Raw genomic sequence first — 130581 nt, forward strand, 5'->3', positions numbered from 1 at the left:
CTAGGCTAGTAATGTTCACTTAAAAGTGTTTCAATTAGGATATTACAAAACTCTGAACGAACTTCAATTAGAATTTAAGAAATACTTCATTCTCTGCAGTTTATTTCTTTAAAAAGTGTTTTCGTACGTAAAACATAAAATGATTATAAAAGACTAAAGCATTAATTACAATAAAAGCATGAATATTTTTATCTTTTGGCAACGAACGATATTCTTTATAATATTATCAGTATTATTACCTACATTGTCTCTCTCTGATATTATAAATTACTTCATGTATTTAACTCTTCTGGGTTGGGGATATTTCAAGTGTGCTGGACACGTAGTTTACGATACCGTTCATCTAGCCATCTCAATTATTTTCAAGAATTAAAATTACAAGTGTCGGAACCGGGTTGTTCAACAAATTACTTTCATATTTTTGACTTGGATAGCAATTATAAATTTTATATTAATTTTCTGGGGTGCATGTTCCCAATCTTTCCTGAAGTTGAACTCCTTATAATTTTAATTAACTCGCTGTAAAATAAACCTGCATACCTAGCCAAGCATATACAGTTGGCAACTCCTTCCTACACCACAAAAGGATATGATACATGTCTGAAATACTGTTGTACACTTTCTTAATCCTCGAAAATCCATAGAGGGACGAAACGAATGTGGCTTTTTAAAATGTAATAAGGTTAATACTAATATCTCACGGCAAGTATAAATGTAACCGTTCTTCTCCAGCTTTTAAAAGGCGTAAAACCCTAGCTACGCCTCTGTACACACCATAACAGGACGAGGTTTCAAACTTACAAGATAACGGATATTAACCATGACTAGTCTCGTGATAGAAATGACTGAAGTTTAGTAATATAGCAGACTACGAAAACAGATCGCTAGGGATTCTACCATTGTTTTGCTGTATGTTCTCAGTTTTGCTTTAACAATAGTCTAGGAAACTTTTATTATAATTGTATATTTTCGTAGGGACCGGATTAAAGTGCACGTTAGTAAATCAAATTTTAACAGCAGTGTCCATTGAAAAACTGATTTTTCGTTGCTCTGTGTTATTTATTAAATTACTGAAATATCGAGTTTGTAAAGAAATACTTCTTTTAAAACACAAATACTCGATAATCGCTAATAAGAGTATGAGCAAGCTTTATTTTTAGCTTAAATAAAAAAATTATTTATTCGTTTGATTTTATTTATCACTTTAGAAAGGACCCCTGGTGGCGCCCGTGATAAGCTACAGGACTTGCAACGCTAAAAATTGGGGTACGATATCCACAGTAGAGTTAATGTGCTTATACATGAAACAAATATTGTAAAAAGTAAGGTTAAATATAAAAATAATGACCCAAATTATTCATTATGACCAGCTGTTTGTTGAAATAACTCAATGGAAATCCGTGATGACGAGAAAACCCACTTGTAGAGAAAATTATATACGTAAAAACGACTAGTATGGATCGAGAAAGCACTATGTAGAGGAACGAACAACGTTTCGACCTTCTTCGGTCATCGTCAGGTTCATAAAGAGAAAGAGGTATACAACAAGTCAAGCCTAAAATAAGCCAAACAAAAAATATCTTATACGTATATTAATAAATATAATCGAACATCTAGCACACCCTCTACATTCCTACACTGAATTACACAACCGCCTTCAAACATGTGGTCAGCTATCGGTCTCTTTCTTTCTTTGTGAACCTGACGATGATCGAAGAAGGTCGAAACGTTGTTCGCTCCTCTACATTGTGCTTTCTCTCCTCATACCAGCCGATTTTACATATATAATTCAATGGTAAATTTCCAAAAAAAAAGTGAAGAATAGATAAAAAGTGTATAATTAACTCAGTGCCTTGGATCCTAGAGTACATGCAATGTTATTGTCTAATGAGCTGTTTACAACAGTATTTTGACATTCCATGTGCTATTTCAGTAAGAAAAGTTGCATTATGTTTGCTTTTAAGAAAAGGAGATGTACTACAACGCTTCATTGACAAAAATGCTTGAGTTTCGATTCAACAGGTGCATCAAGTACAACTGAGCACATAGGTTCGCTAAATGACCGCGCTTAATATTTCGAAATATAAAGGCTCGTAAAAACCGAAATGCATTTTATCTATTTAAAATAATTCGATTACTGTCTGCCCATTATAATTTTAGTGTGGGGTCACCTAGCCTAAAGCCAAATACAATTTATCATGAAATAAAAATTTCAATTTAATTTCAAACTTAAATCTTTTCTTAACTTAAGCTTCTTTTTTACGCCAGCAATGTTTTTTTTTTATTTTAAAAAAAGCATCTTTAAGTAATGGATAGGAAATTAAGGAACAAGCAGAAGTATAGTTAATTTTTGAATTTCGTGCAAAGCTACACGAGCGGTATCTGCGCTAGTCGTTCCTAATTTAGCAATGTAAGACTAGAAGGGAAAGCAGCTAGTCATCACCACCCACCGCCAACTCTTGGCGAATAGTGAGTTTAACCGTCACATTATAACGCCCCCACGGCTGAAAGGGCGAGCATGTTTGGTGCGACCGGGATTCGAACCCGCGACTTTCAGATTAGGAGTCGAACGCCTTAAACCCCCTGGCCATGCCGGGCAAGACTAGATGGAAGGCATCTAGTTATCACTGCACATCGATAACGTTTTAGGTAATCTTCTACCAACAATTATTCGTCACATTATATTGCCCTCACTGCTGGAAGGTTTAAGCATGTTTGTTGTGACGGGGATTTGAACTCGCTACCCTCAGATTGCGAGTCAAGCGAGGTAACCACCTGGCCACGGAGTGGAATACTTGGCAAACTGAAACGTTAGGTACAATAACTTTGTTTATGTGTAATGTCAACACACACACTAGAGAATTTAGAGCATTTGTTTAGCACGTGTAAATTGGAGATTCATAGACAAAAATGGTAAGTTATTGAAATAAACGTATCACAAATTATAGCTGTTGAAAGTTGAATAACGGATAAATATCTTGCCTCGTGTAAGTACTGCCACGTAAGAAATCACAATACGACTTTTGCTAAAAGCTTAAACCTTCCAGAACAAATGAAAGACATCCTTCCAAAGCAGAGGAATGTATAGGCACTCATTTCGTTGGAATCTATAATATATAGTTCTTTTGCGGACGATTTGTACAAAGGAGTAGTTTCATTCAAGTTTGTTTTTCCCCCATGAAAAGAGGGAAAAATTTATCTCATTGTTTTGTGTGTCTGTTTGTTTTCTTATAGCAAAACTATATTGGTCTACCACCTGAGTCGTCCGAGAAGAATCGAATCATCTCATTGTTAGAACCACACTGATAACAATAACCTTTACATATAAGAAATTAATCTATGTTTGAGCAACATTTCATAAAAATCTCCTATTACTCTGTACATGGCCAGGTGGTTAAGTCGCTCGACTCGTAATCTGAGGGTCGCGGGTTCGAATCCCTGTCGCACTAAACATGCTTACCTATTCATCCGTGTGGGTGTTATAATGTAACAGTCAATCCCACTATTCGTTGGTAAAAGAGTAGCCCAAGAGTTGGCGGTGAGTGGTGATGACTAACTGCCTTCTCTCTAGTCTTACATTGCTAAATTAGGGACGGCTCGCGGAGATAGCCCTCGTGTAGCTTTGCACGAAATTCAAAAACAAACAAACAATTTCCTGTACAAAGTTAACATTGTGTAAGTGCGCGTATTTCACTCTTTTACATTCTTTAATAAGTTTCATATGTTATAGTTTTGGAGGGACATCGCCTGTTAGACATTAGGGGCATATCAGACTGTTATTGTAGAACCTTCTTACAAAAACAAAAAACTAGCAATCAATGTGATCATAGTTTTAAAAATGGCGAACAGGTGGCGGTAGTAATTAACTTGAAATACAGTAAAACCTGTCCAAGGCGGAATCGCACGAGACCGAGTAAACTTTTCTACTAAGACAGTGAACATGAATTTCCTTAATTATATATAATTTTTGAGCGGAACGTTATACCAGCTTGACTCAGGGAAGTAAGACGTTCGTGAATAAAGTTATTATACTGTTTATATTTATTAGGATAAGAACAAAAATAGGCATTCAAAATATATATAAGTACACAAAATCTTAAATTTATTCGAAGAAAGTGATCAATTTCAACTGTTTCGTTTTTTGATTGGACTTTCTCCTGCGGCTAAAAGAGAACGCCAATTCTACGGCCTTTTAATGAAGTTCATTTCACTCCTCAATTTTGCATACAATTTGATAATGTTAATATGGCTAAACACTTGCGATGAAGCAGGAATTTCTATTTCCTCACTATTTTCTTCATTTTGTTCATCTTCTGAATCTCTCACACCGTTACCTTCTTGCGATTTTATTATAGATTTTAAATCAATTTCATCAGTTTCTATTAAAACATTTTTGTCAACGTTCACAAAACTTTCCGAGTTCACAGAATTATCTGCGTTAATCTTCTCAATCAAAGTTTGGATTTCACTAGAATTGTCATAACAAACAACTTCTCCACAATCTCCGTTATTATCAAGAATAAATTCAAGTTTTGAAAGCACTTTATTACGCATTCATCTTTTACGCATTTGATTGAATGACTTTAAAATGCAATTGCATCTAACACGCCAATTTTCATGGGCATTTCAGATGCTCTCTTACAGTCGTCCATGTTTACAATAATATGTTGAAGCATCAATTTTTTGTATTTCGATTTTATACCCTGTATAATTCCATTATCTAGTGGCTGTAGAACTGATGTTGTACATGGAGGTGAAAAGTCTAAGCGAACATTTGAAAGTTGAACTTTAGGGTGATAATTGGATTATCTAGGAAAAGTAGAATATTTGTGTTTTCTTGTTCCATTTTTTTATTTAATTTGTTCAAATATCCCTCGAATATAGCACTTGTCATTCACGCTTTATTATTCGCTTTCCATTCTACAGGAAGTTGATTCATCCTTAAATTTGTGAAACAGCGCGGATTTTCACTTTTACATATTACCCATGGTTTCTCTAGTTTTCCATCAGCAAATGCGACCATAAGTACAGTGAATTGTTCTTTCGAATAGCGATCTCAGGAATAATGATGGCAGAAAAAAGAACATAATATATTTAACCAATATTTACTGTAACAAAATGCCCGAGAATTTATTAATATTTAAACAAAAATTTATTAATATTGAAAGAAATTATTAATTAAATAAGAAATTAATATTGAAAGAAATTATTAATTAAATAAGAAATTAATATTGAAAGAAATTATTAATTAAATAAGAAATTAATATTGAAAGAAATTATTAATTAAATAAGAAATTAATATTGAAAGAAATTATTAATTAAATAAGAAATTAATATTGAAAGAAATTATTAATTAAATAAGAAATTAATATTGAAAAAAATTATTAATTAAATAAGAAATTAATATTTAATCAAAAACATTTTTTCTGCCTTACTCAGGTTCTAATCCAACTTGTTGATAGATGAGGTAGGTGAAAAATGGTTTTCCGTTCGCGTTTCGCAGGTTCCGCCATATAGAAGGGCTTTCATAAGAGAAATTTTAAGATAATGCTGCAAAATTTTGATATTTCCGGCTTGTACAGGTTTCCGCCCTTTTGTTGTTTCCGGCTTAGATAGATTTTACTGTACTATGTTAGCAAATGAACTTATGTTCGAGGCTTAATAACGTAAATGGACTTTGAATCAAGGCATTCAAAGTTTTCATCGTGTTGCCGTGGTAACATTGGTAGTTTATAAAAAAAAATATTGCCAAAACCAGTTCTTTTCTCATCTAAGAGATGGCAGTGGTGCTGTTGCCTGTCTCCCATACTTTTAATCTGTCTGTTCACAATCGGGAATGGTTATACGCTTTGTGTAATTGAGTGAACATTCTAACACAAAGAATTGAAAGTTTTATGTTATTTAAAAGCAAATTATATTCTCTGTTTAATACTATCTTCATTAACGATATTCCTTGCTTTTCATTATTTTTCATTATAAATTTCCAAATATTCTAACCAAACCAAACCTCGTTAAATATTACCTGTTGTTAACAATGAAGGTATTCACCAGTACAGCCATCATAACGAACAACAATGTATAAATTGCCTATATTTAATACTGATTTAATATTTGTTTCTTGTTTATTTTGGTAACGTGCTCTATTTGTCTGTTGTCAAGTGTAAACTGCCGAATGGGCTATCTATGTTGTTCTAGTAGCGAGAATTATACCTCGAACTTTAACGTTGTAAGCATTCAAGCCTAACGCTAAACCTCCTGGAAGTAACTTATTTTGATGAAAATTTAATGATAAATGTATATTCATCTTCTACAGGCTCGGCAAAGCAAAGTGGTTAGAGCGCTCGACTCCTAATACGAGCATCGCGATTTCGAATCCCCATCACACCAAACGCGCTTGCCCTTTCAGCCGTGGGGGCGTTATAACGTGACAATGAATCCTAATATTCGTTGGTAAAATAGTAGCTCAAGAGCTAGCGGTGGGTAGTGATAACTAACTGTCTTTTCTCTCGTCTTACACTGCTAAATTAGGGACGGCTAGCGCAGATAGTCCTCGTGTAGTTTTGCGCGATATTTGAAAAAAAAAACAAATAAAAATTCATGTTATCACAGCTTACGAAAGATGGAGTGTCTGAGCTTCAGGATAGTTGTGGTGAAAAAACGAAGTCGGCATACTTTTGCTATTAACATGGATCCATAGTTTTTATTTCTTTTAGCTATTATTAAACATGAATCTTTTGTATATGTGATTTTTAATTCTGCGCAAAGCTTCGCTACACTCCCTAGTTTAGTAATGAAAGGCTAGAGGTGAGGCAGTTAGCTGTCACGACACTACCAACAGTGGGATTCATCAATTCTTTATAACGTCCCATGGCTAAAAGGGCGAACGTGTTTGGTGGGGCAAGGATTTGAACATGCGTTCCTCAGACTGGAAGACAAGCGCCCCTTACCACCTTGCTAAACATGAATTAGCCGGTTAACAAAATAAGCTAAAAAATTATTAAGTACATTGTTCACAATAGCTTTTCGTGTTCAGTTACCTGAGAAGAAATACTTTAAACTCTAGAATTATTGTTTTGTTTACATTATTTTGTTTATTTGTTTTATATTCACTGAGAGTGAGAATTATGCTTCCAACCTAATGAAGATTGAACATCGAACGCTAGTTTAGGTTCGCATATATCCGCGTATGTATACGGACTCACAACGCTAGCAATCGGGTTTCGATACCCATGGTGAGCAGAGCACAGATAGCCCGTTGTGTAGTTTTGTGCTAAGTTCCAAACAAAAATGTATCGTGGTAAATATTCTTCAATTATATAAAAAGTAACAATAGATAGCACTATAATATTCGTCCAGAATTTTCGAATCGCGATTTTTAACGTCATGGGCTCTCGGGTTTAATGCTGACTCACTAAAAGGTTTATTTATAATAATAACATAACAAACATAATTCATTTTAATATCAACAGAACGTCATTAATAAAGGGGGATAAACGTCCACAAATTAGCAGTTTAATTAACCAAAAGCTTGTTTAGAAGAAACTCGATGCTATTTAGTGCTTAGAGTAAAGGTGCTGTTTCAAAAGTTTCTAAAAACGAGAAAATATTGACGACATTTTAAGTAATTTTCACCAGTGTACGACCATATTAGATTATTGAACTTTTAATTTACTTAGAACCCATATGTATATGTCTTCAATAAAAGAGAAAAAGTACTAAATCAGCAATGATAAATAAAATAGTACAGTATTTTAGTCGCAAATAAAGTTTTGCATAATACCTTCTCTTAGCAATTTGTATTTTAATATATTGGTGATGCAAATGTAAAGGACATAAATCAAAGTAGGGATTCCGATTGTGTCAGTATATCTTAAAGCTCAGATTTATCCGTTAAACTGTTGAAGTTAAAGTATACTAGCGTGCAGTTAAAGTGGTAAAAGTGAATTCACCTCAGGAGAGTGTCTACTAATGTTATTTTGAACCAGTTTTGATATATCTGATGAAATTCCGAGTTAACATCGACATCTGTACTGGCACCTTGTAAACTTAATCCTCGAAAGGTCCAACCTGTCATTATTAACTCGTACTTGCATGAGCTTGTGGCTAACGCACTTGGATTGTAAATCCAACGGTTCTTGACTCGAGTCCTTTTATCGCGTAAATGTGCTGCATTACTTGGGACAGTGGGTGAGATATAAGAGGACCACTCACACCCAACTACTTAGTAAGACAGTTGTAGCCCAAGATTAGGCGATGGTTACTGTTGACTATTTGAATTTTCCTCTAGTTTACTACTTTAAAATTAAAGATTTCTATAAACATGTAACCGTAATGTAGCTTTGCTCGAAAACTCCAAAACGAATAAATATGGAATCCTGAAAGTAAACAGAAACTTTACCAAGTCTTATAGTCCATAAGTTCGATTATTAAGCATTCTATACACAGTTGTGAAAGTAAAATAAACGAAAACACTGTCCAAAGATCAGAAAACTATGACATCAAGAGTGGCTTTTATGTTCAGTATTATATTTGTATTTTTATCGCATGACACAAAATCCTTTGCAGCATAATTTGAAAATTGCTGAGCAAAATAACCTACAAATCGAATAAGAGTTTTCTGAACATTATTCAAAAGCCTATTTATTATATCGCTTATGTAGAATTGAAGTCCGTGAATAACGTGATTCTTTTGGACCATCCAGCGTGTTCGCCCGAACTGAACCCCATTGAAAATGTTTGGGGTTGAAAGTTCTACTCAAATAAGTGGTTGAGTCTAAGAACGCAAAATGGATATTTTTTCTTTATGCTCATTGGCCTTAAGATTTTGGTCAGCAATGTATATTAGTCAATTTTGCTTGTACCTACATTCTTTTTTTTTTGTTTATTATATGTTTTGCACATTGACCAAGAAGATGAAGAATAATTTTACTATTCTTTGACTACTTATTTCTCATAATTTAAAAGAGATATTAAGCTGCTTTTTTACATGGAGCAAGAGGTTAAGAAACATAACAATAAAAGTAATGGAATTACGACATTTGAAACAGCTGTGATAATACCTTAGAGTTACCCAATGGTTAACTTTGTATGAGTCACGGAAGTGTGATTCCTCTAAAATTTTAATTTGACTGAACTCACTACTGTATCTTCAAAAAATCTTTTTCAGCAACACCTAGGTTTTATTTTTTTATGTTGTCAAGTTCAGGGCTACACAAAGAGCTATCTGTTCTCTGCCTACCTCGGATATCAAAACACAATTTCGAGCATTATAAGTTCTCAGACTTACTGATGAGTCTCCGAGAAGTCCTGTAAAAAGAAAAAAATATTTCATGTGTGTAATTACAAGATCGTAAAAGATCATCTGCTATTAAAAGTTTCTTTATATCTTGGCTGTTGTTACAAGTTTCTTAAAGTTACAAGTTTTCAAAGATAAAAAGTATTAGCTTTGTCCTGGAGACAGAGATTCGAAAATATTATCACGATTTATGAATTTATCAACAAATTTTGGCAAATAATCTGTTGGCATAGACTGATAATTTTATTATAAGTTCAATAAATTTCTAAAATTCTAGAAAGCGTCGTATTTTATTAAGAATTTTTTCAAAGATCTTTGAAGCCAACCCTTTCTCAAATTTGTGAATAGAGATTTTTTTTTCACTTACTGATTTCTTGCGATAACTGATGTAAACCTTTTTTTTTCTGATATCCTTATAAAATAATATCTTAATAAAGATTTTTGAGGAACTTTAAAATTAGCCCTTGTTTGTAAACTTTTACTTAACATCAGTTTTCTAGAATCTTTATCGAAACTTTATTGATATTTCTAGCATCTAAAATGAGTCTTTTACTGACCTACTGGATTTTGTCCCTTTCTTTCTTGCCTATATTCCTTGAAACGTGTGTAACTTTCACTTTTGAAGACTTCCAGGATTCTGCCCTGAAGTGCTAAAGACCTCACCCTGGAGCCCCTATATATGAAATCGTAGACCCCACCCCTGTTCTGACGATACTACAGTTTATACGTTCACTGAGATTAATGAAGTAAAACTTTGGGTGTCGTTCCTCTGGAGACTCACCCCCCTCTATGATAGACCTTTCATCTGTTAGGTAGATAACAGCCCAGCCCGTGCAGGCACTAGCTACTGTGATGCCTGAGTCGTGACTTCTAGTTCCGTTCCCTGGGTACAGGTACTGACCTAGGTCTGCTGCTGACTGCTGGACAGGAGAAGCGGATTTTACTACGGCACGCGTTGGATGCACGCGCTCTTCCAAGGGCGGTGTTTGTATGATGTATTCGTTGCTGTAATAGTTGGAAAGAGACGATTAACATGCGTGTGCGTGTATGAATCAGTAACATTGCTATTAATAGTTATTAAAACTGATGTTAATAGCTTTTAAAGTATTTCTTCTTGGAAGACACAGTAGGGGTTACTGTACAGAGATTCTTCACATTGACGATAATAAATGTGTTCCCCAAACTTTTGCTATAAATACAAAACAAGAGTAGAATAAAAACATATTTTTGAGAGCGTGTGTTCCTATAAAATATATCTCTGACAAGAAACCAGTTTTACTTCTATTTTATGAAGTATATTTTCATATAATTTAGTTATTTAACTATGAAATTTATGAAAAATTGGGACCATTAATTATACGCACGATTGAAAAAAAGGAAAGTCAATATAATCTACAATTGTGAAAATAATAATCTAATTCTAAAATATACAAGAAAAATACAAGGTTCTTCAAGTGTAATTTTCAAAGAGAGACGGGAGTTTTTTGAAACCAAACACACGTGTTTTCTTACATCTTGGCTACCGGTTCTTATAAAACTAACACAGAATTTGGTCTGTATTTAGTATTTCAGTCATATCGACTATACCTGTTGCTTAGGGAAAGAGGAGATTTTTGTCCCGATGTTTTGTGGTGTCTTTTACTCAAACAGTGATCCTATACAGGAACTTCAAGAATAAAAAAACATTAATAACACTGATCTAAACCTTTGAATTATTCAACCCACAAGCTGTTCAAAATAGAAACAAGTATGAAACCCAATCTATCACTCGCTTCACCACTTGTCACTGAGTTATACCGGTTTCGAAAATTTTCACCCCTGACTAGTGACCCTGTTTCTTGTTATTTCATTCCAGCCCAAGGAGCCGGCGGGTCATCAGAGGGTTGCAGCCCACCTTCAGCCATGAGATGTGGTGAGCCAGACGACTGAGAATGCGTAAAGGTTGTGTAAATCATGACAGGAGTGTGGATGAAACTATGATCTGGAAATGAGGTTCGTTTGTATGTGAAAGATAGAACAATTGGATATTACATAAAGATAAAAAGGAAAATAATCATTTACCTATCGGATAAATATAACTGGGTAAATTTAGTATTGGTAGACCCAAATGATTAGAATAATAAAATATATTGTTGTTTTGTAGTTAACAACAAAGTTACGAAAATGACTATCCATGTTCTGCCCACCACGGGTATCTAAAGACGGTTTCTAACGTTGTAAGTCCGCAGACATACTACTGTGCCACGGGGTGCAATCAATTAAAGTGATGTAACATATATGTTTTAGAAGATGGTCAGCTGGTGGCTAAAGTTTTCTCGGAGCATAAACTTTCTGGCTGAGAATATCAGAAAATATGTTAGTTTGAGAAAGAAATCACCTGTGAACATATCTGGGGAAAATTTTGCGTAGTTGTGAAAGTACAGTGGAGCGCCATTAAGCCGCGGACCAGTAAACCGCGAAATCGCTTAAGCCGTTGTAGCAAGTCTTGTGAGCGATGTGAGCAAGGATTATCGCGGCTCACCGCTAATTTAAGAACGTGTAAAAACGCGGCTTACGAATTTAATCCTGGCTTTATAACTTCAATGGGATATTTAAAAAGGATTTGCTTTAATTTGGGAAATAAATAAAATATATTACAAGAGAAATCGACTGTTAATCTACATTATCCGCTCTCTATGCCAGCTTCATGGAGGCCACCATTGTTACCGAATCACACCTCTCCATACATTAAAGTTAATCCGCGGTAAATCCGTGAAAAAGTGATCAATAATGAAAGTATTATTTTTAATTCGATAATCCGATATAATGATCACGCAATGGCCCGGATGAGGCTCCTCGGCGGAGCTGTTGGCGACTTCGGCTTTTCAGTCACAAAGATTTAAGCCGCGGACCACTTAAGCCGCGGTTAAGCAGGTTGACCCCCCAAATACCGCGGCTTAAAGGCGCTCCACTGTATAGGAGGAAAGTGATTAGAGACGAAAGAATAAGTCTAGACCTCCTGTTGTAGTGGTGAATCGTGTATTATATGTCTAGTGTTTCAAGGTGTCCTCCACTCCTCCTATAGAAATTTCAAGAATATATAACCCTAATGATATCTATTTATTCTTTTCAAGTATTTAGCCAATTAGCTGTTCAAAATTTTCAAAACAAACAAATATATATTTACCTAACTTTCGTCTTTTTTTTGTTTCGAATTTCGCGCAAAGCTACACGAGGGCTATCTGCGCTAGCCGACCATAATTTAGCAACGTAACACTAGAGGGAAGGTAGCTCGTCATCACCACCCATCGCCAATTCTTTGGCTACTCTTTTATCAACGAATAGTTCGATTGACCGTCATATTATAACGCCTCTACGGTTGAAAGGGCGAGCAGGTTTGGTGCGACCGAGATTCGAACCCGCGACCTTCGGATTACGAGTCGAGCGCTTTAACCACCTGGCTATGCCAAGCCTACGCTAAGGCAATGACAGCATGTGGAACATGTCCTTCTCGCTTTTCATTAGCAAGATATATCTTCTTCGTGCATCAGCACCATTATTGTTGTTTTCTCATCACTGATGGTTTTTCAAGTTTAATAATGTTACATGAATATAGTTCATATTTATTAACATCCTCTTCTTTTTTATATCTCACGTTTTGTAATGCCTTCTAGTAATTGTTTAGGTAAGTTCGTAAGACTTCTCAACAGTCAACACAAACATGTAAAACGATTTAATGTATCTCAAACATAAAACGTATTTTTGCATACCACTCTCAGTGTATATTTTGCTAGTGTTTACGTAATTTCTTACACATTCCAGTGTTCACGTCAATACTTAGACATTCCAGTGTTCATGTCCCTGCTTACATATTCCAATGTTCACGTCTCTACTTACACATTCCAGTGTTCACCTCCCTACTATATATGCCAGTGTTTATGTCTCTACTTATATATTCCAGTGTTCATGTCCCTACTTACATATTCCAATGTTCACATTGCTACTTACTCAGGTTATGTTCGTGTTATTACTTACACATATCATTCTTCACTTTGCTACTAAACGCAGATCTATATTCACACTTTTACTTACAACTACCAGTCTTCACGCTGCTACTTACTCGTACAAGTGAACACTGGAATTTGTAAATAGCGACGTATTAGCCTGTGTAACTAACAATTTAAGCACTAGCATTTATTCACGTAATTATTGTGTCGTTTAGAAACACCATTGTTCAGTTGAATTACTGCTTGATTTTCGAAATAATGATTAAAATGACAGATATACGGCCCCTAATAGTAACTTAGAGGCAGTCATTTCTATTTTATCGATAACATTTTGAAAGGGTAGTGTGTGTTTTCTTAAAGCAAAGCCACATCGCGCTATCTGCTGAGTCCACCGAGGAGAATCGAACCCCTGACTTTAGCGTTGTAAATCCGTAAACTTACACAGCGAGGGACAACAGTAATGCTGCAGTCTTTAGATTACACTGAACGCATATTGAGATTCAAACACACTTATTAATATTTTTCTTAAATTACACCCATAGTAGTTTTTCCATTTAGTTTATCAAACTTACTTCAGAACTAAAACATTTTTATAGGCAAAATGTCATGGATAATTACATAGATTTATAAGCTGAGAAGAGTGTAGTTTTCGGTTTCGTTTGTTTCAAAGCACATAGCTACACAATGGACTATCCATGCTCTGCCCACCACAGTATCGAAACCCAGTTTATAGCGTTACAAGTTGCAGACATACAGCTGTGCCACTGGGAGGCGTAGTTTTCGGAGTTTGGTAATTTATCCACGACAAAGAAAGAAGAAATTAGACTTAAATGTTCGATTTCGTTGTCAAAATCAATTCAAACAGACACGCCTTCCGGGTATAAGTTCCTTCCTTTGAAATCATTCCAAGGGTTTTTCCCTGGTGGTAATCTGTTCGTGGAATTTGTCTAATCTATAAATATTTTATTAACGGCTGAAGTCATCGACACATTGGAACTGAAGTTAAACATTTCTATCATAAAGCACATTTAACACTGCTACAATGAACGCGTTGATATCTTACTTAAGAAACCAAATGGTCATGGCAAGATGTAACTGTTCTTATTTCTCTGTTTGTAATTATGCACAAACTTACACAACGGGCTATCCATACTCTACCCACCACGGTATTGAAACCCGGTTTCTAGCGTTGTAAGTCTGCAGACATACCGCTTTGCTGCTAGGGGGCTAACTGTTCCTCTAGCCCCTATACAAAGTACGGATTATTTTTGTTTTAACCCGTTACAGATTAGTAAAAATTTTAAAAAACAAGCACTTATCTCCTTGGAGATGTGCGACCAGTGATTTATTATGACACTTTTAACAACTAAAGTACACATTGCAGTTTATTTATTTACTTCAAATGTTCGTGCAAACTATAGACTGGCTATCTGCGCATGACTGCCACTAATTTTGAAGTTTGAGCCTGAAGAAAAAAGACCCACCTTTCAAAAGCGCTCGGATTATAGAGTTTGTATCATTTTATAATTTTGAACTGATAGATTATGAGAAGACCTGGTAATCAAAAGCACCAACAGCCAATTTTGAGCTACGTTGTGGCGAAACACAGATTCTCTGATTCATGGTCCAGGGACGCTAACCAACAAGCCACACCCGAGACATAAAATCAACTACATGGTCATAAATATGCGAAACCATCATGGTTTTGTGAAGATATTTTGATCTTAGTCGAAACCTGGTAGGCACAGAACAGATAGACCATTGTGTAGCTTTGTGCTTAACAAAAAATACAATTCTCAATGTGCACCGGCAGCATATTCTAGAACATTTGACTAAATGTTCAGTGGAATAAAAATTAGAAGAAAAAATGCTTATATTATATCAGTAGCGAAGCGATGTTGTGAAAAATAGTGTTTTTCTAATACTTAGTAGATTAACCAATCAACTCTCTTGCTAAAATACTAGTGCAAAAACTAAATTACCACGGGAAAACAAAAACGTTTCATCATATTCCTTACCAGACTTTCAGCTGTGGGGGCGTTATAATGTGGCTGTCAATCCCACTATTCGTTGTTTAAAGAGTAGCCCAAGAGTTGGCGGTGGGTGGTGATGACTAGCTGCCTTCCCTCTAGTCTTACACTACTAAATTAGGGACGGCTAGCACAGATAGCCCTTTGTGTAGCTTTGTACAATTGTTAATCTTAATATACTAGCACGATATGCCTTAAAAAGAATTACCATGTACAGTAATACAAAATAATATAACATTCACTACTGTCGGAACAAGAAGTTTATATGGAAATAAGTTTCGAAACTTTCACGAGTCCTTTTTAGTGCAACTTTTGTTTGTGAGAGAATCCAATCCAATCACAGTGAGAATTTAGTTTAAAATATGTTTCATTTCCCGAATGGACATGTGACACAAGCAGGGGCGGTCAAAACATTTGCAAGAGAAGCATATACAGTTTATTTTATAACGGCCGTTCCCAAGTCCCGTGAGGGTATATGACGTCTGGAAGAGGTTCAGTTTATAGTGACCTTTTGAGATGTTGAAATTTGGCAAAAACTAATGAACTATTTACAGTTATTTTGAAATAATTTCTAGTTTTATCTATAATTTTTGTTGATTTCCAGTTAATTATATGACCAAGACTTCTCATGTGAAGAAAAATAGCATTATTTGTTCGACCATGTTTAAAATCCCTTCCATGTTCTGTGTCAAAATTTCTTCCCGTTTCACCAACACAGACTTTGTCACAAGACTGGCAGGAGATTATAAAGACTTATTGTTCTTTGTTTTGAAGTGCAGACATATTCGAGGGTAGAAAGTTCTTAATGGTGTTGGGATATTTATAAAGAGCTTTGAAATTGTTGTTTTTGAAACACTTCTCCAAAGCCAGAATGGTACATAAAATATAACGTATTACATAATACAAACAGTTTTAAAGGCAGTTAACCTCATTCAACAGCTGCTAGACTGCTTAACTTAAAGTTACTACAATTTGCAAATTCAAACTGTACACGGAATACAATATTGTATATTAAAAATTAAAGTTATATTTTATTTATATTATTTTGCCATCAAAATCTAAAATCAGAAAACCCAAACTGTAAAACCACAGGGAACTGTGGTTGTTTTAAAACATGACATCAGCTTTCTGTGTTCTGGGTATGAACAAACAATACCGGTTGCTACATTCTGATATACGTTATACATTAGTCTATTGTTTCATACTTGAATTACTTCATGTAAAACATTCAGTAACACGGAAAGAATATGGGTGTGTTTTCAACGTTACATAAACTTTCCTTTCAGTCTCGGTCACTGATGGTTAAGAATCCTACTCTCGAAAGTAATGTCAGAAATTTTCGCAGCTTGAGTTACAAGTATCGTGAATAATGCTCTATGTTATTAAAGACAATTTCAAATATATAGTTAACGGAAAACTTAAAGTCAACAAGAACAAGGTCACTCAAGGCAATCGAGATTTGAGGACTAGTAATATTACATATGCCAGCATAGCAACGTCCGTGATTGGTCCAAGGTATGGCGGCCTATGAATGCTCCGAATGCTGACAGCTTGGTTTATGCCTGAAGGCAAGTGTAATGCACCCAGCGAGGTCCTCGCCTTAGACGTGACTGATTTTCTTTTGGCGAAAGTAATTATCTGACTAGCTGTACACGTAATCCCACCACCAGCCAATCAGTGACGTGATGGGGACGTTCGCTCGGTACTAAGCTGTCGAAACGTCACACTGGCCAAGAAACTCGTATGGTTTTGATCCTTCTAGGGATGAGTTGTGTTTACATTTGTTTATTTTGGTACCAAAATTGGAAATATCAGCAGGTTAACTAAACCAAAACTGATATTTTATCCCCCTATTTGCGAATGTAATATTAAATTTTAACATTTTGAGACAATTACCTTCGTTCAGTTTAGACGGGACAGCAGCGCCACTAAGATCGTCAAACCAAGTGTGCAACGAAGCAAATTTAATGAACGTACCACGATGACCTGTACTTCTCTGCTGGTGACGATCTCTGTTGTCTTTTCAGCCCCACTAGGTGAGAATTCAATTTAGAAGTCACAGCTCATGGAACTGTGCAAACTTGACGTGTATAGCGCATGCAAAATATATTTTGAGAAATATGTATGTGTGCAAAAAAATAATAATCTTAGAATTACCCATAAGTTTTTATGACTAAAGAAAAAAATTAAATATGCAAAGAAAACAATATGTGTAGGTGTGGCTAGAAACTGTTATATACGTTTAGAAAAGTCTATATTAGTGCTAAGAAAATATTTGTGTGACTGCCGAGGAAACATTTGTAGTTATATTTGTAAACCGTTCAGGTGGTATGGGAAATGTTTTGAGGAAAGACCTGAAGTAACGCTGAGTTAGTGTGATAGATATACTGAGGAAAGGCTTGAAGTTCAAGTAGTAGTGAGTTAGTGTGGTAGATATATTGAGAAAAAGTTTGAAAGAAATGTTGAAAATAAGTTTATTTTTTCTGGTATTAAGAATTTTTTTGAATATTTTTTTTTATTTTAAAGTTTCTACCCTGGAATTATTCAAGTATTTCTATCCCTTGACTTTTCTATAAGCACAAAGGTTAAAAAAAAAGTCAATCTGTACTCTACCCACCACGGGTATTGAAGCCCTATTTTGTTCTTGTCAACGTATCTGTTATATCTTATGTTACTTGTTGACAAGTCTTTTGACGGCGATCTTGGTTGGGAGTTTTAGAATAAATTTTTATAAATCATATCGTGCATGATGTTATATACAAGGATATTAGGAAAAATACGATATACATTTCTTTTAAACAATATTTATGTACAAGTTTCAATACAGTTTCGTGATGACATAAAATATGCGCTTTGTTATAGTTCTGATATTATCGTTAATTTATATGCATAAACATGAGACTTTCATACAGATCAATCCTGTATTTTAGGCATAATTTATTCATAATTTTGTAATTTCAAAATACTGGTCTCAGAGATTATCATTAGAGTATTTGTCCATTATAAGAAGAAGTGTTTGGAATGAAGAGACTCTAATGTTTGGTAAATTCAAGGATGTTATAAAGAATGTACAATTAAAAGGTGTTGGAAACGGTGGTGTTGTAGCACCCCCCTCGTTTACATATTTGACTACGTACTAACTCTAAAATATGTTATTATGTTAATTTTCTGATGACATTCCCCCACATCCCTCCTAGAATAAGTTTGTCTTTGCAGTATGGGAACTTCTAAAAGCAGATCACTATATTTTCAATCTCTCATTGTAAAACCTCCATGTCTGGACAAGCAACCCCCTCCCCAAGACACACGATAAAAACACTTTGTAACTCCTTTCTACACCATTGGTACAACTGATAAGTTATTTAAATTATCTTGTTTTAATTATTTATATATATAACACGTCGCGTAATGACGAACAATTAAAATATTTAATGAAAAGACGTGACCAAGTAAATCTTCTTAAATATTGTAATAACTAAGTTCGTTTAATAATATCCAGTCGATAAAAGTCCGAAATATTGGATAAACTATTGGCCGAGCTAACTTTGAACAAAGGTTACGTCATCAACTTTTCTAATTTTTTTTTTATGGTTTCGAGTAGAATACTTGTATGGTAAGTATAATAAGCGATGACAAAGAAAACATTAAAAAATCAAGATAAATGTATTATGCATTTTGTGTGTCTGTGTGTGTAATCTAAAATATTATTTTTAGCGTGTAAACCAGGAACGCGAAAAGTGTTGAATAAATGTTACGTTTCTTTCCTTTTGTATTTTGAATGTCCTCTTACATAGAGTATGAAATTAACCTATAGTAGTGAATATTACAGTCTAGTAGGTCAGAAAACTAAACACTGTATTGTAGTCTACCATGTCAAACAACTAAGCACTGTTGAGTGGCTAAAAATAAGATATTTTGTACAACGAGAAAACGGCACTGCTTTTGTTGAAATACAGAATAACAAAATCAACGACTCTACCTAGTTCAGAAGTTGGTTGAGGCTGTAACTGTTATATTTAGGGCCAGTTTCAGCATGTGTACTTTCAACTTAGGATCTCAAAACGTTTTCAGTTACATTACGAAAACTATAGGTACATTTATTCAGTAGAACGTAAATACTGGGATCATTAAGTTTGTTGAACAATGAAGGCTTTTTATCATCAGTTTCATCTCCACTGCTAATAAACGAAGAATTTGGGTTTATCTTATAGTTGTATATCTTCTGTACGACTTGCAAAATTAAATAACCAACTATTAGCTATTCCTGCAGTAGGGCTATTTGTACCAGTCTTTAATTATAGTAAAGTATTAAGAATGATAAAAAATTACGCAACATTTTATCTTCTCAGTCACAATACGAGAGTAATTCATCTTCTTACGTTTATTCTCCTATTGACCACGTGCTCACTTTACATTGCATTACGGCTACTAATGAATAAAGGTGCTCAATTTTGAGAATGTCCTAAATCAATTGTAAACGTATAAATGTACATTACTCAATATAGTTATATAGCAATGGAGTGAAAGAGCGAGCTTATGAAATAGGTAAGTAATATCAAAGATATAGTCTACAAACCCATAACAACGGATATACTGACTACAAAAAAGAAGCTTTGTAATTATTTATTTACATAGTAAATGTCCCACCAGTCTTACCGAGAAAGCAGCTTGCAATTTGTTTAGTTATTTTTGTTGTTGTTTTTCTGTGAAAACAACAAAACTTTTTGTTAAAAAATAGGCTTTAATTAAAAAAAACAAAATATTCGGACAATGAGGTATACAAACACGTTAAATATCTTTATCAGACTATGGTTTACATTTTGTTGAAACTTATACCATAGTTAATTTGGATTCACAAACTCCATAAACGACCATAAAAATACGGGTTTAGCACTGGCATTAACAAGCAACTGCTAATGGTCTATCAGTTCCAATAGGTACTGATCTGAAATAAATTATGCCCGGCATGACCAGGTGGCTAGGGCACTCGACTCGTAATCCAAGGGTCGCAGGTTCGAATCCCCGTCACACCAAAAATGCTCGTCCTTTCAGCCGTTGAGGGCGTTATAATGTGTCGGTCAATCCCACTTTTCGTTGGTAAAAGAGTAGTCCAACAGTTGGCGGTGGATGGTGATGACTAGCTGCCTTCCCTTTAGTCTTACACTGCTAAATTAGAAACGGCTAACGCAGGTAGCCCTCGTGTAGCTTTGCACGAAATTAAAAACAAACACATTTAAAATAAATTAAGGGTCATTTATTCTAACTTTATCAAAGATAGAACCAGTATTAATCTGTTTATTATCAACAACTCCATTGAATATAAAAAGAAAATTATATAGTTTTGAGGCTAAAACTAGGAAAAACTTTTAGTTTAGTTATTTTTTCATTAATTTTATTGTTTATAAAATCAAAAGAAGTATTTCCCCAACAGTTACAAGGTATTTTGATAATTCCGGTAAATTAATAATTAATGTTAGTGAACATAAATATTTATATGACAGTCACTCATAAAATTTATCATTGTCTCACACTAAACGAATTCGTGTAGGGTATGCATTTTTAACTTGACAGCATGTTTGTACTATTCGGTTAACATGTCTTCCAATAAGTACAAGAAATGCTTATCGGAGGTAACTTCAGTCCACAAGTTGTAGATTTACGTTTATTCAGACTACAATTTCCACACATTGAAAATCATACAAAGAAATGCTGTACATAATAAACCTTTCCATTTCCGTCGCGCTTCAATATATTCTTTTATCTAATTAAAAGGTTTTCCTGGCAAACCTGGCGACATTTATCTGCCAAAAATCACTGGAAAAAAAACTCTTTCTTAAAACAAGTAAGATATATTTGAATACCTTCTTCGTTAATAAAACATTCAGGGTCAAAACTCCTAGGTTCGGTAAGACCACGTGGTTAAGGCGTTCGACTCCTAATCCGAAGGTCCCCGGTTCGAATCCCTGTCACACCAAACATGCTCGTCCTTTCAGACGTGGGGGCGTTATAATGTGACGGTCAATCCCACTATTCGTTGGTAAAAGAGTAGCCCAAGAGTCGGTGGTGGGTGGTGATGACCAGCTGCCTTCCCTCTACTCTTACCCTACTAAATTAGGGTCGGCTAGCGCAGATAGCCCTCGTGTAGCCTTGCGCGAAATTCAAAATCAAAGCTTCTAATAAAAAATATACACGTTTAACTTCGAAGACATAAACTTGCCATTTTACAATACAAATATTCCAATCTGATCCTTCTCGTAACTTATCCGATACAATATAATTCAAGACTCCTTAAAGAAAGCTCGTAAACTCAATCGCATTTTTATAAACGAAGTTTTTCCAACCACATTTCGAGCCCCTCGGCGGCTCAGTGGGAAGTCTAGAAATCGGTTTTCGATATTTGCAGTGAGCAGACCACAGATAGACTATTGTGAAGTTTCTTTAACAACAAATTAAAAACTACAGCATTCAAAGCGTCATATCCATACAAATTTGCGAAAAGTTCATCAGTCTTCTAGTTACCACATGTGGGTTTAAAATTGTTTTATAAATATCACAACTTTTTGAAACCTTTCCCATCTACACTTCAATTTCATTGAAAATAAGAAAAAAAATGAAACACTGTTAGTTCAATAATTAAGTCCCCATTATATATTGTATAACATTATATAATTAGATAAGTCACACTTGTGTTTTGTTTTCTAATTACTGTTTACTATTAATGTCTGTTATTATTACTGAACTTTATCAAAATTAATCATGTTTAATGTTTGGCTAAGTTTGTTTATTTGTTTTGGAATTTCTCGCAAAGCTTCACGAGGGCTATCTATAATTTTGCAGTGTAATACTAGTGGGAAGGCAGCTAGTCATCACTACCCACTACCAACTTTTGGGCTACTCTTTACCAACGAATAGTGGGATTGACCTTCACATTATAACGCCCGCACGGCTGAAAGTGCGTGTATGTTTGATGAGATGGAGATTCGAACTCCCGAACCTCAGATTACGAGTCGAGCGCCTCAACCACCTGGCCATGTTGGCCCTTTAGCTAAGGAGTTAACTTTATTTATTCATGTGTTCTTTAATGTGGCACAGGTTAATTAAAGCCAAACTAATTGTGTTAGACGCACCTCATGTCTAGTATATTATTGTCCTTTTTATTACATTTAACATGGTTATGTTTCATTCAGAGAACCAATATTCTGGTTACTTATTGTACGATTCAGGTATTCATTTATTTCATTCTATTTTATTTTGTACCTCAATAAACATTGTTACGTATTATAATTAATCTCGGACGCGTCTTCGATTTATCGTATTGTATTAAGTATATTACGTATTAAAATTTCAAACTGCCGCAAATTTTAATTTTAATTTAGAAGTTAATTGAATTTCAATATGTATCAAATTTATTATATTTGCCAACACGATTAATACACACAATTTTCTTTCTTAACATAAATATATTTTAATATAAAAACAGCAATACAGTTTATAATAACGGTTAATACAAATAGCTATTAAAATATTGGTTTATATACAAGAGTCTTGAAAATTATACTAATTCTTCTAGTTATTTTAGATCTGAATATTTTATGGACGGTCCAGGTTTACAACGAGCTAATTAATTATGAGTTGTTATCGTTACACCTTGCTTGAACTAGCTAGCTTGGTTGCCCGTACGTCGGTTATAAGCTGACTTTTTACCAACGAAGATATTTAATGTCCTCGTAGAAATACTAACGCCCGAAGTTAATTTACACAAGTTGAACGATTTGTAATGTTCGAAATCCATAAACGTTCCTGGTGAAATATCTGTAGCTCTTTCTCTCCCCGATTAATAAACATTTATCATAATTATAGCTTCCAAAGTTTATAGTATACCGACTGTAGCTGACCAATAATATTCTATTATTGTCTCTTGGCGTCTTGTGATAACTTGCTTTTATTTAGATATTAAGCAAGATTCTCGAAAGTTCAACAGTTCGAAGATACGCTAGAGTTTTCCTAAAATATATATTGTTGATTCTTACTCTAGAGAATCTTCTAAACATTTAGAGAACAAATATGTCACAAGCATCAAACTGAAACAAACGCATATTTTAAAATAAATGTACAACAGTAAATCCGTTACAACATCAGTTTAGTTTGTTGTACCATTGGCGCTATCCTTCTAACCAATAATGTAATGTAATAACTTAGGTGTTAAGCAAGTCAAAAAATTACACCAGCAATCCATTTAACAAATAGAACAGATTATTAGGGAAGCTTTTGTAAAGTTTTGCTTATACTAGGTTATGCTGATGTTAAATTGCTCGATAAAAATTAAATCTACAACAGTACTTGAATTGTTATTGTTGTTTTTTAGCTAAAGTGTACTTTATTTTGTTTAAAGGTTGGTTTCATTAACAGTATCTATTAGAATGTTTAATATATATTTTATTATTTTCAATATGTCATTATTATATTTTTAATATAGATATTACTTTGAATTGTTATCTTAGTATTTAAATTTACAACTACCTAAGGTAGCTGAACCTCGTGAAATATTATTGGGTTTACGGCCGAAAATATCGTTAACAGCAAGCGTACACGTACTATAAAATAATGCATTGTAATGTTTATAAATTACAGTATTTATATATAAAAGGAAAATATTTGATTTTCATTTTAGTTCTGATATGTAGTAATACTGTAAGTATCATAAACTAGTAAATAAAGGAGTTATTACTGTATATGTAAACTACTGTGTATGTTTCTTTTATTATTATTATATTACTTGGATTATTAAAGTAGTCACCCACCTGGTACAGCGGTAAGTCTACGAATTTAAAACACTAAAATCAGGAGTTCGATTCTCCTCGGTAGACTCAGCATATAGCCCACTGTGGCTTTATTATAACAAAACACACATTATTAAAATAAAAAAGTTCAATCATTTAACTAGAATAGTAGGCCTAATTTTAGAGATATACTGTTCAGAACAAGCAAGGACCTCAATAAAGTAGTTAAAAATATTGATGTTCTTCAGATTAGAGAAAAAATGAATTATATTAAAGAAACTAAAACGTCATCCACCTCAACAAACCAACATAGAGAATATTTTCAAAGGAGATAAATATCTCAGTTATTAAATAGAAATGTCATACACACAAGCACATTACAGAGACAGACAAAATAAAGACACAATTACAATACACTAAAACCTCATTCATAGCAGTTCAGATAAAGTAGAGAGTTTGATAAATAAGATAAAATGCTACTTTTATCAACACCTCTGGAAGATGTTGTTCAGGTCAGGCAGATAACTTAACAAATATTTAAAACTTCAGTGCTTCATAGAGAGGTTATTCATACCAGGTAAGAGTCTTACTAAGGAGGCTAACACTTCGTTTATATGAATACACCAGACGAGAAAATTATCCCAGTAAGGAACCTAACAAGTCGCTTATATCAACATACCAGATCAGGTATATTTCAACAAAGAGAGTAAAACATTAACACACCACCAGATCTAGTAAAGACTAAAATAGAAAAAATAAACGTCGTGCACATAAACAAGCCAGGTCAGTTAAAGAGGCAGAACTAAATCTTTGATTTAAGTGTTGTTCGCTCAAACTAAAATTTCGCTTTAACAAACTTGATCGTTCTTTAAGTGCTAAAATATTATTTAATATATACTTTGTTTTTGATCCTTAAATTTAGCTTTTCCCACATACAAACAAGTTGGAGTTACATAAATACTGTAAAAACATTATACATTTTGAAATATATTGGAATATCAATCTCAAGGGCTCGGCATGGCCAAGCGTGTTAAGGTGTTCGACTCGTAATCCAAGGGTCGCAGGTTCGAATCCTGGTCGCACCAAACATGCTCGCCCTCCCAGCCGTGGGAGCGTTAGAATGTGGGCCCGGCATGGCCAGGTGGTTAAGGCACTTGACTCGTAATCCGAGGGTTGCGGGTTCGAATCCCGGTCACATCAAACATGCTCGCCCTTTCAGCCATGGGGGCATTATAATGTGACAGTCAATCCCACTATTCGTTGGTGAAAGAGTAGCCCAAGAGTTGGCGGTGGGTGGTGATGACTAGCTGCCTTTCCTCTAGTCTTACACTGCTAAATTAGGGACGGCTAGCGCAGATAGCCCTCGAGTAGCTTTGCGCGAAATTCAAAAGCAAACAAAACAAACAAACCAATCTCAAACTAACCCGTTTGTGTGTGTGTGTGAAAAAATGTTTTTTTGCCAATTACACTTTCGCTGATAAATATGCTATAAAAAAAATGTTTGGGTGAACAAAATTACTGGTGGTTTATAACAAGCCAAAATGTACTTACGTGCCTCCAGTTTAATTTATTCAAGATTCTAGTAGTTCTAAAGACATAATTTACTGTCACACGTAACTGCTACTTTGGTAACTCTTAAGAAACTTGTATCATTAATCAAATGGTCGTATCCCGTACCTTGTATGATCCATTACTTCTCGAGCAACTGTGGGAACCTTCACATTTTCGCCTGCAACAGATGGCTGACGCAAAAGGGTGGGACCAGCATCAAGTTTACATCTAATTTTAATTTTTAACTCTATTTACTAAGAAATGTTATTAAGCGGTTATTCTCTGAAAACAGAGAGCCGTCTGTATGTTGTGTGATAGAAAAAAGAAAAAAAGCAGTTACAATAGTGATACTACAGTTAGAATTATTTGTAAGTCTTAACATGCAACGTGAAGTTTTCCTGTCTTAGACTACCGTTTAGATCTTATGTTTTTGTTTGTTTTGAGTTTTTTCTTCAAGGTTTGAACTATGTTTTATTGGTTGTCCTGGTGTATTTAGTTAATGGTAAATATTTCATTAAGATATCGTTTATAAAAAATTAAATATTGTTACCAAAGACTAAATATATTCTGATTCTTATTTGAGTTTTCAGGTTTTTACGAATTAATTCCAGCTATAAATTGTCTTAGAATGTTGCTAAAGCAATTATACGTGTTTTATTTATTTATAAGAACCAGGAATATGTAACAAACTTTATTGTGATAAAAATATATAAAATATAACTACAGAGCTTGAGGGTGTTATATTTAAATGATTTTGAAGCCTCATCACATCATTACTAACACTGAGACTCATTCCCGTCATGCTCTCTTTGACGACTGAGCATCTTTACAGTGGCCATGCGGAGTAATTTCCATTGCATAAGGCTGTGTCGAAAGGTTGTCATGTTCAAAGCACATGAAATCTCACCGATACGTTTCCATAATCCATTTCTTGTACAAGGAAGAACCTGATCGATATATCTTTGTGTGGAATGACACGAAATCCCATTTTGTTGGAAAATTAAACGGAAGTCTTATTTGGTAAACCCACACATTGCTTACTTAGTTTCTAAATGTTGACCCATCTTAAATATATTGTGTATTGTCGTATGTTACAAGATGCTACACTTTTCTTAACATAGTTGGGATATAACTTCTTGCAAGTATATTTCTGTATGACCCTAGTTCCACATATTCATCCACGTTTTATTAACTACGAGTGATATCCTCGTCTTGGAAACTTTAAATTCTTATTTGAAGTCCTGAACACACCTTTATGATCTGACGTGTAAAATTTTGCATTGGAAAGGGGTATTGCACACCTTTTCAAAATTGACCAATTTTATTTATCAGCACACTACATATAGATGCTAAATAATGTTAAAATATAGTTACAATAGATAGCAGTCTACCTAGATTTTACATTGGCTGGGGTTCTCACATGACTTGCTGATTTGCTTATTAAAATCGTTTTAATATAACGTGCTCAGTCTTCTTATATACTACAAGCAGTAAAGTCACAGTATTTATATGATTGTGTGTGTGTGTGTATCTGAGAATAAATCAAACCTGAACAACACTAGTTCTATTTAGAAAACAATGCATATGTGTAACATTTGTTAAGATTTTTCTGTCATGGTTATAATTATACGAGCATTGAATACCATCTTGTTTTTAAAACAAGGTTAAGGACCAATAATAAATTAAAGAAAATAAGAAATAAATGTATATATATTTTAAAATAATAATTGAAGTTTGTTGCCGTCACTTGTTGTGGTTGGACTTCTCTTTAGGTGTAAAAACTACTTAAAGGTTAAAATATAATTTCGTTATTTTATTAATTGGAGCTTTATTTCTATTCTACATTATCAGTTTATATGTTAAAGTATTTCTGGTTTGTTGACATTGTAACTGGTTCTTCCGGTTTACAATGATAAAATTAGCGGTTTGATTCCACTTGGTGGGCACAACAGCTAGCCCGCCATGGGTTTACTATACGAAAACACACTCACAATACAACTGTTGCACGTTTGCATTCGGAATGTTAAACCATTTTAAAGATGATTTTTTTCGTACCAAAATGATGTCAAAAAGGTTCAGATATTATTAGCTTCTATGTGGAGGCAACTTTTAATTTGAGAAGCAAATTTTTTTTTGTGTTCTGTATGTTTGAGCGCTGTACTTACGGTTGCATACACTCGTACATGAAGTTGAAATAAATGGAAACCAGAAAATAATTTACACACTTCTTTGGAGCAACTAACGTTTGGACCGCACTGTAGTTACAAATCACGAATACCAGAGAATTCACATTAATTGTAACAAAACAACAAAAATCTTTTAGGCTTGTTTTAACGTTCACTACATATTTTATAGTTTTTTAACAGTGTGAAAATTGTACACGTTATAAATGAAATATTCTAAATAGGAAAGTAGCAACTGCTAAAATAATAGGAGTGATTTTGTCTTTCCCTTGCAGGTAATGGATTTCCTGGACACAACTCCCCTCCAGTGTTTGATCTGAAGAGAGAATGGTTGATACCTGAAAATGAACCAGTTGGTAAGTGAATCGGGTTAAATTTTTGGTGTTGTAATGCCATAGATTAAGTTACATTTGTTTAATTTTAGGTGTAATGGAAATACCTAAAGAAAGAAAATAATTATATAGTGCTTTCATAGCTAATATTATTTATTTATTGCCCTATGATTACTTTCTCAGTTTGAATTCAGTAGGTAACGAGTACATTCTCAATAATGGCTTCCACCAAGAAACTACGACTGTTATCAGCAACCAGAAAATTATTATTATTGCTATTACAAATAAACAAATTAGTGTTAGGTATATTCTTTATATTTACTTATTAATACTTTAAGTTAGAAGTTGTAAAATGCTAACTTAATAAAATACGTCACTTTGAAATAGTGATTTATAAATGAGTTCTCAATAAAACAGTTGTATAAGAGTTTTAATAACTCCATGTACCCTTTACGTGACTCCATGTACCCTTTACGTGACTCCATATACCCTTTACGTGTTTCCAATATGAAATGGCAAATAAACTATTTTCTAACAGGAATGAAAGATACCTTACATATGAAATTCTGAGTATAATATTACCCTAGTGTTTTACTGAATTAATGATGAGTTGATTTTATAGAATATACCCTACGGCATCAAGTAATGGGATTGTTAATAAATATGGCCTTTTCTTTATACAATGGATTACTGGACTGTTTCAAAGATAATTTGCGTCTTCATTTTTAAATTTCATTGACTCCAGTAAAATTTGTTAGAATTAAATAGAATTATCGCTTGAAAATCAAGTATCAAGGTTTTTGCCAATGTAGACATTAAAATTCTCAGTGATATGTCGTCATTTGATGAGCGAAAAAAGATTTGTTTTAAGTGCGCCAAGTTATACCTTAAGTGCTCAACTATCACCTGTTAATTTTGGTATTTTCAACTAAATCACTTAAAAACATGTTTTTTATATTCACCTTCCGCTTTGCCCTTTTACGGGATCCCGTTTTTAAATGTTTAAAAGGTACACGTAGTCGTGACTTGCGAATATCTGAGATAAGTGACTTTCTTAGAACCAAGTAATTTTATCTCGAAGTTAAAAACAAAAACATAATATACGATGTTTATCGTTCAATTTTATAATAGCTTAAAGCTATCTAAAGAGGCCCGGTATGGCCAGGTGGTTAGGGTGCTTGACTCATAATCTGAAGGTTGAGGGGTTCGATTCACCATCGCGCCAAACATGCTCGATCTTTCAGTCGTGGGAGTGTTATAATGATACGGCCAATTTTACTATTTGTTGATAAAAGAGTAGCCAAGAATTGTCTGTGAATGGTGATGACTAGCTGCTTTCTCTCTGTTCTTACACTGCTGAATTTGTGGCGGCTAGCAAAGATTGCCCAAGTGTAGCTTTGTGCGAAATATAAAAAAAAACAAGCTATAAAAGGCATTTTCATAAAACTTGAAACCAGTTAAGACTATTTTTTAAGGGTTCACTTGCTTTTCTTGTCCAACTGTTAGCTCTTTAAGGTATCCACAAAAAAAAACGGCTCTGAAAGCTCTTATTCATTAATTCAATACAGAGCATACATTTTTGTCTCTTCACGTGAATATGCAGAATAGGGAAAAAGTCTCCTTTCTCGGTATAACAAAAAAAAAAGATGATTAACCCTTTAAATATTGAAGAGTTGATTTAGTGTCAAATGTAGTCGAACTGGTTTAACGGGTATTAGTTTTATATGGATTCGAAAGTAGTTCGGTTCGAGAATAAGTCGATTTAACGCAATCTTCTTGGTAATGAAACTTTAGCATTCCGCGAAGGTCAATGCACCACTTGGGACAGCAACCTTCAACCCGACGAAAAAAAAAAAACGTCCTTAAGTGTTAACTTCCAAGGTGAGTCAGCTAAAAAAAACAACTGTTTTAGAAATTTTATAAGAACTCTTTTCTGTCAAAAGTGTATAATTACTTTTATAATTTAGTGTTGGTACTAACGAGTAAATAATTAAATATATAAAATTCTTCCATGATATATGACTGTTCGTTGAATGTTTATGGAGCATTATCAAAACCCAGCCAGACTACTGTTTGTTTTTCATTCGCAACCATAAACACAGAAAAGACAGGCTGAGTTTGACTTTGTTATTATTTGTTTGTCAGGCAGTAAGTACGGGTAGTTTTGGTTGTTAGTTTGTTGTTAAACATGAAGTTGCACAATGATATGTCTTCCACGGGTATCGAAACGCTGTTTTTAGCTATTTATGCATTCAGACTTACCACTAAGCTACTGGGAAAGAGGTGGGAACTGCTAGGTTTACTGATACATAAAACGACCTCTAACAACTCGAAAGACCGTCCATGGACTACAGGTAACGTGATGGAACGGTGAATCCGAGTTTTCGTGTTTTATAGTCTGTTAACGTTCCGCACTTCTTGTGACCTAGTGCAACAGTTTCCAAACTTTCTCGTTTCACGAACCATTAGAAGCGTATAGGTCTATAGCGTTGTTTCCTAATTTATCTTCTGCAAGAAACTTTGAAGAAAATTACGAAACTTAGTTATTTTACAGTAAACAAAGAAGGAAACAACGCATTTCATCAATGTTACAGTGAATAAAAAAGGAAACACCACATTTTATCTATTTTACAGTAAACAAAGAAGGAAACAACGCATTTCATCAATGTTACAGTGAATAAAAAAGGAAACACCACATTTTATCTATTTTACAGTAAACAAAGAAGGAAACTCAATGTTACAGTGAATAATCTATTTTCTAGTGAGTAAAAGAAGGAAACAACGCTCATCAATGTTACAGTGAATATTTTATCTATTTTACAGTGAGCAAAGAAGGAAACTACTCATATAATCTATTTTACAGTGAACAAAGAAACAAGGCATTTCATCTATCCTAATACACGTATTAGTAATAAATTTCAAAAGGTCTTTTTTTTTTTGTCTGTACGGACGTTCTTGTGGACCAACAAAACCAAATTCGTGGTTCAGAAGTTAGGAACTAATGGTCGTAAGGTTAACATGTGGGGCTACTGATCAAAAGATTCATTGATCGCAGGCTTTTGCTGACAAAAATACCAATTAGATGAAAGTAATTCATCTTGTTAACAAATATTCCGTCATAGAAATTCCTTTGATGACTTGTTTTAAATTAATGCAAATCAGAAAATATGACCTTAGGTAAAAAATAAATAGCATACATTCTTGATTTGTACTGTTAGCATTAGAAAATATTCAAACGATTAAAAGTAGTCAAGAAGACACCTTAGCACGGTAATAATTTTAAAAGGATATCAGATATATTTTTTGTTCTTAAGTAACGATGTTTCAAAATTAGTAGCTAAGTACAGAAGTTGAGCATCTTATATCCAAACAATTTTTGAACTTCATCACTTCGTTTCAGTCTATGTCGTCAAGTAATCTCATGCTTTATTTTACGACAGTACACAATGACAATAGCACTGCAGGGTAGTTTCTATTTCGAAAGTCTCCACAGTAAGACTATATTTTTAAACATATACCCCTTCTCCCTGCATGCTTTTCATAATCCATATAGTTTTTGAGAATGACTGTTTCCAAATGCCTGTTTCAAAAGTTTAATCCCACTGGAATTCATAGGAGCTGCATCAGGCGACTTGACTGGTATGTTTTATATGGTTTATTTGGTTATTTATTTGCTTTGAATTTCGCGCACAGTTACATTAGGGTTATCTGCACTAGCCATCCCTAATTCGGCAGCATAAGACTAAAGGGAAGGCAACTAGTCATCATCACACACCGCCAGCTCTTGGGCTAACCTTTTACCAACGAATAGTGGGATTAATTGTACTTATAACGCCCGCATGGCTGAAAGGGCAAGCATGTTTTGTGTGACGGAAATTCGAACCCGCGACCCTCAGATTACGAGTAGAGCGCCCTAAACACCTGACCATGTTAGGCTATCTTTACACGGTCCGGCATGGCCAAGCGTGTTAAGGCGTGCGACTCGTAACCTGAGGGTCGCGGGTTCGCATCCTCGTCGCGCCAAACATGCTCGCCCTTTCAGCCGTGGGGGCTGATGACTACCCTCGAGTAGCTTTGCGCGAAATTCAAAAACCCAAAAAAACCAAACCAGGCTATCTTTATATGGATTAGTATTACTATACTCTTCATTCAGTATCTGTTTGAGGTATGTGACGATCGAACTGATACGTCAGGGAAGCAATTTATATAATCGTGACTTGCGTCGCTTTTCGAGGTGGAAATTATTCTACCCGTGTACAATAATATAATCAACAACACCTCAGGTGTGAAATAAAAAGGTGTGACCTAAATAGGATTGAGCATGAAACTTAAATCAATGAAATCAAAACTGGTGACTAAACTGGTAGCTACTCCTTATAACATTGATAAGAACTTTACAGCTTCTATTCATTCATTAGTTAACTAGGGCGCGTTTATTGTTTACCTCGGAGCATGATTATGGGTAAAACAATAAACGCGCCCCAGCTTACTAATGAATGAGTATTTACTGTAAAGTCCTTATCAATGCTATAAGTGTAGCTACCAGTTTGACCACAATTTTTTATTTTCTAACACTAAAAATCGCGTCTTGATACCCTCCGTTGGTAAAGTTTGATTTCCTTTGTATGTGGGCCCGGCATGGCCAGGTGGTTAAGGCACTCGACTCGTAAGTTGAGTGTCAAGGGTTCGAATCTCCGTCACACCAAACATGCTCGCCCTTTCAGCCGTAAGGTGTTATAATGTGACGGTCAATCTCACTATTTGTTGGTAAAAAAAGTAATCCAAGAGTTGGCGGTGGGTGGTGATGACTAGCTGCCCTCCCTGTAATTTTACACTGCTAAATTATGGACAGCTAGCGCAGATAGCTCTCGCGAAATTCAAAACAAACAAACAAACAAACCCTTTGTATGTGTAACAGACATAGGTTTATATTTTATTCAAGTCAACCATCCCTACTGGATTACCGCTCGTATAAACAGGTACTATTTTCCATAAGGTTGCGTTCAAAGAAGCTATTTGCACTGAAATGTTAGCTATTTTGAACTATGATGCATAATATTCTGAAAATAATTCCATTTAACTTCCTCTGAGTATTGCAAAAATAATAACACTATGTGATTCAATAACTGCAACACACTACACGACCTTGTTACAGTAAACTATCCCGTAGCAACAACAGTACATGTCTTTCGTGTCAATAACATACAATAAACCATCTTGAAGCAACAACAGTACATGTCTTCCGTGTCGTTAACATACAATAACCATCTTGAAGCAACAACAGTACATGGCTTTGATTAACAACCCGCGCAAAAGCAATAATACATGGCCTTGCTACAGTAAAACGATATTTAGCATTAATAGTTACAGCAGGCAATCTATATATAACAGTATAAAAACATTCTCTGAAAACAATGATACATGGATGAATTGCAGTAAAGGTTTAGAAGAACAGTTAAAAACACACGTCTATGACAAAAACGTATTGTTATTACTTGCAAGGTTTAGGGCAGTAGTTCTTTGTCGTGCAGTATAAACCATGTTACAACACGTTAAGAATTCTATAAATGTTGCTAAGTTTGTAACGCAGTTTATACTGGTTGAATAAGCTCCCGACCAAAACATTCCAGGTAAATAAAGTTTTGGTAATTTTTCCCCCACACGTGTTGCTGTATTTTATACAGTGAATTGTGGTAAACACGCTCACGTCATGTGACTTTCGAAGTAAAATCTCTCTAAAACAATAATAATCCTGTGAAACTGGTATACTAACCCAATGATAATAATATTTCGTCTCATTTATCGCCAGTGATAGTTTTGTATTTTGCGCAATACATGACCAAAATAGTTTATAAAATGTTTATAGAAAATTTCAGTTCAGTTCGTGTTTAATTGACTGATATAAGTGACTTTCCTGACAAAAACCATTTATTTTCTAGGGAGCCGAATTATCACGGCTAGGGCACGTGATGCTGAGAAAGACGACATCAGATATGGAATAAAGCCTGCACTGTATCTCGATGGATCCAATTTCTTCCGAATAAATAAGAAATCGGGGGAAGTATTCCTGGCCAGTCCTTTAACGGGTCAGGTCAGTAAAGGCCACCTCGTTGTTAACATCGCACAAAACAGTATATAATTTTATAAACGCATGGGATAAATTGCTATAGAAACGCATACAAGTTTGAACTAAACTACCACTAGTGTTTAAAAGTGTTTTATCTTTACTTCATCGTAAGTAATTTACTCTAATTAAATGATAATCAGTTCTTCCTAAAAGAATGAAGTTATTGTATATAAAAGACCATGTTTATATTTCACGTTATTCGTCCCTGAACGAAGTTTTCAACAGAGTCAAATGACTTGAAAGACTCAATATTTGTTATTTAATATATGTGTATGTCTGTTCATTCTGACCTTACAGAGATCGCTTTCAGATAGTTTGTTTACATGGAGCAACACGACTTCTTAGTAGCAATTATGTGTAGATATATTATAGAACAAACAATTCGTTATGTAACAACTCTATAAACGTTGCTGAAACTTGTATAATTTAACAATGTATCGACTGATCAGTTGAGCATGGATCGTTAGCTGGATACTCTCGTGTTAACAGTCTGAATAAAAAAGGAAATACCTTTCATTCTGTCGACATTGGCATAAACCTAATAAATAAGCCAACTAAATTTAATGCATTTAAACTACACTACTCCCAAAAAACTAAAGAACAAGGATAATTTGACTATAAATCACGAGGTATTGTCAACATTGCTTTGCTGCTAATAAATCAAAGCAATGTTAACAAACTCAGATGATACTCTAATGGAGAATCAGTGTAGTTGTAACAGCTAGAGTACAGAGCTAGCTGAAGAATCAAACTTGGCTTTACTGTATAGCAGTGATTTTGCATTGCTCTTGTTGTAAAAGTACAAATTCTGATTACACTTGTATTAAACATAATGTTGGTATGAACGTGCTTTGTAGTCACTCGAGAAAAATCTATACACTGGATAGATGAAGAGAAGAAAAAGAGTTACTTCAGTTGCTACATTATGTAGCTGCTCAATAGCAAATATAATAAATAAATTTTAAACCTAGTTTTCCGAATACTGAGTTTATCTATAGTACTTGTATTGTTTTGTACAGTGCACATGTAAATTTTACTGTCAATACGGATGTTATAAACGGTGAGAATATTTTGATTTTTATTCTAAATTAATATGAAAGAAGCTTGTAACGGAAGCATATTTTGATCTTAAGTTCTCTTCTATAATTTAAATAAACTGCTTACTATGATCTGTACAACTTAATTGGAAAAGTCTATTGATGGATCAGCGGGTCGTTAGTCTACGGACTTACAACACAAAAATCTAGGGTTTGATTCTCCCAGGTGAAGAGAATGCAGATAGCTAACCCATTGTACTAAGATAACAACAAAAGTTAAAGAACAGACTTAGAAGATAAAGGCAATCAACTCAAACCATATGCTGAGAAAGCCATTACCACGTGACAGTGAGAGAGGTGGGGCGTAGAAGTATTTGACATGCCAGGTGTTATAATACTAATGGAAGAAGTAGCCTGGAAAAACACGTTTTAAGCTTTCCCAAATCGTAGATCAACCAATAATCGAACCAAAAAAGCTTAGAGTCTAAAATGTTATAATCTAAAAATTCAAGACAGTTAAGGCTACAATATGTATGTAGGTAAGATCAGTTTTAAACTTTCAACGTTGTTAGCTGCTAAAACCAAGACGAGAAGAGTAAAACAAAAACAAGAAAAAACTGAAACGTTGTACAGTAAAAGATTAAAACGTGCAGATTGGAACAAAAGCGTGATCACTGTTATGAAACTTTGGAACAGTTACAAGTATTTATAAACTCAAATAATTAAAAGTAGTTCTTGTTTATTCCAAGAAGAAACATCTGTGTCGATAAAATATAATAATAACAATTTTCCTTTAAATTTTAAAATTTCAATTAAACTATGCAAAAATTAAATCAGGAGTAGATAAGTCCTAACTACACCTCTGTATGCGTGAGTGGGGAAGTGGGTGTATATAGTGCAATGCACTGTAAAAAAGGAAGGTATTTGAGGAAAGGATCTGTCATCTCTCAGAATCCCATTTCAGACAGCAGTGTTTACGTGTTAATGTTTTGTAGGTAATTGTTTTTCCCATTTCTTTATAGACACTTAAAATACCAATACCCTCACCCATTAGGCTTAAAGTGTGGCTTGTAATAGAGATATTTGGTGGATACCACGTGTTGTGAAATAGGTTTAACCTCACAGTCATTGAGATGCCCCGCACGACCATTAGATTCGTTCAGAACTCTACGTACTTAACCTCACACGTGAGTAGTCTGTGCAGATCATCTAGATGTTTTAACCACTTTAAATACATAGCACTGTTTTTGCATTCTATAAGCTTTGTACATTCAAGTAGACAATTATGCAACCAAAAAAAAAAAAAAACGTTGCGTACCCGAAACACAAGCCTCCCCCCTCCCCACTAGTAAACGAGTATAAGCTTATATAGTCAGACGGCTCGCTGCACCTTCTGCGATAGTATTTATATTACATTTACTATTGAGAGGGTGAACGATTAATAAATTGTATACATTTATGGGTTTACTGTACACGCAGTTTTAAATTATGTCATTCATTGTAGCTGAAATGAAACTTTCTCTTGGTGGAAATCAAACGAATGCAACTCGAAGGGTTGCTACTTAAGAAATCTGTGCTATGATTTCTTTTCTCCTTAGTTCATTCTCCTACTGGCAACGTTGTTGGCACAATAATGACGTCATGACGACGTTTTATGAGTATTATCTAACTATATCAAATCGTGACTGTCTTTTCTGTAATCGCTCACGTTCTTACTTCCGTATACGTTATGACCTTGTAGCGAACCAAACGCGCGAGATATGGGACATCGGAGATGGAAACAGGGAACACTACATGTTGTGTACCTGCCGTATGAATAATAATAGGGCTAAACAGTTAGATTTTTCTCTTCAACTATTGAGCATTTTGCGCATGAGATGTTAATAAACACAGATATAATTTGTCACGAGTGTCATCTGCTAAAAACAAAATCAGTGGTATGCGATTTTGGTATGTAAGTTTACTTTTGTTCTGCGTATGTTTGTTTGTTTTAAAAGGGTAAGGAAAGTACTAGTTGTAAAAGCTGATTTTTTTTTCTCATTAAAAGCAACGTTCTCGAGGTTTAACAGTAACCTCCACTTCTACAAGGGCACTCGATACAACACGTAGAGGAGCGTCATATTCGTTTCGTGGTAACATTCGTATTGTTAAAAGGAAATAAATTATTTTATAATGGGCCCGGTATGGCTAAGTGTGTTAAGGCGCTCGACTCGTAATCCGAGGGTTGTGAGTTCGAATCCCGATCGCACCAAACATGTTCGCCCCTTTTAGCCTTGAGGCGTTATAATGTGACGTTCAATCCCACTACTCGTTAGTAACAGAGTAGCCCAAGAGTTGGCGGTGGGTGGTGATGACTAACTGCCTTCCCTCTGGTCTTACACTGCTAAATTAGGGACGGCTAGCGCAGATAGCCCTCGAGTAGCTTTGTGCGAAATTCCAAAACAAACTATTTTATATATATTTTATTTCTTACCAGTACTTTTAACTGATGTATCTGTGATCATATGACAATTGTTAGTATATTTTTAATCAGCAGTAACCGTTAATGCATCTCTAATCATTAACCATTACTGGTGTACAACCCTGGACTAAGACATGAGCTGAAGCCCAAAGCTTCACACTAATTAGGGGTCTCAAGTTAGGACTATAAATGTATTGCACGTAGAGGCTCTGTCTGAAAGGCCTAGGATAAATAAAACCCTTAATCCGGTCCTGCTGATGTCTGTCTGTCTAGTCACTAACCATGAAGTTTAGAATATCTCGAAGTATTGATCATGTTTGGTACACTTGTGAGTAGAGTCGACGCTTGTTATATTTAGGAATGTCTCTGGTTCGCACTTACTACTGGTATATCACTTGTCTCTACTAAGTGCAGCTGTTGGTATATCTCTCGTCATCATACATTAAAGTTTGGTACGTTTATTGTTAATTCTGACTGCTGGTACTAAATGTTTATTATTAGTATACCTTTAGTTATTATATATCCATATTTGGTATGTCTCTCGTTAGTACTAACTGTTGGTATGTCATTTGTCGATAACGAAGTATTGATGTGTCTTCGTTTATTGTTCGTGGTTGTTACACATGAGGAATTTTGGTATATCTCTGGTATCGTGGTTTGATTTTTGTCTGATTTTGACTTATCTTTGGTACATTTCGAGCTGTTACACATGAGTGGTATATTTTTGGCTCATGTTTGATGCAATAGTAGCTGATAGCATATCGTTCATCATGATTTACATTTCGTACAATATTCATGAATGATACATTTGTAGCTCATGTTTGATGCAATAGTAGCTGATAGCATATCGTTCATCATGATTTACATTTCGTACAATATTCATGAATGATACATTTGTAGCTCATGTTTGATGCAATAGTAGCTGATAGCATATCGTTCATCATGATTTACATTTCGTACAATATTCATGAATGATACATTTGTAGCTCATGTTTGATGCAATAGTAGCTGATAGCATATCGTTCATCATGATTTACATTTCGTACAATATTCATGAATGATACATTTGTAGCTCATAACTGTCACATTATTAGTTGCTATATATCACTGGTCATTGTATATAATCAGTATATCTATGTGACTTTTAAACTTTTTTGGTTTCGGCCTTTTTTTTTTTTTGTTACCTTGGTGGTCCACAACGGGATCCAAACAGTATATTGCCGCGTCCTTTCCGTAATTACGCAACTTTTCTTTAGACCACAAATCGTAGATTGAGAACCAGTGGTGTATGCATATATTATTATTCGTGACGTATGAATACACAGAATGATGTTTGATTTTTGATAGAAATTAAGTAACTAAATAATCAAGTCGGGAATAGTTTCGCGGTGCAGTACTGCAGAACAGTGTAAGTTACTAAGTGCTTAACATTGATTTACAATTACTGTAAATGATTATAGTTTATTGGCAGTCTATCATATTTAGCTTTTCGGCCTGGAAAATGGAAGTAACGTAGAACCATGTGCATGTCTGCTGCAAATATGTCGTCCAATAAAACACGACTAATTCACTCATCGACGAAGAAACTTGATTAAAAATTACTGTAATATTTTTGGTTTCCACTATGTTAATAACATGCATTGTACCCACATGAAACACTAACATGGTTTGCTTGCTTATTCAAGTGAAAAGAATACTTGAATTTGAGAATAGAATCCTTGTCTATCACACCCCGGCTACGGTCCTGAACAACTAGTCATCTTTAGAACTAATTAACAAAACAAAACCACAATGCCTCGATCACCTCGGTTCTTAACGTTCAATTCAAACGACTGCTTTCTATAAGTTGACTTATACGTAAATTGAACTGGTAATATTCGTTATTATCAAAATTAAAGGCTGATAAAACGAGGTGTTAATAATACTGTGGGTTAAGAAGTGATATTTAATTTACGATCCTATCACTACAATACCGTTCAAAACGTAACTGAGCACAAGAAAAAAATAAGTGTTGTCGGACAAACAGCGAGAACTAGGATAGGAAGGGTGAGTACGAGAAGGTAAAAAAAAAATGTTAATAGAAAGTAAAGTTTCCTTGTTATAAGCCCGTTAAATACTGATAATATAGTTATCTCCAAACAGAATGTCAGTTTGGTATTAAAGTAGTTAATAGGAGACCATCTAACAATGAACACTGTACAAAAATGCTTCGTTTCACCCCTTCATAAAAATAGTTTCACATCCCAGAATTATCGAACTTCTGCTCTTTTTGTTTCTACTGGGTCTGGAATGGCCAGGTGGTTAAGGCGCTCGACTCGTAATCCGAGGGTCGCGGGTTCGAATCCCTGTAACACCAAACATGCTCGCCCTTTCAGCTTTGGGGACGTTATAATGTTATGGTCAATTCCACTATTCGTTGGTAAAGGAGTAGCCCAAGAGTTGGTGGTGGGTGGTGATGACTGGCTGCCTTCCCTCTAGCCTTACACTGCTAAATTAGGGACTGCTAGCACGGATAGCCCTCGTATAGCTTTGAGCGAAATTCAAAACAAACCAAACCATTATTTCTACAGAAATTTATCCACCTTTGTAATATCCGTTTTTCTGTTTTATTTTTATTTTTAAATCACAGAAGACAAGTTATTTTGCTGTGTCTTTCAACGCTTATAAATCGCGCTATTTTTATTTACTTCCATAATCTCCAAAACCAAGTTGGTAATAAGCTGTGTAAGAAAATCCATGCAATGTCCTCAGAACGGTGGTATGTGTTGCTGAAGAAACATTGTAAGCGTCGTAAACTAGAGAACAAAAGTTAAATACAGTGTATTTAAAATGAAATGTCGAAATTCGTTTCCCTGAGCAAGCATGTCACTTGCAGTCGATTATTAAATGTTAATATCAAAGTTACCGTTTACACTATACAATTATCGAATTGTGTAACAAGGAAAACTAGTCAGCAAAAGTGTCAGAGTGGGACTTCATCTCCAATACAGTCTACTAATACGTTTCGACGGACTTTTGATTTCTTCAAATTTAATTTAGTTTTTTTTTTTCCCAAAGTATTGGTTTGTCATAAATAGATGAATATTATAAAAAGAATTTAACTGGAGAAAAAGTTTAAGAGTTAAGATAAATATATTTGTTTAATTTATCTTGAGCTTAATTTACCCTGACTTCCGCCTAACTGTATCAAAACATGATCAAATCCGAAATCAAATTAATTTTTTTCTGGGGAAGTATATCCCAAATCCCTCCTATTTCTTTCTTGCCAGTGTTAGGTAAATATTTTTCATATACTTTTCCGTCACTCTCCTCCGGTGGCGGTAATAAAGACAACAGTAAAAAAACAAACTAAAATTACACAAACGGGTAAAACAATAAAACAAAATAAGTACAATATTTTAGTAATGGTATAAAATGACAAATTTCGAAATTGATTGGAAGACTTTATTAATAAAAACTTAATTATAAACATGGTTTCAGTAGTTGGCTTAGGCTTAGCTGTTATTGATACTGTTTTGCAAAATACTTTTTAATTTTTTCTTTTTACCGCTGTCTTTACTACCTCGATTCCTTTTGCGACGTTTGATATACCAAACAACGTACACTCAAAGAAGAATTCGAAAGAAAAAGAAAAACAAATACAACAATTTAAGGACGCATTTCTGAGACACATTGAATACTTTTCATTTTTAAAATTCAGTATATTTTAAAAGTAAATCAGTGAGCTTTGAAAATTGAGAAAATATAGCGACTTTAAATATATTTTGTAGTTAACGTATTTATACGGGGCTGGTGACGTTCAGTATTCAAACGCCTCAACAGTTGTTTATTTGTTTTTCAATTTTGCGCAAAGCTTCTTAAGGGCTATCTGCGCTAGCCGTCCCTAACTTAGAAGTGTAAGACTAGAGGGGAGGTAGCTAGTCCTCACCACCCATCGCCAACTCTTGGGATTGACCGTCACATTATAACGCCCCCACGGCATGTTTGGTATGATGGGGATTCGAACCACGACCCTCAGATTAGGGGGCAAATGTCTTAACCCACCTGGCAATGCCGGCCCTAAACAACTTAAGAGTTGAGGGAGAAGCTTTTTATTATTATTTAAATATACCATAAGGAATTTAATGAGACGAAATGAACTTTTCAGAAACTGGAGAAATGTCAAAAATAGTTTTATGTGGAATTTGTATCATTGGTAAACTTGAAAAGCAATGGATTTCTGAAGCATTTTAAGTAGATTTGACGAGTCGAACTATATTTAAAACCATACAAATTCGAATCTTAGCACAAAATCTTATTTTAAATAACAGCAGGTGTTTTAGTCATATTTTTGAGACAAGCAACCAATTACTAAGTGAGATAATTGTACAAAAAATGATTGAATACTTCTATCTTTTGAAATATTACAAGTGAAACTAAGTGATTAATGTTTCAACTCGGATCGAGGCGTGTTTTGCCTCAAGTGTGTTGAACAACGACCAGGATGAAACCGAATTTGGCTAATAACAAGGAAAGCAACTCGCCCTCGCCCCTGGGCTAGCATAACATAATTCCGTTTATCTCTCATGTTTAATAGGTTGTACAGACTGTAACAACACAAATAGAACATTTTTTAATTGTTGAAGCAGTTTTCAGTCGAGAGTGAATTTCCATGTGGTAATAAAGGAGATTGTGGTATCAGTTTTGTGGTTGACTATCCCCCACACACATTTTACCTTCACTGCCTGTTGCTAAAATATTAATGCTATAAAATAGGCCATTTCTCTCAGAAAGAACACAGAGAAATGAAATGAAAATACTTCAGAATAAAGACAAGTAAAAGAATGTCGTTAGGACATTCGGCTTACAAACACTCGATATTTTGTTGTTTAAAAGTATATACAGGGTGGCCCGTAAGTCCCTACTCATCCATATGTTATTATGTTATATTCAATGATGAGTTGAAGGCAGCTGTTACCGCGGCATTTGGAACAATAACACCTGCCATGTTGAGGAAAATGTCTCACAGAACATGGTGTCGCATAATATTATGCAGCGAGAATGAGGAACAGCACACAGATACACTGGATACATAAGATACATGGATGGGTAGGGACTTATGGACTACCCTGTAGATGCCTTAAACCTGTTGGCCTATGTGGTGCCATTTCGATTCTTCTAAGTTTCTTAAAAGTCAAATTCGTTTCATTTTTAATTTCTAGAGAACATATTTCTCGACAAATAATTAGCGTTTGATGAAAGCGACAGCTTCGCCCTTTTTCAAATGATTTTCCTTCGTGAAAACGCTTTACCTCAAATACATTATGTATTTGTTATCAATTCAAGTCGCAATAAAAGAAAATATTATTTTATGAAAGTTATTACAAAACTCAAAATTGTCAGAGTATCGATTATGTTACCAGTTAACATTCTTTGCTTATTTATTTATTTATTTTTAAAAATCTATGTTTAGTTTCCACTTGAGTACTTCTTGTAACAACTATACCGAAACTATAGTTATGGTTTAGTATTATCAATTCGTTCTGGACGCGGTGTATGCTTTTGAATTCAAACGTTTTTCACGAAACTGAATTAATACTTGTCGTTTGTTGTACACGTGTTCATGCACAGACACACACAAAAAAAAGAGAGAAAGGAATTTGATAATGAACCTGAAACACCACTCGGTTGACATGCTGAAAACGACACGTGCTATGGTAGCGCACCCCCGTGTTACGCTCAAATGGTTCCCTCGGTTTTTTTATACACCTACACTTAGCCGAATACCTGGAAAAAAAACGGAGACTGTGATTTCTGCAAGCACCTTAGGGCTAACGCATAGATCTTAATATAAAGGCCTTTGGCTAAGGTCTGTAATTATAGCTGTCCTTGAGTGGACCGGCTGGGAACAGTCGAGAATTTTTCTGTATAACTGCCAGATGACACCTGCACGAAAAAAAAAACACGCAGAAGTGATGTTTTCACAAAACGGAGAGTTTTGTGTAAAGAAATATTTTTATCCGCAAAATACATTACAAGTTATGGTTATGGCAAATATCAAATACAAAATGCTTTTTCTGTCGATACCTAAGTCAATCGGCCAGGATTTGTAGCTAGAATCCACTTCATTAATACAATTTCACCTGGCCATAATTAATCATCAGAGGCTATTATATTATAAATGTATATATATATATATATACAACTTGATAGTAAGAGGAACAGTTTCGCCAAGACGTCATATCACGCTGACGTTTCGAATTGGCGATGTCATCATAACTTGATTCTAGTTAAACTGAAGATGTTTCGTTGCACCTAACAATTCGTCTTTGCGAGTTTCAGGGTTTCACACGAGGTAATTCAAAATAAATTGTTGTTCCTGAATTTAGTTTTAGTGGTTTCAGTAAGGTATGACTAATTAAACTGAACTTGAAATACCGTTTCGCAACGTCATCATGAACAGTGTTAGATAGAAAGATGTCGTCCATTCTGTAATGTATTGCGAATCTAAACATAACATGTAAAACATTATGATGTGTTGTGCTCTCTCATCTGAGTGTATAATGATTTAGCCCCTACTTTTTCTAATTACTTTTAAGTTGTATTATAAATGCGCATGCACCATGATGATATGCCATTAGTGTATACAGTTGCACATGCCTTGTGTTACTGTTCGTTACTTTTAATTGGTCATTGAACGTACAAACCCCAATGATTGATTCTCAGGTGCATGTGAACGAGTGTTTTGACAGTAAGAGACACACCCATTGATTATTAAAGATTTTAATTTATTCTGATGGATGAAGTGGAGTTGGTAACGGTGAAGGTCAGTAATTTGGGTAAGAAAGATGTTGTAGTGTTTTGTTGGCTGAGGACAGAGCAGTTGCCACCAGTATAATAAACGCTGAATAATAATTAGTGACTGAAGCTGATGTACATATCTTGTTACTAGATTTTCAGTAAAATCGAGAAAGAATAGATTGAAACTCGTCCTAGTGTAATAGAGCTACAATTGAATGATACCTATCTATATAAATGTCTAATAAAGATCAATATAAACAAAATTATAGATTGAATACATAAACTAATTGGGGATTGAGACATTTACAGGATAAGCTTCAAAAACCTATGCGTAAAATATATGGAAAAAAAAAAGAAGAGCAAAACTTAGAATTCAATGTGTTTATACGTTTTATAACAATGAACGACACCTATATTTTCAGTTACTTATTGCAGCCATTTCCCGGTGGGTCAGTGATAAATTAATGGACTTACGGTGCTAAAAACCAGAATTCGATTCCCCGCGGTGGACACAGCAGATAGCCCATTTTGATTTTTCGCTGAAAACAAACCATAAACCACTTATGGCAGTCATTCGGGGTGTTCAAAAGAAAAAAAACACTCCCTCTTCAATTCATTAACACTTATTTATAAAGAAAAAGTAATTTATTCATGTTGCAATCTTGATATGATAAAGATATTACACTACAATAACGACCGCGTAGAGTTATTTTAAATCAGTGATTCTCAAATTGGAGTTCGGATACTCCTAAAGGGTTGTGATATGGTTTCAATAGAACGGCAGCGCATATAAAAATAATTCCTCCCAACACGACCATAAAAGTTTAATTTCTGTTTGTTTTCTTTCACTATTTCAAATCTTTGTTTACAAAGAGGGTAAGTAACTCCATTTGTGTGGAAACACTAGGCGAGGGTCTTCGTTTAGAATGCTTGATGTCATTAAAGTTCCTTGAGTAAAGAAAGTTTGTGAAACTCAAGGATCAAGTGTATTTATTTTAAAAATCCATTCGTAAATTATCTTCTCTGGTATTTTTACCTATGGTTTCTTTCGTTAAAAGAAATCATTATGAACAATCAACTGTTTGTTTGTTTTTTCATTCAGAAAAAATCTTCGTAACTTACATCAGGATAATTCCTCCATTTTAAAATGATTATACGAGATTCAACAGACCAAACAATTGTGTATTACACAACTAAACACCAATATCGTTAGTAGTTATCGTTTCGGCCCAGTTAAGGCAATCGCCTCGTAATCTGAGAGTGGCGGGTTCAAATCCCCATCGTACCAAACATGTTCGCCCTTTCAGCCGAGGGAGCGTTATAATGTTACGGTCAATCCCATTATTCATTAGTAAAAAAGTAACCCAAGAGTTGGCGGTGGCTGGTGATGACTAGCTGCCTTCCCCTTAGTCTTACACTGCTAAATTACGGCCAGCTAGCGCAGATAGCCCTAGTGTAGCTTTGCGCAAAATTCAAAAACAAACAATTTTTCGTTTCTTTTTTAGCGTTAAAGAAATTTCCATGCTCACATTGAGAATAATCTGAACACTTCTAAGACTGATATTATTTTGAAACCTTTACTGTGTTATATTTGTTCATTGATTGATGTCTTTGTAATCTTATTGAGTAAAAATCATTCTTATTTGCGCATTATATAAACGGAAATGTAATTTTAGCTTCTATCTCACTAGAATAATGGGAATTTGTTTCGATTTTCGATGTTTCCATATATCTATCATCTTATGTCGGCAAATAAAATAAATGTTACTTATGGAATGTTTTTTGTTAACAGCTCAATAATCAGTTGTCTACAGAAGCTTGTAAGTAAATAGACGAAGAAACTATCAGATTAAAACGCTGAAATGTATGATCCTACAAAAAATTTCTACAAGGTTCCTCTTCAGGACAAAAGAATTCTGGTTATAATTATTAATTCTAAGTATGTACTTAACATTATTAGTTTAAGAATGACAGAAATGTTTTACATAATGAACAAAAACAAACTAATTTCCTTTTTTTTTTAATCGAAAAGTGGATTTTGATACATGTTTCACGAGTAAGTGCTTTCAAACGCCTCCACGTGCTCCCGGATCTTGTATGAATTAATTGAAAGTTTTAAACTGACAAACGTGTATTGTTCACTTTAATAGCAGGGTTTAGCACGTGCAATGAAAATACCACGTGCCATGTGCACCACAGCAGGCTCATAGTTAGGAGTTTCTCTTTTTTGTCAGACTATGGGAGTGGTCGTATGTTTTAGTGTTCCATGGCCCAGCTGTAGGCCCTGTTATTTAGCCGTTCTTCATTATTTACCCTGGCTTATGTTATAAAAAAGGAACTCAAGCATGATTTTACATCACAAATATTCAATGTACTTTACCTTTAAATTTTTAAACTGCTATGACGATAGCTTTTTCCAGTATTGAAACTGAGAGATAAAAAAAAGATATTATTTTTGAAATCTAGTAGACGAAAACTAGCTTTCTGTTTCACTCATTATTTCGGGGTGAGGTTGGAATAGAGGTGAAAACAGTGAGGGGGAGGAAATAGTTAATTTATAAAAAAATCAATATTTAATGTCACATGTAGTGAAATTTGATAATTCCTGTTTTACTGCAAAGTGTCACATTGAACGACGTTTGTCACAAAGATTCAATAATGAATTATGTATAGGAATCAAGAGACTTGAGTCATAGGCGGTTACCTAGGAGACTAAGTAGATCCTAACTATAATTAAATAGTATTTAATCATCCCTTTAGGTTAAAACTTGGACATATTTTGTCTTACAACTCTATATTTCACTATACAACTATGCACACATCATTTCAAGCATTTGGTTTCAACGCCTAAAATTAATAAAACAGAAAGTTTTTTCAGGCTACGTTGACTTAATTACAAATTCTCTAATCTGAAAACAACGCATGATCCCACATTCTCATTATATAATTCGTTAGTCGTCTAATCGGTGTAGTATTAAAGATATGTCTTAACAAAATTGATTCTGTTCCACTATAGGCTTAACAAAATATTTCTATAAGGTTAACAACACGCTTCTTGGCCGGCTATCTGGGGTTACATGACAAGAAATGAACTTGTGTTGAGTTCTGGATAAAGATGCGAGGATTTGCTACAGCCCTACAATTCTTTGTTTGTTTGTTTGTTTGTTTTTGAATTTCGCACACAGATACCCGAGAGCTATCTGTGCTAGCCGTCCCTAATTTAGCAGTGTAAGACTAGAGGGAAGGCAGCTAGTCATCACCACCCACTGCCAACTCTTGGGCTACTCTTTAACCAATGAATAGTGGGATTGACCGTTACATTATAACGCCCCCACGGCTGAAAGGGCGAGAATGTTTGGCGCGACCGGGATGTGAACCCGCGACTTCAGATTACGAGTCGCACGCCTTAAACCCTACAAGTCATCACACAACATTGCACATCTCTTCGGACACCTATACGTTTCGTAAACGGGCCATGTTTTTCTAAAATACTAATGCCACTTCATGTCTGGAAGGCCAAAAGTGAGTGATATGCTGAATCTTTGTTTATTATGAATTTCGCGCAAAACTACACGAGGACTATCTGCGCTAGCCGTCCCTAATTCAGCAGTGATAAACTAGAGAGAAGGTAGTCCTTACCATCTATTGTTTATCCTTGGGCTATTTTTTTACTAATGAATAGTAGGATTTATTGTCATATTATAACGTCCCAATGGCTGAAAGGGCGAGCATGTTTGGTGATATGGGTATTTAAACCCGCAACTCTCAGATTACGAATCAAGCATCATAACAACCTGGCAATGTTGGATCATCAGTAGAAATTGATGTACGGATTTAATGATCAAAAATGGAGTGATATAATGGAATCACAAAGAATAAGTAATGGCAACTAGAAAGAGACAAACATAACCACAGAAAGCGTAAAAGGAGAGCGTTTAATTTGTACAGTGCACTAGAAATTTGTATGTGAGCCCTTTCCAATTCACTGAGTAGTACGCGTTTTTTTCATGCTACTATACAATTTATCACGCAGGAGTGTGCCATATTGTTTCTTAACTTTTGCATTACCTCTCACTACTCAGCCAAGTTGCCTCGTCAACTTTTGAACCTCTCAATTGTTATATAAGCCCGTATTGCCTCAAGTATGTTTATGTTAAGACTTGAGTAAACTAAACTATTGCAATGAGTGTTTCATTGGCCTTTTTAGCCTCAAGTTATTTGTGGTATGCTTCATATAGTTGGGTTGCTGAAAAATGAATCCTGTCTAAGTCCATGTAGTAAAATCTAATAGAAAGATGTTATTATTAACTTGTGTAGCTTTGAGCTGACAGAAAGAGAAACAAACTTTTTGGGTCTGACATTGTCTAGTAGTTACATCACTTGACTCGCAATATGTGAATTGTGGAATCGAATACCATCGCCGAACATACTCGTTCTTTCAACCGTGGGACTGTTATAATGTAATGGTCAATCAAACTAATCTCCTTGGTAAAGGTTTGGTTTGTATTGAATTTCGCTCAAAACTACACTACGGTTCTCTGCACTAGCCATCTCTTATTTAAAAGTAAAAATCTAGAGAGAAAACAGCTAGTCATCATCACCCACCATTAGCTCTTCGGGTGATCTTTTAGCAACGAATAGTAGGATTGATTATCACATTATAAACGTACACAAGGCTGAAAGAGCGATCATGTTTGGTGTAACGGGAAATATAAATTCCATGCCTACTATCTTGTTCGCATTGTTTTTGAAATGTTGATATTCCTAGATTTAGCTCCTTTTTTTTTGAAAATTTTTTTTTACTTATTTACTTATTTTTAATTCAGAGTTTTAATAGGCATAGGAAGGTTGTATTTATTACAATGAGGTTTCAACTGTAATATTGATTGTCTATCTATTATTAGATGGCAATTCTTGTTTTCATCTACTTAAGTTTTTAAAGGAACACTAGATTTCTGAAAGAAAACTAACTTCAAAGGGCATTGATAACATCGTTTACAATAAAGTTATGTGTTTTTTCAGTACTACAAATTATTAATTATACTTATAAAAGTGAATACTCCGTTATAACCTCAGTAAAACTGGTTGGAACCTCTGTTTTAGTTTTTGAGTTATCATCCAATAAAACAAAAGAAAGAAAAAAAAAGAAAATCAAACTTTTTGGTATGATATTTACAAAATTTCCAAGAGTTTGTGACTGAGTTATTACATATATTTGGTTATAAAAGAAAACACTATATAGTATTGTAAAGTTCTAATGACCTACCTCGAGGAGGTTTCAAAACACCATTTCGATGAACGATTCGAACTATTCTTATACAGGCAATATCTGCCTGATACATTCTATACCTGTGTTTGCTGTTCCAAATGGACAATATTTAACATTCAGGACACTATTTCAGTGTAGTGATTAGTCCGTCTGGAAATGTATTTTGGTAAAGATCAAAGCATAACTTGCATGTGTTTATACAAAAATATTTCATTAACAATGAAAGTCTGGTACCTGATTGATTCTATCGTTTCTATTTAGGGTCAAAGGTTATAATCTCTTTAACTCTTACTATCTAAAAGAAATAAGCTCAATTGTTACAATTCGTGAAACGTGAGTTCTTGGTTCCAATTCCATTGGGTTTGTTTTGAATTTCGCGCAAAGCTACACGAGAACTATTTATGCTGACGTTTTTGGAAGGACCTTTTACCTTTCAGCATGAAAGAAAGAAGATAACCATTCAAATAATTAGTGGATTCCTGCTATCCCAAATATACCGCCAAAGTAACTGAAGAAAAATCTCGAATAAGAATGCTGCATAATTTGCACAGATTACCTGGACTATTAAATCTTATTTATCCTGGGGCTGTAATCAGTGATTATAATCCAGTTGCTTATATTTCACTCAGTGTTTGAAATCTAGCAGTAGTAAAGACTCTTTTGATATTATTTTTTCTTGCTGATTTGTGGTAAGAATTGCAATGTATTTAGTTTCACAGCTGTTAAACTCTTTTTTTTTTTAATATATATATATATAGGCTGGAAATGACTACTATCTCTTCATCACAGCTAATGATGGTCATCAAATGGTAGGTGCATTTATGTTAATAGAATTAATTAATAATTTAGTAGCGAAAAATATAAAGTACAATATTTCATTTTAAAAAATGTCAGCTTTTCAAAACTGACTAAAGAGAAACATCAATCTTGCTGAAAATGTAAAAATCTAGCATATTATTATTCACTTCACTCTTATTTTAATTTCACAAAGTAATTATTTCGATAAATAGCATAAACTATATTCTTTTAATTCTTACAATAAGTAACGACGCTGTTAAAAAAACATTAATCGTGTGCTTTGAACTTCTTTTGAAGTTAACTAAGCCTACTTTACGATGTATTCAATATTCATGAGAAATGTGAGCCGTCTTTTTTTATAGGCCAAGATTGAAGTTTACGTTCGAGTCTTGAAGCCCAATAATGGTCCTCAAGATTGGTTTTCGATTGATGAATCTTCTATTCCCGGTCTTTCCAGCAGTGGCCCTGGGCGCCGGCCTTTTCTGCCTTATCGCCCGAATCCTCCCTCCTATCCCTTCCTACCTAACCCCCCCACCGCTGCCCCTTCTCCAGTCAAACCTCTCCAAAATATATCCTCCGTCCCTTCAAAATCTTCAAACGTCTCTTCCTACACCCCCTCAACTACCTCCACTTCCAGCTCTTCCCCCACAGAAGGGTCCAGGACGACAGTACGTCCTAGCAATCCGGAAGAGGACGTATTAGAAGACAATAACAACGATTATAAGAAAAACTTCGACGTGACAACAACCGTGTTGCTCATTGTTGCTATATTGGGAGTTGCTCCGATTGTAGCATTTTTATTATGGTTTTTTTATAAGAAACGTTACAGCAAGAACGAAGTAAAACAGGTGAGATATCCTCAGATCTATTTTTGTAACTGAACTATCCCTAAATAATAGTTATACCGATTTTATTCACGTTCCAGAGCGATGATTATTTCAGCTTCAAAGTTTCATTGACAAATTAATTTAAGTTGGTTTGTCAATAAAGTAAATATGTTTTGACTTTCTTTTAAATAACAAATAACAAACAGAAAAAAAAAAATGTTTGTTTGTAGGCGACGATGACATATGCTTAAATGTTACATTCTGTAGCATATTTAAAGAAGATAAGTCTAATTCAATACCATAACTAATGTGAGCGTGGTTACTTCTTCATAGCACAAGGAAGTTCAAGACCGCAACATCAGTGACTTGACAAACAATATTGGTCTTAGCGAGCACTCTAGCGCTCTTTATCACCAGCGGTCAAGGCGAGGTTCGTCTAATCGCTATGAATCCGGGGATCTTACGGGAGTAAGTTTTTAACCAAACTTTACAATATGCGTTTTCTGCAAGTTCTTATAAAAACTATTATTAACAAGAAAAATTTTAAAATATATTCGTATTTCACCGTTTTTCTAGGAACTGTTGTGCCTTTTTAATATTTTATGGCGTTTAAACATTTGAAGTTTCTTGATATTATCTTAAAAATAACAATTAATTAGATGGCGACTGACACATTTTTATAGTTTCTAAAGATTGATTATAGCCTCTGTTCCCTTTCATAATGAAAATGAAAATTGGGGCTAATAACTAACCCTAAATGTTATAATATAATTCCCTTGAATAACGCCAAGTATGGCGATGTGTGTGGAAATTCAAGGCCTACGAGTTTTTTGAGATACTGGATCACGGCAGATAGTGTTTTGAAACAGTTGAAATGTTGCTACTCTAGAACAAGTTTATCGTTAATGATGTTTTGAATAATAAGTTTTTTTTCTTCTTCAGGAATTTAACTTTTTGGAAATATTCAAAAAATGACCTTAAAAGTTGAATCATTTTTTATGCAATACTACAACAAAATGTCGTTCGTTAACTTTTTCGAAGTTATTGCTTGTAATCACGTAAGACACAGTTGAAAATTTAGACGAATTATAACAAATTTTAAAAGTATTGTACCGGAAACAATTATTTTTGCATGTGTAATACAAAACTTTCGTTCCCACGGGACACCTCAGGAAGTAAAAAGATGTATTCTGATATATATATATATATATATATATATTATAGCTGCATATTTGGAAAATATTCATTAGATTACTCCAGAAGACAAAAAGTGGGAATTTTCGCGCCACCATTTGCGATTCCTCGGAATTCTTGGAGAAGGTTGTTTTGGGCAGGTCTGGAAATGTGAAGCACTGAACATCAACAACAGTGATGGTGCCTGTATTGTTGCGGTCAAAACACTAAAAGGCAAGTCGTTGTTAGAATATAACACAGCTCATTGAAATATATTCTTCCTAAGTACATTTTTGTTTATTTTCACTTTTTTAATCATCATTCTTCGAAAGGAAAAAATATTATGAAACAGCTTGACCTAAAATAGTCAGGTTTTACAATTACTTATATACAAAACAAACTTTATTAAACTCCTGACCACGTCCAGGTATATGTCATTTTTGGTTTGGTTTTGAATTTCACGCAAAGCTACACAAGGTCTATCTGTGCTAGCCTTCCCTAATTTAGCAGTGTAAAACTAGAGGGAAGGCAGCTAGTCATCATCACCCCCCGCCAACTCTTGGGCTACTCTTTTACCAACGAATAGTAGGATTGACTGTCACATTATAACGCCTCCACGTCTGAAAGGGCGAAGATGTTTGGTGCGACGAGGATTCGAACCCGCGACTCTCAGATTACGAGTCGAACACCTTAACCCACCTGACCATATGTGTCATCTTTCAACGAATGATGACGTTCTATCCACTTGGTTTCTACACTGGTTGATGTTTGATCAATGTAAGTAAGATAGCTATCACAAGCACACTGTGTATGTCAAACAACATTTCATACCTTCCTGGTTCTACAGTTGTAGTTCGACCATCTGCTTTTACCTTTCATCGGTTCTTCAAAGTATCCTATTTGTTGGCTTATTTCTTCTAAAGATTTACCGCCGAGAATACCTTAATAACTAGTAATGAGTGTTCTAAACACAATCCGACTAATTTGTATGTAGGCAAGATGAAAAGGTAGTTTTAACAACGTTGGCTGACAAAAATCATGAAGTATTAGCCTGGAGACATATTTTTTTTTACGTATGGAAACTTCTTAGTATGCGCCCTAAGTACTTATTTCTGAATGAGCCATTATTGCTATTAATTACTGTCTTTCGCATGCTGTTTGTTTGTCCTCTCTTAATCTTAATAGGAAACACGCCAGCAATTGGAAAAACACTAAACATTTACGATTAAATAAATGTAAGAAATGATAATCAGCATTGAGAGAAATACTGCATAGTGGCATAAATTATATCTAACTAAATTCATTGAACTTATAATTCGTTATTTCTTTTGTTTTTTTTCTTGAAGTTCTAGTACCGTATCTTATTGGCTAGGTGGGTTAAAAAGTTTGACTCGTAATTCGAGGATCACGGGTTCGAATCCCCGTCACACCAAGCATGCTCGCCCTTTCAGTCATGAGGACGTTATAATGTGATAGTCAATCCCATTATTCCTTGGAAAAAGTAGCTCAAGAGTTGGCGGTGGGTGGTGATGACTAGCTGCCTTCTCTCTAGTCTTACACTGCTAAATTAGGGACGACTAGCGCAGATAGCTTTGAGCGAAATTCAAAAAACAAACAAACCGTATCTTAGAATTCCTCCTTAGTACACAGGACAATTTATTTCAAAGTGTTTATTTTGTTGTTGTTGTTTTTAATTTAGAAAATGCTTCTGAGAAGGAGAAGAAAGATTTGTTGAGTGAACTAAAAGTGATGAAACTGTTGGATCCACATCCTAATGTTGTCACTTTGTGGGGATGTTGCACTGAAAAAGGTTAGTTCTAAATACTACATGGTCATAGATTTATTTTTATTATTTTATTCATCGCCTGCTTTTACGAATCAAAACACGAGAGTGATTACAAGCAGTTTTTAGTGATGATTGTGTGAAAACACCTTCGCTAAAGAGGTAAAAACTAGCTAATAATTATGTAGTTGGAATGTTACAAAGCTCAGGGTGCTTGTACAGTCGTTTTTACTGGACCTGTAAAATTGATGCGATTGGAATTATTATCAGCCGTACCATAATATTATAATACGGACACATTATTTCTAAATGACATGAAAGTGTCCTACACCTATAAGCTGATTATTTGATATAAACTGGCATTAATAGCGTTTCAAACAAACATTTATGCTATAGTCTAGCTGTTGTAGCAGTTTTATAGTATTAAGCGAAAGGCCTCTGTGGTAGTGATTTACATCTAATAGCGTTTTATGCATTGGAATTTCTTATTTAGCTAACAAAGAAGGATGCAAGCAAAATTATTATCACCATTAGAATTATATTAAAGGTAATTTATAGTTACTAATGCTGTGTAATTCACTGAGAGTGTTTGGAATTGAGTCACCTGGACGTTCTGCAGTTATAGAAAAAACGAGTTTCTTTTCTAACTTTTAAATTATTTCTTAACCTTTTGTGTTTTTCTTTTTATCTTCTTGTTTTCAGTTATAACGTTTCTTCAGGTTAAAAATTATACGCACGTGCTTATGTGTATAAATAGCGTTTCGCCCTTGTTAATGTTAACTTCCAGTCACAGCAAGCTATTACTTTAGAGCAAAACTAACAATCAACCTGGTAATTAGTAGTGATAAACTTAAATCTCTGCGGTTGTAATTTCAGTTTTTTTCGCTTACACTGTGTGACATTCTTTTGGTTCAAGATAACATACCACCTTTTGAGAAAAAAAAAAATGTACCGATTTTTAAGTATAAATTGTAAGTTGTTCCACTTCTGAAATTAGTTTATTGTTGAATAACTAGATCCGCTGTTCGTTATCATGGAGTATATAACAGGAGGGAAACTACAGTCCTACCTTCGAGAAAGTAGGGCAGAGCGTTTCTATGGAAACCTTCATGGCACTTCGCGACACCTCTCTTCACGTGACCTGACATCTTTCGCCTACCAAGTTGCTAAAGGAATGGAATACTTGTCGTCTAAAGGGGTGATAATTGTTTTAGGTTATATTTTTCAGACAGAAATGTTTTTCAATTAATTAATAAACCTTCAGTTTAGTTTCATGTAACAACAACTAAATTTTCATTTATTTCCTAAATTGCCGAACATTAAACATGATCAATTATTGTATTTAAACTCTTAACATCAGTACAACAGTTCTTTCTTAAATCGCTTAATAAACACTACGAGAGTATAATATTCTATACTCCATTTATACTAACTCAATAAAACATCAATTAGAATATCCTAAGTTACGAGAATTTTTAATTCAAGAAACTACCGCAGTGTCTGATACGGAAATTCCTAGAAAACTTTAAGCCTAACACTTTCATCCAATCCAACAAACTAAATTACTTTGAAAATAATGATGAACCTTCACAAACATTAAACCCCAGTTTACAATAGTAGTTCAATATAAGAAATTTAAGTCACTTTAAAAATGATAACGTGTCGCTACAAGCATGAAACACACAATTATAATAGTAAATAATGGAACTGTTAATTTTCTAGCATAACGAACTTAAACACAGTGGGCTAGCTGTGTTTTACTCACCTCGAGTATCGAAACCCCTTTTACAGGGTTGTGAATCCGAAAAATACCACTGTAACTGGCAGAAAAAATAAAGAACAGGACACAAATATGGTTACTTTGAAACATAATGAATTTTTCAACAAGGAAACGGCAGCTTTAATAACCACGTTTATATCTTTATTTTGTGTTAACGCAAAATGATTCACTTCACAATAGTAACATTTCTTATACATTTCTCCAGAAAAACAAAAAGAAAACAATAGGACTTGGCATGCCTTGGTTGTTAGGGCACTTAACCCAGAATCTGCGGATAACGGGATCGAAACCTGTCATAAAATATGCTCACTCTTTTAGTCATAGGACTGATAATATTGTGGTCAATCCCAATATTCGTTGGTAAAGATTAGCCCAAAAAATTACGGTAGGAAATGTTGACTACCTGCTTTACTTCTAGACGCGGAAGTGCATAGCATGCAACCCGCGTGCCAAATTTGGTCCGCAACCTCATTTTACACGGCCTGTGATGCAAAATTATAGTAAGCAAAGTTGAGTTTTGTTTTCATTTAATATAATGGAAATATTTTTGTCTGTTTTTAAGGTTATGAGTTTTTGGATCACAATTTAATAAAAAGTTTGTTAAATAGTCTTTAGAATTAGTTTAAAATTAAAAAGGCTTGAAAACATTTCGGAGGAAAAAATATTACGACCAATCAACCACATTCAAAGTTATAATCCGAATTGAGTTGTGCACTATAGAATCTAAGGTGTCATTTGAAAAGAGACAGTTAGCACTAACTGCTCTTGTAGTTTTGCGTGAAAATTCAACAAACAAGACAAATTAATTATATCCAAATTTATATTACAAAAATCAAATAACTGGTGTAGTCACTTTTAGTTCTTAAGCTATAATATTACTTCACATATAAACGTTGACAGATATTAAAGAGAACAGTGCACAACTGTGTTTTCTCTGTCATAAGAGATCCCGCTAGTACAGCGGTATGTCTACGGATTTACAACGCTAAAATCAGGGGCTCGATTCCCCTCAGTGGGCTACGCAGATAGCCCGATGTGGCTTTGCTATGAGAAAACATAAACAGTGTCTTAAGATATTATTTGATATGGTTTATCTGATGCGTATTAGACAACTATACGTGAAACACTACATATATCCACTCTCTTAAACGAAAACTGAAAATGGACCTTCTAAGAATACTCTGCTAAAAATTCTAATAGTTTAAGTTATGTTTCATTTTAAAGTTAAATTTAAATTTGATTATCTATTTTCGTTTGCCTAAATGTTTAGAAAAGTAAATACTTTTTTGTTCTTTAAAATATAATATTTTCCCTCAATAAAACTGCTATATTTTACCATATCAATATTTTCCTTTTTATTCTCAGATAATTCACAGGGACCTGGCAGCCAGGAACATTCTGGTTGGAGAGCACAAAATCTGTAAAATTGCGGACTTCGGATTTGCAAGGGATGTAATAATCAACCGGGTGTATGAAAGAAAATCTGAGGTATGTTGCCTGCAGTAAATTTTTTTTTTTTTTTTGGAATTTCGCGCAAAGTTACACGAGGGCTATCTGCGCTAGCAATTCCTAATTTAGCAGTGTAAGACTAGAGAGAAGGCACCTAGTCATCACCGCTCACCACCAACTCTTGGGCTACTCTTTTACCACGCCCTCACAACTGAAAGGGCGAGCATCTTTGGTGCAATGGGGATTCGAACCCGCGACCCTCAGATTATGAGGGGAGTATCTTAACCACCTAGCCATGCCGGGTCCTGTTACAGACCAATAGTTTTTCTTTTGTCTTTCTTCCTCTTCCTTTTTACCCAACAATAACACACACACACACACACACACGTGTATATATATATATATATATATTATTCCTTTATTTCTAGCCTGACCGTCTGTAAACATAGAGAATACATATATATACACACCATTCAATTTATAATCATTCCAAATCCAAAGGGTCAAACGTTGAATGTTACAAAATATATATTTTGGGCCGCCATTATTCTATGTTTCGACCAATCTAAATGAGGCTTTGCACAATAAAACTGTGTGAGAGCCCCGACATCAGATATAGATAGATTTGAGAATTGTACCTTTTTTGTGATTTTTAAAGGGGTTAAATAACATAAACATTTATATATATATATATATATATACAAGTTATTTCTGGCTTGGTATGGTCAGGTGTTTAAGATACTCGACTCATAATCTGAGGGTGGTGGGTTCGAATCCCGATGGCACTAAACATGCTCGCCCTTTCAGCCGTGGGGACGTTATAATGATACGGTCAATCCCACTATCCTTTGACAAAAGGGGCAGCCCAAGAGTTGGCTGTGGGTGGTGATGACTAGCTGTCTTCCCTCTAGTCTTACACTGCTAAATTAGGGATGCCTAGTGCAGATAGCTCTGGTGTAGCTTTGCGCGAAATTCAAAAACAAAACAAGTAAACATTTATATTTCGATCAAAGTAGATGAGAATTTGCCCAATGATACCCTACAACAACCCTCACAGACTTAAACAAACATATTTGAGATTTGTTTTTATAAGTGCCAATGTTTAAAATACTTCACAGAATTAGGGTTTGTCGTGTGTTGTATTTCGACCAGTATATCGACTGCTTTATATTAATATATCTTATAACAACCCTAACAGCCTAAAGCAATACATAGTTGAGGTTTGGAATTTTATATTTATTTTATAAGGGTCAAGAGTAAAATTAAATTGCGATGTATGTAATAAAAACTAGGAACCAAGAAATATTGTAAAAGTTATGAGGAATTTTAGTAAAAGCAATTTAATTCGCACCGCATATGCATAGAAGTTTGTCTTCGTGAATAATTCTATCGATTCAGAAACTGAAAGTTCCATGTATCATAAAATCACAATTTATTATGTTCCAAAAGTTTCAAGCTGCCACTGTGTATTAAGTGTCTTCTTGTAGTTTACTCCTCACCTTGAATAGCATTCGCTCTTGAAATCCACTGTATTCTGAAGATCTGATCGTATAAGGTCGGTTCAGCATGGCTAAATAGTTAGGGCGCTCGACTGATAATCCAAGGGGCGCGGGTTTGAATCCCTCTCACACCAAACATGCTCGCTCTTTTAGCCGTGGAGGCGTTATAATGTAACTATCAATCCCATTATTCGTTGCTAAAAGAGTAGCCTAAGAGTTGGGGGTGGGTAGTGATGATTAATTGCTTTTCCTTTAGTTGTACGCTGCTAAATTAGGTACGGTTAGCGCAGATAGCCCTCGTGTAGCTTTGTCAGAAATTTAAAAAGAAAAACGAATTAGGTTGTTGGTGGGAGGAATAAACATTGCATTATATTTGATACTGGTCACGTGTGACTTGAAGATTTCCAACACTCCTTCTGGCGGTTTGAAGCTGTAATCTCAAGGACAATTTTTAAGCTTTGGATATTTTATGTTGATTTTAGTAAGTGTTTCTTATCGCTGGTGGGCTTCTTGATTTTCTGAATTAATGTATTACCATAACAACAACCCTTTCTTTGACTCTTAGGGACGACTACCAATACGCTGGATGGCGCCCGAGTCTTTGTTTGATAACATATTCACCACCAAAACTGATGTTTGGTCTTTCGGAATTCTGATGTGGGAGATTGTCACATTAGGTAAGTTCATTATTCAAGTGCTGGATTAATTGGTAATAAAGCCTTTAAGTCATCGAAGTAATATTTAAGCAGCTAAACTAATAACCTGTTACTGTTTTGGACCATACCACATAGGCGTTAGATTGATGCACAAAACGTAAAGTCCCTGACGTTGGCACAAGTATAATCATTTATTGAATATAGTCCGTGACTGAGGATTTGGGTTTAATGAATTAAGGGTTTTGCGTATGTTTTTCTTTATGGTCCAAACAGTTAAGTGCATGAAAGTAAAACTGTTCATATGTACTAGTGAGTTATTCATAAAGAAGAATACGAGTTGATAAAGAATGTAAAAGAAAAGGATTATCCAACAAACATTTTAGAACTCTTCCCGAGAGAGATGGCGAAAGAGAAAAAAACCAACAACAGATAACTTTGGTTGCTTAGGCCGGAATAAATAAATTTTGAAAAAGAGAGAAAAAAGTTTTTGATTAAATAATATTACCTCATCCCTCATCGCTAGAATAGTTGATTGACAAAGAAATGATAAAAATATAGGTTACTTTTGAATTAACAATTTTAAAATATTTCTATTAAAAGATTTCTTTTGTCGAGAAATAGCGTATTTTCTGTTTTCATATATGACGTGCTACCTGCTATACTACTGTGTTGTAGTTTCAAAAATATGTTTCACCGGGAAACACCTGTCCTTATGAATTCCATTGGCTGTCATTTTCCCCAATGAATCTTTCACATGAGGACATTTTAGGGTAGGTTTAGCTATTATCTACTTATATTTTCTGCCGAGTCATGAAAGTTAACCAAATGTTGAGGTGATTTGTGGTAACTTTCCTTCATTACAATAAGTAGCATTAGAAGAAAATATCTGATGTAAGTAAAGATGTATCTAAGAACGGCTGGTATGGGTATAGACACTTTTATCGATAAGCAGAGAACGTTTCAACCTTCCTTGGTCATCATTCAGGTCACCAATCTTCAGGTAGGTTTCTCGTCATCAAGAATGATGTAAGTAAAGATGTAATAAAGAGAAATGTAGCTGATATGCAGAAACATCTAAATGTGCGTTGATAAAGTGATAAGCATACGGTTTTGAACGAAATTCGCATACGTATTTTTTACTTACTCAAGTCTAGAAAGCACATAGAAATTGTATTTAATATAATTTTAACTTCTTTTAGGAAATTACATGCGAGTTATGTGTTGTTTATGCGAGATACTTTGGAAATAAAAAAAGAACAAAAACAAAGTTGAAATTAAACCCGGTCGTCACGTAATGACAAATATATTGCGCCATTGTGTAGCATGCTTGTTCCATTAAAATGTATGACAGAAAAAGAACAGATAAGATGATTCTGAATAGAAAGCCAGTTTGCATTACAGACTCCTGATACAAGTATTTCTAACGATGAGATTCATACAAAAACGTTGCGTTTTCTCCATACTATCCTTATTCATTAGCTCTTAATTCGTATACCTCAGTTAGGGCCAATTAGATGGGCAGCAGAAGGGTCATTTGGCTGGGGCCTCAAGTTCAAAGGAGGCCGCAGATTTATAAAACTTTTTTTTTTACATTTGCTAAGCTTAGCGACGTTTTTTTTTTATGTACCTCCCAATCACCCAAACTATAACACACTCAGATTAGAGCTACAAATTATATACAGATATTGAATATTCAAATTATATTACGTTTTACTTGTATTTTGGGCTAATAATTGTCTTATTTTGATTTCATGTCATCATATTGTAATTTTATTACAGCCAAGAGCTCAAAAAATAGAAGTAGCCCGGGTCTCTCTGAACCTCTGAGAGGGCCTGGCGTAAGTTCTCTTATGGGGAGGCAGACACAGTGCTTGTGTGTGACAACAGGCAAGATAGTAATGATAAACTTGTACTCGTAGATCTTACAATTGGTTTGCAATACGCCTAAATAAAGTGTATACAACAGCTTATTTGTCCATGCATGAATATTAGAAGGCTTCAAATCTTTATCTCTCTTTCTGACGCCACATTAATTTCAATCTATTTTTATTGTTTATCAAGTCCAGTCCGAATGTTTCAGTGAGTACAGCTAACTTCGTTTTGCAGTGGAACTGATAAGTTATCCTGGTAGGAACCAATCTATGATTATTACAACTGGCGTTATGAGTAATTACTAACTACTGAGGTTTAATGCAGCATCTAAAGTATTAACAGTGTATTCACTGACTCTTTGATTTCCAGGTTCAACTCCTTACCCAGGGATGGCAGCAGCTGAGGTAATGGGACGGGTCAGGGATGGATACAGACTAGAAAAGCCGGACCACTGCAAGCGGAAAATGTACAATATCATGTATTACTGCTGGGACAAAGATTCCAAAGAACGACCTTCTTTTTCAGAACTTGTCCGACTTTTAGACAAACTTCTTATCAGTGAACACGAATACATTGAGCTCGACAGATTTCCGGATCATTCTTATTATAACATTACTAACTTATCTGGAGAAAAACTGTAGTTGCAATGGTCACTTCTATGAACACGTGTTTATCATCCCTTTAGAAATATGTGTATATACCATTCCCTAATGGATGATAGTCTAAAATAGTCATGGAATAACAAAGTAATTTGAGAATTTCCATGGAAGATTGTGGTCAGTATTTGGACAACTACGGCCAAAATAAAAATCAAAATAAACTCTCCTTATGTACAATGAACTTCATATAATTAAAACTGTTGGCGGTAGGCGGCTATAATTTTGCAAATGTTACAATTCAAACTGTTGCATTTGAACATAAACAGGCACGAGAGCTTTGAAAAGTACCTATAAAGCGAGAACAATAACGAAGACATGAAATAATTTTGCTCAATTTGTAGCTGACCGACAGAATGTGACGAATTTCGATTTATATTTTACGTATACGAAATATAGTTTTAAATCTATATATTGTTGCTGGAAATATTTGGAAGGCTTCGAATCGTTATTTTTTGTATAATATATGAATATAATCGACCCTATCTTTTGGTGAAAGAGATTAAAGGTTTCAAATCAGTGTCGTTTTTCGAAAGGATGCGAAGGATTTTTATAATTATTATATTGTAAGTAAAACGTAATTTAGAAATTCTAGTTGGTGTTTTATATAGTGCATTGCAAGTATTTTTGGCCCGGCATGGCCAAGTGTGTTAAGGCGTTCGATTCGTAGTCCGAGGGTCGTGGGTTCGAATCCCGGTCGCACCCAACATGCTCGCCCTTTCAGTCGTGGAAGCGTCATAATGTGACGGTCATCCCACTATTCGTTGGTAAAAAAGTAGCTCAAGAGTTGGCGGTGGGTGGTGATGACTAGCTGCCTTCCCTCTAGTCTTACACTGCTAAATTAGGGACGGCTAGCGCAGATAGCCCTCGAGTAGCTATACGCAAAATTCAAAACAAACAAACAAGTATTGTTAGATGCATCCTTGCAAAAACATAAAAAAGGGAGAGGTTAATGAAGTATATTTCTATTATTTATAAAGAATCCCAAAAATAAATACATTTAACATCTTAATAGCAACAACCAAATCGCATTACAGATGGAACATTAAGTATTTTAAAGATAATTAAATTAGATGTTTCTTTAGTAGTTTAATGTGACAAAAACAAAGGCGCAACTTAACCAACATTATAATGAAGATAAAATGCAACCTTAAATATAAGTTATATCCTACAAAGCGTTTTTCATACAAGGTTTCAATCTCAATGAAGTTAATCTATATTCTGAACCATTTTTTCATTGACTGGCATTTCACCAGATAGCTCTATAAAAACATATAATCAACCAAAGGCAAACTTATTTGACCGTTTGGAATTGCAAAAAAGTAGTCCTAGAAAGAATTACAACACACCTGTTTAGGAGTGCTGAGATCCGTGACGAACCAAGCCATGTTTTGAAATAGAAATTTTATTCTGAAGAAAGGAAACCAAGAAGGGCGGGGCCTCAGAACGACGTGGCTCATGTACCATACTATAGATTGGAAAACAAATCTGTTGAAATATTACACTGACTTCAGGGAAATACTATAGTAGACCTACTAAACTGTATGCAGTAAAAGCTAAGGAATACTAGACTATTATTCAAAGGCATGCCCACCGTTGCACTGAATAGCTCAGTCTTTCTCCCCCATTTGAGATACAGTCTTTAAGGATTTTACAGTGTTATACACTGCGACACATACTAACATAACATGTGTCAGTTTTTGTCCTTCTCTAACCAAGAAAATGCTTGAAACACTACTGATCTTATATTTTTAGCTAGATAGAAACTACATGTATACACACGCTTAAAATTCTGTGATGTTGAATTTAAAATAGCGCAACTTCGATTTCTCTCTGCCATCTACTGGAATACTTCAGAAATAAAAATTATTAATTAAACTTTAATTCCGATATTTTAATAAGACGTTTGTTTGTTTAGGATTAAGCACAAAGCTACACAATGGGCTATCTATGCTCTGCCAGCAACGGGTATCGAAACCCGGATTCTAGCGTTGCAAGTCCACAGACATACCGCTGTGCCACTGGGGGACTAATAAGATATAAAAAATGCTTGAATATCATTAGAATGTGAACATGGAATAGATGAAGTCCATTTCTTCTTTAAAACTATAAACACCGTAAATTTAACGTAATACGTACGTGACAGAATTTATTAATGGGTGAGGCTCTGTATATAGATTGGGTTTACAATACGTTTAAAATGCATATAATTGTTACATCGTTAATTGACATTTCAAAATAACGTATAATTTGTAATCACAAACAATTTATACATATAGTTGATACAATTGTTTCAAATAATCACTTAAAACCGTAAAATCTGCGAACTCCATGAAGTCGTGACAACAGGTAGATATTCTCCAAGGAAAGTTAGTCGAACAGAACATAACGACCATTTTTTGATCGGTTGTTTACAGAAGTATGATACATGTTACTCTTAACTGTTTACGTGTTTACATGTTTTGTACAAAAAATAAAAAACAAAATGTATATTTTTATTTGAATAAACGACTTTATTGAAAAAATTTGATCTGGGCTTAAACTGTTTTAACTTATAATCACTTGTAAATCAAATATTTTGATTCACGATTTTCGATGAGTGACTAAAAAAATCAACATACGTCACTATTCCCAAGAGTACAAGAACTATAGCTACAAAATTTAGAAAGTTTTAGTTTGAACACAAAATATACAAAAAAGGTTTGTTGATATAAATATTGACTAATTTTGGAATATACGTAGAATGAAACGTCATATCATACGATGACCTGTTTCTTTACACTACTATACAATTATTTATCTTTCTGGTTTGATTGGTTGGTTTAGCGTTCTATGGCGCAAAACTAGTCTATCTGCGCCAAACACTCAGTAAATAGTGGTTTGACCTTTGTTGGTTCTAAAAGATAGCACTGTTTGTGGACAAAAAATACAAACAAAAATTGTTAGTTACTCTTCATGACAAAAGTAGTAACGTTTGTAATAAGGTATTGCAAACACTGATAACCACCATCACAAAATATTCATTGCTCATGCAATGTAAGCATATAAACGTAATGATGTTCTACACAAATCTGCAGATATGTGCAATGTTGCAAACACTGTGGTGTCAAAACAGTCTTGTACCAGTCATACCATATCAGTGTCAAAACAACCAAGCATCATACTACAGTGTTAAAATAAGCTTGGAATACACTGCACTGTCAAACCAGTTTGTATCTCGTTGTAGTGTCAAAATAGTCTTGTACTAACTACAATGTTAAAGCACTGTCTACCATCACAAAAGCCTATTGTCACACTATAGTATGGATAGTCTTATATCATAATGTCATGTTAATACATTCGTATATCATCTTTTGATGAAATTACAATATCAGTTAAGATTTTTCAAATTATGTAAAAATAGTAATGGTAAATTCTTGAAGTACAAATATTTAAACATGTCAGCAAAAACAGAAAAAGTGACTTATTATCCCATTGACTGCAAATGATTTAAACGAATGCTAACATTTTTTGTGAGCTGTATACTGCATACTGAGAACATCCATTCAATTGTCAGAGATAGGTTGTAACCTATATGTCAAATCAGCAGTCAATGGGTCAAACTTCAAACTTTGACATCCTCGTACAATTAACTACATTGTCTCTACATAATTATAATGTAAACCAAATAAATTACATTTATTGTATGTATTGTATAGATTACAATGAATTTGAATGTGCATAAGCAGAGAGTCTGCATAACCTTTGGATACTATACATGATAAACAATATAATTAGATAATGTACATAATGTAACAGTCTGTAAAACAATTTTGTGAAGTTAACAGATAATCTAGGAAATTTTATTATGCAAAAAAAAAGTGTACATTTTCCAAACATTGAAATAATGTACATAATGACAATTAAATATGCACATTTATATATACATTAACAGTGTTAAACTAACTTACTGGAAATTTATATGCATGGTATTAAATGCTCTAGAAATAAGACTAACTCATATTCAAAAGTGCTTCTTGCCTCAGTCATGACCTCCATTTTATTTAACTCAAAAATAATATTCCTGACAATAAGGATTTGATGATTGTTTGTTCATCTTCTCAACAAAGAAAAATGTCAGTATTCAGATAGTTCAAATCACTTAGATTACCAAAGTAATAATACTAATAGCTGTGCTTAAAATAGTCTATAAGTTATTGAAAATGTTTGTTTTTTTAAATGTCAGTACATTTCACTGTTACAAGTAAACAGTCAAACACTTATTATTTTAAGTACACAAAACTTAAGACTAATAGAAAGAACAGTACTTCAATAATAAAAAAAAACATTTCTTGAATAACTTTGCAGAACAAAAAGTTATTCTACCAAATAATGCTGCCTTGATATATGCTTATAATACCCAAAACAGTTTTGGTTTTCCTTTAAGACTAAGAAGTAACCAAAAGTTATTAACTAACATATACATTCTACTGTAATTACTTGTCAAATACAAATTTTAAGGCATATATAATAACTTGAGAATCAGGGCCTTCATCCAGCAGGAGTTTAAGGATGGAAAAAGCTATTTTCATCAAGGATGTAATACAAACCTTACATAAAAAAACTTTTCAGCCTATATAGCTTTGTCCTATAATGTCTCATGAACAAAGAGTTAAAGACAAAATTCTTATTATACTGTGCTAATTCTCAAGCTTTCCAAAGCCAGCACTGTCCATTAACAACCTGTATAAAAACAGAAATGTGGAAGCATTTATCTTCTTTTACTGAGAGATGTCTGCCTGTTTAGGATAAGTTTTATTAATGAATAAAGTTGCAGCTTGGCCCTATAAAATTTCAGATATTTGAAAGAAGAATCACTAATTTTTGATAAATGTAGTGAAAAAAAAATATGAATTTTGACATTTTGAATCAAATTGGAAATGGGAATTTGTCTTTTTTTAACAAATAGAAACAGCTAAAAGATTTAGCTTGTTTTAAGACATCAATGCATCATGTGAAGTAAGAATGTTTAACATGATTAACTATTTTCTAACAGAACCATACTAATGTTAAGAAGTACAAAGTATAAACCATGTGATACAAACAAGATTTATACTAAATGCATTCTAACACAATTATGTAATTTTTATATACATAGGTTATAGGTTTCACAAACATAAACAAAAATTTTACTTTATTTTCAATTAATAATATATATATAGTCATTGCTAGCAAACATATGATAGTTATGGGTATAACTAAGAGTTATCTTCTTGGGAAAGTTACATATGTTTTTGGTGAACTTAACTGGCTACAACATCAAATTCACTTGATGTCCCTACATAAGGGCGAATCACCTGGAGAAGGTTTTTTCTGTGCCCATAGTGTCTGATACGATATGTTCCAGGTGAAGCATCACTTGGAATATTCCATGATATAATAACCCTACTTTCTCCAAATATGCTACTGGTTCTATACCAATGAAATCTATACAAAGGAAACAAAAGCAAGTTATGAATGCCATTTTTCTACATCACTATAAAATGTAGAACTGGTAGTACACAGAAAACTCAGCTTAGTGTTAATTTTTTTTTTTTAACTAACTTATAACATAACACAACTAACAATTTAACATACAACAGTGACACAACTAATTACATTAAAATTGTTACAAATTTAACTTAAGTAGTTTCAATCAAATTATTCAGAAAGTAATGTTACATAACTAGTTACTCTTGGTACAAACCTAACTGCTTGGAATTTCATTTATAAGTAACAACTCAGAATGTTACTGCTACACACCCAGCTAATTTTAGTGTTACATACCTGGCTGCTTTTATCCTTAATTAAATGTTAATTTCTTCTCATATTTTGAATCTCAAATCATATTACTTAATTCTTTCAGCTCACAATTAATTTGTTGTCTACATAAACACTAAGTGTGTTACTATCTACACCATAAAGATTATTATTGTTAATTAGTTGTCACATTTACTTCTGCTCATGTTTTAACTTCTAATGTAATGGAGAAACTTTCTAGGTATTTCATAACAAAATTACTATTCTCTTACCTAGTTTCCCAGTTTGCATCCGTTGCAACTACCTCCCAGGTGTGGGAAATGTTACTCCAACGTTCAACAGTAAGGAAAGTTCCTTCAAGCTAAATAATTAAATAAATATGTCTTTACAATGAGTAAGCAATAAATACTTAAACACTGAATAATGATATTCAGTAAATTACAGTTGAAACTTAAAATATTATGTGGAAATACACGTACCCAAACACTCACGATTCAAGTTTATGTTTTAAAGCATTTGTGTTCTCCACAATAAATTCATTCTATAAAGTAAAAACCAGTATCTGTTGGTTAAAACATTCCGAAATAAATCTGAATAATTATTAATAAGTTTCATTTTCAGGTGATCTTGATATTAAAACGTTTTTTTGTTCCTGACACCTCATACTAAAACACACTTGATTTACCTTATAAGGATATGGGAAGTTAGAGAGAGGATCACCTCATGTATTTAGTTTTATCTCAGCATCAAGATCCATACTTTTTGTGCTTAAGAAATAATATGTTTATTACTAACTATAGAGAAAAGCAAAAATTATTGACAGGAATATCATTTTTGTGGTTATCCAACTGACATGAACTTAACTTTCAAAACAAGTTATGAACATAACAAGTTAATATAAGCAATGCAATATGGTTTCTTAACCAATTCCTATTGACAAGCATTAATACATTTTTTAGTGTGTATGGATTACAGGGAACACCCTTATTCATTATTAACAATGGAGAAAATACAATTCAAAGTTTTATTGAATTATCAAAAACTAGTTCACATTAATGTGATAATATTCCAATATGTATAACTACTTTAATGTGTTTATACAAGCTTTTAATACTTACTAACAGACAATTTACCTTATAATCATTAATATTTCACTGACCTGTAGGTTATTACGAGGGTGTCCACTAACAAAGGTCACTCGTACTTCGCTACCCTATAATATTTCAAAGGCTGTTTTTTTGAGTTTTTTTATAAGAAAGACCTTATCTATCTATTTTATGTTTATAGAAAAAAACATTTTGACAAAACTATCCAGATGTTTGAACATTTAATATCTTATCCTATCAGTAACATTATATTGGTTTCTGTTATATTTAAATCATTTTCATGAACTATACTATAAGATTAGTTTCACTCAAAAGCACATAGTTACCTTACTTTCAGTGATATTATATTTATTCTTAATCATAGAGTAATGATATTTTCAATAGCATGTAAATCATTACTATACTAAGATGACTCACCACTGCATATACAGGTTTTACATCCTCAACAACTTCTCCAAAATATCGACCAAATGGAGCACCATCATAAATAACTCCTGGTTTAAGGGTAATTTGCCTAGAAAGAAGGTTTGGTGGAAGTGGACCTTCAGACACCTCTAGATTTAAAGCTAAGTGATTGGTAAGCATCTGAAACTGCTGAATGTAAGCTTGTAATGTGTGAGGTCCATAAATAGTTGAAGCTCCCTCGTAGCGTTGAACCTGTTAAGAAAATTATTTTCATTGAAAACATAATTCTATAAACTGGTAATTGTAACCACTTTTGAAAAGACCCTGAAATTTGGTAAAATGTTGTCTCCTATATCGCATTGAACACAGATTTTTTTCATGGGCAATTCTCATATAGTCTGTACCACACTATGTACATGTTTCCATAGGTACATCTAGTACATTTTATACTATCAGATCTGATGAGAAGACACCCTGGACAATTTCCAGTGGGGAAAAGACAAGGTGGAATAAGCTAACTGAATCAAATGACAGACCCAACTGCTGAGGATAGAAGGGAACAGATCACAAACAAAGAAAGACTGCCAAGGGATAGAGAGTCAGGTGGATACAGTGGAAGGAAACCATGTAGGCAGTGTAGCAACAAATGGTACAGAATGGGCATAGAAGCCTGTCTGGATCAGGATAGTGGTAGAGGTGAGAAATAGAAGAAAAGGAAATATGCAAAAAGGAGATGTTACCCTCCCAAGTTCCTAAGGTTTGGAAGGAAGAAAAAATTTGAATAAAGGACAGGAAAAGGTGTGATGGTAAAGTGTATGTGAAATGCCAAAGACAAACAAATTAGTCCTTTCATATCCACAGGCTAAAAGGAGAAGAAAATATGTTCTAAGAAAAAGATGAAACATGGAGAAAAAAGAATAGGTTGAAATGGAGGTAACATGAGGGAATGAAAAACCACATTAATATCCTAGTCTGGAAGGGTAGGTCATCTGGAGAAACAATGAATCTGGAAAGAGTGTATAAACATAGTGAGGACAGAGGAACAAAACACTCAACATCAGGAAAAACAAAAAAAGAAGGTAATGCAATCTGAGAGCCTGAGGGCAAAAAAACAGAAAATCCCCAGTTCAAAAACCATGTGAGAAACTCAGACATATGACACACAGTAGGCCAGTCAGTGGAGAATCTCTCAGTAGCAGACCAATTGTGGAATACCTTCCATTTCCACTAATACACTTCCATTGAAAAAAAGGATGTACAAAATTTGTGGTGGGTGGAGATGATTAGCTGCCTTTCTCATTGTATTTCATGGTTATATTAGGGATGGCTAGTGCAGATAGCTCTTGTACAGTTCTGTGTGAAATTAAAATCAATGAAAGAAACCTGATCTCCTCACCAAGGACCAACTAAAAGACATAAAAATGAATAATATCAATGGTGAGATGTAGAACCAGTGACTAAGGTTGATGAAGAAAGGACAGACACTAGTATACTGGAGTGAAATTTGCAGTTGGTGTAACTGTGTAAACCCCAATTAGGCTGACTAGTGGGGAGTGATCAGAATAATTGACACAAAGCAGTATGGATGAGGAAATCCACCAAATGAAGGAAACAAATAAGAGGTTAAACATAAAGGAATTTGTGGGACCAATTCTGGTTGAAACCACTGACTGCCAGAGCCAAAAAGAGGAATACTTGTTATGAGGGCTGTGGCAAATGCATCTATGTGGAAAACCCCACAAACTGCAAAGCTGCCAGAACACGACGGTATCTAAAGACCACTCCATTGGATAAATTTTGTTGAGGTGGGGAAGATGATCTACTGCAAGACTGAATGCACTCAGAACATAAATGGAATAAGATGAATGTGGTGCATGTAGGCAAAATATAGGAGATCCAACATACTCAAACTGTAAGGTCTTGATCAGGTGTGCTATTGGTGACTGATACATGCTACCACCATAAAACTGTCAGAATGAATTATCACCAATCAATATCTAGCGAGAGAAAGGAGGTGATTCAATGTCCAATGGACCATGAGAATATCGAGGGCATTAATATGCAAAGACTGCTTGTTGACAGACTAACATCCCAAAGCCTCTTCGTGATTGACCCATGCACCTTGGCCCTGAAAGGAAGTATCCATAAAAAGATGTAAATTTAGGTTAGGAGAAGGAGAAGGCAAAATTCCCATTGATGAATGGAACTTGCCCAACTAAATCAGGTCATCCAACAGGGTATGAGGAAAAGTAATGGGAGCTGCCAAAGAATCACAAGCAAGGTTCCCCTGACCACAAAAAGCCCAATGAAGAGATCTCACATGTGCACAGATGAGGAACATCATTGAACATCTCATAGAACCTCAAAAGCAGAAAATGAGGGAGCTAAAAGAGCTTGATAAACAAAAATTTCATGGAATGAAGTCAAAGAGAAGTTTGGGCCTGACCAAGTTGAGTTTAAGAACAAAAACATCTAAATAGATGAAACATGGAGTAAGAGGGAGGAAGGACATTTCCAACATGATTAACTATTTCACCCAAGTAATCATGTGAAAGAGATGGTATGGCTGGCCAACTCCAGCTTGAAATAAGCCAGTCATGCATATAATGGTGGAATTGAAGCCTCTGAGAATGAAGATAGGGGCAAAAGCTCTAACCACCCAACAGAAAACAAAGGTCAGAAGCAAGCGAAGAGCAGGGAGCAAAATTGGTAAGCCACTCCATGATGGATAAATAAAAAATACAGACAATACTGTTGAGATGTTTAGGTAAACAATGGTGACATTCATAAGCCCAGAGTAAATGTACACATTAGACCTTAGGGTAAGAAAGGATTCCATGGTAAAACAGAGCAATTGAATGAATCAACTGAGGTGGAAGAAGTTGATGACAGTCTCTAGTCATGCATATAATGGTGGAATTGAAGCCTCTGAGCATGAAAATAGTGAACAAAGGTTCTAACCACCCAACAGAAACCAAAGGTCAGAAGCAAGCCCACATAGTAGAGAGCAAAACTTGTAAACCATCCCATAATGGATAGATAAAAAATATGGACAATACTGTTAAGATAGAGATGTTTAGATAAGCAATGGTGACATCCATAAACTGAATAGGGATGAGGAGATAGGTCATATAATAAGGAAGGATACAGTTCACAGGAAATAAATGCAAAGGATAAAACATCACATACCTAAGAAACAAAGCCAAAAACAATCATAACAGGCCTAACTGAATCCTCAGAGGGGCATAAGAAGGCATGGCAAAATCAGGAGGAAGTAGAGCAAGGTCTGGAGATAGAGGTTGACCCATGTAATGTTCAATCCCCTTGGAATAAGTGCTGACAAATCTCCCACTAGGTTGCCTGCACCTGAGGCCTGTGAGATAGCTCTAGTCATAGATGTGACCCCTGTGAAGTGTTAAAATTAACTTCAGAATTTACAATTGAGAAGAGTCAGCCAAAATCAAAATTATAAACAATAATGTAACTGTAATAAACTATGATTAAAGTAATGTGACACATTACTTGCTTGGGACACATCCAAGCATAAAGGCTTCCAAATGAGAAGTGATAGTTTGGTAACAACGTTTTGAAACAACATGGAACCTACTGGTTCATTTTAGCTGTTCCACACTCTGAGCTAAACTGATTTAAAACAAAAAAATACTTAATTCCAGCCCTTATCATTCATATGCTTAGTTTTTTTCTTAAACTAATTTAAATCCATTTCTTTCATGACATTGTTGAGATTATTTTCATCCAAATTATAATTCAAACCCACATGCTTAATCTTGCATTTATTATAAATAAAACTCATCTGCCATTTACTTGCCAAACTCAATAAATGATCTAAATCCTTTTGTAAAGCAGCAGCAGCATCTTCTACACAGCTAGGAATATCCAAGACCTTAAAGTCATCTGCAAATGTAATTAATTTATTGACTATTCCTTCATCTAATTCATTCACGTAAATCAAAAAGAGCAATGGTCTTGAGACTGAGCACTCAGGTAACCAAATTGTGATGATAATCCAGTTTGACTAAACTCCATTTACAAGATCCCTCTGCTTTCTTCCATCAAGCCATTCTTATATTTAATTTGTTAACTTATCCCTCATACCTACAGAGATAAAAGTTTAAAATCCTTTTATGTTGCACCTTATCAAATTCTTTCTGAAAATCTAAATACACCAAATTTGCAACCCTACCTTCATCTACACAAGCAATAACTTTTTCAAAGAATGTCAAAATAGTTGCAAGGCAAGAATTTCCCTAAATGAAACCATGTTGACTATCCAGTAAAAGTTTGCACTGTTAAAATTACTTGGCAAAGCATCTTTCAACAGTCTTTACAAAACTTTTCCCACCTCCCTTGAGTACAGGAGTGGCATTAGCTAATTTCCAGTCATCTGTTAACTACCCACAATTTGAGGACTGGCAAAGTGATTCACATACCAATCTTTAACCTCCTTCAAACTCCTTGGGGAAATATTATCTGGCCCAGGAGCCACATCATTTTTAAGCTTTCCAATATTTTTTCTTAACCAGCTCAGACTTAATGCAATCACCTTGATAAATGAAAACAAAGTTGAACAACTCTTCAAGATGTGGAATACTGCTCAAGTCTTTGTTAGTAAAAATAAAAAAAACAAAATAACCCAGGCATCTCATAATCAGATACCTTCCTTCATCATCCCTCAAGGATCCTACTCCCACTTAAACATTTTACCTTTAATGTATTTAAATAAATTTTAATTTTTACATATTCAATCTCCCTTTTCTCATACATCATTTTTATAATCTAATTTCTGTTTCATAAACTTTGTTAATCTTCTAAATCTCCTTGTCATATCAGTCAATTTAAATTTAAGATTATGATGCTTTTCTTTAATGTTTTCTTTAAACTCTGTGAGCCAACCTGTTTTTGGTTTTTTTTCAGCTGCCCTTTTCTTTCCATGAGAAATATGTTTACCTTGAGTACTTAAAAAAACATTTCCACATCTAATCAGTGTTTCCAAATAACTCAGCTATCCAATTCACAACAGATACTTCTTGTGGAGTTCCTTCTAAATTTCCTTTTTTGAAATTTGAAATCAAAATATCATTATTCCTTATCTCCATATGCAGCAAAACATTGAATCTAACACAGCAATGATCACTTGGACCCAGATCTTCTCCAATTTCCAATATTTGAAGTTAAAAATAAATCTAAAATAGCATTGTCTTTAGTAGATTCCTTGACTAATTGGTGAATAAAGCCATCCTGAACAGTTTCCAAAATCCTTTTTCCCTCATGGTTTGACTAGCATTTTCCAATCAATATGGCTGAAAATAAAACCACCCATAATCATAACTTTATTAATAGCTGAAATCTTAAACCTTATTGTAAATTCCTCGCTAATTTTATTAGTATCATTTCACATGAAAAGCCTTTTCCTATCATATCTATTAACATAAACCCAAATGAATTCAATCTCCTTGCTATTATAATTTGATATTCTCAATTTCAACAGGATGTACCTCACATTGACCATATAATGCCACTTCCCCTTTTAATACTCTATCTATATTAAATAGCCTATAACCCTGCATTTAAAAAAAAAAATTCTATCATTACAATCATTTGAGTTTAACCATGTTTCAGTTATTCCCACTATATCAAAATCCTCCATTCCTAAAAAATGCTCTAAAGTCATCTATTTTATTTATTATACTTCTGGCATTACAATAATAACAATTAAGCCTATCTTCAAAACTACTACTGCTCATTTCACCACCTGTTATTCTTTCAAATTTAGTTTTTCCTGTCTCTCACCTCCACCTAATCCTAGTTTCAAAGTTTCTTCACAGCTGAATTAATAGTCTTAGCAAACAAGCCAGCTCATACTCTATTTAAATACAAATCATCCATTTCAAAAAACTCCTTTCTTTCACTAAACTGATCCTACACATCCAACCAGCCAATCTTCTAATCCTTACAAACTAACCTATGCCTAACATTTAGCCCTATGACCTTCATCCCCAGTTAATTCTTGGCAGTATTCCTGTCAAAATTAAGTTACAGCCTTTTACTTTAAATGCTTTTATCAACTCTTCCTACTTATTTAGTTCCTCTGACCTACTTTCCTCCCCACATCATTAGTCCTTATAATGCACCACAAAAACTGGATCTCTGCTAGCCCCCTTTATTATATCTCCTGCTCTATCAGTTATATTCTTCACTTGTGCACCTGGTTAATATAATCTAATTCTTTTCTCCCTATTTACCCCACATAATATTCTATCCAAATGCCTTGTCAAGGAATCACCTATAACTATAACCTCTTTACCCTCCACATCCTTCTCTGACACTTTTGTAGAGTTTATAGAGTGACACATATGTGACTCGTGTCCCACTGCAATTGGTGGAAAAGTGACATGATGATTGGCACGGAGACATGTTGGATTAATTTGATTCCAATAAGTTGGGGAAACAGAAATCTTATGACATGCAACAAGAAAAAAGTTTGCATACAGAGGGCAGTACTGGATGAGAATAGCTAATCTTGTGGGTGGAAGGAAGTATGATATTGGAATAAGTCTTTAAGACACGTACATATATTTAAACATTCTTCTGATACTCATGTCATATCAATTTAGAAAATAAACAGACTTCACAAACGAAAATTATTGTGTATATCATTTTTTCTTATTCTATCATTAGAAAAGAGAAAAGTGTCTTAATTTATAATCTACAAAACCAATAAGATATACACATCAGAACTGATTTACCTGATATTCTTCATATGTTGTTATGTAAGAGGAGTATGTGTTAGAAAGACCAGCTATCACAACCTTTATTTCATCATTATAACCTGTTAAAGTTTCATCAAACACCTGGAATTATTAAAAAAGAAATCTGTTAACTTCTGTCTGTTATGTACATAAGGGGTGTACATTAGTAAAATCTGGAGAAATTGATCAGTGATTTTATTCTTTTAAAAACCAACATAGCTGGAAACTTTGTATTAAGAAATGTTTTATGCTATAAAACAATGCTGAAGGAAAGATTTAAAACCTTTTGAGGCCAAAATTTGTTTTAATTTTTAAAAATTTCTATATAGTAATTTTATTAGTAAAACATTACATATACTAAATAATCATATATATATTCTGGTGCTTAGGTGTAACTTAAAGTACAGTTTCTTAAATGAACATGCTGACATTTTGAAAGCTGAAAATAAACAAGGCACATGCACAAATGGTAAATGAAACAATGGTTATCCATATCCAAAATAAGAAAAGTAAACAAATCACCTCTTTAACAGCTTCTCTTAATCTTCGACCTGCCATTGTTCTGGAAGATAAAATAATGATTGTAATTTTTCTCAGTGGTTGTATATACAGTCATGTTGCCATTCTAACTGATTTATTAATCAAATGTTGACATTACCATAGTTTACATACAAATGTAATACATTTTTTTCCATGGTACTTACAAAACTAAACACCATTGGTAATAAATAGATATGTGAGTAATTGTTTCACTTATTAGACTATGTTCTTTAATGTTCTAACTACTACCAGACAGTGAAGAACTACTTAAGTTATTTACTATAAGTTGAATACACACTAGAATTACATTTTTATGTTCAGAGGTCAACACATACAGCCCTCAAAACTTACGTTGGTTCTCCTGGTACAGCAACTATAACCAAGCTTCCAATCTTTAGAAGTTGTGTTGGTACAATAAGAGGCTGCCAATTGTAGGGAAAAGACATCTAATAATATGGAAAAAATAAGTTCATATAATACAATAATAAAATATAAATAACCAACAAACTTCCTGGAAATAAACAACTAGCTTTAAGTCAATACAAATTATCTACTGCTGCTTCTGCCTCTATTTTTACTTCATTGAAATTATGCATCTCTGCAAGATTCAAGGACAAGAATAATTAACTGTTTAATTTTAAAGAAAAAAAAGTAGTTCATTTATTCAAGTCAGCCTTACGAAATAAAAAAAGAGAAAATAAAAACTAATTTTTAAGTAAGTGGAAAGTTACATATTTTATATACTTCACCATTTCCTAATAGTTTCATAAAGTAACATTTCTAAATTGTACTTCACCATTTCCTAATAGCTTCATCAAGTATCATTTCTAGGTTCTACTTTATCATTTCCTAATATTTTCATAAAATAACATTTCTAGACTATACTTCACCATTTCCTAATACAGTAAAACCTGTCTAAGCTGGAAAGTGCATGGAGTGGAATCCTGTACTAGCCAGACATATCAAAATTTTGCAGCATTATCTTAAGATTTCTCTTATAAAAGGCCCTCTATATGGTGGAACCTGCGTAACATGGACAGAAAACTATCTTTCACCTATCTCATCTATTAACAAGTATGATTAGAACCTGAGTAAGGCAGAAAAAACATTTTTGATTAAATATTAATTTCTTATTTAATTAACAATTTGTTTAAATATTAATAAATTCTCAGGCATTTTGTTACAGTAAGTATTGGTTAAATATATTCTGTTCTTTTTCTGCCATCATTATTCCTGAAATTGCTATTCAAAAGAACAATTGACTGTACTTATGGTCGCATTTGCTGAGGAAAACTAGAGAAACCATGGGTAATATGTAAAAGTGAAAATCAATGCTGTTTTAAAAATTTAAGGAAGAATCAACTTCCTGTGGAAAGGAAATCGAACAATAAAGTGTGGATGAGAAATTAAACAAAAGACTGGACAAGAAAATAGGAATATTCTACTCTTCCTAGATAATGCAACTTTTCACCCAAAAGTTCAACTTTCAAATGTTCACTTAGCCTTTCTACCACCATGTACAACATCAGTTCTACAGCCACTAGATAATGGAATTATACAGGGTATAAAATTGAAATACAGAAAATTGATGCTTCAACATATTGCAAACATGAACAACTGTAAGACAGCATCCAAAATGACCAAGAAAACTGATGTGTTACATGCAATTGCATTTTGAAGTCATTCAAATGCATAATAAAGTGCTTTCGAAACTGTGGATTTATTCTTGATAATGGCAGACATTATAAAAAAGTTGCTTATTATGACAATTCTAGTGAAATCCAAACTCCGATTGAGAAGACTGATGCAGATGATTCTGTGAACGTTAACAAGAATGTTTTAACAGAAACTGATGAAATTGATTTAAAATCTATAATAGAATTGCAAGACGGTAACAGTGTGAGATTCAGAAGATGAACAAAATGGAAAAGATAGTGAGGAAACAGAAATTCCTACTTCATCGTAAGTGTTCAGTTATATTAACACTATTAAACTGTATGCCAAAATGAATGGGGGAATATGAACTTCATGAAAAAGCCGTAGAATTGACATTTTCTTCCAACCACATGAGAAAGCCCATTGAAAAAATGAAGCAGTTGAAATTGGACAGTTTCTTCAAATAAATTTGATTAAGATTTTGTGTACTTGTGTACATTTTGAATGTCTATTTTTGTTTTTATTCCAATAAATATAGCATACAGTATAACTTCATTCACAAACATCTTACTTCCCTTGAGTCAAATAAGCATAATGTTTCACCAAAAAATTATACATAATTAAGAAAATGCATGCTCACTGTCTGAGCCAGAAAAAACCTGCTTCAGTCAGAAAGTTTTCTCGGTTCTGTGCGATTCTGCTTTAGACAGGTTTTACTGTAGTTTCATAAAGTAGCATTTGTAGGTTATACTTCACACCTTCCAGTAATTTAATAAACTGACACTGTTAGCAAAGTTCCTTTTGTATAATACTGACTGACATGCGATATGCAAACCTAAGATGAGTAATCATGACTTGAATGAATATAACATAATCTGGTATTAACATATTTAAGTTATGGATAATTTTAAAAGACACTTTTTAATTCATCTTTTAATTAATAGTATTTTAGGTAATGTTTCTCACCATTTCAAGATCACACCACTTAGTTTCAAATGTGTAGTATACGTTTGCGTACGTGTACATTAATGAGCATTTTTAAGAAACTGTTATAGTTTTTAAAGTTGTAAAATGTCCATATTACTTTTCTGTGAGCTAATTTGTTTTGTTTCTATGATCAAAAATGTAATAACTGAATCTGCAAAACTTTAGAAAGTGTATTTTCAGATGTTCTATTAAATAATATATTTCATTTTCACAGTCACATTTGATTAATACTTTGGAAACAATTGATTGATTGATTGATTTAGTGTTTTATGGCACAAAGCAGCTAGGCTATCTGCGCCAAACGTCCGGTAAAAAGGTAAAAATAAATTAAATGTAGTAAAATACAGAAAAGGAAATGAAGGTAAAACAAAACATCATTGAAAAACAGAAAAAAGAATAAAACCAATGTTGACACCTAGTTTACAATGGGAAGAGAGAAAGCAGAGTAAAAGAAGTGGTAGAGTACTTACTCCAGCAAAATGGTAATGATCATAACCCGCCAGGAAGACTAACAGGTAAGTTCAAGAACCACTGTCAGTCACCTGAAGTTGGCCTTTCCAGTCCTGGTTCCAGGTTATGTGTCATAGCAGTCATTATCAAAATGTAAAATAATAGTATTTTTAAAAGATATATAGCAAAATCGTAATAATGAGTAGTCAAATGTCCAGTAAAAAGGTAAAAGTAAAGTAAATGTAGTAAAATTTGTAAAAGTAAACAAAGGTAAAAACAAAACAATTAAAAACAGAAAATTGCATAACACCGATGTTGACATCCAATCTATAAAGTTGTAAAGAACTTCTGTAGCAGAATGGTAATGATCATAACCCGCCAGGAAGACTAACAGGCAAGTACCAGAACTTTGGAAACAAAACACTATGCATTTCTCTAAACTGTAAAATTGACCATTTTAATGAATTTCAAAGTGTGCATGACATTCTTAATAACTAAATCTTTGTGATCATATTTTGGTGCTTTACTGATTGCAGTTAATAAGCATGTAACAAAATACAAAAAGCCAAGAAATTTGTACCTCTCCTGTTGCTAAAAGAATAGGTTTTGGATGCTGGCATTGCTTCAAACTTTCAGATGGCCTTCTAATAAAATCTCTTACAAGATTCCAGAAAGGACTAGATGATTTTGTACCTTCATATTAGTAAATAATAAATAAAAGCATTTGTAAGTTGTTGCAAAAACTAACATTATTAATCAGAAAGTAATAACTTAAGTTACATAATGATTCAATATAATCTCATACATGTTCTATATATCATGAATTATTTATGCAAAACATATATCATGGATTCCTGCATGGCTCTTATAGCAAGAGTAGTAAATCAAATGTTTCATTTTCACATCTGTAGTTTAATATTTATTCAATTATGGAAATCTAAACAACAATACTAAAAGAGTCATACTATTAAAGTCTGTAATAGCCCACTAATAGCATGTACACAATGAATCATTATCATTATAAAACTCTTAAAGTGTTTGTCTTCTTTTCCTCTTTTTAAATTATTCAAAGGAAGATTTAAAATACATGGAGAGGCAAACAGTAATGGTGCTAATAGTTGTCTTGAGAGTACCACATATTATACAGTTAGTGAAATCAGTATATATTACTTTTGGAAACCTATAGATATGTATTGATATTACACACCAAGCATAGAATCAGTATACAGTTAAGCCAAGAAATTAACCTCATACTTAAAACACCTAACCCTAATTCCATGTGTGGGCCTGAAGAGAAACAAATACTTCTAAGCAGTCCTGGTTATCTCTCAAGCCCCTTCAGGGCTCAAGAGATGCAAAATCAAAATCATTGTCGAATATGTTAGTTTAGTTTAAGACCAATTAGTGGTAATATCAATTAGTAGTCTCCAATCTTCATCAGCCATTCTTCTCATAAATGATTCACTGTAGATATACATAACTGAACTATTCATAAATATTAATCTAAAAACTTAAAGTAATTAATATATAACATTAAAATATATGGTGTCTTGCCAACCCAAACTTTGTCATTTAACACTCAACAAATATTGTCCCCATAAATAAAGATATGTGTAGAACTAACCATTTATTAAAATATATACAGTAACGTTGCTTTGTTTCATAATAAACAATCAACTAAATGCATATAAACAAGGAGTACGCTGCTGGCCAAAAGCATTTAAAAGAGAAAATGTGAACACTATGATATTAGCCTAAATACTAGCTGGTCAAAAGTTTAACACCATACTGAAACGAAGCATTAATTGGTAAACACATAACGAAATTTAGTCATTTGTATTCAAGCATTAGCGTTATCAACATATCCCGCTGATATCTCCTGTGTTACATTGGGTAAAAACATGGCAAAGGCTAAAAAGTTGACAGAGTTTGAAAGTGGCAGAATTGTCGAGCTGCAAAAGCAACTCAACGTGCCATCACTGGTGAGATTGGGCGTAGTAAAACTGCTGTTGCAAATTTCTTAAAAAACCCTGAGGGATACGGAATGAGAATTTCAAGTGGTCAGCCCAAGAAAATTTCGCCGGCATTGAGTAGGAGGATTCGACGGGCTGTCCGGCAAGACACCAGCTGATCGTTGAACCAGATTAAAACCCCTTACAGATGCAGAATGCAGCTCAAGAACAATAAGACGGCATCTACGAGAGAAAGGCTTTAAAAAATCGTAAACGTCTAAGAAGGCCATGCCTCCTTCCACACCACAAAACAGCTCGGTTAAACTTTGCTGAGAAGCACCAAACATGGGACATAGAAAAGTGAACGAAGGTTTTGTTCTCTGATGAGAAAAATTTAATCTGGATGGTCCAGACGGCTTCCAACGTTACTGGCACGATAAGGATATCCCACCGGAGACATTTTCTACATGACACAGTGGAGGAGGTTCCATTGTGATTTGGGGTGCTTTCTCCTTCCATGGAACAATGGAGCCTCAGGTTATACAGGGGGCATCAAACAGCAGCTGGCTACATTGGCATGTTGGAGAGAGCATCCTTATTGACTGAAAGCCCTCGCTTGTGTGGAAATGACTGGATCTTTCAGCAGGACAATGCTGCAATTCACAATGCCCACAGGACAAAGGACTTTTTTCATGGCAAATAACATGATTCTTTTGGACCATCCAGCATGTTTGCCTAAACTGAACCCCATTGAAAATGTTTGGAGATGGATGGCAAGGGAAGTCTATAGAAATGGATGTCAATTCCAAACAGTGCATGACCTTCGTGAAGCCATCTTCACCACTTGGAATAACATTCCAGCCAGCCTTCTGCAAACGCTTATATCGACCCTGCCAAAGTGAATGTTTGAAGTTATTCGCAAGGACAGATGTACAACTCATTACTGAGACCTCTTGTTTAGGATTTCTCTTTGGTATGGTCTTAAATTTTTGACCAACTAGTATTTAGACTAATTTCATAGTATTCACATTTTCCTAATAAATGCTAAAAAAGGTTTTTGTTTTTATTTTCCCTTTTCTTATTTTCATCTTTTTAAGCTCTACTCAAATAAGTGGTTGAGTCTAACTATGCAAAATGCATATTTTTTCTTCATGTTCATTGGTCTTAAGATTTTGGCCAGCAGTGTATTATCGACTTCCAAAGATAAAACTAATGCAATAGCAGCTGTATTAGCATATAAGTGATATTTAGATCATGGCTGGAGTTTAAAATAAGGTTTAGTACCTGTAAAATACAATTTAGGTTTAACCTAATGCCAGGCTGCATACTAAATACAATATATTTTTTATATATATTTAACTCTGAATCACAATTTAAATATTAGTATCAGTATAGCTCACACACATTTAATGATACCTACCCATCAGAAACTTCAATCTGAAAACCATCCAGTTAACTGCCAAACATTACATGTTGTTATTTTTACATTATATTATGCTTCTTTCTAATTAACAATGTAGCTCTAATTTAAGAAGTCTGCAGTGCTGTGGAAGCCACTTTACAGCAACATACCAGCACTTCTCCCTATTTTAGATATTTCCTCACTTATAGTAATTAAGTGACCTTTGTAACTCAAAAAGTATTTCCAGATAAGACAAAGTTGATTTTGTGCATTATAGAACATTATACAAGAATAAAACACATTTATATGCATAAAAACACTTCTTAGAACCCAAATTCAAATCTAACGTTAGCAGTACAATGTTGTTTTGACTCATACTTTCAGATTTTTTTTTTTATCTTTGATCCACTTTTATCATTTCAAACATGCTAAAATTAAATTTTTATTCACATATGCATAACAAAATGTCCATTATTTTGTCTTTGTTGGCTATATTGATTTCAAATTGATGTCAAAAAATTCTGTTTCGAAATGCATCTTAATATGGTATTACTTGAATATTATCTCTGATAAAGACTTTGTCATTGATTTTTTTACAGTCATCCTTTCTGAAATAATTGACTATATATGCACAGTCCCCTAATGGACTCTTACTGTACTATCTGGTAATGTACACAAAGGAGCACATACATATATATGCATAGTCTAATGGTAAGCCTAATGATCTCTTAATGTACTATCTGGTAATGTATACAAAGGAATTTTTAAAGGCTCTGCCTCTTGTAAAAAAAAACAAACTAAAATGAGCATTAAATGGAAAGAAATATTGAAAAGTGGATAAGTAAGAAGTATTACTTATACATACCTTGTTGAAAGTTAAAATCTCCTGGACCATCAACTGTACCAGCAGCAAAACTATATCCCATTGCTGGTTTACAAGTATGACCCTGAAAAGATAAAAAAACATTATGCATGTATGATTTATGGAAGATTTTCACAGCATTTTGTTTACAAAGATATAGCTTTGTAACATTTTACTGGCATCAATACTTGATCATGAAAGTATAGAAATAGCTAAGAGAACTCTATCAAACATACAAAAAATTCAAGACAATTCCTCATTAATGGGTTACATGTTTCACTTTATAAATACAAAAAAAAAATCTAGAGCTAGGATCCCCTGACACTGTGCAAAAAATTTCAAAACTTTACCTCCATGTTTGATTATAACTAATCTCAACAGATTTCTAAAATGAAAAACTGGAACTTCTCCCCCCTTGCCCCACATGGAACAACACCATAATAATTCTGAAACAGTTTAAATTGCAACATAATTTTTACCACTTGCTAAATGAAGTTATGTTTATTGCACCAAGTCTTAATTAGTTCAAAAAATAATATAAAACAAACAAAAAAATGCATTTATTTTATTTTGAACTGATTCTTGGGAAGTTTTGCTTCTTTTTTTGTGGCTAGACAGGTCTGCAAATTCAATTCTTGTTGCTGTCCAACAACAGAGTAAGAAAAAGTAGCAAAGAGAGAGACGGAACACCAATTTGTGAGCTGTCTGTCACGTGATTCTCCAGTTAAAATTTAAATTATCTGTATATAATGATATAAAAACCTGCATTTTAATTATTCTGATCTGAAAAATAAAAGCTACAAACTGGGATGATCCCTCTTTTACTTGTTTTTCACATAACCCTAGTTACAATTCACTTGTGAAATTATATTAAAACTATATGAAAGTGTGAATGAAACGAACACTAAACATTACAACAAATAATTTTTCTCTTAAAATCTTTCCACCTGCACTTACTTCAGTCCCATTGTAATTTACAGCAACATTAGACATGTCAATGTACTGGTGAATAAACTGAACAGGTCCATAAAGTTTCTTAGAAGCACCAGTGAATAGTTCCTGAAATCAATGATTTAACACATAAAAGAACTTGAAACTTGTTTTAAAAATTAAAATTAAAAATTACAATGTTCACTCTATTGTTACACACACTCTTTAATCATAAGTCATATATGTGTATAGGAGCAGAACACAAAACATATTAAAGATGAGAAATGTTTCCCCATTCCAAATTAAACTTCATTTTATGTGCAAAAGGTTGATAAGCTTGTAAATTACCCATGAATATTCACACCTTGTTTCAAATAAATATTTAAATATTATCAATTACCACAGAAATCCCTGCAGCAACTTTGAGTCCCCTAAACTTTCTTGATCCCCCATTAAAAACACATAAAAGGAAATTTTTGAAAATATTAAATATTATAATATTTATAATTAAAAAAGAACTCAGATTAATTCCAAATTATTTACAATTATAAAACTAAATAATTAAAATGAAAAAATTTGAACTGAAATTCATTACTTTTCAAAAATGTGCTTGTCTTCTGGTTTTATAATTTTTATATTGAAACATAGCCTGCAATGCTGCAAAATTAGTTAAACAAAGAATACTTTGGTAAGTAGAAAACAATTTGATAACAAAAAGGTTCAATTTTGTTTGTTTGTTTTTATAAGATTTCATCTTGAAGTGAAATTAACTTGAATTATATACATTACTTATTACCTTTCTTTCAGTACATGGAACTACAGAAGGATCTTCTACATTTCTTAATGAAGAATAATTTTGAAAATTCCAAAGTGTATTAGATAATTTTTAAGCTAAATCAACATTAATGTTTTAACTTCATGTTAAGAAATAACAACTTATACAAAAATTGTAAAACAAAATGGTAAATCCAACAGGAAGTTATTTCTAAGAAAAACATACAGGGTGGCCCGTAAGTCCCTACCCATCCATATGTTATGTTATATTCAATTACGCATGTATTATAAATTTGTTTATTTTCTTCAGAGAAATACGGCCAATGTAAGCCCATTTACACTTGAAGAGTGTATTGTGACAAGTATGTGGGTATATTATGCAGCAAGAATGAGGGACAGCACACAGATACACTGTATACATAAGATATGTGGATGGGTAGGGACTTATGGGCCACCCTGTACATTGAAAAATTGATTCCTGGCTCTTGTAGAATACTTTTATAAAAGTAGATATTTACAGAAGCAATATACATTTGATGGCATAAAAAATCTTGAAGATAACATAAATTTTACAAATAAACATTTAAATAAATGAAAATTTGATGTTTTTGGCAGACAGAGCAGAGAAACTTACCTCTTTATGGAAAAAGTGTTTATATTAAGCACAAAGCAACACATGGGGCTATTTGTGTTGTGACAACCACAGATATTGAAATCTATTTAATGTTATAAGCCTTAAGATTTACTGCTGAACCACTGGGTCACATATGGAAGAGGAACCATCACTTATCCCTCAAATTTCATATGTCAATTAGTGAAGATATATTGAAAAAACAAAAGAACACTCAAAAATATTTAAAATTAAGACAGTAAGAATAGAGTTCTAAACATTACAAAGTAGAGCAGAAAATCAATATTTGAAAAATGTAGAAATTGAATCCAAGATTGAAAAAGCTTTCTAAAGTGTTCAGCAAACTGAAGAATTTTTTTTACTTTTTACTGAACACTGAGAACTATGTCAAGAAGAAAACCAAAGCCAAGAAATTCAGCTGTGAAAAAAAGTTTTAGAACAGCTAGAATGGGATTAAAAGATATAAGGCTATCAAAACAGAAGGATAATGAAATTAATTTTAATTTGCCAGTACAAGATAATATACTCAAAGAAATTGTGAAAAGAAAGTTTCTCTGTGGATATAAATTAAATTTATACAAGACACATCATACCCATGTTTCATACGATTAATAAAAGTTTGATATGAGACAACAACATTCAGAAGTATCAACCAAAGCAGAATACAAAAATTGTACAAAGTAGCCCAAATAAACACAGCTTCTGAAAATGAAAAGATAACATGAACATATGAAGGTTTTATATTTATGTAAGAAATTTAGATGAGAATAAAGTCATACTTAGAAAATAAGGAATTAGCTTCACACTAAATAACCAACTAAATGACATTTAAATCAATAAGATATAAATTTACTAAAAAGTTAAGAGTGAAATAGTTTATGAAAATAAAAAGCGGAGGAATCAATATGGAATTACATTTTATTTGTAAGAAAACTGACGCACGTGTTTCTTATAATGAGGTAAAAGATAACATTTCCAAGGAAGAAAGTAAAGCTATGAATGAATTAAGAGATGAGAGGATTATTCAAAACTGTGATAAGGATAGGATTTTAGTTGTTATAGAAATATATAATTAGAACACCTTAATGTATTAATCATCCTGAGAATATGTCTAACAAAGATGTGAGTTTTGTTTTGTTTTAACAAAAAACTTTTAAAAGGATATTTAAGTTTTGGAAGTCTGTATAATGAACAAGAAACAATATTCCTTTTAAATCAAAATAGATAAGGGAAATTCTGTATTAAAAAAGGTGCATGGACATAAACTACATTAATTCTTATAGAAAGAAAAAGATTAGAATATCTTCCATTGCTAAATCTTCTAGATGTGCAAAATTGCCCTATCCTTTACAAGGAAAAAAAAATTACTAAATTCTTGAGTAACTTAGATTTTGTTTTGAAACATTTTATATCAAATGTGAAAAATTACACTAAAGACAATATATCATCCACATAAAAACATAGAAGCAAGTTGTATTTTAGCATCATTGGGTGTAAAAAACAAAATTATTATTTTATCATTAATGTTAAAAGTATTTTAATATTAATATTAATCTAAAGATTTTTCAGTTTCAAGTATCATTAATCAAAGATTTTTAAAATTTCTAAAAAAATATTATATTAATAAAGTTGAAAAACAAATCTGTATATTTTACATAAAAGTATTATTTTTCAAAAACATTTCTAAAAGTTTTCTGATTTGTATAGTTTTTACACAAAGTAATTTACAGTGTTATGAAACCAATTAAAGAAAAATTTGAATTTTTTTTGTATTATTTATTATTAAGCACAAATCTACACTGAGCTATCTATGCCCATCTAAACCTTCAAATGTATCACTATACTACTAGGAATTGGAAGAAAAACAGATTCAGGTTTTCTTTACATATGAAAAGTGCTCAAAGTGTGGAAGACAAAAAAAGATGTGGAATGGTTTGTGAAATTCATGGTTTTGGAAAAGAAAGTCAGAGAGCCTAATTGGTTTGCGAGTTTAAGATTAGACCCAAATGTATCAACCTGAAATAGCTACTCTGAACGTTTATAATTTCCTAACTGGTGCAAAAAGAAGAAGAAAAATAGTTGAGATACCTAGAATAATTCTAGCTAATTGTAAAAAGTTCTGAAGTGGTTTCAAGTCTATTGAAAGATAATAGAATGGTTTTAGGCTTGCTTGAAAAGAACTAGGATGGCATCCTGCCTGTTCTTGTCTGTGGTTTTGGCCTCTCCCGAAAGAATTGGTATGGCATCCAGCCCCTTCAAGCACTACACACACACACACACACACACACACACACAAGTGTGTTTAAAAAGAGTTCAACTAAACAGAGTAGTTTGAATTTGAAAAAAACTGATTAACCAAGTACACTAAAGAAAAACAACAACAGTGAAACAAACACTAAGTAAAATGTTATTTATGTCTACCTAACTTTTAAGTAGATGAAAAACAATTTTGCTCCACATTTAGTTTGAAAAGCCTTACTTCACTGAAATATCTACTGCAATAATTTTTAGATGTTAAATTGCAAATAATCAGTTGCAATGGAGAATAATGCTTTCAGAGTTTCATAAACATAATACTTCATTACCAAACTTTTCAATTCACCTTTGCCTTTTCATACTGTCGTTGACCTATTATCTGAGTGCTTTCAAACATGTCCTTTCCTGGACCAAAGGCAATGCAATTTTCATTCTAACAAGAAAAGAAATATACAAGTAAGAGTTCTGGAATCTGTGGACTGATTACATTTTGAAATCTATAGAGATTCTCAGAATTTTAAGTCAGTATAGATCCCAAATTATTTATCCTCATAAGAATGTCAAATAGCTGCCATTTAACTAGAAAATTAAGGAAAGAATAAATGGGAAGTATAGTAGAATTTTAGTTTTAAATTACTGAGAAAATTCTGTTATGAGGTAATAAATAACTTGAGATAAATATATTTGTCTACTTATTTCACATCACAAAATATGATACATCAAAATATTTAGTATTTCTTATCCAAAAATGAAAGTCCATCTAATCTTCACACATCTACTTTTACACATGTAATCTTGGTAGTTCAAACGTTTTTTTGATGAATAATTTTTGGGCTTTATCATATACTTTTGTATTCCAATCATAATATATAATGAAGTAGATCCTGTTTGGATGCTTTTTATTCAAATATTTAAAACAACAAATCACTAACATACATGTGTGTGACCACAGTAAATGTACATACTTGTGTAAAGTGGCATCACATTCAACGGAACAACTTTTCGACCAATCTTCTTCATGGAAACTCAAAAATACCTTAGTCATGTCACATACAAATTTAGATCCCTTACTAACTATAAGTTTGATTACATATTTATTACTCAACTGAACACAAAACAAGATTCTTTAGCTGCAAATCATATCAACTTAAGAAAACATACTTGGAACCTTACTTACTAGAACTTGTTCTAAACTATGTTTTCACTGTTTTAATTAGATGTTTCCTATAGGGCTTGGAATGTTCATGATTAAAGGACTACTTTTTAGCTTAAAACTGAGTCTTTTAGTTAAATTCAGATTTACTTTGCAGTTTACCTACCTTTATAAACTACTTAAAAATTGTGTTGAGAATACTAAACTTTGTACAGAATATGAAAATAAAAAATCACCTATCTAAGAGTACATTCACTATCTGAAAATTCCCAAATGAAATTGACTAGAAAATCTGATTGTTTACAACTATTATGTTTCAAACTTCTGGTCTTACAGACATTTGATTACTGACATTTAAGTAAACCTACTGCTCTCTTTGTATACTCTCATTTTAAATGTTTTTCAAATACCGTTTTAATTTTAAATCTGTTGAAAGTTTCGGACCTTAATTTAATTTCACATATATCTTTCTACCTCCTACTGCTTGCCTGACCTTATTAGTATCTCCTTCACTTCAAGTAACTAATTTCATCCAATCTTCTTAAGACCAATACATTCATGTACATAAAAAAACTTTTATTTCTGTAATTACAATTATAAAAATAAGACAATACATGATTGTATACAAATTCTATCACATAGAGATTTATTTTCACATACTTGCACAAAACTACTCAAAAACCATCTAAGTAGTTGTCCCTCCCCCCTTTTTTTTTTTTTAAAGATAAGCTAGAGCAAAACCAATTTATCAACATCATCCACCATCAACTTGAGCTACCCTTGACTGAGACTGAGTAAACAGTGGAATTTGACTGTTAGCCTTATAATGCACTAATGACTCCTAAGTGTGGAGCACAATGTTTTTCTTGATAATAAGATAACAATGAGTCTGCACTCTAACCATTTGGCCCAAACAGAGAGGAACAGAGCAGTCCTTCAAACAATTCAACAGAGCTTCAAAAGTAGACAAAGTTATAATATTATACCAAATATTTCAAGAACAAGTCTACATCATAATTCATGTGCTAATATTTTTTTCCCCACATCACCAAGTTTATAAAATGATAAACTAGAAATTAAAATGCCATCATTTGCATTTATAAATTAATTTACATGCTGTACAAAGCAAAATCAGTTTAATTTAGAGTTTATTTATTCTGCATTGTGACAACAAATTATTATATTACATAAAGTTTATAACAGAAAGGAACTATAACTTAAAAACAGCATTTTCAAGGGCTAATAAAGAAGCTTAACAACAAGACAAATGATTTATAGAACCTATGTTTATAGCTACTAGATCATTCAACCAAGAATGGACATGCTTTTTTATACAAGCCTGACTTGAAAATTCTGTACAAAAGAAACTGGCAAGTCCAAAAAGTACTGTTTTAAAAATTCTTATCAGTATACAAATACAGTTACAGTTGGAAATAGAAAATTTTAAGCATGTGTTTATTGTAGCATGAGAATAAACCAATGTAGTTTTGTTTGTACATAATGTATTATTTGCTTAAAATTCATAAAGCAAATGTTCTAGTAATAGTTTCATGCATTTACAATTAATATAATTATTACATTTTCAATAAATTCTTTTAAACAAAAATATTTTATGTCAAAAATATATTCAGGTTTTTGAATTCTGCAGAGTATGAAGTTCAGTGTAATTGTGTACATACAGTAAGCTTTGATGCTGAGTCTCTTTATATTAATTTTTCTTCAGATTTATAGTGTTCAACATAAATTTATGATTAAGTCAACTGAGTTAGTATACAATCTAAACTTGCACCTACTGTAACTAATTAAATTAAAACAAATGAAACAAAATTTACAACTGAATGTAAACATGAATCTTATTTGCCATTTTTTGGTCATAAACCACTTAACTGAATGTGCACAGGGTCAGTATAATGAACTGCTCTCTTATTACAAAAGGAATATTAACTACAGTCCAAAATTTACCAAGTGTATCTACATAAAATATACAAGTTTACTGCATACAAAAATTCATGTTACAAGTTTTGTATTCAAGATATGCTTGTGAATTGGCATCTTAAGTGTGCCTCAGACTGACAAGTTGAAATGTAAAGTGAAGTTCATATGAGTGAGTAATAATAATACTTTTGTCCATAGTCTGCACATTACATTTGCATAACCTCTAGAACCCCTGTTATTTACCCTCCTCTGCCACAAATTGTTATTACATCAGCAATAGTTAATAACTAATGTCAAATACATACTATGTTGGAAGGCACTCTATTAAAAAAAAAAAAAAAATCAAAGAATGTGCATTTTGACCCCCATCTGTTGGATATACAAGAGTGTTATTACTTATTTTATTTAATGATTTAACATTTAATGATTATTTAGTTTTCATAACATGAATGTTAAAAGTTAATTGTTTAGAAAAGTTACTTATAACAAATTTTATTACATAACTGTAAAAGTCACATGTTACACATGCAGTTTAATTGTCATATTAGGCTTCTGTAATATTTTTGACATCACTTTACTCAGACCTTCTACATTTTAATTGTTATGTTTAACATTGTTGTTACTATTCGACTAGACATTTCTAGATTTTTGTCACATTTTATAAACACGCACAGATATAGTGCATAAGTAAAAAAAGAAATTAGTGAGAGTAAAAGTGAAAACAGTGTATTCAGACTGAGTGATCATGAGTTTAGCCATAAAGTGTGTTTAGTACTAGTTTTTTTAGATTATAATAATTGTAGAATATATCATAATAATACAGTAGAGAAGAATAATTTGTCTTTTTAATGGGGTTCTTAAGTAACTAAACCAGCCACTGTGGGCTTTTGTCATAAGAGAATTATTTAAAGCTCTGGATACAACTGTGATTAACAATGGTGTAAACAATTGTTGTATATACATTTGACTTAATATATTTTAAAACAAGTGGGTTGTGTGCTGTATCCTTATTGTCAAAATTCATCACCAAACAAGTCACAGAAAACTATGAATTGGGGCATTACAAAAACCTACCACCAATGCACATAGGGTTACAGCAAAATATTTATGGGATTATAAGTATTTATTCCATCTTGCTTAACCCTTTCACAATGGATTAAGGTTCAAAGGCCATATCATCACATCTGTCGACTTGCATTCAAAATTTTATTGAACTATTATTTTATAAATTTATGTCAATAAGTTTGAGATCAAACTGTAATTGTAGTTCAAACTTTAATAGTATATATGATTTAATTTCTTAGTTTAAAAGTAAATATTAAAAAAATGCATTGAAATATAGATTTTAGTGACTTACCTGGTAAGTTGAATGCAACACTCTTTAAAACTAGTTGTTTGTCATGTCAATACTAAGTCTAGGATTTCATACAAATTCTTAAAATTACTAATATTTACAAACTAGAATAAAAAATAAGAACCTCATATATTATTTTACTGAGATATAGATTATGTACTGAATCAAACAGTGTCCCTGTTCAACTCTTTCCATTTTTTAAATGGTCCTTAATATAACCCTTTCTACAGTATATGGCATGTGAATAACCAATCAACAGTTTTGAATGCCCCCCCAGAGTGATTTTTCCAGCCATTTTAATCTTTGAAAAGACTTGCACGTTCTTTTGATCAAAGTTTAATGAGGTAGGTTGTGTCTTTAGTCTGCTTGAAATTTCATATTTTATAATATAAAAACTTTAGTTACTAAGCTTAATAAATTACATTGGAATTCTATGGTATCAGGGTAGTTTTTTATGACTATTTTTGTATTTCAACTGTGTATATAAAACAAAAAAAAAATTTTGATATCCTCCACATGTGAAATTTTAAAAGGCTTAGCAACCTATGTCCAGCAGCAACAGAGTACAAAGGTCATAGAAAGAAGTCATTGTTTACTTTACCTATTTTTCTTAAAATATAAAACAATAAATAAAGAAGTTCAATATTTTTTTTTCTAAACTGTAATGATATATACACTTACATAATGTATAATAATTGAAATGTGACTGCATATTACAAAATACTAGTCCACAGTCAAGACAGGGAAGACTAAAGGTCAATTTTATATTACTGAATATGTGGCCTGGGTACTCATACACTTAATCAATGCAAGCTATTTAATGTTAGATAGGCATGACTGGAAGATCAATATAATAAATAATAATAATTACGAATGTCCATATATGTTATAAGATTTAAGCTACTTTGGCTAAAACTAAACACCTGTATTTTCTTCTTATATGTAATCAATCTAGCATGGAAAAAGCAAATATATTTCCTGATTTGTTTATGATGGTTATAAGGTTGGTTAAGTTAGACCCCACAGTTACGAGTATAGAAAATAATATAAAATATGAAGTTTTACTGAAAATGTTTGAAATGTATTTAAAAAGGTTTCAGAGATTATGCAAATAACATATTTGAGATTTTGGAAATGAAGAATAGTGTTTTAATCATAACATGAAATCACTTTGCACTCATACAAGTAATAAAAGATTCCATTTTCACAAAAATCTTTAATAAAAATATTTAATTAAAAACATCTGATTTTTTGTGTACAAAGTACTTGTAATCTTTACTAAAAATCTACCAAATTTTGTGAAGATATATATGTACCAAAAGTTATAATGCAAATACTTAACATGTGAAAATGTGTAAACAAACTTGTGTATATTATAACATTGTGAAAGGGTTAACAGAAAGTTTGTATTAAACAGCTTTTATAAAGTAATGAGTTTCATTACTAATATGTTAATTTCAATTGTTAACTACACTGGCTACCACAAAGTTTTAAATATAGTGTAATAAAAAAACCAATAAGTTAGTTTATCCAGTAGTTTATCTCCCTTAAGTATGTTTACTTAAAAGGATTGTTCACATAAGCAATACAAGGATTGTGAGATACCATGCTAGAACCTTAATCTGACATATATGGAATATCCACACGATTTTCTCTTTTACCCCAAAAATCTCTTTTGATTCCTGTCTCTCTCATGTAGATGTTTGGAATTCTCCTCTGTGTTCTACACCAATTAAGACTTAAAATGTACATCCAAAGCAAGCTAGTAAGTTTGAGATTTATATCTTGCATCTTTCTGCTAAAAAGAATTATTTAGCCATCAATTTTTATTGTACTTTTTGTTTTCTGTGGTCATTAATCTTATTCCATAGATAAAAATATTTCTAACCTGCATTTTTGAAGATACTTTATCCTTATCTATAGGACACCAGTGTGTCCTAAACAGAATACTATACCAATTCAAGTTGGAATCATTTTTATTCCATATTAACACAATTACATTTAAATATTTACACATAAATACCTTTAATGACCTCACCAAAACTGATTTGTTTCAAGCCATTACAATTCTGAGTAGCTGATTTCCTTTCATGAAGAAGAATTGCAATTTGTAGGCTTACTATACCTTTCCATCACAAGTGCTGGAAGATGTATCACAAGGAAGCCCAGTATCAATACACCTTGGACCAAGGATGTTTGGTGTCACATCACCTTCATTGGCTTGTGCAAATGCAGCAACAAATGGCCCCTTACAAAAAAAAAAAACCAAAAAAAAACAAACAAATTGAAATATTGTTAATGAATAACTTCTGAGAAAAAGATGTTATTTAAGAAGTGTTAAAATTATATTATTAAAAAAACTATATGTTTTAAACATTAATTACTGTAATATGATCATTAGTGTGCTAAAACGTTATCACAAGTTTGAAAAAAATAATCAACGTATAACTGTTTATCAGAGAAAGTTAAAATATTCAGTGATTAAAATATCTGGAACATAAAAAAACGTTTGGCCTTAAGACTCATTTCATTGTAAAAATACAGACAAAAAGATTTGGAATGCCACCTGGTAACTTTCAATACATGCATAAGCATATTTTCAAAGTGGAAAAACAATGTTGAAACTTAATTCTAGAAAATAACATGAAATAAAAAAATATCAGATCAGTTTGTACTTATGCAAATGTTCATACACACACACACACATGAATTAAAATGGTATTTGATGATAATATTAAAAAAAAAATTATCTAGAGATTTCTGAAAAGTTTTTTTGCCTAACCTCAGTCAATTCAGTATTATGGATGTATTCCATTGTAAGTTCTTTATACATGCTTAGAATTTCCTTTCAGTATAAAATGTTCTACATTAATCACTATTTGTGCTTGATGATGTTTCAGGATTGGCTCATTTTTCTTACATACATTACTACTTATTTTAGACAATTAATTAATTTAGTAAATGTTAAAAATTATGTTCAATTAATAAGGGTGATACTCTATTCTTTCTCTGTCTGCAATATGCATATAAATAACCTCAAGTTATTCACTAATACTGATTAACACACAGAAAGCTGCCCAAACTTTGCAAAGAGAGCAATCTTCTAAACATGCATAAATAAAGAAAATACTCAAACACTGTACATATGATCCTTTAATAGACAAGTTTTCCTTTTGCCAAATAACTTTTCCCACTTACAATACTTAAACTTTGCACAATGTAAATACTGTTTATGTGACACGGATGTAGTTTGTTAGCATAGTTCAGATTCTAAAGTACATTAAGAGAAACGGAGTTTTGTTGTTTTGTGTAAAAACAGTAATATTTAATTCTATAAACATGGAACACATTTTCAGCTGGACAGGGAAGGGGTGTAAATGTTGGTCAAACATTTTATCCTGTGCCATCCAAAAACTGTGTTGATCACAGTCAATACTCAACCAAATGTACAAATTCTACTAGGTGTGTTCAAACAACCAGCAAAGGATGAAGCTAAGACTTGAGAAACCTATAATTAAATTTCCACTTAATACGTTCCCTGGGAGCATATAAACACCATAAAATATGTTTATCCAAGTAGTGGACAAGCTAACAGATGGTGAAATATTTTAAAGCTGACTGTAGAAAGTGATAGAAAAATGTATTGCTGACAGGTAATTCACACCTAGCAATCACAATACTATATGGCAAGCTATGAAGTATCAAATACAGAGAACCAACTTGCTCCCTAATAAATTATTTATTTCAAAGATAACCATGATTCAATATTGCATAATGACAGTTTAAAGGAAAACTTTTCTCAGGTGGTTTGAATGTACTGAAAGAAACTTTGTGATCTATTACATAAGTGGGTTCCAATTAAATCCATTAAATCTAGAAAGAAACATGGACCATTACAAACAATATTGTTATATCATCAGTCTGAAAAAAAGAAAATCCAAAATTTATTCTGATAAACAAAGCAAAAAAGCAGATAAAATAATCAGAGAATAAAAATCTAATGACACAGACAAACCAGTACAGCAACTTAGATAATCCCAAAACATTTGGAACTGTACTATACATCTTTAAAGGTCTTCTTGTTTGGTAGATGTTTTAGAGAAAAATGGTGTTAAATACTCTGGCAATATAAATAGAAATACTGAATGACCACTTCATATTTGTGCTATTTGGTAAATAACTTTTTCAATGTTCCATTAGAACATTGGATAAGGTCTTAAACTCTGTGTTGTGTGACTGAGGTATCTCCAGATTTAGAACTGCAGAAACTTAAATCACACAAAGCATTCAGTCAAGATAAAATTCCTGTGAATATCATTTTGCATTATCTGGATGTCAACAAGCCACATTCTTATGTATTGGCCAGGTATCCCAAGACTGGCATGATGCTAACATGGCATTACTAAGAGCTACAACTACTGGATCAACATTACAGCCATTTTCCTGATGAGTCAAGTATTTGAGCTGTTAAAGGCATTAGTACAGGGTGCAGTCATTAAATATATAAACAAAAATAACTAGTGTCCTGCTAGCAACAAGAACTTTTAATGCAAAAGATCTTGCACTGAATAACTGATAAAATGCTTGAATGATTAGACATATTACAACAGAAGATCAACTAATGTAATTTATCTAGTTTAAGGTGGTCTTTATTTGCAGGTACAACTTCAGATTAAAAATTCTGAATCTTTCACTCACTCATTTGTTTTGTGCATTAGAAAAAAAACATTAAATACAAACTTCATTAATTTTGAAACACATTTAGAGGTTGCTTAATGAGGTTGAGGTTCTAGACTGCAGTGGCATGGCACTGTGTATACTATATATCATAAAAACATTTGTTATGTATTATAAATTATTTTAAATATACTATTACTTTATTGCATGCACATTAGTAAAATTGCATAACTACATTAGTGTGGTTAGTCCTTTCTGCATTATTATCAAATCCTTTTGCTGTTACGAAAAACATCTTTGATCCTGCACAACTTGAAAGAGGAATTATTTGTGTTCTTTCTTTGTTATGAAAACATTACACTCCTCAATAATTTCTAGACCCCTTCTGCATTGTCACATTCAACTAGTAAACTGTCTACTGTCCCTCCCTCTAAGTCCTCTCTGAACTCCCAGACTTTTAGTCAGAAATCCAGACAGACTTTCAAAGTGCCTGAAGAAGTTTGTCATGAACTTTGTAATGAAACCTTCAACAAACATGTCCTCATGCAGACTCCCTGATATTCAGCTGGATGCACTTTGGAGGCTCATCCATGCTTTTCTTCTCATTTAGTGCCTTTATCATTTCTCAATTTCTCATTGTGGATACAGCTGAATCAAAGAATCGCCAATCAATGAGTTCCTCATTTCGATACCCACATGTCTAGAAAATTTTTGACAGGTACAGTTTGATAAGACATTGTATGAAGTTAAAATAATTGCAAAAAAATAGAAATTAGATCAGGAGCAGCAAACCATGCCCAAGATAAATTATAACAACAAAAATTCAAATACTACGAAACTTTTTCATCACAGCAAGTTAGTTTAAAATGTTCCATGAACATCAAGATCTTCAGGGTATACAATGCTTTGGTCATCCATTATGCATGATGTCATGCTCCAGGTAGTATAAAAGCACTTTTTAGGAGGAAGGGTGTTATCAAGACAGGCTATGTCTAGATCTAAAAGTTCTCAGTAATCATCTCTAGGTTAGCTAAATTGAATTTGTCTTACAGCAGACTTAGTGATACTGTCCTTATCTTTCTATATTTGCTTCTACTACTTTATCATGGTCAGCTGCAGTTTCATAAATAGAATAGTAATGTATTACCAATATTGCTGAAGTCAGTTGAAAATTGCAAAATCTGAACCAGAGGGAAAGCCAAAATGTTTGAAAATGCATGCAAAGACAAGTTTTAAGATATGACAAAGAACATTCCAGAAGTAAACACTGATAGCATTTTATACGTATTGAAAGTTTCTGATCATTCTGAATAATATGTAATACTCATGAATATATCAGAATGTACTACAATATTCCAAAAAGTGATAGAATATTATATAATAGTATTTTAAAACATCCCAGCATTATTTACAATATGTACATATAATGTAAACTACAAAGCAAACTTTTGACTAGCTTAAACAACCTTGAAATGTTATTCAATATGAATAAACTTTGATGTGAATTACTTATCATTGCATTGGAACAAAATGAAGGGATAAGAGTGCTAGAAATCAAAACTTCAAAAATAAGGACAACCCTGATCTCCATTTTACTAGTCTCTCATTAGTACTTTACATTGAAATTATGGAATGCTGTTACTTCATTGGATCTCATCTTTTCTCAGCTGCAGATGTCAAGAATTTGTAATTTATGAAGTGACTATATATGTAAAATACTTACAATTACCATTCTTCAGGGATCAGTCATAAGATTGGTACCACTCTTACTGTACATAAATAAAATAATTAATATTCCAAACTACAATCATACAACTGCAAAAGTGCTTACAGATAACATTAAACTATACTATGAAAACCAGAACCAATCTACTATACTCTTCAATAGAATCTTAATACCAGTATAGTCAAAGAAATGACTGCTTTGATTCAATAAAACTAAATGTACTAATAATTTAATAGTCTATCAAACTGATGTATTTTTAAGCAGAATCACTACATACAGGGAAATAAACAGAAAGACATATGAGCTATCACATTAGACACTATACAGCCAAACAGAATTACAACTAGTATAGGCAAAACAGTAAACCAACAAACAAAGCTCACAGAAACATGTTTTACAGATTATACTCAGGAAATCATTTTGACCTCATACAAATACCTTTATGCAGCTGATACTATAATGTTTGAATGTTTCACAAATATGGAATCTGCTTTATCAAAAATTATCATAAATCTGGAAAGTTGAATGATGATATATCAGATCTGTAAACTAAATGGGATCGAATTACTAGAGCTCCAACAGTAGTGTCATACACCAGTGAACCCTACAAGTTTTTAATAAACAAATACAAATCAGAAAGCTCCTTTCTGTTCTCAACATGTACATCACAAAGAAATACAACTTTAAACTCAACAACCATTCCACACACACTGAAATCAGAGGACCTTCTCCAATAGGTGATTGCTGTTTGAAATAACATGCCATCTGCTGTACTTTCAACACCTTCTTTGAAAAAGTTTAGAGAGAATTTGAGATCCCGACTTAACAGACTAGCAGAATATTCAACCACATGTGATGTTTTAAAACCATTCAAATGCAATATTCTCAGGACACTGATTTTTCCTTTCAGGTAGACTCTGCACATAACTAAATATTTGATTAGTTTCATTATGAAGTAAATCTGAATTCTGACTGAAGTTGAAAAAAATGCACATAATGCAGCAAAGTAAAAAGTAATCTTTGATCTTAAAAACAACTAAAATGAAAAGTGCAAAGAACAGAAGACACCACTTTTAATAAAGGTAAATAACTTGCTGAGCATCTGATAAACTTATTAAAAAGTTTCACAAACTTGTCCCAGACTAAGAAACCATAATATTATATAGAATATTATAGTTTATCAGGCTGTTCTTAGTGCACACGAACTACTTACACCAGTGATGATCATTCCAATAGAACACTGAAGAAGATACTGTTCACAAGAGACCACCTTTACCTAATATATTTCGATCTTTTCCACACACACAAAAAAAAGTCTTCAACATAATATTAGAATAGCCTTGACCTGGAACAATGGGTAGCTAGAGCAAATGAAACATTTCTTAATTTATATTCTATCGTTAAAACTACACACATACACACAACTTACGAAAAACCTCGAAAATTATTAGCGATATTAAAACAACCACCTTAAGATCTAAAGTTATGATAAAATGCTAGGTACACATCTGTATTCCACATACTACAATTTTTCAGTATAGGAAGTTAACTCAAACTTCAAAGTACTGAAAAACAAACAACAAGAATATTATCATTTTTCTGTACTTGTGCAAAGCGCAAAATAACCTACCTATACGGCTACGCCTACATAAGGGTTGTTTTATAATAGGTTATTCGGCCACACATTGATTTAATTTATTAACATAATAAACCTACTGACTTAGTATTATTCAAAACTAGAAGACTTAATGCAAAGAAATGATAATCCCAAACAATTATTCTAATTTGGGTTACAGTAATGTAAACAACAAAACTATGTTATCTTAAATCACCAGAAAAATCAAATTCAAACTAGTTTTTGTAGTTGTACTACCAATTTACAGGAGGCAGGAATAATCTTCTAAGTTAAGAATACTCGTTTTAAAATGTATTTATTATTAGAAGTGTGGTAAATAAAATATTACTGAATAATTACGCGATAACGATGTTTTTGTCTGAAATAAGTTCAGTCGGTTGAATACCCACTCAAGCTTAAGGTATCTTGACCGCAACAAAACTAAATACCCATTATTATGTATGAAGTATGTAAAACTAAGTAACTTCTATGTTATAAATCCGTTCAAAATCTTTCATTATTACTTAATATATTAACAGTGATGTGTTTTTGCTTAATTGCAACAATTCTTTCATCTAATTTTTGGTTGTGTAGCTTACAGTACTTTGTAAATAAAACTATTATTCGTTTTTAATCAGTAATAGAACAAGTACTACGAAAAAATTGCTTTTTTTATGTGTACAGTTAAATTATTTTCAGGTTATTATGCAAAATCATAAAATTACACTCAGTTGATTATTTTTTTTAATATAAAGCTTGTGTATTTCTTAGCCACAAGAATAACATCATATCAGCGACATGGTGGGTTGCACATTTTTATAGGACAACTACAGTGTGTTATATTATGTTCTTCCCACATAAACATAATTCGAAGTTTCAAGAATACTTGATAATTTTACAGTTTTACTAGGAAAACCTTTACCATAAAATCATACAAAATACTGAGTTAAATAAAAACAAGGGCGAATGAAACTATTTGGTACCTTCCCTGGGATGTTGTCTTTATTCAAATCTTGCTCAAACTTGAGAGATGCATAACCTTTGTTATCTCCACTGATGAGGTCATTTGTGTTATTCATACTAGTCCCGTGTACAGCAAACCAGCTAAAAATTACCAAATTAAAATTCGTTACTTATGATATTTCAAATAATTTCTTAGAAGTAAATAAATGCTAGAAATTCTGAACTTCGCATGAGCGCTATAATAACAGATACATTATTCTGTAATATGTATAAAAATAGATATATATCTTAAAGACGTGTGGTATTCTGATGGTGTGTGTAGATATATATATATATACGAATCCGATATCACAAAAGTATGTTACATTCTCATAGATTTGGCAATCAAATTTACTTTTTAAAACTTTTTTTTTTGCAACAGCATAACTCCGTTGACTGATTATTGCTAGCAATGAGGTCATATTTAGAGGGTATACTCGTAGTTATTTAACTAATTTGTTTCGCTAGGCATTGGAACCAATTAAACGAGAATAACGAAAAAAAGAATTCAGGTAAAAAGCACAAAAATATATAACAATTTTTACTTTATTGAAAATGATTTATTTTTTATAGTAACTTTAATAATTTCTTAAGAAGAAATCGAATTAATATTGTTATAAATGCATATGAGGGCTTGAAATAAAATCACCTCATTGTCGTGAAATAAACTGCCCATAGTTTTATCTATTAAAAACATAACAAAACCACAAATGAAATCTAACTTTTTCATTACATAATACGAATCTAAAAGCACATAACAGCATTTTAACTTCCTTTCTTTTTTTCTGTTGTAGACTGATACTATTGTTACTGCAAGTGTGATTATATTTCGCCAACCAGCTTCAGCGATGTCTCAAGTATCATTTCACACAACATTGACTGTATGTCCTCTCTTATAGCTAGCGAATTACCGAACAGTATGCCACCAAATCGAATATTTACCCTTATGGCACAAAAAAGAGTGACTTAATAGATGGAATTTAGATCTGGCCCTGAATGACACTCCCCTCCCCGGTAACTTTGTCATTCCCGTGCGTTGAAATAATAAAACTATTTAAAATGACGTTTGCTTTGAGCTTAAAATAGAACATTATATAATTATTATTATTCTTTCATTTAAATTGTCAGTATTTTAGTTCACGAAAAAACCAAGTGAAACTAGGTATTCAGTACATAATCTAGGCAGAAAAGCTCAACTAGATTTGCAATTAGTGTATTGTGAAGACACATTGAAATTTAATATGTAAAATATTACACAAAAGCAACAGATTACTTTTGTTGTGGTGATCCAAGTGATAAACAAATAAAACCAAAATAGTTTTCAAATACTGGACAGTTTTCTCCTGTGTTAAAATGTAATAAAAAACACATTAATACTCACTTAATCATCCCAATCGGATTATTTTCCAGATCCGTAAGCTTCAGTAAAAACATATCCTTGTCTACATTATAACTGTACCTGCAAGTATGAAAATCATATAATCACAACTAAATTATACAACACTAACTGTTTGTGCTTCATTCATATTTATTTCAATTATAAACAAAATGTTTCAAAGTTTGGCCAGCCTCTGTTTTTGCTTGTTATTCCGAACTTCTCAATTACTTTAAAAAAAACCAAAACACCCCACCTTATCAAGTGATATGCTAAGATTTACTCCACAACGCAGGGCAGAGAAAAAAACTCGCTGAAAAATATCGTCTGTAACATGATTAATTAACCATGGACATTCTTGTGATAACAAATACAATACGTTATAATTATTTTCAGCTTTCAAGTTTTGTTCCATGAATTTCAAACCACAATAACATTTATCGTTCCACCTCAACTGCCATCAAACTTGTAAGTAATGAGGTCATACCTCTCGAAGACAATCTTCTGAAAAAGTTATTTTTCAATGTGTCAAAGACAGATATGTAATGTAAATGCTGGCTAGTCTTCTACGAATATACAGGATATTGAACCTACAGTCGGATTAAAATGACGCAAATACAAATAAGGAAGTTTAGTTAATTTTAACAACAAATATTTTGATATCTGGCCTACTTTTCACGTTCTTCGTGGGGGTTGTTTTCATACGCATTGGGACTTCTATTAATGCTGGCATTGTACAGTTCTCCTTGGTTCCAGTAGATGTGGCCATCTTGAACGTTTTCATGAGCACGTTCGATACTCTGGAGACAATGAAAGTTATAAATAAAAAAACAGTTTTCTGCGGGTTTATTTTTTTAATAATACGATTGCTAAATACACAAAATATCTAGAGGAAATGAATAAAGCGTATAAGAATAAAGCAATAAAAAAAATGTAAGCACTTTTGAAGGACCTTCTTGTCAGGAATGGAAAACCTTTTGCTAAACTCATTATAACTTTGTTAAACAGCGTCCGTATGAACAACATTATCTTATATTTCTCTGGTATAGCTCTCACTGAACTAGCGCAACCTTGATAACCAAGTAGATCTTTGAAAATGAGAAACACAGCATACAAAAGAAAAACAAATGACGAAAAGTGCTGATTTACAATTTAACATGATATATTTCACAGCGACAAAGTAACGCAAATGACAATTCAAGACATTACGGCATCCGAAATGTTATAGTACGACCTTAGAAATCCTGGCATAAAAAGTTAGAATGACCAATTGTGCAGTAAATTTTGTAAGTAACGATTAATAATAATTTGACTCAATTATGAGTGACAAGTAAGTCACTAAACGTCTGACCACTCTGCTTTAAGTTACCAGTTAGGTATCCTTGCTTGTTAGCAGAGTTTTCGGTCTTTATCTCAATAACACTTAACGAAATTAGGTCTGATTAACGAATTATTAAGCACCGAAGCAAAACTTTCAAAAATAAAGCTTCATGTGCCAGGTCTATCATATCTTGTTTATGTAGTTTTTACTATTTAAGAAATTTAATTATAAATTAAATGTAGCTAATATTATAAACCAATAAAATACAAACTGTGGTCACAAACTTAATTCTCAAAAAGTTTTCTAGAAACAGAAGCTAAATTATATCAACTTATAAGCAGTAATCACTACAGTATACATGAAAATAAATAACTGGCTTTCGCTAGGCTGCCTATATACAAACCTTAACTATGCCCTCCACTTGGGCGTCAAATGTTTGTCTAATAAAGCCTTGAGACATAATGATGTACAAAACATACTGAAGAAACCCTGCAGGGGTAGAATGAGTGTGAGTACTACTTAACAGAACATTTTTCTCCGAGTACAAATCACCGAATTTTTCTTGAAGAGCTTTAACCACCTGTAAAAATAAGATTCTAGTTCATCAATCAACATCACTATATTTTAATATTTTCTTTTACGGTTTTCTAAAATGATTTATTATGAGATATTTAACTTCCTAATCATTAACTTATTTTTAGGGATTTGATATATATTATACTAAGAAGTTTTGCTTTTTTGGCTATCAAAACACACACTGCAAAGAAATAGATAAAACATTGGGTTAAAAAACTAGTAGTTTTAAGGTAGAATACTTAGTTACGTATCAAACAAACACTGCTCTCTTAAGACAAGAAAATGGCAATTACTTGAAGTTTCAAAACTGGTTCGTATAATTATGCAAGTCTGAACCAGGAGCTGATGTCTAAATTTTATCACACATTAAGAAACAAAACAAAAATTCCAAAAGGTATTATATAAAGGTGTTTAAACAAAACCACTAACATTTTCATGCATCCGTCTATTGATATATTCAGTACTCATTACCCCTTTTGAAGATAATCAATGGCAGTACTTTGCAATAATTATACAGGGTGACATAAAAATCACACAACCATGACATTTCGAAGTACCGCCCGTATTATGATTTTTCAGTTAATATTTGTTTCAATAACTATTTTTCTTTTATTATACAATAGATTTAGACCTAATTAAACTTTCAAGAACATATGGAAATAATTATGTTTGAAGATTAAATCTTGAATTCAACGGTGCACCTTTCAAACAACTGTGAGGCCAGAATTTAGAAAAACAAATCATGTTAGTGCACACCTTAACGTAAGGGAACGTGGTGTTATGAATATTTGTGAAGATGCGATATGTGATCTAACGAAAATTGGCGTTACTAAAAGTATTATAAAATGTTAACAAATTTGTGTTAAACTATTAACGTCAAAACATTTGTCTTATTTTAAAAAATAATAACTATAATAAAAATAATGAAGTATAAATATTGTTTTTAATTTAGGCGGTTGTATTGTTGTTTTATTCAAGGACAGAAGGTTTTATGTCACATGATAGGCATGATTAGAATCTTTAAAATTTAGAAATTAATCTGGGCTGAATAAATAAAACGAGTTTTGTTAGAAGAAATAATTGATTGATTATTAAATTAAGAAACTTGTCAATTAGTTAGTTTTTAATTTAAGTTTGTAAATATTGAGGTTACGTTGCGATGAAGAAATCGAAATAGGTGAAAAAAGAGTCGCTTGCACGAGACATTATGGAGAGAAAGAAATTGTTATACTAACGTGTTGTGTATGTTAAAGCATATCGGGAAGATTAGTTTAGCTAACATATAAACTTGAAGTTTAAAAACCAAAAGCTGTCATTATTTAGTAGACTAGGCTTTACATTATCGTTTATGGAATAACTTAATAACTTGCACAATCACAGAAAGAGTTTGCAACACTGGTGGTGTGTGTTTCTTATAGCAAAACCACATCAGGCTATCTGCTGAGCATTGAGGTCAGAAGTAGAACTATTTTCAAGAACATAAAATAAGAATCCAGTCTGAACTATATTTCAAAATGTTTCGTTCTTTTGAACAGAGATTGGGAATTTAATATAAATTATTAAAAGTGGTCGAATGATTGGTTTGGTTTTTGGAATTTCGCACAAAGCTACTCGAGGGCTATCTGTGCTAACCGTCCCTAATTTAGCAGTGTAAGACTAGAGGGAAGGCAGCTAGTCATCACCACCCACCGCCAACTCTTGGACTACTCTTTTACCAACGAATAGTGGGATTGACCGTCACATATAACGCCCCCACGGCTGGGAGAGCGAGCATGTTTGGCGCGAACCCGCGACCCTCAGATTACGAAGCGCACGCCTTAACGCGCTAGGCCATGCCAGGCCATGTGGTCGAATGATCAAGAGGCGAATATTTTTAACGAAAAGACAAAAGTTAGAAAAAAAAAGACGGAAATTACAAGTATGAAGAAAGCAGTTACAGAAATTAATAGAAGGACAGAAATATGAGAGGAATCTGCAATAACAAGAAAAAAGGTTTACGGTAAAACTATATTTCCAAATCAATTTGATGTAAAGCAAGACAAAGTATTAATTTATGGCAAAGCTATTGAGGTTATCCACTGCTGCTTCTAATTTTGAATTGTTAACAACAGGGAAGGCAAACGGCTAGCACCACCCACCGCCAGTTCTTGGGCTACTCTTCACCAATGAGTAGCAAATTTTGCCATCATATTATAATGCCCCTCACAGGTGAAAAAGGGCCAGAATATTCGCCGCCGGGTTTGATCTCGTAACCCGCATATTACGAGTTGTAAAGTTGTACGCTATCCAACAGGACATGTCGAGTCGAATGTGTAAAGAATGAAGTTGAAAAAGCTATAGAATATTTACCTGAAGGATTGAAACAATAAGAACAAAGAACTCATGGGAATTCTACAGAAGAATTATAAAAACAATACTGATAAAGATATAAAATAGTACACAAGGATAATTAAAAGGGAATCAATGACATACAAAACTGCGACAATGCCAGGATAAAACAATTATGAGCTAGACTAGTAAATAAAAAAAAAAATCAACCCATCCACTCTTTTTCTGTATCTATTCAAGAATACTATTTTCAAATTGGAAAAAGCATTAATTATGCAATATGGAACAGAAGAACACATCACTACACCCGTCACCAGCACCATTTTGCTATCTACAACTGTATGACCATCGCAGATTACCCCAGTCACACCATTAATTACTTCGAAAGATGATGGAATTTAACAGCTTAGTTGAACAATAATGCCAAATCGAGAAACTAACGTATTATGATGCAAATGTACCTTGAAGAAGGAAGGCATAGCAAGTGGTTTCAATTTCTAATGTGAATTCATGGATTACTAAACAAGTTATTCATCTTGCTGTGCGTTTAATAACACGAGCTTTAACAGCATTAAGCAACTTTACAACTACCAGACGTTACTGGCTGATTTATCAAACATATCTACAGTTCCACATTAGAAGGAAGTTTCTAAACTGAACTTGAAAATGTGGGAAGGCTTGCCCAGTTATATTATCCAGATGCTCTTGTTGGCACACGGTTAACATATTGATTTCATGGTTGGCAAGGACAGTCGAATTCAGCTAGAATAAACTACATGTACGTCTTTAAACGAACTTATCCAAGTGGTGGTAGAAATTGAATATATTAAAGTTGCAGATAAGCAACAAAAAACACTTTTCAGAAATTGAGATCATCAGAACAAACAGTGGAAATACCAGCTTATGAAACAGAAACTGTTATAAATTTGGAAAGCATAAACATTACATCTGATACTGTATCAGCCATCTATAACAAACCAAAAAGTATAATATCCTGATGTTTAGAATATTATATTTACTAAATAAGTAGTTTGTCGTTAAAAAAACGTATATACATCAATGGATTCATTGACGAAAAGCCTCGTGCTAATACCGATTTTGCCGTTAGTTTTGTTCGAATATTGTGTATTAAAAATATAAAAAACGAACTTAGCAGTAAAAACGCGAGTTAGACTGGAATATGTAGTTGATAAGTTATTGAGTTAGAGAGATTAATCGGCTTGTCTATTGGTTCAGTTTGTAAATATAGAATTTGTTTTGATGAATAAGAGAAGTGAAATAATGAAAGTAAAACACTGGCGTATTTTTTAAATGTAGGTGATAATTTGATATCGCATGGAGGAAAATGTATGAAGTCCGCTTGATTATTTCTTACCTTTTGGGTTATCGTAAGAGTTTAGTGTGAGGTTATTACTTTACGGTTAATAACGGTCGATTTACATTACAATAATAAACAATGACGTAGGACATACTTAGATTGAAGAGTCGTTGTTCATACGTCAATCACTCTCAGTAATGCATCATTCACTGCTAATAAGCTAAGATAATACACTACCGTATCACTCAATATTTATATGTCAAAATTGAATTATACGTTATGTTATACGATACATAATTTTCTGTGCATACTGTACAACTCTTGCGAAGCTATAAGGACCACTTTTGTCAAAGAAACTATTCGATATTTTAAACATCCAAATACAATAACAAGACATCTTACTTCTTTGAAAATGTCAAGTTAGAAAAAAAAGGAAAGGAATGAAGAATATATTTAACTTAAACCACGATGTCACCATTTCATACAACACCCACGAAACGAAGAGCGGGGTCCTCAAAGTGTTGCCAAGCACCGTAACGTGCCATTCTGATCCAGTTATCTAGGAGGTCAACAACACCGGATGAACGAAGAACAAGTTCAACAGCTAAAGGAAGTTCTGACGAAATATTCCTAGTAGTGACCGTGACACGATTTCTTCCGTGTTATTGTTCGAAACGAGCGACTTTAGAACCAAGCTTACCACACCTTACTCACGCTCTTGGTATTACACCATAGGTCAAGTTTTACCGTGCCTTTTAAACCTAGTTTATTCTAGTGTTAACTAAACACTTAGTTTTCAGCTCTATTAATTAAGCGTTTTGTTTGCATTAAAACTTCACGTACTTACTCAACAATGACGAGCTGAATGCTAAGAATTTGAATGACCCGTTGCAGATCAGCTAAAGTCTTGTGTTTAAGATAAAACTTTATAATTGGACACAATTTACTGATTATCGTGGTATAACATGCAGATAATTTTATTGAACCGTCGAAATGTGTGACAATAATAAATATAACGACAACAGTTAAAAGTCCTTTTTTTTCACTATGTTAAAACACAAATGAAATACAATACGTAAAAGCTGGTGACTGACCTCTAGTTTCACGAGCTGTGAAGCCATACCATTGTCCAGGCTTGCAAACACCACACGGTTCTTTCCATCACCGAAAACAAAAGCTCGGCTGTATTGACGAAAATGGATCCCACCTGTTGTTTGGCTCATCTTAGCATACCCCATCTTTTAATTTTTTTTTTCCAAAAATGCGAAAAAATTAACAAGAATATTATTAAGTAAAAAAAGTGACAGACAGCAACACAGATATTACTTCTATTATCTTACAATATAGTGTACAACTGTTTCAGTTATCGTACCATGCAGCAAACTGTAAAAACTGAACATACTACGGAGAAAGTATTACAATAAATAAAATTTTTGCTTATATTTTCTGTCAAAAATATACAAATATTGCAAAATCTCTCCAGCTGGACAAAATGATGACAATTTGAACTAGTCTTGTTACTTTGTTTCTATGAGAACATGACATCTTATAAAATGCAAATAGAAACTTCGTACTAAAACAAAAAAATACACTAAAACATTGATAATAGCGTAAATATGGAAAAATCTATACGTTGCGACTGTCTCTTTGTATATTTTAACATATTCATGATTTTAACATCGTACCCATCCATGTACGTTGTTTTGTATATTATATAATTTTATTGTATATCTACGAGTTATTACACTAATTAATTTTCGATTATTTTTATATATGTATAGCACATTACAAACTAGTTTTAAATATTTATTTATAGGTTTCACGAATTTAATTATTGATTTTCAAACTCTAAATCAATTTCGCATTTGAATACAAATATTTTACTATGCTTGGTAAGAACCAACGTTTGGTGTACCACGTTGTGAATTTAGAAATATATCATTAGTTCTGTTTTACCACTGCTTATATGACAGTCTCCTGAATCACATTTTTATGTTACTGATTCTATTACATGTCAATATTTTCTTGAAAGCACTCTAGTGATGTAAATTCAAATTAATTTTGAGACAGTGGAGCTGTTTTCTCGGTTAGTGATTAGTAGGTAGTGACCTCTGTGTATGCATATGTCAAAGAATTAATTAAGCCAATGAAAAAATAGGTTTTTGGGTATAGCTTCGCCTTGCTACATACAACAATAGTGAAAATTGCAAAAACCACATGAAGCCTGCGAAACTTTGTCATTAAAAAGTAAGTCATCATAATACACAAGTTACCAAATCTCTCTTATTTATTAAAGAAAGTAATTACATGTACTGTACTATAAAGTAGCTTAAAGGTAACAAACTACTTTGCTGAGACACTACAATGACAACAAGTGGAGTATGTTTTAGTCTCCGAGACTATAGCGCTAATTACAAGCTTCTAATTTTAAAATATTTCGTATTTTATTGAGTAAACGTCGCACCGATAATCGCACATTTATAAAATAGGACTAACGGATTGGTTTGATTTGAATTTCGAGCAAAGCTACTCGAGGGCTATCTGCGTTAGCCGTCCCAAATTTTGCAGTGTAAGACTAAAAGAAAGGCAGCTAGTCATTACCACCCACTGCCAACTATTGGGCTACTCTTTACCAACGAATAGTGGGATTGACCGTCATGGACATACAGAAATGTCCATCTCTCACGTTTAAAAATTTCAGTTTCTGTTTCAAGTAAACGCCACCACTACTGAAAGGGCGAGCATGTTTGGTACGACGGCCATGTCGGGCCGAACTAATAGAAAGTTATGATGTGTTTAGCACGTAACTTATTGGAAGTTTCTCAAACGAAAGCGTAGGGTTTTTTTTTTTTTTTATGGATATCGGTTATAATACGTACCTTTATTAAAACTCACCAAAATACTAAGCACTGTGAATTGTCTATAATTTGCCATTTATTGTTAGTTCTACCCTTTTAAAACAACAGCTAAAAAGATAACGCTTCCGCTAATTAGCACAAGAATGAAACTAATTAACTTAGCCTACAATTATAAAAATCATTTTTGGAATTTTTCAGGTATTATTTAGACAGCATTATTAACTTTATACAGAAAAAGATATTTTAACACATCAGAAAAAATGTTTTACTTAAGAAAACCCTTTGTTTTTTTTTAAAATCGTATTAAATGTTAATCTTAGATTTTAGGTTGTCCAGAAATAAATGTCAGAATTCTCAAGATGACATTTAGAAGCTGAATATTGAATAACTTATCGTTGGTTGGTTGGTTTAATCCAACGTTTGTCGCTTACAATGTGTCTTAATTGTCTGCTGTTTTCAACTCCACTCAGAATAAGTTCTGCAATCCCCAAGGCAGCATGGACAAGGACTTTCGTCTGATTTTTTCTCTATGACTTCAAACTTGGACGGAAAGTTACCGAAACTACACGGAACATAAACCGGGCATTCGGCCATGTATCTGTTACTGAACATATAGTTCAGCGTTGGTTCCAAAGATTTCGACATGAATATGAAAGTCTTAAAGACCACGAAGGTCGTGGAAGAAAGCCATTCTTAGATGAAAATACATTAAGGGAAGCAGTTGAGACATACCCTCGCACAACAGTACAACTGGAATGACGAAAAAGTTGGATAAGAGAGTTCCGCATAAGGTGACTGAAGATCAACAAAATCGGCGTTATGATACCCGTCAAGGATGATGCTCCAAAAATTGAACGAACTGGGAATCGAGGTTTTGTCTCATCCAGACCTTTCCCCACAGATCATTTTGAGAACTTTTTGAACAACAAACACTTTCAAAACCAGGCAGATGCAGAAGAAGTTTTCAGGGAGTTCATTGACCATAGAAACTCTGACTTTTACAGCAGGGGCATAATCAGCATTGTTACACGTCAGCAAGAGTGGGTTAAAGAAAATGGTGCTTACTCTGATTAAAGCATGTTTTACAACATTGATTTATACTTTTCCAAACTTTGCAGTTCAAAAACGACATTTATTTTTGGACAACCTAATAGTTTACAATTGCTTTAATCTTCAGCACCAAAATTAAGTTATAAATGCTATTATTTCATAAAGCTTAACTTTAAAGACACATGGTTTGTGAGTCAGATTGTAGAAGTTTTGTCATTAAAATATTGTGCGTGTTTCTTATAACATCGGGCTATCTGCTGAGTCTATCGAGGGAAATCGAACCCCTGATTTTAACGTTGTAAATCCGTAGACTTATCACTATACCAGCGGAGGACTACAGTACTCTACCAAAGTAATATTTAGATGAAGCATTTTTATTTCAAAAAAGTTATGATACTTTTTAAGTCAGTTTGGTCAACTGAAAACGCTGAAGGATGTTGATTTAATTCGTAAGGTTTATTTTAACTGTTATTTTTAGCCTGCGGATCAGTTTAAATTTCCAAATGCAGGGCATTTGGAAAAGTTAACGGAAAACTGTTTTAAACTTGTACATCTTTAACTGATAACATCTACAGTAGTGGTAAAATAAGTGATATGAGCAACATAATTGCGCCTTCCGCAACGCTACAATCAGGAGTTCGATTCCCCGCAGTAGCAAATAGCCCAGTGAGTATCTTTGTATTTGAAAAATAACAACAGTTTTAGTTTAATGGTCACAAATTATACAGAAATATTTGGACAAACGCTGAAGAACAAACTCCTACCATGCGACATGAAAAGTTAACTGTTCAAAACGATAATTGCAACTTCTGCATCGTTATACGTTTCATTTCAATAACGATATTATTTAGAAATTTATGGCATAAATGGTAAAATAGACTAGATTGACTAAAAGTTTGTTTGTTTGTTTTTTGGAATTTCGCACAAAGCAACTCGAGGGCTATCTGTGCTAGCCGTCCCTAATTTAGCAGTGTAAGACTAGAGGGAAGGCAGCTAGTCATCACCATCCACCGCCAACTCTTGGGCTACTCTTTTACCAACGAATAGTGGGATTGACCGTCACATTATAACGCACCCACGGCTGGGAGGGCAAGCATGTTTTAGCGCGACTCGGGCACGAACCCGCGACCCTCAGATTACGAAGCGCACGCCTTAACGCGCTAGGCCATGCCAGGCCTCGTTGACTAAAAGAACTCCCACATCAGTGAACGTATGTATGTTTGTGTGTTGAACGAGGATTATTAATTCTACTACCCTGTGTAATCAAACAATCAACTTAATCCTCAGTATACCTGCTAGGATTTCGACATAGAAGTTACACAAGAGCTATTTGTGTCAGTCACCTCCAGTTTTCAAATGGTATACTAGTGGGAAGATTTATAGTCAATAGCAGCACCCACCGCTAACTCATGGACTGCCCGAGTCGAATAGTAGAAGGGATGCAAACTTCATTCTATAATTTCAAATAAAAACAATCGAAACGTTTGATTTTAGTAAACTCATTATGATAATATTACAGATAAAAAAGAAATTTTTCCGCAGCAGCATCAAAATGTGTGGCGGAAAACAAAATTGTTTGTTAAACAACAGTATAAAGGCGTGATAATTAATCCTCAGTAGTGGAGAACATAATCGTTTCTGTGATGATATTTATTGTAAACGATCATTGTTTCACAGTGAGACAATTATAAAAAAGTTGTTTATTTTTACTTTGCAGCGTTTTGGTACAATTCTGCCAACATGTTTTTCATCAAATACAAGTTTGTTTGTTTTGTAATTCGCGCAAAGCTACTGGAGCGCTATCTGCACTAGCCGTCCCTATTTTAGCAGTGTAAGACTAGAGGGAAGGCAGCTAGTCATCCCCACCCACCGCCAACTCTTGGGCTACTTTTTTACCAACAAATAGTGGGATTGATCGTCACATTATAACGCCACCACGGTTGAAAGGGCGAGCATGTTTGGTGTGACGGGGATTCGAACCTGCGACTCTAGGATTACGAGTCGAGTGCCTTAACCACCTGGCTATGTCAGGCCGCGAATAACTCTGAGTCAATTTCATCGCATAATTTACTGGATTACATTTATTTGAGGCAGTTTTCATTCATAATGAATTTAATAGAGAAAATCAGAACGAAGATTTTTACAATTATTGTGCTTGAACAGTTAGAAGTTTTGCTTACTATTGTAATTTAAAAAGAAGTATAATCACTTAATACAGGATGTGACCTCATTAGTTTAATTAAACTAGTGTTTGATAACACGTTTTTTTTTTGTAATTACCATTTTAATCATTTTGTCAAATATGATTGTTTATATAAACTTTTTAATTTCAAGTTCCGGTCAAAAGCTTTCAGTATTGTTGACCTTTTGCGATTTATTTTAATAACTTAATAATGCGATTGTTGATCCATATAAATACAACATGCGGCTCGTTCTAAAAGCTTTACTTTAAACATTCCTACCGGCTGCATGGCCTAACTTGACAATGTGTGCGAAGGATCCAAATCATTTGCTTTGGGTCAGTTGTTTACACACAAACAGGTAAGAGTGACGTCATGATGACGTGTTATCCAACTTTTGTTGTTTAGGCAGACTAAAAAATGCACGTTGCTAAACGAAAAATTAAAAGTTTTCGATATTATCACGTTATTCAGTATAAGAACTCAATATTCACGTTTTGTTCACAAATAACTTGGTATTTTAGGCAGTGAAACTCGTAACTGGCGAGTCTCGAGTTTGCCATTTCAAACAGTAAAACTAAAATACATGAGAAAGTCAGGAGTTTTACATTTTCAATGATGACTAATACGAAAAGGAAACTGGAATTTTCTTTGGCGAAAGGATCTTTATTTCGTTATTTATCAAAATTTTAAGACAAGATTTTAGTAATGTTTTAGTTATTTGTATAATGGTAGGCTACAAAAACAAACTGGATTGCACATAATATATCAAAATATCAGCTGTGTAAAGTATAATACTATGTATATATTTTGTAACTCATTTAGTATTACCAAATTTTAATCTACTAAAATTGTCATCGTTAACATTATCAGCTGAAGAAGGGGAGAGCGCCTATCTTGTAACGCTATCTGCAAACTGGAAAGATACACTATCGATGCAGAGATTGTGTTAAAACGAGTGATTGCTAGATTGTGTTTTTTAATCTCACGCAAAGCTACACGAGAGCTGTCTGCGCTAGCCGTCCATAATGTAGCAGTGTAAGGCTAGAGAGAAGGCAGCTAGTCATCATCACCCACCGCCAACTCTTGTGCTACTCTTTTCCCAACGAATAGTGGGATTGATCGTCACATTATAACGCCCCCTAGAGCTGAAAGCATGAGCATGTTTGGTGCGACGGGGATTCGAACCCGCGACTCTCAGATTACGAGTTGAGCACCTTAACAACCAGACCATGCAGGGCCGAAACAAGAGTGCATCGTTACTTAACATCTCGTTTTCACAGATATGACTTTCTCAGATAGATCCTAACTCTGACTATTTTGAACTCAGGCGAAGGTTTTATATTTCACAGGTTGTAACTAGCGACAAGATGTAAACGAAACTAATTTATTAAGTTTAGTCAGAATAATTAGTTGCTCTAAACAGGCAACTTGTAGTCTATCTACAACGAGGAATCAAATTCTATATTTATATGTTGTAAGCCTGTAAGCTTACACAAACCTTTATATGCTTACGATATATATATATATATACACACACACACACACACACACATTAATAATACTGCTTTTGTGCTAATCTATTTCAAATATTTCACCATTTTTTACTCTCTCTCTGGATATATTAGAGAGTTGTCGTGTTTAGTCTTTTACAACTTCTCACCTTACAAATTATTTTATATTTTAATCTATATAGCACGTAAGAACACAACATTTCATCACCTAAAGAACGATTTATGAAAACCTGTTTGTTACAAGAAAACTGCCACTATTAACAGTTGATTCACACAACTTAGCATATAATCTCATGAATATTTACTCACAAACGAGATAACAGATCCATTTTGAACATTTTTCCAATTCTCTTTTATTGTGTGGTTTAACTTTACATCATGAATATTTTGTGCAACGATGTCTACACAAAACTTAAATGTTTTATTTCCTTATGTTAAATATTTACGAATTCTACAGCACAAAACTTTCTAGTATTCAGTTGAATAATTTTTTGTTATTTATATCATACAAAAACTTATTTTCTGAAAACACCAAGACCAGCGCTGTATTTCCACGTTCTAACCCTTTTTTTATTTTCAGCTTAATGTATAGACATTTATTTGAAAATTCTGAATGAACTCAAACAAAATTGTCTATTCCTAAAGAATACACACTACATAATGTTTGCTAACGCCAAGAGTTAAGGCATAGTAAAGACCTTTAAAATATTATACAAAGCTACTCTTGTAAGTGCTGATGTAATGCAGAGTTGATTCTTTCATGCTCCGATCGATAGTGTATGTGTGTGGAACAAATGTAGTATCAGGTCACGTGGAAATGCTTAGTATTACGGGCTATATTGGGTATAACCAATTCTGATGATTCGATTTAATTAACTACAATCATTAAATTTTCCATCCTTGCCTTTTCCTGTCTCGAATTTTAAACTAAAAGATCAAATACACGTTAGATTCCTAATCATGATATAAAATGAAACTGTTTTTAGTGCCCGTACAACTGCAGTGCTGCATTGGAGCTGTTAAAAGACCGATACCATATCGCCAGTGTTTAGGAACATGTAGCTTATATAGCTAACCAAAATGTTGCTAAACAACGTAAAGCAGTTGTAGCTACATGTTTTACTTCTGTTCACGTATATACACAGCTAAAGGTTTTAAACTGTAAAATACGGGAAGAAGGTACGGATTTGTATTCATTGTCAATATCATATATTGAAACCGCTTTTTGTGACTAACTCGCCTGTTCGGAATTAAACATAAAGCTACACGATACATCTGTACTCTGCCCACGATGGATATCGAAACCAGGTTTCTAGCGATCCGAGTCCGCAAACATACCGCTGTGCCACCGAGGGGTCCGATTGGCAAAAATCAGCTTATCCTTGTTACAGAAATGTCCATCTCTCACGTTTAAAAATTTCAGTTTCTGTTTCAAGTTTCAATTTTACTTAATAACTTACTATTAAATATTCTTAACAAGCAGAAACGTGCTGGTACAAAGTAAATGCCATACCTACTGATCAAATTCTGGTATTGAGCATATTTCATCTTCTATGACCAATCAAATGTATCTTGAGCCATTTTACCACTAATAATTTATACAAAATAATTCAGTTGTCGGAGGAAAAGAGTGAAGGCAGATAAAGCTACGAGAAGTTTCGACAAACAGCACCTTTTCAGTACGAGCTGGAATTTGTCGATTCAGTGTGCCACATAATGTTGATATGGGGATATATTTAGTTACTCAAGCCTATTTTGCCACTAATATGTCGTTATTGACATATAACTCAGAAGTTCCTAACAATTATCGGTTTGGACAACCATCTTTTCCTGTCACATGGTAGAAGTTTGTTCGTCAATGTTCGAATAAACAATTCCATATAATCAAACTAGAACTGTTGTTATTTTCTAAATAAAAGGTTATTCACTGATCTATCTGCTACTTCGGAGTATTGAACCCCTGATTTTAGCGTTGTAAGTTTACAAACTAGTGGAGGGGGTGCACGTACACTGCTCATATCACTTTTATTTTACCTTTACTTTCAAGGTTATCAATATCAAATGCATAATGTCCTGCATTATCAAGGAAACTAACCCACAGGTTAAAAATAACAAACAGTTAAAACAAACCTTAGGAATTAAATAAACAAACTTCCATCTCAAGTTAACAGAAACATTGATATCACTGCTTTCAAAGTGTTCTTTTGTCAATACATATTCGTATTAAAGGAGGTACGTGCAAGCAGATGGTATCTGTTGCATATAAATATTTAATATTACTATTATATCAACATTATACACTTTCAGCATTTTGACCAAACTGATTAAGGTATTCGTGCTATTAAAGTCAGATTTTTTTAAAGAAAAAATTGCTCCAGTTTCAATGCTGTATGGCTAGAATACCGTAACGCTAAACCTCCTACATTTTGATTCTAAAACCATTCGTTCTTAGAGTCAAATATTGTAAAATGATATTATTTGAAACTGAATTTTAGTGCTAAAATATAAGCAATTGTAAACTGTCCAAGATTAATAAATGCCTAATATGGTTCAAATATATATAGAATTTTCTATATTTAACTCTTTTTTTTTACTGTTATTTTAAAATAACTTTATCTATAAAAAATTTATAATAATTGTCTAAATAATAATTCCAGAAAATGTTTGATTTTAAATATCATAGACAATATTTTGTGATTTGGATCGTAAATCTAAGATAATAAAAATATGTTAAAAACCGAAGAATATGTGATATTAAAAATCAAATAAAATTTCAACAGTAACTTGACAAATTTCATCTACAGAATTCCTATAAAGTAATACTTTAAGTGTAAATTAATTTACTCTGTACTACGAAAATGTATTACTTTAAACGCTGATATTATCGTACGTAATTCTTACCATATTGATTTCGGCAGCGGGACCTGTAATATCGGCGATTCCAACACCAAGCTTGTAAACTCCATTTTTTGTATCGGTAAGAACTGCTGCACCACAAGTAACCATAGCCAAGAAAGCCATACATTTTCCCCACTTAAACCCAACCATTATTCTGAACACGCTACACTAAGACACTGAAACCTTGTCAGTTTACAACTATTACAGAGGAAGTCGGTTAAGAGCGCCATCTATCAAATTATTTGTGTTTTCTTCACCAATTTGTGATTATTTATTCTATTGCAATATTGATTAGCCACATCACACAGTTTTCGAGTATCGGTGAGAGACTGAGCAGAATAATAAACTTTTGTACGTTAATATAATTTATGTAAGTCTACATTAAATAATCCCTACAGCTAAAAGACACAAAAATCATTAATTCTTTGAAAAACAACAACAATTATAAGGCATAATTTCTTATGCTAATTGATAGTATAGGAATATTTTACAAGGCAAAATACTAGTAATACCATAAAGATCAGTCAGGTTTTAAAGAATATTTCAACTACGTTAAAGTATCTTTGATTATTTATATGTAACATTTTTCTTTTTCTGATACCACTGTAATACTTGTATAGTTTAATAAGATATGTGAGCACCCTCTAAAACACGTATAATTTTATTTGTACACTATATTATTAAACCACTAAAAATGCACAAAAACGTATTCTGCCCTATGAAACTAATGTAAAATTGCATTACAGATGCATATGTAATTAATATAAAAAAACACGCAACCTAAATAGTTTACTTTAATAAACTAACTTCTTAAAACCACATTACACTCGCATTATAAGTTACAAACTGTAAATCTAATCCCCCCTGCAAACAAACATCTTATTCATATAATCTATATATGTTACAGCATAAAACACACATAGCCCCTGAATTGTACCTTACGAAATTAACCTCAGAAAACCTTACTATGTTTGTACTATAACCTAAAAACACGTAGCACGTATTTTATAACCTTTGAGTTTTATAAAAAAAAATGGACAGTTCTCGTGTTATTTCAACTAAAATATAATTTACTTGAATAATAAGCTATGAAAATAATATCTTAAAAGTATAAACAGATGTGCTAATAAAGTTTGGAGACAGTTTAACTAGGTAATAAAGAAAACTTCATTACAAATATACAACGTTTCGACAAGGTTTTGTCATTACTTGTTCTTGTAATATAGTTTTCTTTACCCATTCAAGCCGTTTCCAAATTGTTCTATTTAAAAATAGGTTTCTTGTCATTAAACAGATGTGTTATAACCTATGTAACTAACTTAAACTCCAAAAATTTACACCAAATTAACTAAATTAAAACAAAAATACAGAAATCTGACGTGGTATCCTATACATTCGTTTGTTTCGGAACAAAACTGCATTATACTCTTTAATTGTTCACCGGTGGGAACTGAATGGTGGACTTTACCGTTATGAGTAAGTTAAGTTATCACTGTCCAATCAGAGAGACGTAACCTATTTTGTTTACATTCTTAAAAATCTTTCTCGATTTGTCATTTAACGTTTTCACAAAATCAATCGAAATGATGAAATTAATAATTGAAAACAACTTTTTAAACACTCCAAATTATGACTTATTTCTAATGGTGCCTGGAAATAAAGTTAATGGATTTATAGACTAAAAATAAACTTATTAGAGAGAAAGTTTGTTCTCTTCTGCACCCTTTATCTCACTTATGAGCACAAATCTGCACTTAGAGTCCATAATTAGATGAGAAGTGAATTTGTTACAATAATAGCATATAAAAGATAGCTGGATTGCGAGCGAGGCTGGACTTGTATAACAAAATTAAAAAAAATCCATACGTCTGATTATCTAGCGTAAAACACTTTTTTTTTGGGGGGCTGGCATGGCCAAGCGCGTAAGGCGTGCGACTCGTAATCTGAGGGTCGCGGGTTCGTGCCCGTGTCGCGCTAAACATGCTCGCCCTCCCAGCCGTGGGGGTGTATAATGTGACGGTCAATCCCACTATTCGTTGGTAAAAGAGTAGCTCAAGAGTTGGCGGTGGGTGGTGATGACTAGCTGCCTTCCCTCTAGTCTTACACTGCTAAATTAGGGACGGCTAGCACAGATAGCCCTCGAGTAGCTTTGTGCGAAATTCCAAAAAAACAAACACTCTTTTTTGTTTAAAGTATTTTTATAAAAAGCAATCACACTAATCACAACACTGGTGAAGAACGTTAACGAACCAAGAGTATTACATCAGACCTCACTGTAAATTATTACTCTCTACAGCTACTCTCACCTTGATATTTTATTGCTTAAGATATCACGTTAGACCCTTTTCAACCATGCAGACAAACTTTTGTTGATAGAGAGATATTTCTAGATGTTATACGAAAGCTTCAATGAGTATTAGCACAACGAAAGCTCAAACCGATACGAAAATTACTGTGTCTAATTTCAATTTCAGGAGATGCTCGTAACCTTTACTTCACTTACTAGTACAACAACAGAAACCGTTGATAGTGTCTACAAAAAACTATTCGATTAGTGGAGTGAAAGTGCTGTTGCATGACAAATTTGTTTGCTTGTTGAATTTTGCACTCAGCTACTCGAGGTCTGCATGCATTACCCGTCTCTGATTTTGAAGCGATAGACTAGCCAACGCCGCCCACGGCCAACTCTTGAGGTACTATTTACCAACGAACAGCAGGATTGCCCGTTACATTATTACGCTCCCACAGCTGGAAGGGCGAATATGTTTAGTGACGGCGTTAGCAAATTGCGAGTCTAACGCCCTAATTAGCTGTTCAAGTCCTGCATGATAGATAGAATCATTTAAAATATTATTTGACAGAAATACGTGTGTATGTTGTTTTTCTTATAACTGACGAATCACTGGATCGAGTTTCAACACATCTGGCATGTACCCTTAAAAAAATACGAGGACCGGCATAGGTCGGTCATTATTTCTATCTGACTCCCCTGTTTCTTTCCCGTTGAACGATACATCACTACTGTTATATATATATGTTTAAGATACTTCATGCAAATTGCTACAATTCACGATATTCAATTTCATTTTATTAAATAATACTTGCATTTAATTTATTATACAAGTTTATGGATCACATTGATAAAATCAATGGTTCTGTTCTCTGCTGTGGAGAAAACGCAGGCAGCCCATTGTGTGGTTTTAGGTTAAAATAACAATAAATACTAGTTTTTACAAATTTTAACATTTAACTCTGGATACTGCGTGAGATTGGTATTTAAATATATAAATAATATCCGAATAATATTCTGTTACCCCACATTTAGTGACTGTTGGGATAAGACACATCTGTAGCAGTTGTAAATTTATTGTACATTGAAATGAAATCAACCCAACTCAACAAGCAACATTTGGTATTTATACAGAATCAAAATAAAACAGATATCACCACAGTAAAACATAAATTGAAACTGGTTAGCTTACACGAAAATAGAATGTTGCTCATGGCCTCTGGAAGTAACACTGTGCACATTCAATCACCTTGAACCTTACATACATGTGTCTTGTAACTAAACATGTTAACTTGGTTGTTTTCTTATAGCAAAGCCGCATAGAGGTATCTGTTTAACCCATTGAAGGGAATCGAACCGCTGATCTAAGCGTTGTAAATTCTTAGACATACCGCTGTACTAGCGGGGGACTTCGTGTTAAAGCCCTGTCTTTCTCATTACGTTTCAGTTGAAATGTGGTGACTTCCAAATGAAAATAGCTGCTAAAACTTATTCTTTCTAGAAGAGTTACATTATGAGACTTTCAAATACAACGTTTTTTTTAATGCACTATTATAAAAGCATGAAAAAAACGAATTTTAACTTTTTCAATGAAGAACGTGTTTGCAGTGTTGGAGATATCCTAAATGCAATGAAAAGCCTGATGACACTGAGGTATGGCTACTCCACAACCATATATCACGCGCACGCCCAAGGTAGTGTTTATTTCGTTTAAGCACAAAACTGCGTAATGAGTTATCTGTATTACATCCACCATAAGGTTAGAACTCGCAATTTCATTGTTATAAGCCGTCAAAGATACCTGTGAGCAAATTGGAAGCTTAGAATGTTGCAGATTTTCTGTTGAGAAGTTACCCAACAACATAGGGCCACGTTCAATGACAAGCAACCCCTCTTGAAACTGTAAGCAAGATAATTCACACAGACTTAGCTCTACAAAGATGGGACAAAAGCAGTATTCACAACCTCTCTTAAAACGTGTAACCAAATGAAATTCTACTTATTAATTGTTGTTTGTGCGATGTCTGGCATATGAAAAATGTAAATATTTCATCTTACTGGATGTATATTTGTATATGCCTAAGTATATTTAGGTGTGTACAATAAAGTCTGGATGATATATAATCCTTCTTCAGGTGATGCAATATTTCAAGCATGATATAAGATATGCCACAAATGTTTTCCCATAAGGTTCAAGTTGATCGCAAAATGCAGCATAATAGTAAAGTATACTTTCAGATGATCTATAAGAATAACAGGAAAAGCTCTGAATAGTATTAGGATAATGTGTTGACACCAATATGCTGCGAAGTAATACCATAATTCTACAAATGGTTGTTTGTTTGTTTTTTGAATTAAGCACAAAGCTACACAATGGGCTAACTGTGCTCTGCCCACCACAGATATCGAAAACCGGTTTTTAGAGATGTAAGTCCGCAGACATGCCGCTGAACCACTGGGGTCGCTCTATGAATGAAATGCTAGTAGTATATAGCTCCACCAAGACCAGACATCTAACTCAACATGTCAGTTTTTATACTAGAAGAAATACAAACAAAAATTCGTGATAAACTATTTGAAAACATCTTCTGTGGATTTCAATCTCTCTCTGCTTTTGAGCTGATGAACTTAGGAATCACTTGAAAGGAAGGGTGGACAAAATTAATCAATGTAAAATACACATTCAGTGGAAATAAATTAAGAGACTGTTTGCCTTAGGCACTTATCTTTATATTGTTACCATAATTGGTGAAAACACATTTACATATAATAACAATTAAATTGAAAAGTCCTCATATTTGGTTTACATTTCTTATAATTTGACACTCATTAAGGTTATTTGAGAGTAATTCGCGTATTTTAAATAAATAATTAAGTTTCAATGGTTGGAATTTCTTTTTTAAATTACCAATTTTTAAATTGTTTGTTTGTTTTTGAATTTCGCACAAAGCTACTCGAAGGCTATCTGTGCTAGTCGTCCCTAATTTAGCATTGTAAGACTAGAGGGAAGGCAGCTAGTCATCACCACCCACCTCCAACTCTTGGGCTACTCTTTTACCAACGAATAGTGGGATTGACCGTCACATTATAACGCCCCCACGGCTGAAAGGGCAAGCATGTTTGGCGCGACCGGGATGCGAACCCGCGACCCTCAGATTACGAGTCGCACGCCTTAACATGCTTGGCCATGCCGGGCCCAATTTTTAAATACAGCTTGAAATGTACAAATTTTAAAAAAATAATTTACATATCTTCTAGACCTCCAGTGGTTCAGCGGTATGTCTGCAGACGAACAACACTAAAAGCCGGGTTTCGATACCCGTGGTGGGCAGAGCACAGATATCCCATTATGTAGCTTTGTGCTTAAAACAATAACAACAACATATCTTATAAAATTGTAGTAGGTGACAGGAATACGGATTATAATTTTTAAACAGCCTTTAATCTTGGGCAAAAGAAACAACCATTTACGTGAGCAACCCTTTCTTATCTTAATTAGATGCAAATAAAGTTGTTCAAGTAATGAAATTTATTTGTATTTGCAAAGAAAGTAAGATTTGTTTGCAATGTGTTTTGTTATGTAGATAAATGATGTAATTAATACCACTATATTAGACTGTTTAGTCGCAACATATTAAATATAAACTACATGGCCAAAAGTATGTGGACACCCGACCATCCATCTATATGTGCTTGTTGAACATCTCATTCCAAAACCATGAACATTAATATAGAGTTGGTCCTCCCTTTGCTGCTATAACGTCCCCCACTCTTCTGGAAAGGCTTTTTACTAGATTTTGGATCAAGGTTACGGAGATTCGCTCCTATTCAGCCACAAGAGCATTAGTGAGGTCGAGCGAGAAGGACTGGTTTGCAGTCGGAGTTCCAATTCATCCCAAAGGTGTTCGATGACGTTGAGGTCAGGGCTCTGTGCAAGCTAGTCAAGTTCTTCGACACCAACCTTGGCAAACCATGTCTTTATGGACCTCGCTTTGTGCACGGGAGCATTGTCATGCTGAAACAAAAAAGGGCCTTTCCCAAACTGTTGCCACAAAGTTGGAAGTACACAATTCTCTAGAATGTCATTGAATGCTGTAGCATTAAAATTTCCCTTCACTGGAACTAAAGATTTTAGCTCAAATCATAACAAACAGCCCCAAACCATTATTCCTCCTCCACAAAACTTTACAGTTGGCACTATGCATTCAGGCAGGTAGCGTTCTCCTGGCATCCACCAAACCCAGATTCGTCCGTCAGACTACAAGATAGTGAAGTGTGATTCATCACTCCAGAGAATGCTTTTCCACTGCTCCAGAATCCAATGACAGTGTGCTTTACATCACTCCAGTCGATGCTTGGCATTGAACATGGTGCTTTTTTGTGGGCTGCTTTCAGAGACAGTTTGGAACTCAGTAGTGAGTGTTGCAACTGTGAACAGAAGATTTTTATGCGCTACGCGTTTCAGCACTCGGTGGTTCCGTCCTGTGAGCTTGTGTAACGTACCGCTTCGTGGCTGAACTATTGTTGCTCCTTAACGTTTCCACTTTACAGTAACAGCACCTACAGTTAACAGAATAAGCTCTAGCAGGACAGAAATTTGACGAACTGACTTGTTGGAAAGGTGGCATCCTATGACAGTGTCACCTTGAAAGTCACCGAGCTTTTCAGTATGACCCATTCTACTGCTAGTGTTTGTCTGTGAAAATTGCACGGCTGTATGCTTGATTTTATGCACCTGTTAGCAATGGGTGTGGCTGAAATAGCCAAACCCACTAATTATAAGTGGTGTCCACATACTTTTGGACATGTAGTGTATGTAATTTCTTTTCAGGCGCATTGTGCTACTGTATATTAAGAGTAAAAAATAAATCTGACATTTGCTGGTACAATAAAAAATAAGCTATTTACTAGTTTCATCAGTCGACAATACAGTATTCACAAACCCTAATGACGCTAGCTACTTTAGCGACACTAGTAATTTAAAACATCTAATAAATAATCTATCTTTCACTGTGGCAAAAACGTCGGTTTTGTTTATTATCATTGACAGGTTTTTAATTTCGATTAAATAGTATGACAAGTAACATTCATTTTGACGATCTATGATAAATTCATAAATAGATCTTTCATAAAGGATTTGATATTTGGTTCCCATATGGCCCATTTTTGACCTTCTGAACAGTAAGTAGTGATTTCGGTAGTACTGGTACAATCATACCAGTAGCTTGCAAACTCTCTTTGTTAACCTTGTTATGTACTTTATTTTAATTAAAGTTTGAATACCTATACCAACCATCTTGAGAATACATTTTTACTTCAAGTGGGTTTCTCGTCATCACGAAATTTGTGATGACCAATTTCACTATTCGTTGGTAAAAAAGTAGCCAAAGAACTGTCGGTGGTGGGTGGTGATGCCTTACACTGATGAATTAGGGACAATTAGCCCTCGTGAAACTTTGTGCGAAATTCAAAACGAACAAACAGTATAGATGAACATTCAATATGAAAGTAGAATGAAAAGCACTTGCATTTGAAAAATTGCGGCTGGGTCGTGTGGTTTATGGTGTTATGGGCAAATAGTTCAAAAGTATGCTACTAGAGGCGAGAAACTTAAAAGAGCGCTAGTAAATCGTAAAAATAGAAAAGTTAAGGGCATTAGATGTTGCAGTATTATAAATTTCAGAGTATATACGTTGTTTGGGATATGGGAGGTGCGTGCCACCTGAGAAGGACAAAAGAGTTGCATGACTTGTGACATCACGGTGATAGTTTCAAAATGTGTCACTTGGTAGCAGATAGTTCCGAAGTGTGCTACTAAGAGCAATTTTTATATAGCATCTCTTAGGTATGTTGTCACCAAGTCTGTAAATACGTCAAATTTAATTTTGTTTGATCATGACTGCAGTCTTTTCTGAAATGACATTAGTTTTACATTATCCTTATGGTCACTATTTTTTTATTATTTCACTTCATTATCCGCTTATTAAATAAACAAAGTGTTTGCCTTCGTATAATATATTCGTGGTTTCAAATGTAATTATCTATATATTTATTTAACTTACAATCTATGTAGAACTATTTTTCGTATTCACAGAAAAATATTCATACTCTATCTTACCAATGCAACTATAATACATATGCTTGGAATATATGCTTAAAATTTTGTTATATAGTGTCATTGTAAATACGTTTTGGATACTTACAGTTTAACCTTCAGGTGATTGACAGCAAGGGTGTACTTCTTGCTTCAGTCTTCCTGGCAGTTCCTAATTTTACATATTTTACTTTTTACCTTAATTGCCCTATACCTATACTGTACCACATCTTGTCTGGCACAGATAGCCTTGTAGCTTTGTGTCAATAAACATTGAATGCCTACCTACCTACTTACAGTTTTACACTTATCAGAAAAGACAAAGATATAACATTAATGCTGCATTCTACATGTCTAATTATAAAGGTCTGTTTGATTCGCAACGTTTTCTCTCGTTATTTGCTTAACTGAGAGTCCTGAAGTCTTTATCACAAGACGTCCCAATACTCATGTATTGCTATTAGCCATTGTGATGCATACAATATATATATATTGTGAAATCGTTATTTATTGGTTCACGTTAAATATTTGTTCATATTGTCAGTTAAATGTATAACTTATGTTAAACTTTAGGTTAACATGAAAAACAGTCTTTTCTAGGACTATGCACTTACAACACAGTTTATGAATCTATATACATATGATAGTATTGCCTGTTGTATATCCTTGTAACTACTTCACCAGAATTGGTGTAGAAATTAATTAGGTCCATAGAGGGGTACAGACAAATGTTCATTTTTTGCAATTTGCGTTTTGCAGATTTATTCTCCTTTTAATTTGACTTCATCAAATTTCGTAATTTGATCTTCATGTGGAGATATATCCATATTTTCAATTTTGCATTTTCTTTTCTTTTTTTAGGGCATCTTTTACTACTACTTCAACTCTTGTAGTTAAATCTTCACCAAATTTGGTATTAGTTTATTGGGTTCAAGAGGAGATACATACAATTTTTCAGTTTTACATTTTGCGATTTCTATGGGTGTTTTAGCGTTTCTTTACTGCTACTTCGCTCCTGTTAATGGATTTTCACCAAATTTAGCTTGATTATTTATTGCGTCCATGGGAAGATAGATACAAATTGGCGGTTTCCCAATTTGTGTATTGCAGTTTTTATTGGCGTCTTGTATAATTACATACAAGGGAGACAATTTTTCATGTCCTAAGATAACCTTTCATTATTTATGAATTTACATAACTTCCCTCCAGAGGACGGTTACTCCGACTAGTAATAATATACGTGTTAACAATGAAGTCAAACTGCATTGTAATACCATTGATTAATGTGATACATACAATATATATCTAGAGGTTTAATGTTTCATGTTAAGGAAAATCAGTCATTTTTCAGGAAAATGTAGATTATAAGTTAAATTAGTTTACCTCAAATTACGTTATACATTAATCAAATTGCATCATTAGAAGTTACTGCCGTGATGTTGATACATCAACTTCATCTGATGTCCCACTTGCTGTTCGCATCATTCTATCTTATTTCATCGTCGTTGGAGACACTTTCCCGTTTTTTGATAGCATATTGGGTTGAATTATTATAGGTGTCAAACCAGTACCGAACAACACACTGCAATACTTTCCATTTATAAACTAGTTGATCCGCGGATTGGTTTCATTAAATAAAGAATTTCTTACTTATTTTTAGCTAAACTTTGCCCCATAAGTCCAACTAATTCCTCTTTTCCAAAGCATAGTTAGCTCTTCGCTGCCCCTTTGACATGGTTGAATTTACAAACTTATCCTTAGATTTTAAATATGTGCACCACTTTACTTCAATCTAGTTCTCGTATACTTGTTTTGTATAGCATCTATAAATTGGTCACATGGCAATGAATCAGTGAGTGAAAGCCTTTAAACATCTCTTGAAAGTTTGACTAAGATATTTTCTTTACCCTATACCATGTTCTGATAATTTGATCTGAATACTTCTTCTGTAATCCCAAACCTATTAAATACAATACTTACCAAGCTTTATATTTGTTATAGCTCTTAGCTCTATGAAAAAGTAATATCGTCGGGGATGGTCCTTTACAAGCAACAGTACAATAAATAGCCTGCTCACTATTCCATTTTCATTTTGGAATTTATTTCAAACTGAACCTGATATGACTCCCGTGTCACCTTTCCATTGTAGTCTATTGGTTTATTGAACTGCTGATCAGAAAGTGTATTATGCAGTAAATGCGAAGCTTCTGTCTTCGGATGAGTAGCAAAAAACGAAATAGTTTGGGCACAATGTACAGCGAGTGAAACACTTTTTCTCAAAATAAATAACCAAAATGAGTGCATTGGCTAAGTTCGGTGTCTTTATTAGAACTTATAAGCTTTCAGATAATCTGGAGTGAAATTTCGAAATCTAGAATATGTACCAGAATGAAAAAAGAGCATTATATACACAGGAATATACTGCTACTATCTCCAAAATGTGTGCACTGCCTACACCATTCTTCCTTGTTCCCATTAAAATATAAGATAGGTT

General features: G+C 33.4%; 2 protein-coding genes and 1 long non-coding RNA gene across 5 annotated transcripts; 1 reads left to right on the forward strand and 2 right to left on the reverse strand.

Moving 5' to 3' along the window:
* Positions 1-9177: 9177 nt before the first annotated feature.
* On the reverse strand, positions 9178-25799 carry LOC143229519 (uncharacterized). Of its 2 annotated transcripts, none has more exons than XR_013015913.1 (3): positions 25643-25799; positions 9853-10300; positions 9178-9306 (listed from the first exon to the last, which is right to left on the reverse strand). It is a non-coding gene; the product is annotated as an uncharacterized LOC143229519 (long non-coding RNA). The 2 variants fall into 2 exon arrangements; XR_013015914.1 differs by lacking the exon at positions 25643-25799 and adding an exon at positions 15300-15549.
* On the forward strand, positions 16651-66585 carry LOC143229518 (tyrosine kinase receptor Cad96Ca-like). The gene is made up of 12 exons (XM_076461974.1): positions 16651-17347; positions 28101-28181; positions 34097-34248; positions 50590-50640; positions 50992-51477; positions 51790-51924; positions 52707-52863; positions 54329-54439; positions 55429-55610; positions 57558-57680; positions 59706-59817; positions 62038-66585. The coding sequence occupies exons 1-12, from the start codon at positions 17293-17295 to the stop codon at positions 62307-62309; spliced, it is 1917 nt and encodes a 638-aa protein (XP_076318089.1). The 5' UTR covers positions 16651-17292; the 3' UTR covers positions 62310-66585.
* Positions 64817-119893, reverse strand: CDase (neutral ceramidase). Of its 2 annotated transcripts, XM_076461972.1 has the most exons (18): positions 119707-119890; positions 110298-110441; positions 105385-105561; positions 104333-104460; positions 103667-103744; positions 102267-102387; positions 95391-95513; positions 89170-89256; positions 85190-85291; positions 84236-84317; positions 80597-80709; positions 77275-77369; positions 76906-76945; positions 76381-76485; positions 69626-69865; positions 69262-69315; positions 68375-68463; positions 64817-67790 (listed from the first exon to the last, which is right to left on the reverse strand). In XM_076461972.1, the coding sequence occupies exons 1-18, from the start codon at positions 119851-119853 to the stop codon at positions 67607-67609; spliced, it is 2109 nt and encodes a 702-aa protein (XP_076318087.1). In that variant the 5' UTR covers positions 119854-119890; the 3' UTR covers positions 64817-67606. The 2 variants fall into 2 exon arrangements, with proteins under 2 accessions (XP_076318087.1, XP_076318088.1); XM_076461973.1 differs by lacking the exon at positions 110298-110441 and having other exon boundaries at positions 119707-119893.
* Between the last annotated feature and the right edge of the window lie 10688 nt (positions 119894-130581).

Source organism: Tachypleus tridentatus, chromosome 10 (genome assembly GCF_004210375.1).
Source record: "Tachypleus tridentatus isolate NWPU-2018 chromosome 10, ASM421037v1, whole genome shotgun sequence".
Classification (NCBI taxonomy): Eukaryota; Metazoa; Arthropoda; class Merostomata; order Xiphosura; family Limulidae; genus Tachypleus; species Tachypleus tridentatus.

Coding starts and splice junctions, on each gene's coding strand:
- LOC143229518 (XM_076461974.1), top strand. CDS start 17,293: ATGACCTGTACTTCTCTGCTGGTGACGATCTCTGTTGTCTTTTCAGCC. Junction 50,641..50,991: donor CTAATGATGGTCATCAAATG/GTAGGTGCATTT, acceptor CTTTTTTTATAG/GCCAAGATTGAAGTTTACGT. Junction 54,440..55,428: donor GGGATGTTGCACTGAAAAAG/GTTAGTTCTAAA, acceptor TTGAATAACTAG/ATCCGCTGTTCGTTATCATG.
- CDase (XM_076461972.1), bottom strand. CDS start 119,853: ATGGTTGGGTTTAAGTGGGGAAAATGTATGGCTTTCTTGGCTATGGTT. Junction 103,745..104,332: donor CCCCACGAAGAACGTGAAAA/GTAGGCCAGATA, acceptor TCATACTTGCAG/GTACAGTTATAATGTAGACA. Junction 68,464..69,261: donor ACCCTCGTAATAACCTACAG/GTCAGTGAAATA, acceptor TTAATTATTTAG/CTTGAAGGAACTTTCCTTAC.